Source organism: Falco peregrinus, chromosome 10 (genome assembly GCF_023634155.1).
Source record: "Falco peregrinus isolate bFalPer1 chromosome 10, bFalPer1.pri, whole genome shotgun sequence".
NCBI lineage: Eukaryota > Metazoa > Chordata > Aves > Falconiformes > Falconidae > Falco > Falco peregrinus.
This window is the reverse complement of record NC_073730.1, coordinates 15,727,759-15,870,945: the sequence shown is the minus strand read 5'-3', so window position 1 is coordinate 15,870,945 and position 143,187 is coordinate 15,727,759. Positions and strand designations below refer to the sequence as shown.

Genomic DNA, 143,187 nt, shown 5'->3' with positions numbered 1-143,187 from the left:
TTTCTCATTGCTGTCCTCTCCTGCAGGATACTGTAGCCAGGCAAACTACAAAGCAGGTTGGAAGGCGGCGGCGGGGTTGGATGTAGGCACAGCTCATACAGATACAGAGTGAGTGCTAGTTCAGGTACTGGTGTTCTTGCCCAAGCCACTTCTGGCATTTCGGTGTCTGCCCTGCAAAGCAGCCCAACACTGTGCGGACTCTTCTTTCCTGCAGCTATGGAAGATTGGATTCAGAGGAATGAAAGGTACTTTTCTAATTATATTCCTTAAAAATAGGAGATGGGGACTACTGATGTCTCTACACCAGAAAATGGCTCGGTATCGCAGCTTATTGTTTGAAGCAAGGCACATTGCATTTGGTCTTCCTTGGTGTCTACTTCAAACTCTCACCTAATTCAGTTATGATTCCACTGGATAACTCTGTGGATGAAAGAAAACAGGCATACTGAGAACAGTCCGTGTGTTGTTTCGTCTGTTGAAGTACATATATAATTAAAGTGTGAGAGCAGTTTAAAGAACAGGTTTTGGGTTCAGAAGGAGCAGGAGGGCATGGTTCAGGCTTTCAAAAAGAAACCCTTCTTTCTCACAAACTATGAAAGCACAAAGATTTTGTTGTTGATCGTAGCACTGCTTTTTAGCTTTCAATACAATAGTTCTAGATTGTTAAGTACTGTTATTTTGAAGGGGGAAATAGTATAGGTCAGGAAGAGTGGGTCTTAACAGATGTCTTAGTAGTAATTCTCTTGCCTCAGATGCAAGGCTTGGACCAGTGACCTCCAGGGGTCCTTTCAAATTTAAATTCTGTGAAATAAATAAGCTTAAGACTTACTCAACAAATAGGTCAGCTGAAAGTCGGGCTACCACATAACACCCAAAGGTAACAGACAGTAATTGAGCAAAGCACAATTTCTAGCCTTGAGGGAAGTATCCTTCACAAGTCTAGAACTTGCAAGTATAAAACATTTTATAGTGAATGTAAAATAAGCTTAATCTGTATCAAATACTTCCAAAGTACCTTTAATTTTTGTACAAAAGTTAGGATCGGCAACAGTGGCCTCCCTTGATAGCATGCTCTTTTTTTCTGTTAATAACAGCCCGGGTAAATTAGTACAGCCTGTCTGTGCTCCATAGTGAGGAAGAAAGCATTTTCCATTTGGCAATAAAGTTTTGCTATTGGTAATGGAAGGCTCAGACTGCAGACCAGCAGGCACGAAGCCTGGGGTACCTCTTTACTTACTGTAAAAGCAAGGGTGTCGGAAATTCTCAAAGTGATGGTGTGAAGGGTACAGGCTGAAACAGACGCAGCGTTAAGTATGTGCGGTTCCTCATTTGCCTTGAGAAAAGGGCAGGGATTTAGGGAACAGCTAAGGATCTCTGGTCATAACCTCACAGTCATGTCGAGGGGAAGTGACCTCTGCTGTAAAGGAGCTACGTTCCTTTCCTGTTAAGTCACTGTCACTCATTCCCAGGAGATTTTTACAAGGGTGTTAGATTAAATCCCATGGACAAGAAAGAACCCGAACTGCAACAGACAGCAGTTCTACATTACCCTTAACAAAGGCAAAGGTGATGCTGATTTGGGAATAGTTTTTATGACACCTGATCTTTAAGAATGGTAGCATAACAAATGAGACAAGATCTTCCACATACCTTTAAGAAAAAATATTTATTTATAAAAATACACTGGGATCAGTTTGAGAAGTGTGGCAATAAATACAGTTCAAGGAAGAAAAAGCGTTTCTACATGGATATATTATGGCACAATAAAAGGTGAATGCACCATCAATCATGGGACTTCTGTTGGCTCAAGACTTTGTACAAGCTCCCTTTTTAGTAAGACAACTATTTCTAAGTTTGGTCAGTGTTGATAATGGAATGGATACACAATCACGGATGCGCACTTAGGTCTAATGCAGGACTTACCATTAGCAAACAATACCTTAGAAACGTAGTAATGATACTTAAACCACTAATGTGATGTCTTAGATTTAATTGGCAAAGACCACATTTAACTTTAAGCATGAAATTCTTTTGTCTCATCTGTAAAACAGAAAAGCTGTAAATATGTAAAATGAAGGCTTAATGTGGTATGTAAATACCTACTTAAGTAGAGATTGTGAGAATGCATAGCTCCTTATCAGACGACCTGGCTGTACAAGAGCACTCCCCCTTTCACAGTATTCCTTTTACTTCATATGCAGTTATTGTTTATGCTGTAGACTACAAGTGTTACAGCACTAAAGGCAACTAGACAGGGAAAGGGTAGAGAAAGGAAAAAGGAATGTATGTAAGGCAATATTTCTTCAGGTACATTAAGCATAGTGTGTAGGAGAGACAGGTAACAATTCCACAAGGCTAGTTTCGTTCTTACTGAATAAAATAATGCACTAATACTGAACTTTTGATGCAAAGCTAATAATCAATGCCCTGGTCACTGTACTGACCATGGTAATCTCTTTGATAGTCATCTTGGTACTCTCCGTGATAGTCATCTGGGTATTCTGCCTGATAATCGCTATCGCTGATTTCTGACCCGTTAGTTCCTGTTCCTTGGCTGCCGTTATGAATGACAGGTTCTGTTGGTGCAGCACAGTACTTGGGGTCATACACTTGCCGTCCAAGCCCATACACACTCATTCCCTTCTGTGAAGCTACTTTGTTGGTACCCATTTGTAATGAAATAGTTGAGTTATCCACAGGTTGTAATATGTGCTTCTGATCGTAGATGTCTCTTCTGGTACCTGGTGCCAGCATACCAGCCTAATAAAAGAGGATTGTAGAGGTTCAGTAAGAAGGTCAGGAGCTGTGATTAGTACTAGATTTATGATTATAACTAGCACACCTTGCTGGGAGAGCTAGACAGTAGAAAATGAAGTATAACAAAACAGCACAGCAGCAAGTCTTTCCTAGCAAGATAAATCACAAAAGAAAGTCCTTGCAGAAAGGTCCAGTTTAATTTCCCTTTTGGACATAATATACTAAGTGTTCACACTGAGGTAGGGCCCAGGAAGCAATTTCTTTTTTTGCCTCTCTCTAGTTAGTACTTGAAATGAAGTTACTGTTTTCTTCTGGTATAACGCAGCTAGATGGAAATTCTAGAAGCACCGGGTCATTCTTATGCCTTAAGATACTCAGCACAGAACACACTGGTGAGCGATAAGAAATTAAAGTTCTTCGATTACAGAGTAAAAGCACAGCTGAACTGTACCCTCTTGCTGCTGCCAGTTTGAGATTCCGCTACTGTGCGCCATTCGCAGCTCTCCCATCCCGCCCGGCTCTGCCGGCTGAGAGGTGTATCTGCTCTGCCGGTGTCACACGCGGTCCTGCTTACCTGACTGGCTCCTTTGTTAGTGCCCATCTGTAGGCTAATTGTCGTCTGGTCAAATGGCTTATCAGTTTGCATTTTTGGATCATAGAGGTGTCTTCTCGTTCCATAAGCAGTCATGCCTGCCTGACTGGCACACTTGTTGGTGCCCATCTTTATCACAGGGGAAGGAAGAGGTGGACAGAAAAAGCAATTTTTATTTGTACAGCAAGCACAGTCTAAGGAAACAAATACAGTTGGTAACTGTGATGGCTGATGGAAAAAGTAATTACAGTGCATGTAATTTGCTTGTAGCTTGACCTCATGTAGCTTGACCACCACCTGTAATAAATTACCCTTTCTCCACACTGAGCTTCAAAAGGCAACTGTCATCCTAAGGCATTTCAGTGACTGGCATCTGCCCAACTGCACTGTAATTAGAACGGATGTATGTGTCAAAATGTAGTAATTAACTTTTACCTTGAACAGTAACGATCCAACTGCACTGCCACAGCTTCTCCACCACAGGAATTTTAAGATTTTATACTAGTTATTTTGGCTTTTATGGCTATTAAGGAAAGTGGAGAGAAATAAAGCTCCTATCATATAAGGAGCTCAGCTATCCAAAGACTCCTACTTTAAAACCACTTTAGAGGACAGAGGTGACATGCTAATATTAGCTGTTCCTTTCCTCCTTATCACTCTTACTGCAGATTTAAAACAAACAGAAAAACCTTCCAGGCAGTCACTTGAGCTTATAAAGCAGTCAGCTGCTTACAAGAATTAAAACCTCACACCTCCTTCCATAATAACAATATATGGTAATTCTGCAGCTGGTTTTGCACAAACAAGATATCAGTTAATCAAAACAAGAAAGTTGTTCTCAAATATAACAGATTAACTGCAAACTTGAATTTCATACTTACCTGCAGGCCAATTACACTTTGACCAGCTTTTAGTTTTCCTGCATCAAAACTTCGTGCTTGTTTCTCTGCATATTTGACACCAATATCAATTGTAGTATGAAAACCTTTAGTTTTTGCCTATTTAGGGAGAGGGAAAATAGAGTATTCAGTGTTTAAAATATATTTTCTGCTACTGGAACACTGGCTTTATGGCTCTGACTCTGAGCTCTCAAGTGATGCTACAAGCAGCTTTATGTCTCATGAGGAACTCTGTCAGGGGTGAAAGAAGGTAACGGCTCCCTGTCCCATTTGAAGGTGACACTCCAAAGCTACCCAAGTATCTTTGTCAGCAGGATCAGAGCTCTCCTGTGAGCCTCCCAGATTCTGTGAATGCACATGTAGCTCCGGAGCAAGGCCGTCTGCAGTCAAGATCCCTAACTCTGAACTCCAAACCTTCCCTGGAGGCATGCGGTAGGACACAGCCCTCTGAAGTGCCACCTCTGCAGTATCTCAGACGCACAGCGGTATCTATCCCTTCCTGACAGGCTGCATGCTGCTCTCGGTATTTACATGAGTGGTAAGAGTGCACCTGGACTGGCATGTGGATTTGTGCCAATTCCAGTGGTACAAATACTTACCAGACCTGCTAGCGCCACTAGAGTAGTCTGTACTTGAGTCATATTTCCGTTTTCAAAAAGATCATTTGCTTCAAAAATGTCATGTGGCTTCATGCCATAGAGTTGGATGGCTTTGATAAAATTCCCAATGTTCTCCAGCTAAACAGAAACAAAAAAAGCCAGTTTTCTAGTCAGTGTTTCAATTCAGAAACTAAGTAATTTTAATGCTTTCTGGTGTTGGTTCCTTTGTTTGTTTTGCTTGTTCTACGCAAGTTCTTTGCCTTGTGCAAAATGGACATCACAGCTCGCATGGCTGAGTGACTGGTAGGAAGTCTGAGATTATTTTTTTTTATTAGTTTTAATACTGACTCCGGAAATCAATCTAAAGATTTATCTAGCCTGGCATCTCTCCATCAGTATCACATACTTTGTTAGAGGGGGCTTTGATGACAAAACTGCCTCAACTACCTCCCTTCCAAAAGAACTCCTGATCTAAAATCTGCTTCAAACTGCAAAATCTGACATAGCATCCATGGCATTTGACTTGAGCAACTGATAATTTTGAGTAAAATAAAGACATAACTATGTGGATAGTATGAACATTTAACTTGGTTTGAAGGCATTTTGTTGCTCACCTCCTAGCACAAATTCAAGTAAGCTTTTGGGGTTTATTAGCACCTTTTAGTACTGCGCTGTAGAAATTAGAAAGCAATATGGAGCTGAATCTCATCTTTCCTTCTGGAGCCTTTAGAGGTATTAAACCTTTAAAAAGAAACAACAACGCAATCCTCCACTGTATTTAGAAGTCTTCAATGCCAATAAAGCCAAGAGGCTGATACAGCACTATTAAGCTAGACCTAGCAACAGTAAAGGCAGTCAACTCCAACCAGCAACCCCTCCACAGCTTGTTCTAAATGTATGTTTCCTTTGATAGTCCCTGGGCAGGGGGGAAGTGCTCAACAGAGCACTCGTAAGAAAGCAAATCTAGATATACTGAAATAAAATACATACTGTAGTTTGCACCATATTGTTTTCTGAGTTCTGTTACACAACCACATCTCCCGAGACTGTTCAGGTCCTTTCCCTCCCCATCCTCTCCAGCTGCTTTCTCAGGAAGACACTTCATACAGCGATGTCCAGGTACAGGCAAGCTGTTGACCTAACACCCTGCATTACTGCCTGGATGGAAAACTCCAGTTGTGATTTAATAAAAAAGTTAACGGCTTTTTTTAAACTTGAAAAAAGGCCTCACTATAGAGCTCTGTTGGTTTTCCATCTGAAATTTCACCTAACAGCTAAGGCACTACTGCTAAATATGTAGACTCAACTGCCATTTATAAGCCATCTCAGCTGTAGTTCTTTCTGTTAACCACGGTTCATGTACACAGCATCCTCAGCTCTTGTGTACCTATCACATACAAAACTTGGTGCTATTAAGATTTAAGGTGTACCATATTCACAGCAAATTTGTTAATACAGAACAAAAGAACTGTTTGGGGGGTTGGAGGGGTTAGAGGTGTAGTTTTGGGGTTGTTTTTTTTGTTTTACCTGGTGCCAATTTAGTTTTGATTGATTAATTTTCTTCACTGATCCTGGCTGCAGCTTATTTATAAGCCTGGGGAGGTGAAAAAAAGGGAAATGCTTAAACAATAAATCTCATCCTTATACCATCTGTGCAGGCATTATATAATACTTTCACTCATGCTTTATTAGTTGCATTAGTTTCATCAAAACTGTTAGTTTTTTTGGTTTATACAGAGTACCTAGCTCAGATCTCAGGTCTAACAAGTCTAACAGACTGTAAGAACTTTTGTGTGCCATTTGATTATTACAGAAAAGAGCTTTTCCATTAAATTTAGACACATTTAGAAATCTTTGAAATATAAAGGAGATAGAAGTTTTCATTCTTTTCCAATTTCAAAGAAGCTGTCTCCCACCCTACTGTCAGCTGTCTGACTATTATTGTTGATGTGTTTGAAAGGAAGTCTTCAGAAAGTCCCTCTTTAGTTCCTCAGAAGTTGAAAGGTGCTAAAAATAAGGTTACTTAATAAATGCTTACTCGCATAAGATTATGCCATCTTTTAATCCCAGTTGAAAGTTTGCACCAATGCTCAGCCCTGTCACCTCTTCTATCCAGTTACGCAGGTCTTCTTCTATCTGGGGGTCATATTTCAAGGCAATCTGTAACACAAGCAGTTGTAAAGTTACTTCACAAAAGAAAATTGCAACTCTTCCCCACCCCCACACACAAATCCATTTTGAAGAGTATGCTATAGCATTTATCCAGTAATGTTGTTGATGGATTTTAAATATCAGAGTACAAATATAGGTCTTTTATCCCTTCTACTCTAATGTTTATGGCTTTTCCAAATGTTTATTTGCAAACAGTGCTGTGAAGCGTTCAACAGTTCCTCCTACTATAGGAATTGTTGGGAGTCTGCAAATAGTCTTTTGACAGTGGCAGAGGAACAATGACTTTTTTGAAAAACTATTCTATCCAAGTTATACTTCAGCGAGAATTAAAAAAGTGAAAAAGAATTCTGAATTGCCATGCCATCAGTACTATAGCTCGGATGTAGATTTCTACATGGGAACTTTTATAATAGATTTGAAGTTATTAAGCTGAAGATTACAGTGGGTTTGCTTTTTTAGCTAGATTGTGATTAATGGAGATGACAGAGTAAGTTTTGCCCTTGTTGCTACAACATTAAGAGTTCTCTCGCTGGAGATTCTGGGAGTTGCGTGTGTGGCTTTTTAAAACTTCATCTTTAGTATGCCTGCTATTTCTTTTCTTTGTCCTTGCTGGAAGACTCTTAACAGAATAAACTGTGATCTCATGTCTTAATTGCAAAGAGAGAAAACCTGCAATGATCTTTGAAGTTAAATGCATCAGAGACCCACAGCTGCTAGCAAGGCAAGTTAAAAACTCCTTTTCTGTATGTTCAGACTTCACTACTTGGTGTGTCAGTTTACACTTCAGATGCAAGAAACCAACGCATGTGAACAGAATGCTTAAACCCAGTAAACTTTAACGATGCCGGCACCTAATGGGGTTCATGCTGCACTCTGCCCTTCGCAGCCCTCCCCTGAAGACGCACAGAAGCAGCTCAAACCTCCTTCAGACCAAAGCTGTTACCTTCGCAATACTTATCCATGCTGGCGAGGGGGAGAAAGGGGATTATATCGCCAACAGCATTGCTACTTTTTCTAGAGACAAAACAAGTTATCTGAGCACAAGATTGTATGGCATAAATAACCTCCACTGGCAGGGAGGCTGGCAACGCTTTTCCACCTTCATTAAAAGTTGTCCCGCATGGGTCAGCGAGCAAGATGGGGGACGAGGGAGCTACTGTGAGAAACCTGACAGGCAAGCACAGAATGTACTTTTCTAACCGATAGAAAATGAGCTCAGCTACCACCAGTCGCTTGCAAATAAATTCCTAACAAGAAACGCATGTAAAGGCATTCACATTCAGACCAAAATGTAAATTTCAGAGTTTTTACATATAGTCACAGACTTCAGCCCAGAAAGGCCAAATATTAGCAGCTATTTATACTGCAGGAGATTATAATTTCAACCTATCTGAATTACTTGGGTAGAGGCAACTGCTATGTTTTGGCTAGTGTCAGTAATCCCCAACTCCAGACTGACCAAACTTAAAATTACAGTATTCTGTTCCCTTAATTTTTCTTATAAGGAGAATGGAAAATTCCTGTATCTCTGGCTTTACTTCAAAACCTTGCCTGAATAATACTTACTTTCCTTAGACTGTTTGGAATGGTGGTGCTATGGTGCCTTAGTTACAGATCAGGATAACGGCCTAACCCAGTCCCTTATTCAGCTCTGGGTTAAGGTGTAAAATGTAGTGCGATATTGTGCACAAGATGACAAGCACCTTGGTGCCCAGACCAAAGCTAGTCTAAAAGAATCAAGACAGCCCTCTTCTCATTGAAGAAAAAAGGAAAAAAGCTCACGTAATCCTGCCTAGTGTAAGGAAAATGTCATGGAGTTTTTTGTAATCACACCTTTTGGATATTAGATAGCTAAAATGAGAAGCAAACTGGAAAAGCCAGAGGAAGTTCATTTTGTCTCTTGGGTGACAGACAGCCCTCTTACACCTTCCTTAAGTTTAGCAACCAGAAGCAACCAACACAACGACATTCTTCATTTATAGTGACAGTAATGATAGTAAAGCCCCTTTTTTGAGAGGCTACCAGAAATGGTAAGATCTTGAAAACGGTGTATGGGGAAGTTGGTTATCTCTCTCCTTCCTAACCTGGTGATTAGCTTACAAACTACTTTTCATGAGTATTTTTATTTCCTATGGAAACAAGGCTTATGTGATCGCAGCCTGAAATCTGTCTCCCCAGTAACTTTTGGCAGAACTCACCTAGCTTGTTTAAACTTATAGAAAAGCTGCAATCTCAGACACAACAAAGTCAGTTATTATTATGTGTGAAAGTATCTGTGCAAGAAGAAAAATCCCAAAAGACTGAAACATAGCATCAGACTTCTCTTGCACATTCGAGAACCTACAGAGATCTTATGAAAGTGGTCTCACCCACAAAATTTTAAGTTACGTGGACAGACAAGACATACAGTAGGTAATGTACTTCTGTACACCACTTCAATTGAAACAACAGGATTTGTAGGAAGGCCAGAACTCGGTATGTTGTGATAGTCCAGTTAGATGACAGCAGACAACTTGGGCTGGTTGTTTTTACGTTGACAGTTCACACTACATTAAATTCACCATTCTAAGATGCATGTGAATACACAGAGGGATTTAAGCTTATCTCTTCTGCAATTTGTTAGTTAGAAATGTACGAACATTATGCTTTCTGAAAATTCAGGCAGTTTCTGTTTCAGTGTAGCTTAACAACTATTCTAAGTCATAGTTTAGCTATGCTGCAGTTGGAATTGTCTGAAATACAACTGTACTTGTCTTTCTACAACTTATTTTTCTAAAAATTTATTTGTTTTTAAGCACTGGTAATGATTTTTTTTTAAAGAGGAAATTGAGTCTGTGATCATGTCACCAAGAGAGAAATTTTAAAGATCACACTATCTCTTCCCTCCCCATATTAAAAAAAAAAAGAAAAGTAAGTAAATATGGAAGCCAATAAGAGCCAGAACCCTAAAGACTTCTGCAAGTGTGGCTATTTTAATCTTTCTCGGCAAGCACATAAAGGGGAAAAAAATGGCAAAATTTTTCCTCACTTAATACTAAGTGCCTTCCATATGAATTGCTGCCCCCATAGCTTGGAGAAGTAGTCAGATGGAATTTTATCACTTCTCCTGAAAAATATTTACTTTATGTTGGAGTACTTTGCCATGTGTTCAAATCTTGAGTTTTTCAAAAGGTTTTAAATAAACTTGGAGTATCACTACATGCTTATCTAAAGATAAGAAATAAAAAACGCTTATACATGTGAGGAAACTTGTGTTATTGCCACTAAAAGCATTACTACTAGATCTGCTAGTTTTCAAAATTGTCTTCACTACTGTGTGATTTGCCTTAAGTATGGTAAAGTTTTTGTTTTGATTGCTGACCTGTTGGGAAACTAGGTTACAGAAAGTGAAGAGTGGTGATAGTTTCTTTGAAAATTATGCTTCATCTACCTGAAAAGCTAGAGGTGTGGAAACTTTAGAATCTGGTTTTAAACATGTGACAAGAAGGGGTTAAACAGGGACAGTGACAGATCATGTGCTACCAGGAGCAAGGCATTATACTTGCTCTGAACTCTTACCTCTCTTACTCCCAATGGCACAACCAGAAGTTATGTAACACTAAGTTAGTGAATACTTCATATTTTCCACATAGCAATCAAAGGAAAACTGGAACAACTCTGAAAGACATCTAAAGGGGAAGCTGGAAGCTTTGATATAAATGAAAAAAAAAAAAAAAAAAAGGCTTTTTCCATTACTACTAATCAACGTGCCAACATTTGATCCTTTTTAAGTACTGAACTTTCATGGAAGATACTTAAGTCTTACAAGTCCACAGCAAAAGAAAACATCATCTACTAAAGATGAAAGCGGTAGCTAAGCAGCTTCATTCAAAGTATACATAGTCAGTGCCATGAAAAAAACTAGTTTCAGAACACTAAAAAAGATGAAATTGTAGCAATGGATATAAACATTTTATACAAGTTTAAAAACAGATAGCAGTAAGCTAACTGTTGATTTCTTTGTTCTGACAAATCTTGAAAGATACATAAGGTTGTAAATGCTACTTTGAGATACAGATTTAATAGAAATATCTTTGAAAGGAAACTGAAGTTTATACAACTGGTCAAAATTATAAGTGATCTAAGGTTGTGGGAGGAAAAGGAGAAGAGTAGGCGTTTGTAATACTTGCCTATTACAAGCTGATGTACATACATTTATGCCAAAGTATGCCTCAGGCTAGAATCCCTGGGTTAAACTTGATTCTTCTGGCAACTGCAGCCTGATTCTCCCATCTCGTCCTGTTCACATAGGACTTTCCTGTCTGGGACCTCTTGCAGTGTAAAAACCCTCCCTCCATCCGTCCTACAAGAACAGCAATCATCGCTGTTTTTATCAAGTGTATGGATTCCTGGAAACAAATGAGGTTCTGCCGGCCAACTTTAATGATCTGTCTGTGTCCCTTGAAGTTACTCAGTGCGCTTGTAGCATGTTAAGTTTGAGTGATGATGTTAAACAGTATTTCACACCATAAATGATATCATATGGACTTTCAATTGTCCTTTTATACTAATCTTTTCCAAATTACACAGTACACAATGTACACTAAGGGCTACACATATGCCAAATCTCCACTTTAAGAGTTCAGCTGTCTATATTGCTGCTGCTCTGGAAAAATACTGTAACAGTATTGCAAGAAAGCGCGCTGCATAGCTTTTTCTAAGTCACTGGGACTAACAAACAGAAAACTTAGTTGAAAAGCAGGTATAAAAGATAAAACTTCTGAAGTTACTCATCATGCCGTAACAGCTGGTACTTCTTAGTTCTGATGAAACTTGACTAAAGCTTCAGGCTTTATGCCTCCACAGCAGGGGTCAAACGTTTCAACGTGCAGCACACTAAATTTAAAGTACTAGTAACCATCTGAAGAAACTAGTATCTGGTCAAAAGTTTTAACAATAAAAGCATGTGCTTGTCAAAGCAAGTGAACAACTCTATCGTAGGCACTGTGTTTGTCAACAAAACCTAAGATTTATATACACATAAAAGTACAGCAAAATATGTTGTGTGTCGCTGTTCTCCGTGGTAAGCAAAGTACAGGGCCAAGTACAGCAAGACAAATAGCCAGGACTTTACTCCAAGACAGTATATGAAGAGGGTTACATACATTTTCACCAACCTTTTATCAACTTGGAACTGAGTGAAACTGAATCTTTATGGCTTCAGTGGTGCCTACAAACATCCTTTGCATTGAAATAAGTACTACCCTCAGAAACAATTTGTCTTGCAGAGGCCAAAGACATCACTGCTGATAGGTCTGTATCATTTGCTTAGCACTAGTTTGTGATGAGATCTTTCTCCTCCCCTTTTTAAGGCTTTATGATAGTATGGGGAAAGATGAAAGCATCATTATCTCCTGGTATCAAGGCAGAAGCCCTTGGAAGCCCTTACTCCTCAGAAGTGGGAGTGAGGCAGACTACACAGCCAGTCCCTTATTATTCACCAGAATTCCAGCTACTGGCACCTGAGCTGCCCTGTTCTGTTCATCACCTGCTGTTGCAGAACGCAGTTCTGGATCTCACATGTAAAATGTACACAGCAAAACATCTGGGCCAAAAATGTGCTAAGAGCTTACTGGTTATGTGAATGACCAAGAAAAAGGCACAGAACAGTAAGTGTTCTTGAAGTGAGCAGGAAGAAAGGGTTTCTAGATTATTTTTTTTAAATTATACAACAGAGTTAAAACTTCCTGGTTAAAATTCTATGGTGTTGTAAATAGATTATTGTACATATCTTATCTTCAGCTTTAGAGGTGAGGGAGACTGACAAGGACATTATCAGTATTTTTCTGCAGAACAGTTCTGTCTGCCAGCAGAGTGGTTATTTAATCACAGAATAAATAAATAGCATACCCTTAAAGTTGAGACAGAGAACCTAAGACAGTGGGAAAACACAAGGGTTTGTTTTTTACTGAAAGTGGGTGAGAAGGAGGAGTGACAGGGTACCAAGGTTATTGTCAAGTGGAACTTCTTGCCATTTCAGCTTTCATCATAAGTACAAATTAAAATTCCCTGCTAATCTCATGTATGTTGACCAGGACTGCATGCAAAAGCAAACGTCAGATGAGACGTGTTTGTGTACGAGAAACCCAAAGGTAAAGGGAATTTAAAAATCCAGATGAAAACCTAAGGAAAGGACTTCAAAAACTGAAAGCCACCATTAAGTATGCCCTGGTATTTGAACGGTTTTTTTTTTTTTCTGTCATAAAGGACTGTTGTACAGAAAGGCAGAGAACACACTGTGTTAAGGTCAATATTCAAAGAACTCACTATATCCCACTACACTACTTAGCACAAAAATTTTACAGCTGTATCCATTTGGCTTAATATTCAACAGTATTTTTTTTGTTATGCATGGCATAATTGATAACCTGCCAACATCTCACTGTTTTCTCTGTAAATCAAAACTTAGGCTACAACCTTTAAAGGATGGATGGATAAGCATTAATCCAAAATTCCTGGCACTCTTCCCATTGGCGCCAGTTGAAATTCTGAAGAACAAGCCATGCCTCAAAGTTTCCAAGTCATCTTACAAGTACGATACCTGTAGCCATGCATGGCATTTGTTGCCAGATCAGCAAGCTGGAAGAACTAAGAGTTCTACTCCCTGGCTGTCCAGTACGATTTTGTGACAGCCTGCAAACTATTCAAGAAGCAAATGATACCATCTCTTCCCTCAGAGTGCACCAACAACTCGGATGTACGCCTGCCCTTGGACTGAATACTGGTTCCCTCTCATTTTCTGCAGCTGTACTACTGCAAATCCCTTGCCCCCCCTTTCAAATCCGTTCTCGCAGTTTTTCTCATATTTTTTGTTCATCATTTCTTGTCAGTCACAGTTTTCTGGCTTAGAACTCCCGTTCTCCTTAGTCATCAGCTTCCACTTCAACTGTAGCACCTTCTGGTCTTGCCACTATGCATGATACTTCTTGATATCGAGTCCCTTCGCACTGTGTCTTTACTCTGTAGATTGCTGAACAGTTTAAATTTTTTCGCAGAACATTATTTCAGCAATAGTCACTGCATATTATTTGAAGCCATTGCTGTTTTCATTTGAAAAAATCACTGGGATATGAAGTTTTTTCTCTGCTAAGACACCGTTGATCCAACCTGATGCACAAAAGCCTGTTATTCCCCGAGGAGAACAGATTCTCCTTGCTTTGAAACTCGCCCCTAGTATAGCTCTGTATGACACAGCAGATCTGGGTAGGGTCCGACATCACTCGGCGTGATGTCTTCTGAAACAGCGTGGAGTGCCGTGCTGAAAATGTGGGTAACCTGCTGTGCTGACAGACTTCAGTGACGTCTATTTGCTCTTCTTCTGTGAGGGGTAAAAAAATAAAATCTAACAGAACAATCTGCTGCATAAACAGCAACCCCCCCAAAAATCTATAAATAATCTAGTTTTCCTAGTGCTAACCCAACAAATATCTCCTGTAATGACTTCTACTATAACTTTGGTGGAACAGTAGTTCTCAAAGGCTAGGTGGAGCCTGCAAACAGAAACACTAACATCAATGATCCCTGTATCATTCCAAGAATACTTTTCTGATCTATTGCTGCTACAGCAATCCAGAAAATTATAGATTCTTTCAAGTTCAGTTATTTCTCTTCCCAATAGAACAGCTTTTAAAATATGTCATGTCGCAAGCAAACTCTATTGTGACTCTGTAGCCTTTCCCCAAGGCCAGCTGTGTTGACAAGTCTTCCAACTTCACCTTCCAAACAGGACCACAAAATCTCATTGTTCAGTCAAGAGTGCTTCTCCACACCTTTTTTCTTCTCTTCAACCCCTCTTCACACACCAAAAGCAGGAATTATGTTTTACAGCAGCAAGCAGCTAACTAGTAACACAAACGTACCTCTCAAAAAAAGTTAGCTTAAACTGAAGTCCGTTGATGCAAGCTTTGCTAAATGGTACTCAAAGTGCCCATTCCTTCTGCCTCTCCAGCAAAGGCACAGTCCACGTTGTGCTTTCTCAGCACTTGTTTCAAAGGTCAGCCTCAAGACTCTGCTGCCTTCACCCCTCTTTCGCCCCCACCCAATAAGCTCAGCCACTTGACTGCTCACTGCCGCTTACAATCCCCGGCATAGGCTTGAATGAAAAACAACCCAGATGATGTGGCAGGAGCCCAGGTAATGGGCATGTCCCAGTTAATGGCACTCGCTGCTACCCACCAGCAGCTCTGACCCTGTATCGTTGCCTGTCAGCCTGCTCTGATTTAATTCTATGAACTTCACACTAGCTGAACAGGCTAACTGAGGTGCCTGCGATAAGTATTCATAAGGAAAACACAGATTTCTCTCAAGAATATTCTTGCCGCCTCTGCAGCCTTGCACAAAATGATTCAATTTGTATTTTTTGTAATTTAGGTGGAAGATGTGATTTCTTGAGAAGTTCCTTAGCTTCTACTAGATAGCAAAGTCTGCCTAGATTTATCTTTCATACAGGTAGTAGATCAAGTCTCTGAATTCACACACAGCATGCTTTTCTGGTTGAGGTAATCTTACCCATATCCAGTTTTCTTAGCAGAAGCACAAGAAACACAGATTTCATGCCCTAAGCTTTAGAAGATCTTGCCTATCAGCTGCTTCACACTATTGTTTTGCTTTACCACCACCACCAAAAAAAAAATATTGGAAGAATGCATTCAGCACAAAGAACGCAACGAAACATAATCTGCTTCTGCTGCTCCCTGCCCTCCATCTCGCCCCCTCCCTTCCCAGGTATATTGCTGACTGGTTAAAGTTCAGTAGGTGATGCACAATGTCGATTATATTCCAGGAATCATCCAAAAATATTTTGGATATGCCCCCCCCCAGCAAGTTGTGCTTTAACCACATGAAAAGAGTTATAAAGAAAAATACAATCTACAGTTCATGTGATAGTTAAAAAGAAAGCGATGACCATGAACACGTTAGAAAATATTTACTTGATTTTGTAATAATATCCCTATCTAAAGGCCTACATTGAAATTTACAAGATTACTGAAGAAAGTCTAAGGAAAACTAAGAGGAGTATTTGAAATTTACATAGCTCCTGTAGACAGTTCTACATAAATCATAAAATCTGCATAGCAGACAGCTGGACAGATTTTTTTGTAAAAAACCTCTTATGATTATACAAACTTTTAGCTCAGCTCTTTGTCTAATGAAAATGTAGTTTAAGTTATGTAGAGATCAAGGCATAAGCTTTCTATACTAAGGTTTATAATGAGTACAAAAGAAAGTACTACTGTTAAAGTAGGAAAGAGTAAAACTCTTAAGCGGTTCTGATTAACCACTAGTAACTTCTAAACCAACGCTTTTCAACTATTAAGCATGAGCAGAAAGAACAGTTAGCACTGCTAGGGGTGGGTAGGGGCTGCACATATATACTGTATTCCAAACTCAGGATACCACAAGGTAATCTGTAGTCTCATTACGCTGCACACCTGAATTCATTGTAGGTTTGAAATGCACAGGCAGCAACATGTGGGCAATACTGCATTGCAAATGGTGTGAGAGAGAGGTCCCAACCCTCAATTAAAGGTTCCATGTCGAACAAAATGCTCAGGTGCCTTGACTGAACTCTGTTCGTTATTTTTTTGTTCTAATTATTTTCTATCCATTCAAAGACCAGTTCTTTAACAAAAAAAAGCTGTGACATTAAACATTAAAGATAATTTTATTAAAAACTGCTAGATTCTTCCAAATAGAAGTACCATTCCGTATCACAAAGTTTTTCGTACCATCCCTTATTAACGACAAAGGATGCTATCAAGACAGACCAAGTGAAAAAAGCAACAGTCTTATTTTCTTAAAAAGTTACTTTTACTTTTTGCTTTTATTGGGGCATGGTTAATACAGCGATGTCAGTAAGATAAGGTACAGCTTCTTGCAAAAACAAGCAAAGAACATTTAGTCTTGGAACACTAGATAGGTGTCTGAACTATATACATGGTTCATTGGCTTAACACCATTGACTTTCAGATAGGATATATAATGTAACTTCAAACCGATCCCACGTAGCGTTACAAAGTTAACCAAAGCGGTGGCAGCTCAGGCCGGTCAGGCGGTGGGAATGTCAACAGGAGCTGCAGTGCGGGTCCTGTTCCAGCGCATCCTTCTGCTTGGTGTGTGCTGGCCTGAGCTCTGACTCGTGCTTCGTCCACTCTCTGCACTGAAGGGGAATGTTCTGGTGGGGCCCACGCTAGCAGCAGGTAAGAGCTGGCTTTCCCATGAACATCTGAATATAGCCAAATCCCTTCCCAAATGCATGCGCCTGTTATGCCTTAACTTTTGTGGGGAAGGCTTCTAGCACTTAAGTCAATTGATCAGGGACAACAGAAAAATACTTTTGAATTAAATTACTCTTATTTGAGCAAAACCAGGAATACTAAGATAATGCTCTCTTACGTAAACACGAGGCTGTAGCAGTGGAAATATAAACAGGAAAGCAATATAACAGGAAAACTTTATTAGCAGGAAAGCAAAGTAACGTTTTTATAGTAGTAACATCCAGTTTTACTCTGGGAAGGGTCACGGTCCAAACATGCAAAGCAGGGTAGGTAGGATGATTTGTTTAGAATCAATCTATAATTCAGCCAGCTAGGACTTGCAGTAGATCAGAACCCACCTTCATGAAAGCATTTCAGAACAGCAAAGAACTGCAGAAATATTTAGGTTTTGCCCAAATCTAGGAAAAGACCTGGTGTTTCAAGTCCCAAAGGCTGTATGTACAAGCCACATACAGTTTCACTGCACTATACTCTTAAGGATTACTCTATAATCCAAAGGATGTCTGACTAAATAAAGTCCCAAAGAAAAATCCTGTTTAGACCCTGGAAGACCAGATCAACACTTGGAAGGGAAGCAGTAAAGGCACTGAATGGTTAAAGTCCAGTTTCCAGGAGCGAGCGAGGATCAGTGACCAGAGCAAGTTCAGGCTCCCAAGGCTTACAGCTCGCCTGGCCTAGCTGCTGGGACTGGGTAAGGAGGTTTGGTGAGAGTCCAAACAGGGCACTGGACCACAGCTGTGACAGCAGCACTTCACGCCTCGCTGCAATGGTCTCCTCTTACTGCCAGCTCCTCCAGCGTGACTTATGCCTTCAAGTCTTTATAATTCATACATCCAGATTCATACCTGCTTCAGGTAAGGGACTGTTTTATATGAGCAACAAGGAGTTTAATTGTCTCCCCTCCTAATACTTAATAAATTCTGCACTAGTTTGTGGGGGGTAGTGGGGTGGGGTGCTTGTTGAGGAGTTGTTTGGTTGTGTTTTTTTAAGGAAAAGAAACACAAGACAAACAAAGAACCACCCACCTGAAGAAAGTAAAAATTGCTTTTGAGAAAAACACTGTAATTCAATCCCACCAAACAGAAACAACATAAGTTACTCTGAGGCATTACTGCAAAATCAAAATATTTACCCAAAAGAGAGCATTTGCTGCTGAATATAGCTATACAAGTTAACAGTTGTTTAGAATCAGATACTTACAGAAAGCATTTTTAAGCAAGAGTCCCTCTTAAAGAAAAAAAGAAGGATTTTCACATGATCTCACTTAGAAAAAATCTGTTTCAAATTGCCCTACGTGTCCTGGCCTCAAGCCCATTTTTACTGAAGGCCTTTCCTGTACAGTTCCATAGGGGATGGGAATCTCTACAAAGTTTGCCTTAAAAGGATGTGTCAAATGCACAGCGTATACGGTGTTATGTAGCTACAGAAGTTAACAATTCTGAGTACAAAGAAGTTTCTATCCTTTATTCTTCAAGGCAAATTATAAATTATTTGGAGGCAAGAAAGCACCTCCAAATTCATACAAAAAAAGCTGAGGTTAAGAAAAAAATCACTGATGTGCCATTATCACAAAACAATGCATGCATGCATGCATCCGTCTGTCTGTCTTTTAAGGGCATTGACTCAGCAACAGGAATATAATAGGTATTTTTATCTAAATTTTAAACCAAATCAAACTCTGAAACCACAGCAAAAGCACATTCATTTGTACATTTTAAACAAGCAAGCATGACTGTAATACAAATTGATTTTTTTCTTTTCTGAGACTACTAATCCCATTTAATTGTCAGGACTGTCAAACTGCTTTCTTCAGAGGTATTCTGGCCATAGGAGGTATACTGTGAGCTTGCATGTAAAGGATGCAAGACTTAATAGTTACCCCACATCCTTAAACATTAACCTCAGCAGGTTTATCTATGTTTATCTATCACCAGAAAAAGTTTTACTAAACATTTATCAATCCACGAGAAACAAGGTCACTATAATACATTTTGTAAATTCTCAGAAAGTACTTAAAATTTGGAAGTGCAGACACAGTGTGCTTTCTAAGGTTAAACATAACAGAAGTTAACAGAAGTTCACTGCAAACATCCTCACTCTTAATCTACTTAGGCACCGCGCTTTGCTGGTAGCAGCGCTGGCAGTTTCTGTCCGTGCTGTCCTCACACGTGCACAGGAGCAGACTGTCCAGTGCTCCACCTCTGCTTTGATGTTCATAAGGCAGCAGTAGCTAATCCTGGCTTTGCCATGCCATTCATCACCTTCCTTCTAGAAAAAGTGGTGTAAGCCAGGAGACAGAACTGGAAATTACATCCCTCGCACAGGGCTTAACACGGGGTAGTGATATATGTCTCGCAGTTCAAAAACGGCTGTGTACTGTTCCAAGTGACAGTTTTGAGACACATGAGAACTCCAAAAGACAACTGCCAACTTGGCAATGACATATCAAGGTTTACTGGGGATTTAGACCATTGAGAAAAAGAAATTAACTCCTGTGTCGGTGGTTTACAGCAACAACTGTCAGGTGTCACTAGGGTAGCCACTTTCACAGGTCTGTTTCAATTCACCTACTTGGGGACTACTGACCAGTGAAACTGGATACAGGGTATGTCTACCTGGCGGGGTTGTGCAAGGGCTCCTGAAGGCAATTCTCCTCGTCCGTGGGCTTGGGCAAGCACGCAGAATGGGCAGTGCTTGGCTGAAACACAGGAGGCTTTAAGCAGATGGCTGAAGCGCTAACATCCAAGTTGCTGGCAAAGGAAGTGTTTCTAGGGCAAATTACTTGCTTCTGCTTATCATAAAAAGAGATTTATCATAGGTATGAACAATGCTATATAGGTTTCACCACCATCAGTTTGTACCTGTTAGTAGGTGTACTTATTACTGCTGCAGTATTAATACCTCTACTGAAGTAGCCACAGAATTGGAAACCTATACCCGATACAGACGTGTCCTGAAATAGTAACAGTGAAGGAGGAAAATGGATTAGACACGTGAGGTAGAGCAGACATACTGAGGTAGACAGTAAAGGATGAAGATGAATGGACACACTGCAGTTAAGGTTCTCCACTGCTGGAATATCTTTCTCAAAAACAAAACCTAACCAAAACATGTAGCTATTGATTAAGGCTACTGCATTAATACCACATCTCAATGAATACAAGAACCCTTCACGCAGGAATTTACGCCAGGAGAATACAAATTAATAGTTTACTACAGCTTAATAAAGCTAGTGTTTCACTAGGTTTCTTTAAAAAGAATCCTCCGCAAAATTTCCAGCGAAAGGCTGAACTCCATTTTCTGCAATCAAGGTAGCAAACACATGCCCAGAAGCCCAAGAGGCTTCTGCCCAGAAAACAAACACTGCGTGATTTCGAAGTGGCGGGAAGCATGCAGCAGGTCCATTTTCTAGGAAGCGTTGTTGAACCCAAGTTACTGAAAATGTAAGTTTGCGTTGTTTATATCGCTAATGTGTTTTAAGAGATACATGTAGTTATTGTGCCAAACACTGAATAATTGTAAGTTTAGCTATGGAGTTATTCCACTGTCATATTTATGTTTTGTAGACAACTTTGCTATGACTCAGTTGTCAAAACTGTACCATGAAGTACTATTCTCTTAAACTGAATGCATTCTGTGCATCTGGTTGATAGATTCCATAACTAAACCTATAGCAGAAGTTTTCACTCAGCAATTCATTCACCTATGTATATTACAATCATAAAGGAAGTTTGAAAACTGCTATTAAAAAAAAGCAAAAGACAACAGGATGCTTGAAGATTAACATACTGAGAGACTTCTGGAAGACAATAAATATAAAAGACAAAGTTATTATGTTGTTCATTTGAACTGCAGATCTGTTACTAAAGCCTGGATCCAGCTGGAAAAAAATTCACAGTTATTTGGAAAAAAAATACAGAAATTGGACACAAAAAGAAAAGTTTCAGTGCTATGCACATGGAAACTGGTATTTAGCTAGTAAATGACTTGGCTGTGATCAACTATCAGAAACCATTAATTGGAGCAAACTGAGGTTTAATGCTTGATTTTGTAAAATCCTTCTGCTATTTCCTCTGGAATTCCCTTTGTAAAATCTCAGTGTTTATTTCCCTTTAACAATATCTCTGACAGCACCAAAATACAGGATTTTTAATTTATTCTCCATCAACAAACCGAAGATTTGTATAATGGAAAAGGTTAAGCAAGCTGATTTTATTTTAAACTAAACACTGAATTTAATTCAAAACTTGGAAATTAAAGATACCATTTTTTTAAAAGCTATATATATCTACGTACAAGAGAATGGGAATGCAGAGATCCTATGCTGCCGGTTATTATTACAGAAGATATCCACCTGTGCTCTCAAAGTCTGTTTTCATTGCCTTTATCCAACACAATCTCTATTTTTATTACATCATTTCAGACAACATTAATAGAAATACACTTTATTAGCAGCAAGGATGCTTACCTAAGGTTCATAAAATTCAATGAGCAAACCTACAAGTTTGCTAAAGGAAACCAGCCTACAGGGAGTACAGAAGGGTAAAACAAGTATAGAGTAGGAACAGCTACATTTTTAAGAAGGAAAAAGGTATTATTACTGTTCTGAAAGGAAGGGTGAGAAAGAGGAACGAGAGGCCCTAATAGTCTGATAACAGGCAGCCAAAACTTCATCTAGCTATTAAATCACTAATTAAAAATTCTGAAAGTTAATTATTTGAATCTGGTTCCCTGTTAAGAATACTCATAAAAGAGTAATTTCTGGACAAAGCAATTAACTCCGTTTATTTGGCCTGTAGCAAGTGAAAGACAGTACAATAATTTTCTCCTCGGCAGTTTCAGGAGGAACACAATCATCATACCTAGGACTGGTTAGCGTTATTCACAGAGACTTCAATTCTTCTTCATCAATCCCTATTTGCCCTCGAGAACGAAAGCAGGAAGTACTGCTGCCCTCCTGCACGCTTGCAAAATAGGAGATATTTTGTTTACAGGCTTCATTTGTCTAACAGCCTCCAGTTTGGAAAGTTTGTTTCCCTTGCTTTCCCATGTCCCTACCACTTCACTTTCAGGGTGCCAGCTGCAAGGACAGACTAACCTCAGTTACTCTGCTGTCTTTAAAAAAAAAGTTTGGGAAACAGTACTGACCTGTGCCAGCTTCCCAGCAGAGGACAGCATGGAAGGAAGGTCAGAGACTAGAGTCAAGACACAAGATAGCCAAAGGCTGTGGAACCTTTAACTCCCCACACAGACCGTATTTCCGCCGATCCTTCCTTTCGCACGAAGGTGAAACGGGCAGTTCATCAAACATAAGAGCAGGGAGAAGATAAATGCCTGCCCAATACAAATACCATTTCCATGGGAAGGGTGGAGTCATGAGGAAGCAGCTGAATGAACTGGAACCTCTCCTCCTCCTGCCCGGCATTCCAGTTTGCTCCCACACCTTACACAGTGAGACAATAGAGCAGAAATTTCTGCTGATTTCTTACCTACCTCGGTTGTAAATAAGAGACAAATATAACATCAGTTTGTAGCTTTATCTGATTGTGTCACCATCTCAAGCTATGCTGACCTCATGTACTGCAGAAATTGCTTAAGAAGAAAATTATTTATTGCTTGTATAAGAAACTGTTCATTTCAATCAGCTTAAAGGGCTCCTCACTGAATATTTGTTTTGGATCAAATATCTTCTGTGATCTCAAGTAAACAGGGAATCAGCTTCAAAAGGATTACACTAGTTTGACTACCTACACATTTCTCATGCAGACAAGTTTCCTTACAGCTGGGAACAGTACACCAATTCCATCCTTTCTTTGCAGGAATGAGCAAAGAGAACGATAATAGAACCAGACACCTTATCCGTGTGAACTAAGGTAAGGAGCAAAACAAAAGAAGGGTGGAACCTCAATAAGGAAAAAAAAAAAAGAAAGGAAAAGAAAAGAAAATGAAAGGAAAAAAAAAAAAGCCAAAACACCAAACTAAAAGATTTTAAGCTTTGACAGAATCCTGAATATCAAAGAAGCAATTTTTTTTTTATAAAGCATCAGGACATGGTATATTCATCTATTCAAATACCATAGCAAACAAAAGGTCTCTCTGAACATTAATACAATGCCACATGAGAAAATAGAGAATAGAAACCAAAACCAAGAGAGTTTTCTATCCAGCACAGCTGGGCCCTCAGGCAGTGTAGCTATCAACACATCTGTTTTCTGCAGAAAAACACTGCTTGGGGATTAGCACTGAAAATTTCAAACAAGGATATCTAACATTCACCATCATTCAAGCAGGGAAGTACCACAGCTGCTTACAAAAACTACACCAATGCCACATTAGAAAAAAAAACAACCAACCTGTAACACAATAGTTTGCACAAAGGTCAGTGTTTTAGAAAGCATGATTAAGATCAGTACCAAAAATGATCCACCAAGAGTTGGAAACTAGATGTTGTTCTTCAAATCTTTATGAGACAGAAGGATCTGGAAAAAAGATTTTCTGATCTTTACAAAGAGACAATACTCTCGGATCCTCTAGGATTACAGAGAAACAGAAACATATCTAATGCACAGACCCATGCAAGATACTACATAGGAGGTACACAATCTATCTGTAACATAACTGCTTTGAAATTTGATCTCCTACAGTAAGAGCAATGTTCTCATAGTTCAGAGCTGTATCTTTTGCTGAAGTTTTTATTCTTGGTTGGTGGGGTTTCTTTGTTGTTGTTTGCTTGTTTTTTTTAAAGGAGATGAGTTAATTTGTCTGGCATATTTGAATATTTTGTTATGGCACAGCTGCACTGACATTTCCAAGGACTGCAGCAGAAGCCTGCATACAAGTAAACTGAAGCTGCCACAGAACATCCATCCCTCTGCAGTATTTGCACTGAAGAAAGCAGACCAAGTGAGTGAAATAACAGACACTGAGTAAGATAAAGTAGAAGGGCCCTTTGCATAAGGGTGTGAGACACACCAGTTTCAAACACTCTGTTAACACACGGGCTTGGAACAGTTCCTCTCAGGAGGCCCTAAGGAAGCTGATGACAATAATAAACTGAAAGAAAGAACAAAGAACTTCTTTCCACCTTGTTCCCACAAAGGCATCACTGTTAAGCCTACGTGCTTCTGTCAGTATTTTTTAAAGTAGGAGAGTATTTACTGGCTTCCTAATTCAGATACAATAATACTCAACGTATGTTTGATTGCCTTTTTTTTTTAGATTGTAATAGTATAGGTAAAATCACTAGGTTTAGAAGTTGGAAGCAATCGCTCTGGAAGACATTTGGTTACGTGACGTCATCAAACTTTGCAGCAGAATCCCACAACCATCCTGAGAAAGTCAGTAAGGAAAGTAAGAGTGTATTTTATAAGGTCTACCAACATGCTAATTCAGACCTTCTACATAAATTACAATGTTTAAAGTGAACTGCTTTTCCTCCCTCTTCCCCCTTCTACTCAGCCACAAGTAACACGGGATTTGGGGATTTGCTGAAGCCTGAAACCAGACATGTGCGTGAAGTAACCAGTTATTAAACACCACGTTTAGAATCTGAGGCTGTGAATAATGATGCAGTGCGCCAACTCATCCCTACTTGTTTACCGGTGTAACTTTTATTGCAAAGGTTTTTTTCCTCTTACCGGGTAACTGCTCGCTGCAAGGTAACGAGTCTGTGTAACAGGACGCAAACACGAGCGCTTTTTGCTCCCCGGAACACGAGAAAAAGCAAAGACAAGTCAGAGCGACTCAGCAAAGCAACGCGGGGAAGGCGCCCGTCCCCCGGGCAGCGGCGGCTCGGCTGCTGTTCCGAACCAACGCACCGGTGCTGCCGCGAGCCGGCTATCGGTGGGGGAGCCCCCCCGGGCCGGGGACCCCGAGCGCGCCACCCGCCCCAGCGCGCGGCCGGGCGCCCCCGCGCGCCTTTGTGTGCCCCCGCCGGGCGGGGCGGGGCGGGGCCGTGCCGGGCAGACAATGCGCGGCCTGTGCGGGGCCCGCGCCGATTGGCCGCGCGCCGCCCGTGCCCATGATGTCATGCGGCTGGAATGTGCCGCGCGGGGGGCCGCGACGCGCCGCGCGCCTCATCCGCTCCGCTCGGCGCGGGCCGGCTGCGCCCTCCGCCACCGCCCGCCGCCCCGCCGGCCGCGGCACGGCGTGGGGCTCCGGCGAGAGGAGAGCGAGGCGCCCGCGGAGGCGAGCGGGACGTCCCGCGCGACGGCTGCCGGCGCGGGCAGGTGCAGCCCGGGCGGCAGCGCGGGGCGCGGCGCGAATCGCGGCTCCGCACACGGGCCCGCTCCCCGCCGCGGCGGCAAGTTTCCCGAGCGGTGCGGCGGGGGACAGCACCGTCCCGGGGCCGGCGGCGGCCGCGTCCTTCTCGTGCCGCCACCGCGCGGGGCGGGCGCGCCCCCGCACCCCCGCCGGGGCAGCCCAGCCTCGCGCCGCGCCGCGCCCCCGCCGGCCCGGTGCAGACAAAGCCCGGCCGAGCCCCGCGCCGCCGCCGCCGCCCGTACCTTGTTCTTGACCTCGGCGGAGAGCCCGTAGGAGGGCCCCTTGTTGAAGTGGGTCATGTCGGCGGTGTCCCCGCTGCCTGGGGGCGCTGGTCGCAGGCGCTGGCGGCTCCGGGCTGAGGCGACAGTCCGCCCGCGGCCGCGGAAAGTTCTAGTCCCTCCCTCACGGCCCGGCCCCGCCGCCCTCCCCGCGGCCGTGGGGCCGCCCGCGCGCCAATCGGGGCGCGGGGCTGCGGCGGCCCCTCCCGGGCCGCCTGGGAGGGGGGTGGGGGGTGGGGTGGTGCGCGCTCGGGGGGAGGGGCGCTGGCCCCGCCCGGCCCCGCCCCGCCCCGCCCGCCGCCGGGTGCCGCCCGGGGGGTCCGGCCGGGGCGGGGAGCGGAGCGCGGCGGAGCGGGGGAACGTCAGCGGGAAGGAATCCGCTGCCACCGAGGGCCGCCGCCGGCAGATGCCGCGGAATGCGCCGCCCCCGCGGGGAGCGGGGGTGGGTGTCTGAGTGAGGGACCGGCGGCCCCGGCCCGGCGCTGCCCGGCCGCTCCCGAGGGACCCCCGGCCCCGGCTGGCGAGCTGCCGGTGCGCGGTGGGAAGCCCCCGCCGGGCCGGGATGACAGCGCCGGCAGAGCGGCTGGGGAGCGGGGAGGCCGGCGGTGGCTGTCCGCCGCGGGGCGATGCGTTCCCTCAGCCCGCCCCTCACCGTGCGGGAGCGGGGGGCTCCGGCCGGCCGCCGGGGAGGGGGCCCGGGGCCGCGGCCCGAGGGGCGGCCGGCGGGAGGGGCTGGTGCGGGAGCCGCCGCCGCGCAGGCAAGCAGCGACCCTGCGCTGCGTGGCGGCCGGAGCGACGTTTGAAATTCCTTCCAAAGGTTACAGAATCACGGGGAGCTTCGGCAGGTCGCCAAAAAAAGGGTCGGGCGGGGGGCGAAGTGCAGGAGCCGTGGCAGCGGGTGAAGGCGGAGCGGGGCGGCGGGCTCGTCCCGGGCTCCCCGCACCGCGCTGCGGGCACGGAGCCCCGGGGGGCGGCGCCCCGGGTTGCGGTGCGGTCACCCCTTCCCCGCAGCGGCGGGCCGCGCCGGGAGCCCCCGGGCCTGCGGGCTGTGCCACCGGCGGGGCGGCGGGGCCGGCCCCGGGAGCGCGGCGCTGGAGCCGCTGCTGCAAGCCCGTGCGGATAAGGGCTTGGCTCGCTGAGCGCCGCGCTGTAACACACAGCCCTGTGCTCCCTCGCACAGTCACCTTTCAATATAGCTAACTGGTAACTAATTCGAAAAAAAGTAATCAGGAGGTGATGTGCTGCTGGGATGCGTTGGGTGAGGAGCAGCAGTCTGTAAGCCGGCCCGTGGCCCGCCTAGCCGCCTGCTCGGTGCCCCCCAGAAATAACTAACCGGTCTGTGCTCCCATTTCATAGCAAAAACCCTCAGGAACGGGCGCCTGGCCCAGCTCCGGCTGCAGCCGGCGGGGCTCTGGGAGAAGCCTTGCGGTGGGACCCCGCAGGGCCGTAACCGCCCGCAGGGACTCGCGGGGCAGCCAGGAGGTTGTTCCGTGCTGTGGTGCTGTGGCTCAGCTCAGCTTAAACGGCTCCACCGCTGCACGGCCTCTAACGAGAACAGCCAGGGCTGTTCCCAATTAAAGGAAGCAGAACTGCCTGAACTACCCATTGGGAAAAGGAAACTGTGCAAAGGCAGCAGGAAACTGAAGAATGGGGTGAGGGAAATGGCGGTTCACGTAAACATAATGAAAGTTCATTAGTTTTCAGACATTCATATTGGGATAAACTCATCTTTCATGACCTCAGAGAACATATGATTTAGGGCTAGATTCAATATCCTCCGAAGTCCTTGGAAATGTTTCCATTAACTTAAGTAAAGTTGGATCAGGACCTTATTTGTTAATGCTCTCAATCATTTTTGCTACAATACACAGTGGCTTGGGAAGTTTGAGACATTTACAATTGGTATGCTTTTCTCAGCTCCATAAATTACACGTTTCATCAATTTTGAAATAAAATGGTCCTGATTAGTAGCAGACAAAAATATGGCATAACGTTTTCTTGCTGGACAATCAGGTTTAAATTATCCTCAAATAAATCATTTAGGTTTTGTTTGGTGTTTTGGGTTTTGCATGGGTTTTTTTTACCTCATCTGAGCAGGACACAAATACCATTCGTTGTTTTTATGCTGATACTGAACATTGGATAAAAAAGCTACCAGTCTTTTGGGGTGATCGCTGCCATTTATTCTGTGATCAATAATATGTTCACACCCCACAGGAAAAGGTTCTACAAGAAATGTCTGAGCATAGTTAAAACCACATTCTGTTTTGCATCACTCTGACAACACAAAGCAAATTTAAACCCATCAGCGCAGAACAAAGCAGCTGGAGAATACTGGCCAATCTGGCTCATTATCTGTAAATCTCTTATCTTTGCCCTATTTTTCTACATTCCTTATTACTAAGGCTGTTTGTATGGAAAGAGGATTTGTACGAGAATTATTCCCCACCTGAAATCATAATCCTCCTTGTGACATTGTAATAACTTCTTCAGCAACCACATGTAATATCATAAACATGCGCTGATGACTTCAGTTGGAAACTAGGGAAAAAGAGCTCTGAAGAGACAAAGTCTGTTTTCTTGGAAACACGGACCATAATCTTACAAACATTCTTGCACATGAATTATTGTAAGCATATGTGTAGTCCTATTAAAGTCCCTGAGCCTAAATTATCCCTTGTGTAATTCCACTGTAATCTATAGAATTAATGTGGCTCAATGGAAAACTATCAAATACACATTGTGATTTTGGTGTTCCGCTCTGTGTCGGAGCCATGCTGAGCATCGATGATTGAAGATGTGTAAAGGGGTGACTGGTGAGTCCCTCAGCCGTGTCCGAGATGGATCATCGTCTCATTCCTACCCATCTGATCCTGATGAAGGGCCACGGTTTAATCAGCCGGCTCAGCTGAGGAGGAGCAGGATGATTTCCCTGAAGGATAGAGGGAGTTTGTTTGGGGGAGATGAACTTCGTGCAGGAAGTTAATTTGCCAGGACTAGCTCCGAAGGGTGATATATAAGGGACGGAGGAATGCTTTGCTGAGTGGTGGGGAGTTGGGTTCTGAACTGGGGAAGATGGTGGTATCAGCCATTGGGCTGGGTGGGAGGAGATGAAGAAAATACACCACTGTGTGGGTGTGATTTTGCCTGGAGCAGAGGAGTAGGTTCCTGGGTGGGTGCTATAGTGCTCAAAAGTGCAGGAGGAAACTGAAGCAGGGAGCTGCGCTGGCTTGGTATGGGCAGGGGTGACTGGTGAGGCGTGGGTCCTGTACTGTGCTGCCATCCATGGAGCTCACTGGCCTGCAGGTAACTGATGGGGGAGCTGGCTGAACAAAGTGCTTTCCAATAACCTGGTGCTTTAAGAAAGAGGATACTCTAAGCTTTCTGAGTTACAATGATGTCCTTTTCTAAGCATCAAGGGAGCAAAAAATACTAATGAGTGAGTACTGACCCGGTGAGGCAAGGAGAAGGTTGTACTGCTTGCTTCCCCTTCAATGTGCTTCAGCTAAGAGGTGAGGAGGTAACTAAGCTCTTCTACCATTCCTTTGAACTTGGAGGAATCCTTGCCAGGCTGTCCTGTCCCACATCAATGTGTTAACTAGTCCTGGTGTTATGAAACGGCCTGTCCCAGAGCGCTAGCGACACTAACACTCAGTAGTGTTTTAGCCTAATTCACTTCTGTGACTGAAGTTATTAAAACAGTAGGATAAATATACTTTGTGACTCTAGTAAGGCTTACATCTTCCTGCTGGTTGATGCCTGATTAGACCAAACATTGGTACAACATGCAGAAGCATTGAAGAAAGTACCAAATAACAACTACAGAAGAGCCAATGGTGAGCCTTAGCAGTACCCAAAACTGTCCTTCGTCTTTCATTAGCATTCTTTTTCGAAATGATCAGTTCCTAGGTGAGCTTGTACAGCATCTGTTCATATGTTACCTCACTACTAATGCCTACTTTAAAACATTGCTGTGCTTATACTGCTAATTATTTTGGAAGATTTTGGGGGTATGCAGTAGTGCCCTCAGTACTTTAATTAAACATGCCATGCTGGATGTGTACTGCATTGCTTCGCAACTACTTTAACAGACTATTCTGATCCCATGAGAGATCCTCTTGCCTTGTAGAACGATTATGGGCGCTATGAGGTGTTTGTAGCCCACTCCTCTTTCCCCTGTACCAGACTACAGAAGACAATGTTTTCTTGGCAGTCATTATTTCTACCTAAAAGGCTGGCTTATAAGTGTCTTAAAATCAACATCTGGAAAAACTGAGTACACGGATTTCTTAAAAATACTACAAACTGAATCATGGGGCCAAATTCAACCTTGATGGAATTATTATCTGATATCCGTGTTTTCCCTATATTGCTTGAGTAAATTCCCTTATATGGAATTGTCTTCAGAGATGCACGATGCCAAAATGCTCAGAGAATTGCATAGGACCAAATCTAAAATACTACAGTAGGAAAAAAAAAAAAAAAAAAGAAATTTAAACCCAGACTTTTCTTGAAAGGGGGTAGTGGTGGAAATCCCTGATTTGAGAAGGGTTTTTAAGCATCAGACCTGGCATTTATAAGACTGGGAGCCAGATTCTTATTTTTGGGAAAGACCTCCCATTGTGTCTAATTTTTAAGGACATAGATGTTACTTACATTCATGATAAAGTAACTTGCTGAAGTGAAAGACTTATCTACATGTTTGTATTTGAAGAGATTAAGCTTTATTTAAAACAAAACAGTACATTCAGATTGTTAAAATAACTAAATGCTTGCTTCTTAATCTGTCACTTTTTCATTGATTCTATCGCTGATGTCTTCTTCTGTCCTCCACCCTCTTATGAAGATAGAGGGGGGTTGTTATCCGGTGGTGCTAGCTTATGATAAATAAGATTATGACAGATTTTGTGCTTGTTTATTTTTTTTTAAGATTCATGACCTTCCCTTAAAATATGATAGTTGCATTTTTATCAGTGGGGGTATAGCTAGAGAATAGTCGAATGCCAAAGTATGTTCCTGGATAGAGCTAATATAAAAGAAAAAGACTAAAACTATAACTTACCTGCAACCTGACTAGTGTTGGGGGGGGATCCTGTGTTGTCCTGTGCCCCTCCCTGCCTGCCCCCTGACTGGCTGAAAGGCTTGCTGCTCATAGTGGTTTTTGACTGCTAAAACCAGTACACAAGCAGAAGGCAACAAAGGATTTTGGATTACTTGCTGTGCAGTCAGAATGCCTGACATTAAGTTATTTTCTTCCTCAAGCATCATAACTGCGAATAAGTTCATTGGCTTGCAGCAGGTAGGTCAGAGAGTCGTTTCTCCCTTCTGTTTTGCAGGCTTCACTTCTCCATCAGTAGGATCTAAAACATTTGCAGACAGTCTGTGTCACCAGCATACATGTACTGAAGTGTTTGATACTGTTTGTCAACAAGCTAAATATTAATAGCCATCAGCTTTATTTCAAAGTGATGTTTGGCTACAAAAACAGTACAGCAAAACACACAAAGGAAATGCCTGCAGGGACTGTGTGCGTTACCAGAACTGCTGCTTGTGAGGGAGATCAGACTTGTGCATCTTCGCCGCCTTCTTTGTTTTATTTCAGGCTTGTAAAGAAAAAACAACAACTCAGCTTTCATATCTCTACTTAAGGCAGACTTTGGTAGGCAAATAACTTGGCACTGTGTCTTCATGTTCCTGTTAAAGAGAACACTAGACCCCTTAAAAATGATGTCTTTTTCCCTCTTAATTATTTTGCTTCTGATGGCTCTTCTTAGAATGTCCCATCAGTTGCCCTGTTGCTCCTGAAGTTCACTGGGACACTTCCTTGGATGTCAGAGAGCTGAGCTCTGGACCGGCTGATCCGCATATGCCAGAATTTTTCCTCCCCAGTGGCAGGGAGCAGAGGACATGCATACACACACCTATTGCCAACAGACAAACTGTGTTAGAACTGTAATTATGTAGTGATGGAGAGAAATACCCAATGGTCTTCACAGTAGCCAGTGATGTTAACCTGGGAGCATGCTGCTCCAGGAGCCCAGGGAGTGCTCAAAGCCACAGGCCATCTCTGCCCCGATGAGAGGGGGCTGCTGGCCGAACACCTTAAAATTATCAAGACTTGATACTAAGGGAGTGTCCCACACTTCTCAAACTCTAAGCAGATGCAAAAGTGAATGATATAACCAGTTAATTCTAATGCAGAATGACTTTGAAACCTGAAGCTTTCTTTATTTTACCCTTAAGCTTCATGAATCAGTTTTCTGCTCTATTTTGGAGAGGAATGGAATTAGAGGAAGGGAGAAAACAGTAAGTTTGTGATGCTTTGTGCTTCTGTAATTCTTGACTTTTAGCTACCGCTTTAACATCATCTACACATGTAACTTTCTGTGTATGTTTTTCAAAGAGGCAATTTCTGGCTCTCCTTGGTGTGGACAGAGGTGCTACATTTACCATTTGGCTGATGCCTGCTCAGTGTAATCTGAGATTGATTTGAACATTTTATCTCCCTCCCCAAACTTGATTTTTATGCCACTTGAGCATGTTTTCCTTGCTTTTGTTTGAATGCAGCTCTGCATAGGGTCTGGACATATGCACATCTTTCAAGGAATGCTGTGTTCAGCCAGTCTTTCTCTTCATACTCCATTGTGTTTCCCAGTAATAACTTCAGAACAGAATTGATTTAAAATAATATGTAGTAAGTTTTAATGCAACTTCATGTTGCATTATTCAAACTTATTTATTTGGATACCAATTGCAAAAGAATTAAAACACATGGACCTATGGATAGATCAGTTTTCTGATGGTTAAAATCTTCACACATACTTATTGAAACAAGACTATGCTTCAGCAGTGCTAGTATTTTAAAAGGCTGGTTAATTAATCCAGTAATACTTTTACCATAATGGCCAAAATCTGAAAAAAGGAACAGAAATCTTCTCCTTGCTCCCTAATTCTGTGACTTCTTCCCATTATCTAGGCAGTGTTTTCTAAGTGAGGCTAATTCTTCATCAGAAATATTTCCCACTTCCAACATGGTATTCTTACAAGCTTAAGAAAATGCGGTGGGTTTTGCTTTTTTGTTAACTTTCCTTCATTCTCCTTCCTTGGACTCCCAAAGTAAAGCTTTACTTAGAAGTTAAGGTAATTTCAAGAGCAAAACAATACCCAGCAAGCGATATTCAGAGTGCTTTATAGGGTTATTTGGGACTGAAATGGTGCAGGGGAGAAAAGGCTGCTGAGTGTTGCACATGATGAGTGACTAGCTGAGACACAGTGGCATTTAGCCAGAGGCTGGCTACCATGGTGCGGAAACTGTTACTACAATAGTTAGGATCCTGAATCTGTTTGAATAGAGAGGTTTCGAATAATCTGTGTCACTGTTAATGTACTTCAGTAGATGTCAGAGGATGTGATTCAGACTTTGGGGGGGAGAGAAGGGAATTAGGAATAGCTGATGCTCAGATAACTGAGACTGTACCAGAATACAGAATCCTGAGGTTTTTAGCCACTTTATCCCAGATCATTAATCTTGTCCATTTTATGCTCGTATTGCATCCCACAAAACTTCAGAATTTCCAAAAGATGTTGAATGTGGGGTTGGTTTTTTTTCAGTGGGTTTTTCTGGGGGTTGGGGTTTTTTTTTGTGGTGTGTGCATGTGCTATGGAGTTTTCCCCCTCCCTCCCCTCTTCTTTCAAACTGGAACAAAGATTTAATATCTAAAGTAGTTACTTGCTTACGTTTTAATGCAAGTAGTACCTATTTAACACTCGAGTGATATTAATACAATGTACTTTGTGTGTGCTAGGTGTGCTCACTCAGCAGTAAACGCAGTATCGGGGATGGTTCTGCTCTGTACCCGCCATTCTCGCCTGTGTTCTGTTTGTATCTCCAAATGGGGGGTGTAGGGCAAAGCCAGAGCTGCAGACAAGTAGAAGGTACTGGTAAGGTTTACTTGTAAAGACAAAGGAAGATTCTAGTTATAGAGGTTAAAAACCATAAGTAAACAGAGACAACTTTATTTTGTATCTGCATCCCGTAATGAACTTTCTTCAGAGGAAAAGCTTGGCAAATGAGCACGATATTCTAGAAATATTCATGACATCGCAGCCAGCACAGTTCAGCATTACAGACCAGCAGTACATTCAGCCTACACAGCATAAAACCTTAATTGCTTTGTGATATATATTCTGAATCTTCAATAAACCTGAAATAACTGGGGGTTGGGTGGATGGGTGTGTGTGTGCGTGTGTGTGTGGGGGCAAGGCAGCAGTAATAATTTCCCTCCTCTCAGAATTACCTGTTCAGTCCTTCCAAAGTGCAGCTTTACATGGAAGCAGCTCTTCCTCAGCCTTCCCGTTGTACCCCCATTCTTGTTACTCAAGGAAAAAGTTAGATGAAGATTTTCAGGAACTATCTCTAGGCTGGAGTTAAGATTAGGCTTAGAACTGCGACTGTGCTCTGAGACAACTACCTTTGCTTGTCAATGGCCAACTTCTGTCTGGAAGTGACCTAAGAGCGGAGAACCTCACACCAATAATTTTTGAAGGTATCTATTTTGTATCTAGCTACATTGCAAAATCTGATTTAGTGTACCCTTTTGCAGCCAGGTTACTTTTTAAAGGAATTATTACAAATATTAATGTAGAGCTGTTAAGGCAACACTTAAGTGCTTGTTTACAAATATTTTTCTTTTCAGTGTGGCTATAAAAAGAACATTAACAGTGATTCCCAGCTCTCATGCTTGCTTTTTTGCAAACGGTTGCTTGCAAAAACAATCCCTGTTTACTGCTGCTGAAGAGTAATTTCTGGACTTCATCTTGGCAGTGAATGTTGGGGAGATATCCTTTAAGCCACTGAATTGGAGGTTAGAACATTCATTTTGGTGTCAGCTGACATCCTAAGCTGGATCATAAATAAAAGCAGCAGAGTTCCATTGCACTGTATAACAATAAAGCAGGAAACGCTAATTGCCAAACTACTGGCAGCTCAAAGTAGAATTTACAGTAATGCTAACTGAGCAGATCTGACTGATATAACATTACAAATATCCACTTTTTTCTTAAACCAAGTAGAGTTGGGGTTTTTTATTTTTAAGAACTCACTGTGCACCAATGCATAGAAGGGGCAGGATTATGCACAACTACTTCACTTCATGGTTGAAAATACTTCTTAAATCTCAATATAAAAAAAATAAATATTGTAACATTGTGTTATGGACTCCTTTAAAATTATCTGCTCTATAGTGCAAGGAGAACTTCAGTCTACCTATGAATATTCTCTTTCTCTCTGTCTGTCTGTCTTTCTGAAGTTTATACAAAAAACTTTTTGAGTGCCTGTATAAATCCAGTACTGTCCAGAAGGTCTTCTCATTGCATAATCATGAATACCTGATTTCTGTATTTAAAGAAAAAAAACCCAAAACAACAACAAAAAAGAAAACACACATCTCCTTCAAAAGAAAAAAAAAAAAAAAAGCCCTCCAAACTCCAAATGAAACATTCCGAGTGGAACAGTGACAAACATCTGGTAATACTGGACTAGTGTCTGTGCTACCATTCATGAAGCATCAATTTACAATAGATCTGTTTAATAAATATAATATTTTAATTTATAAAGTACTATAAGTTGTTTGAAATATTCCTTGCAGAGACCCCTCGCTTCTCCCATTTTTGTCTGTTAGATACTACTATTGCCCCCAGTCTCTCTATGGTTAGAGAAACATGTCAAACATCTTGTTTAGCTTTGTTTCTCACGTACCAGCAAAGATAACAGAAGGTATGTGTAAAACTGATCTTATCAATCAACAAATACAGCTTTTCATAGATATATGCATGTTTAAAGCGTATCACTGGCATAGTTAAAAGTGAAATTGCTTATTTCTTTTGCTTGCCTATTTCTGCCTGACCCATTAACTGGACTACAAAACGTGCTAAAAACTTTTTGGGTGAGAAAGTAAAAAAAGATACAAGAAATACTAAATGTGAAATTTTACACTGTGTAGAATAGTCACCTGATTTTAAATAAGCATGTTAACAAATGTTGATCTTCTTGTATCACATGCCACTCTCTCTTCTTTCTCCATTACCACTGTAGTGTGAAACAGCAATGCAGACGAAAAATGCTGTCCAAGGCTATCACAGTGAAAGCTACTGTTGTTTTTTTTTAAATTCTCATGCAAAATCCTGTCCCTTATGAAGCTGCTTTTTGTAAGAGGACATCTGCCTCAATGTACTTCCTATTGATTTCAACAGTACTGGTCATGAGACTATCATTATGGTATTAAGGAGGTATGGTGATTAAAAAAAGTCAAATCCAAGTTTCAGAAGGGTCTAGGTTAAAATTGTCCCAGGAGAACAGGCTGATGCTTGGATGCAATTTGTGATAACACATTGGCTAAGCACACCGATAAGCTCATTTGGAGGTGAAAAAAGGATGGAAAAGATGGTCTCACTAGGTCTGTTTATGCTCTGTGGCCCTTTGCATAGGTAAAAGAGGATCTTTTTGCTTTACAAACATGATTTGCTTTTGTACCTTTTAAATGGTCTATGTGCTATTTGTATACAGCAATCTTTCGTTTCAATGTATTAACTTTCATCTGTTATAACAGGATGTTTTTGCATGTGAAGAATTGTGTCGGTACAACTTCAGAATTTACTTTTGAGACTTCCACTACTGTCCCCATAAATTCTTAAAGGCTTACAAAATGTTACAGAACAGCACAACTTTACTGGAAGGGTCACTGCAGAATTGTAAGAAATTTGAATCTCTAGCTGAGAGTAGATCAGTCTGTTTAGCTTTCCGATAGGCCTGTTTAGCTTTCTTCTGGCATAACTTGGAAATAATCTTTGAAGCTGTATTTATCAAGAGTCAACCTTCTCATTTTGTTACTTTATTACAGTCCAGCTGGCACTCCTCTTTTATCTTCCCTTCCTCCTTTTCTGAAATAAAATTAACCTGTTTTCTAACATACATGCAATATATACCCTCCATTAGAAGACAACCAGGTCAAATGAGAAGCAACTCTGAATACTCAATATTTGTCAACTAATGCATATCTAGATAAAACAATCTGGTAACTAAAACTCATTTAGAATTTGGCTTCCAGGCTAGGGCTCAGGGAAGGAATTTCTGGATGCCTTCTGTTCTCTCTTGAATCTTTGCCACTTTTGATGATGGCATTTCCATAAAGTCATATTTGTTTTATTTAAGAATACATCTTCCCTATTTTGCTTTAAATCTTTAAGATAATTAAGTTTTCCTCTTTTGGAAGTGTAGAAAAAGAGGTAATGTATTTCACTCCAAACGTCACTTGTACGTAACACAAACGTGTTTGCCTTGATGTTAATATTTAAGGGAAAGAATGAGACACAGCAAAACCTAACAATCTAAACATAAGGAATCCAGTCAGCAACATTTGAGTCTTTGGCAAGACTCTGGGAGCTGTTTTCTGTTCCATGCTGGGAGCAGGAAGAATGCAGTTTTCCCCTAGAACAATGACAGTTTGGTTGTACCCACCTACTAAAACCAAAAGATAAGAGCCACTCAAAAACAAAATGCTAGTTTACTTCAGCTCCACCATGCTTTTGGAGAGAACTAGCAGTTATTTGAGATAATCTTTTCAAGGAAAAGTCTACCTAGTTGATAACAAAACTTCCCTTATGAGGATTCAAGCCAGGAACTCTTTTCTGTGTTCCATCCCTGATAGCTGGGATGCAGCGTTTTGTTGAAGGCTTTGGTCAGAGTCAGGCTGTGATCTTTCTGTTCCTGAGCTCTCCTGAGCTGTTCTTGTTGCTTCAATTTTACAGACTTCTGGGTCTTTTCTAATCCAAGTTTTCACCTGCTAAGACTAAAAAACTGCTGAGAAGAGTCCTTAACTCAAGCTGGCATTTGAACCATTAATCGGTAAGGAAAATAGCAACAAATATAAGGAAATGGGTACTGTTCCTCTCTCAGCTGATTATCTGGATTAAAAACCACTTTATATGCCCTATTTTAACCTGTGTTTCCCAGGTTGACCAAACGGAGTAAAGAACACTCTGTTGGGGTGCGCAGGCAGAGATTCTCCCAGCTTTGGTCTGCCAAAAGGCTGGCAGTGAAGCAAAGGGGGAAAAGTCTTCCCAAGTCCTTGAAAATGAGATTCCTCCACATCACACCTGGAGCGGTTTGGTTTTTCAGAACAACTTCTTGTGAAGAAATCCACCATTACCTTCAGAGCATTTACATCGGAGGTTACAAGTCCGAACAGGCAAGCGCCTTCCTTTAGCAGCACTCGTTGCCGTGCAGGTGACAGGTGGAAGAAAACCCCTGGAACTCCCCATGTTCAAAGGCAGGCGCACAGAGTTTATGAACCACAGTCTGAATGCACACCAAACCCCAAAATCCTGCCTTGGGCAGGGCTGTGAGGGAGGAACCGAGCAGCCGGAGATGCTTTCGGTGAGGTATAGATCTAGAGCAGGAGGAGGCTGGGCCACGTTCTGCTTTGCTCTGAATAGAAGCAGCATGTGAACTCAGCGCCGTTTGAGCCTTTGCTGTGTTTATGGACAAGGCAGTCTAGGAGTCTGCCTTGCTGTTCAGGCACGGATGGGGTGCATGAATGGAAGCATTCATCGCCTTTCTCTTCTCATGCTTCCCTAAGCCTCGGGGCGTTGATCCTGTGCTGTTGCCCCTTACCCAGAGCAGAGGAAGAGGCCGCCTCTGTCTTCATTCCCCTCTCCTCCAGTTCCCTTGAAAAACAGAAAGCAAAATTCAGCGCAGAGAGCACTAATCTAAAATAAACTACCATTAGTCATAATAAAGTCCATTGTATCTCCAATTTACCAAACTATCTGCAACTGTGCAGAAAGTCCTGATAAGATAGTCCTCACCCCAGGTCAAGGAAAAAAAGCCCTTGAACACATCAGATTTACTTCAGCCAGGTCATTTTCAAGGACCTGATGAGTACGTACTACACAGAGTCCTCACATAGTCTTAACCTATTAACTATTCTTTCATGTCAGACTAATCAAGGTTAAAAACCGCAAAACCTTTCTGTTCTGAACTCACATGTGACCACATCAAGGGACTCTGCTTATGCTGAGGACTATTAAGCCTGTTGGACAGGTTATAACTATGATGGCTGCCTTTCCCAGAGGGCCTCACGACGTCATGACAGTAGCATAACATTTTCTGATGATTTCTAATGATTTTCTGCATAAAGCAGACTATTCCTCTAGACCCTTGTTTCCCAACAGCAGGAACCACTCTTTCTGTTCCCTGCCAGAATAGCTGCTGCAACGTTTTGACATCTGATGCTGAGGCAAAGGCTGCAGAGCGTGAGTCTCCTCCTGCGGCAGCGCGAGGAGCTGTTGGTTCCACCAGAATAAGGCTGTGCAGTCTGACGAGTGTTTCTACATCTCTTCAAGCTTTTTTCTTTGTATGTGTTTCTGTAGCCAGACACATAGCTCTGCGTGTGTACAGATGACAGATGTGTTTACATTGCTTTATAGGTGGAACAGTGTGCAGGATTACATCTTGCCAGATGAATGTGAAACACTGAAGTAGACTTTCACACGCTTAGCTCCAACAAAATGCCTTTTAACAGTTGTTCCAATGTACAGAATACCACTTTCCATGACAAAATCTTAAGTGCATATTGTACTGCTGAAAGTAAGGTGCTTAAAGTAAGAAAACAGGATATAATGAAAGTCAAATTCACTGGATCAGGAAAAGAGGGAAACTCTGTTCTTTCACCTATTGCTGATAGTAACACTTCGGGGTTTTTTTTCTATATTTCAGAGCCTGAACCAGTTCAATTTTCCCAAGTGGCAGTTTGCTCTTCATGATGTAAATCTGCTAAGGATGTTTGCACGTAAGCTTTGAAGAAAGTACTTCTAAGTACTGTGCCTGTAGCATTGACACTGATCACCTTTTTATTTATCTTAAGCGAGCAACAATTTTCAAAAGGTGCACTACAGATTATAAGGACAGCTTTGACAAGCCTAGAGGAAAAATGATACTGGTTTAATGCTTTGGGGGTTTTGGAAGACTGTAGAGTACAAACTGTCATGAAGCCAACTTAACATAACTGTTTCCTTTATACTCTAAGGATTCACAAGGGACTTCACTGCTAGCATACAGGAAATAAAGTCTGTTGTGCTAGAACAAGACTTTGTTTCTTACAATTTAGAAAACTACACAAAGTTTCCTTACAGGAAATGTTACATTCATACAAATTCCAATATTTATTTGTAGACAAAAATTGCCATTCACATAGCAGGAAAACTAGATGAAAACAGACAGCATAGACTTAAGGCCATTATGAGGTATTGGTGAAACAGACCTGCATGACGGCAATAAATACAACTACACAAAAATGTGCTTAAATGTAGAGATATCTTTATTATTGTTTCCTTTTCCAGTACCAGCCTAATTTCTTAACAGGAATCTTTGAAAATAACTTGCTACATGAATGCATTTCTTCAGTGAGGAGCTTGCAGAGTTTATTTTAGGTAAGGCTCGTCTTCTGTTGTTACACTATTCGACCAAGATATATTGACTTGGGATATTTTTCCTTTAGATCAGGCCACTGAACGATGAAATAATCCGAAAAGTAGTACAGAATCTTTCCAGACAGGGATAAAGTTTCCACACGGCAGATGCTCTCTACATACACAATGATTGCTCTCTTCATTCCTAGAAGCCCAAGAAGAAGAGCAGATATACAGACAGGAACACATGTTCCTGGTCCATTGCACAATATCTAAAAGAGATGAAACATTTTACACAAGTAAAGCATGAGGTTTTTTCATATGGTGAAGAATTAAAAGTGCACACATTCATATAATATTACATTAAAAAAATATTTCCAAAGATATTTTATAAAACAGAAGAGGCAAGTGAATATGAAAAAAAAAGGGTGGTAGGGGGTGGGGGTGGGGGAACAGCACAAACAAAAGGAATTATTTCAAAGTAGCTGCCAAAAAAGATAATCTTTCTTTACATGTCAAGGAAGAGGAAAAGAGCTCTGAAAGGGCACAGTTAATTTCTATGAAGGAAGAACTCCCTGACTTGTGGCTATGTAACTAAACCAGCTTTCACCCTCAGTCACAGCTTTGCGTCTCAATCATGAGATCTCTGCACAGATTAAGGCATAATAAGGCCAAAGAAGTTTAATTAGGCTTACTAAAGCTGGGATCCAGTTATAAACCTCTTGAACTTTGGCTTAAGTCAGCAAAACACTGAAGAGTTCAGCAAAAATGTGCTGATGAATTAGGACCTTCATCAGAATCTACCAGGGTACATTAGGCACTCTACTTAGGCATCAAAATTGATTTCAGGCAAGATGTTTCTTAGTAAATTTAACTACTACCGTGGAATCAGCACTTTTCTGCACAGCTGGGGATTATATGGAAATAAAGAGTTCTTTTATAAAATCATGGCCCTATATTCTATAAACTCACATGTCTTAACTCCAAATACAGCAGTATCTGAAAGATGTATTGGTGGGGGGAAAGAAAAATACTAGTTTCTGTTTCAGGGCCGTAGCAATCATTTCAGAGTGTTTCCTTCCCTGCTTTGTGGCAAGATCCGACTGATGAACTGACTAACAGCACCTTGCCTCGGTCAAAAGCAGCAGCAGTTTTGATGCTACTGAGTTCCAAACTATCACCTATACTTTCCTTTGCCTTTAAGATGATGCCAGAAATCTAGCTTGGGGATGTGATGACCATGATGCAGGGCTTTCTTATCAGAACCAACAGAATGTAATACTGTATGCAAAATTGTTCTGATTTTATTGTTGATCTTAATTTAACTATTTATTCATGCAAGATTTACTGACTTTTTCTTAGAAGTCCCTTATAAGCAACAGGCTGTATACTGGTTTAATTTTGAAATTTTAGGTTATCAACAGCAACAAATACTTGTATAAGAAAACTGCAAAAGTGTAATTCTTTTATATTAGCAATTATTTAGCTAAAAGGCAAAGAAGCTGAACACTTCAACTTTGCATACTATATTTTTGAAATCAGAGTAATATACTATTGTTCCAAACCTGCTGAACCTGATTTCAAATAAATCCATGCTGGGACTTTAAAACATACTATACAACTTGCTGAGAAGGAAGATCTGTTTTTTATACATTTATACATGGCAAGCAAGGATATAACCACACACGCTGCCTTTTCTTATTTCAAAGAAACGTTTCCATACCTGTGAACTAAACCATGCATTTTGCCCTATTTCTTGACAAGTTTGATGAATTTGCACTGATGTTGATTGTGCTACTGGTACATGGCTACCGATATTTCAGTTAAGGCATGTTTAGGTATCTCTATTTGTAGTAACATTTGTTACTGTGGTGTAAACATAGGAAACAACTTGGAGCATTCTCCTGTGTTTGCAGGCAAAACCCACCAGCGTCCCTGATATGGAATCTGGTCTGTTTCAGACCGATACATGAGAAACACGAAAACAGACCAAAAAAGTTATTTACTACCTTTTTTTTCTGTGAGCTGAGTATTCAGTCTGACTACTGATTTCAGATTCAATATGCAGCTTTAAGCAAACAGATAAAAATGTGCACCATTGCTAAACAGAAAATCCACTTTCTTTTTCCTTTAGTAGAGCTACCTAGAGTACAAATATTGTCTGATCTTCATTGCTTCCCAAGCCCTTTTTCTGTTGCATTAATCTCCCCTGTCCTTTCTTCAGTGTCTTTCATTTTGATGTTTCTCTGTGCTCTACCCAGCCCTCAGATGTCTCCTCTCTTCCCTGGTTTTCTTTGTGATCTCCGGTATTCATCTCCCTCTGCATTCCTATTCCCAGGCGCCCTTCCACCTGTCTTCCTTCTGGACTTGTACTGGCTCTGCGCTCTCGTAGACTCCCTCCACTATGTAAGCTCAATCCAGTCGTCTAAAGCAAGTAGAGAGTTTGACTTTGGTCTCTTGCTTTCCGCAGTCTGACATGAAAAAATACCAGTCGCAGACATGATTTAGGTCAGGTAGGCATCCTAACATTCTCCTCAGCCCAGAAGTTGAGAACTGTAGAACAGGTTTTATAAAAAGCTGAATTATTACAATCATGGTCTTTATCAAGCCACTGTGCCATATGCTTCATCGTGCTTCCCTCCTCTATTAAACTTGTCTAGAAGCTCCAGTCTTTTTGGTATTCTTTTGTTTAGATGCACTCACGAAGGTAAATGCTAGAATGAATTCCAAACTAAAAGATCATGAAATGAAACAGTAGTAAAGGGGTCTATTTGTGAATCTATGTGTAGCTTTAAAGGCCACACTGAGTTGCTGTTATTACTTTGCTGAAGCGCAAAACAGAAAAGCGATAATCAAAATTAAAATCATGATAAACTACCTTTACTATATCCAGGTTTTAATATAATGCACTCAGTTTATACCTTCTATTGCTTTCTTATAACTTGTAAGCTGCTTTTCAGATGCCCTTTGATTAATGGAAAAATACTTGCATGCGGAGAAAAAGGATCAGGAAAATTATGGACTAGGCATCTCTAAAAAAAACCATGATCGTAACTCATGTCCTCTGCTCTTTCCCCTTCCACACATATTGGTTCAAACAGGACAAAGGAGATGTGGTTCTGCAGGATCTCTGTATGCAAAATTCCCATAAAATACTCATCTGCCTATAGATGTTCTTGTTCTAAAATGCTTGAGTTTAGGAATTGTCCCCTGAAAGAGACTCTGGTACAAACCTGCTGAAGCCAACAGACAAAGAAATACCTATCTGAATTTGGGGTCGTGATCTGTAAGTCAGAACTATTAATCAATCTTTCTGATCATTAAAAATTAACCTTCAGTTAACCTTCAGTACGTGTCTGGAGACATGTTGTACCTAGGACTGGTGCAGCTGCTCATGTGTTGGAGTGGCAATTCCCCTCCAAAAATCTGGTCTGACCAGTCCTTATTTACTCCCTCTCACACTGTCAGCAGGAATGGAGACCAGTATTCCTTTTGCTTGGATTCTAACATCATACAGTCAACTTCTGAGAAAACAAGTATGCACATTACTAAGAGGAACCACTGTGGAATCTTTAAGCTAGAAATGCTGCTGTCCTGCTGCTGACAATATTCAAAGCTGTTGATGGTGGAAAGGAACTGAATCATCTACAGCCTTCCTTAAACATGTAAGAGAAGATGAGCTGTCCTACTAGTGAATTTCAAAACATTGTTCAGAAGTAAATTTTGGAGAATGATTGATGTCTTCCACCTTGAAAAGACTTTTGTTTTTCCCCTCCAGCAGAATACAAACATCTCTCAGGGAATCCAGTGGCAATCATTAGTATGCTGTGGAGAAGAAGCAGGCATCTATTGGGCAAGAAGGGACCAGGGCCTCTACAAGGTCACAGGCTATTCAGGGTAAGTGTTTCCCAATATCTGTTTACTTTAGCTACAAGACTGCCTGTAGAATATTTGCATTGCACGAGGTCTCGCTGAGGATCTCTAGTTTATTTGGTTCAGCCTTGCTTGGTGAGGTTTGGAGACAATTTTTGTGTCACCTTTGTGACCTCTTGAGCTGCAACTGCCTAAGGACTTTCTTGGTCACTGGACTATCTGACTTTGCTGCCAACAAACTGTAAGGGATCATTCCAGAAGCCAGTGCTACAGGTCTCCCTACACCATTTACGTTCACCTCTAATGCAAGAAATGTCCAGCAACTGTTATATTGGCTCACTGGCTGCCTGGCTTCACAGGCCTATAAGCTAAATCCTACATACTAAAATCCTCCAGCAATTAAATGTAACTAGACTTTTAAACAGTACAATAAACTAATCAATCTGTATATTCATGGAGGTTTAAAAGTAAAGGATCAGAATACGACATTTATACTTAGCAACTCTCTTGATAAATCTAATTTCATATTAATCACTTTAATATAAAAACAGAATAGTTCTTGCCTTTCTGTTTCAGATATTTTATACAGTCGTTGAAAGAAAACAAGCTAAGCCAGCAGTCTGGCACACTGGGAACACTGGCACATGGCATCACTGCTGATAAAAGCTGCTTTAGTGTTGGTGAATGCAGCACTGTAGCAGAGTGACATTTACCAGCTAAGACACTGAAAGCATAGCTCACAGCTTCACTGGGATTAAATGTCAGGCCAGCGGTTAAAACAAATATGAATAAAGCAGAAAGCTTGCAGTTTTTCTCATAAATATATAAACATACATTTGCTGTACATCTTTAATGAACAAGTTACAACAATCAAAGGGAGGACAACATAAGTCCCCTTAAACTTAGAAGAAAATGGAAAACTAATGTGAGATTTGCTTTGCATAAGAAACTGTGAACACCTGCTGTTCTCCTTAATGACTTCCACAGAGATTGCCCTTTGCCACCTGGACAAGAGTAGAAAAACTGCCCAGCTTTCTGGGGCTGGGTGGACTTGTGGTGGGAGAAGGCTACTTGCTGCTGCAGGGTGATACACATATGTGAGCTGAAGACTGTGCTGTTTGCCAGCTATGGAGTAACCTCCTGGAGCACGTTTAGGACATTGCTCAGGCCTCCTTAGTCTTGGTAATGTTCCTTTCCCCACAGTGTTAAGTAACTGGAGATAAGGGAATAGAATGGTGGTGATAGAAAACTACTAAAAGAGGCAAAGGTGAGTGCAGTGATACAGAACTGACCCAAGCTGGGCTAGCAGCATGATCTTTGTACACCCAAGCAAGTAAACAGACCTACTTTTTTAACAATGTAGGAAAAAACTCCAAACAATTAGCTATTTTCTGCTTATTGAGGAAAAACTGTGGGCCTAAAGCAGTAATTTATTAATAATTTTTTGTGTGTGTGTTTTTGCTGGACTGCTAAAACTCAGCTTTTGTTGATAAGTACTTTGTTTCAATGGCTATTTAACAGCTGGAGACAAAAAAAAAGAAAAGCCAAGGAAATTTGAACAGCCATTCCTGATATTTTAAGGAAGGTAAGGGAAAAGGGGATTAAAAAATGACAAAATATCAAAGAGAGGAAGTGGGAAACCAGTTTGAACTATGACCAAAAAGAAGTTCACATCAGGAAGAAAAAGGAGTTTTAAAACATAGCCATATTGCCATGCTCCCTAAGAAGGGACCTGAGAACAGAGCTTGCCTGTTTGCAAATAAGACTTCATTCATAAACAAAAAAAACCCCAAAACAAATCCCTTAATTCCTCTATCAAGAAAAAGGAGGAGCAGAAACCAATCTCACTTGGCTCTGATGAAAAATTTACACCATCTACAGATGTGACAAAACTCCTCAGCCAAAGGTATTTTCAGCAGAATGCTCCTTGATTTGGACAGTTTGACAGGTTTCCACCTTCCTAGGCAAAGGCTTTAGAATGAGTCTTTGAAGGTCAGAAAGGAAACACACCAACTGAAGAAAGCAGCTAAAGGGATTGTCAGTCTATGTGTGTTATATTTTTGTTTTCATTGTGTGTTCTTAGTTGAGGACAGATACCCAAATGTTGGGTTGTTGGTAGCTGGACTTGTATAGCAAAAAAATGCCAAACCAAACACACACAAAACCCCAAAACAAACACAAAAAAACCCAAACCTGAAGTGCCATAGCAAGTTACAATACATGGAAACCTTACAAAAATCAGCTTTTAAGAAATGCTAGAAATAATGGTCGACAAAAATAATAAGCCTTTCACAAAGGTATCAGGAGTAACAATAAATGCAGTTCAATAACATACAAATACAGAAAACTAAAAGGGTGTAAAAGACATGGTCTTGACTCAAAGAAAGCCTCCTTCGTGAAACTACAAATCTGACCATAAAATAACCTGAAGGATCTTTCAGAAACAAGGGAAAGGGAGTACAGAATGACTCCAGTGACAGGGAAACTAAGCAGTCACATTTAGTGAAAGCTGAGTAGAGGTCCTTGGACACTAAAAGGAAAACTAAAAAAACCCCACTGTACTCCTTTTTATGTCAGGGCTAGTTTTGGACTCCTGCATTCACCAGGTAGGTGCTAGGGGTTTTGATGTTTCAGGAGTTTACTGCCTTTTATGCTTTCAGAGTGGAATAACCAATGTTTTCGTTTGTGTGTTTTTTTGTTTTGCTGGGGGGAGGTTGTTTCTGTGGCACAAGAGAATCTGCAATTAATTCATTTGTATTCTGCTATGTAAATTACAGTATCTCATGAGCTCATCAGCCCTTGCTTGTTTTTAGTATCATGTTACTGTTTTGAAAACTTCATACTAATGCCCTGTGAGGTGAAGAATCCAGCCGAACATTTTTTTCCTTCACCTGCAGAAGTACGGAGTGCTACCTAAAAAGGCAGCTGTAGTCTGGCTTCTCAGCCTCTGCTGTTCCCATTCCTGCCCCGTGATTCACAAGGCCCAGGTTTCACCGGCTACTCAGTGTTTCCCGAACAGCCCCTGAGCCTGTGGGAAACACAACTGCAGGCATTACAGCCCTGCAGTTGTGGGACCTGCTTTCTTAATATTGGAGATGCTCTAACCGTGAAATTAAATTAACAAACCCATCAGTGAACAGATACCTCAAATTTTAACTGGAACTAGATTTACCTGATGAGCTCGTGACCAAGATGCAAGCTTGGAGAGTCAAGAAACCTGGGCTGTACTCACAGCTGTGCTGTGGACTTATCATGAGATTTGGGGCAAAGTATTTACTTTCTCTCACATCGGTATTTCTTACTTTAACACCAGGAAAACAATAGCTTACTCCTCACAAGGGATGCATCAAAATTCCTGTATATCCTTCTCAGTGAAGATCTCCAGGTATGGAGAGTATTGCTTTTATTAGCATGCATTTTGAGTCAGTAGCATATTCTGAGAATAAGATAAAATGTATGCGCTATTTTCTTTTGACTAGAATTATTTTTTTAATACGTTCAGATATAGCAGGCCCTATTTATTAAGAATCAATTTCTGCTAGTAACTCTGACGGCAACTTTAGTTCACCTGGATGGTGAACAGAAAAACTGTTACTTTTTCTTAAATGAGATAACTGTAAAAAGTATCAAGAAATACATTGCTCCTCTACACAGAGGTACTGCAGTTATGACAGAAACAAGATCTCTTCTACGGAATATAAATTTATTTAGTAATCAGGAAAACAAGACAATTCTGAGAATTTACGACAGAAAGGGATTTATCCTTAACTCAAATACTTAAGTGTGTGGGAGGGAGCGTTCTTATTAAAGCTCTTCTTGCTAGTCTAGCTCTTTAGCATGTCTGAAAATTCAAGTTTTGAACCTCAAGCAAAACTACGTTAGACTTGTTAATATTTTTTAAGGTGTTTTTTTTTAATAAAAAATTAGGAACCTTTTCCAACAATTCTTTATTATTGTTATTGATGGGGAGAAAGGAGAATTTCAGGTACTGTTTGAACAATATAAAGGTCATTAAGCTACCTACTACTTAAAGATCTTCTTTTTGAAGAATTAAGATCTTATCCAGTTCGCTTCCCTCCACAACCTGTTCATTAAACGAGCTAAAACTTCACAGCCTATTTGCTGTTTGAACTTACCTGTGGAATGCAGGCTAGGACAAAATAATCTAGATGTGTAGTTTGATGTAAATCAGACAATCAAGTAGAACTGAATTATCCCTGGGTACACTTTTATCTTCTACTGTCTAAATCAGTTGAATCATCTGGGGTGCAAAAAGATAGCTACAGCGTTCTGTAGGAACAGCTTGTGTTCAGGCTGGTCAGCAGCTATAGCTTTGTAGCATTGCCATGAAAACCTTTCTAGTCCACGTGTGTGTCTTGTTGGTACGGTTCCCATTGTTGTTATACAATACACACAGTAGGTGAGATGCTCTTCAAAACAAGCAGAGGCATGTGTGGTCTTACAGGCCGATCATGGATCTTATTTATCCTGGTTAGGTAAATGCCAGCATGGGGAACAGGGAAGTAGAAGAGAAAGGACTTAAATTAGCATACTGTGCAGTTGGGTTTCTGACATGCACTGTTTTTTCCCCTGAGTATTATTTTCATCGTAGGATGAATTATATTGGGAAGCATGACCAACTCCCTCGTTTCCATAGCTCTCACTTTATAAAAGCTTGGAGAGAGGGAGACAAAAATCCTACCTAGTGGATTTTTCTATGGGAGAAAAGGAGAGCTTCTACAAAACCACTAGGAACTAGATCTAACAACAGGATTTAATGGTAACAGCACCAGGTGTTGTCATTTCTGCCTTCTAGGCACTTAGTGGCCTGAACCAAAGTTACCAGCCCAGTGTCCTCAGGGGCAAAAGAAAAGAAAAGAAGTCCAGCTGATGTGATCTGGATCTGAACCCACATGCATAGTGAGGGAAGCTACTAGTTTCTGGATCTCAGCAGAGCTCAGGAGTTCAGCTATGCATATGGCTATCTGACGCTGTAAAGACTTAAACAGCTCAGGTCTGTTTCTGGGTACGCCTAGGGGCTTTACTGATGAAAAGGCAGATAACTGGGGCCATTAAGAACCTCAGAAGTTAGGCAATAGTTTAGTAAGGAAAGTCTGAGAATCTAGATTTGGACGCATAAAGAAACACCGCAGGCTTGGCTTTTTTTTTTTTTTAGTATGAAGCTAACCTTAGGCACACTACTTAGCTGTCTCTATTTCAGGTGAAAGGTGGCAGGTCCATCAGTGGGATTAAAAGGTCTTTGAAGTGGTAGTTTCCATCAGCATACTCCCCAGCCTAACTGCCAAATGTAAAATGAGAAACATAGAACCAATGAATGGAAAATACTAATAAATGACAGGTGTGAAAGTAGTACTAATGCCCAAGTCTGTGGGAACATTAGTGGTTATTAAAACATTAAACTAACACCCAGACTGTCAGTGGGACCAACCAAACATCATGACCTTTGCCAGAGGCTTGTGTCAAGAAACAGTGGCAGCAGTGAATCTTGTGAGAAACTATGGGAGACAGATAGAAGGCTGGTTAAAAAAGGACAAGATTGCCAAGGCAGATGCAGGCTGGAGAATAAACTAAGTCCTTAACTACGTGTTCTTGTTCTAAATGTCACCTTGGCTGAGTCTGAACCTGACCAAAGTCTCTTGGTCAGAGCACCATGAGAAATACCATCTAACCGTACAGACCCTACTTAAAAATAAGGGCTTATTTCACCTCCTGATATCAAAAACTACTGCTTATTATAGCAACCTGCTTCTACTCAAAAGGAAAGGAGAAATTACATCCAAAGACTGATGAATATAATCAAACATATTACTAATAATGGCCTAAAATGAGCCTTTAATTGCAAATCTCAATGTGTGTTGCATTAGTCAAGCATTCATTTTACTAGAACTTGAAAGTGGCATTTTAAGTTAGCTAGAACTGATATTTTTATACGTATACAAACATCTTTGAGGCTATTGCCTAATCACTGCAGCTGGTATAGCAAGAATCTGCATCAAATACCTGCCTGAAATGTCTTCACAACGCAAAACTTAGAGGTGTTAGCAGTCTGTATCTGCATACCAGTGGCCTGCTTCAGTGGTCACGTTCAGCAAGACCGTTTACTTGAATCCATGCTTTAAAACATACATGGAAGTGTGACCAGGGTGTTCCATTAGGTTCATAATGAACCTGATAGCTGATGAGTTAAGACTGACCAATCTTTAGTATAGACTCTGCTTCAATCTAAGCTGTCAGTTCATCTTTACTGCTACTTCCATCTTCTGTCTGAAACGTGGTGTCTATAAGCATGTCTAACTGGCGGTCACAGAAAGAGCAGAGCTACAACCTAGCTTAAAACTGACTGCTTTGAATAGCTTTAGATGTTTATCTGTGCTCAGCGGTGGCTGCAGGGTAGCTGTACACAGCGCACAAGGTAGAGGAGGGATAAGACTCATATTTTCATTAACACTGAGAAGTTAAACACAAATTTTGATGGGTTAACTTTGTTTTCTTTTTAGACTATATGATTTGTGTCACTGAAGGTCTTATTCTGATGTTCTTATTCTTCCTTATTTTGACTGTTTTGATCCTAGAAGAACAATAGTACATCAGACATATTGTCAATCTGGTTCAGAAGAATTATGAATAGTGGGGAAAGATTCAGTGTACAAAAGAATGCACTAGCTAGTCTCAATACTGCATTATACAAAGTTCACTTGTTATGAAGTGAATAGAGAAAAAACGCTACCACCCAGATTTTGTAGCTTTCCACAAAGTTCTAATAAGAACAGTGATATACAGGACAGTAACTTACTATTCGTCATAGTAATTTGTTAAAGTGCTATGAACTTAAGACATTTTAGGCAGGGCACAAAGAATGGAAAATCTTAGCTAAATGAAATAATGATCTCCTTTCATATTGCTTACTGTGTGAACACTTCTGTAACAACTCCAGAAGCTTGTAGTGAATTTAACCAGCCAGGGGAACAGGCATGTGTGATGGGATGTGCGGTCATAAAAGAATTGGTAGAGTGCTAGAAGCATAATGAGCTGTGGAGGTTTCAGGCTTCTAGAAGGAAGTTTAAAAAGGAGAGACTCATTCAATTGACCGCTGGCGGGGAGGGAGACAGCAGACCTTGTACTTGCTGTGCAAATGTAAACTTCTTACTACAGACTTCCCACGGGAAGGAGGCCCTAATGTGGAAGGACTGCTGCCTTTGCCTGATTTAACCCAGGTTTTTCCAAATAGAAGTGATCTGAAAGTATCTGTTTATTTCAGGCAGTAACAACTGCTGAGAATGTTGTCCAGAAAAGCAAAAAAAGTCTCATCCTAAGGGTCCAGGATGCACAGTCTACTAATGAATGGAGCTTTACATAGCATTTCTGCACAGTTCTAGGTGAAATTTAATGTAATTACATTAAAGGAGAGCAAATTGCTGACCCAATTACATAGCCTGTCTATGGCTGAGAACAAGGACTGGATGCAATCTCTGTACAGCTTACTGCTGTGTGGTGCACCCATATAAATTCTTTTCAGTTTTAATTTCAGGTATGCCAGAATGACCGGAATAATCACATCTGGCAAAAGGGCTGTATCACCTGAAGACCTGACTTCAGGGTTAATAAACTGGCCCAGAGACAAGGACAATAGTTCTGTAAGCAGCAAGAGAACTTAAGACTGGTTTCCTCTGAACTTGTACCTGTGGACGGACTTCAAGCATATTATAGGAAGGCCATAACATTAGCTTATTCCTTCTTAGACATCAAATGATCTATGTAAGACTCAGTAATTTTCTCTATTTTTGGGAAAAACCTCTGTGCAGCTTGTCTAATTTTCTGTAACTAAGAAGAATTTTCATCTTTCCCTAGAGAGCAGATCTTCTAACATCTCATTCTGGGTTTATGTTTCTTCTCAGCTTTTCTCTCAATGAAGGCAATAAAAGTCTCTCTTCTCTAACCAGCTGCCTGTTTTCACGGTAGGAATTTGCGGTCTTTGAAGATATGACTGTATGTTAAACCTGGCTGCAGCTGATGAATGGTTTTAAAAGCTTTTCTGGGGGAAGAAAGGTGTAGACAGTGTGTGTTGGCACAAGCCTTTCTTTCCTGGAATTCAAGGCTTCTGCATAGGAAGCCTATCTAAGGTTGACACGTAAAAACTGCCCAGCATACATGCAGAACACCGACACTTGTAGTCCTATAATTTTTGGCTATAGGAACATAAATGAATCATCACTTCTGACATCTTAATTCTGTTACTTGGTTTAATATATCTAAAGGGACTTAACTTAGCAGAGTGCAGATGTTCATAACTCAGAAATGGGCCTCTTGAAGATGATCTCAAACCGAACAACTAAGCTAACTTTTACATTTCTTAAACTCTCTGGGGGCCCATTTCAAGTGTGGGTCAAGTCCCGCAAGACAGCAAAGGTCTCCTGGAAGTTGTTCAGTTCTTTCTGAACTCACTGTCTTGAGGAAGGGTTAGATGGAACCGCTTTCTCATGCAAAGTAAACTAAGAAGCTTTGCCAGAACATCAGTGTGAGATACAAAGGGGACACAGTGCTCATGTAAATAAGCACATATAAAGTAATTCCTGTGCAGTTATATTTGCTGTTTCCCCTTTACAGCTATTTTGGCTCCACAGATATGCTAGTTATGCCAACCTAAGCCTATCTGCTCCAAATCTTGCTTTTGTGCACCTAATGGTTTCAGGCTCCCTTTGTAGTACTTCTGCATTCCTTGAAAACTGCAACGTTTCTGCTTTTCTCTAGCTTTTGGGTGTCTGGAGGACTTCAGTCATTCCTTCAAACATGCACATGTTTTTGACATGCCTAAAATAGAGTGTAAGGATTTAGGAATCACTCATACATACAAATGACTTAGAAGCAATTAAAAGCTGTCTTTTCCTCCTGCAGTTAAACAAAAATAGTTGCCTAGACTGAAAATGTACAGTACCCATGAGCTCCACTGTTTAAAAATACGAAGCTCTCAGCATGATGTAATACTGTGCTTGTTTCTAAACTCGGTGTTGATTTCCATGCCAAAAGCTGTAGATGAGTCCCGTAAACGCCAGGATTTGTCCCATCCTTTAGTTCTTTAAACTACTAAGCATTTCATTTTGCCAAGGGTATGAGGAGTTGCAATTCACTGTGAACATTTTCTTCTAAAGGTGATTAAATATTACCAGTTGCTTCACATACCACATATAATCATTTCACTGGCAATCTGAGGCATTTTAATCCCTGAATCACTATACTTTGATAAATGTTTTAAAATCTTTACAGCTCTCAGACTTACCATATTTTATAGAATCCTTAAACTAAGATATGCATACAAGTAGTAGTATGCAAGCAGCTTTCAAGTGGTGTAAGATTTGGCGTAACACCAGAGGTGCTTTTGCCAGTGGCAGTTACCAGCTGCTATTGTGGTTGACGATGGTATCTGGCAAAAAAACACTTGGAAACTCCCTCCCTTCAAGCCCTTCTCATGTCATGGATGACTCTTTGGATAGCATTTTGAGTCAGTGGTTCCCTTAAACACTATAAAGGGCTTAAGGGCCTTGCTAAAATGTATCCTTCATTTTACAAGGACAAGTGTTTTTCAAAAGCATTAGGCTTTTACCAGTTTATCAACTCCAACACCATTTCTAATAATTCTATGTGTAAATCCCACTGTCACTTTAAATTCTTCTTGTAAACAGAGAAACCATGGAATTAGATTAGTAACTTCCTGCTCTTCTATGATGTGCCCTGTTGACACTTTTGGTAATATATTAAGCTACACAGTGAGATCTTCCAGTCAATTACTTTTGCAATAATAAGTAAAATCCACCCCACCCCCCAAAAAAACCCCAAACTAAAACATTAACTAAAACCAGTGGTGTAGCAAAGTGATTCCGAAATTTGTTACCCATGTTTGTTCTAAGATGTCTGCTTCATGTAAACATCCCTCTGCTATTTCCCCTCTCAAATTAAAATCACTGTAAAAAGAATAGTAAGCCATCTCTTCCTCCTGTCCAACTTTATCTCCAGTTTTCAGAACAGGCTTGACAAACAAGAACTGCAAAAAGCTACCTCTGTTGTTCTGCTCACTAAACTGCTCTGAAAATTCCAGCAAGTAACTTTTGATCTGTTAGGAACTGCCGGTACTATTGAAAACAATGAGATCAAATTTATTCCCAACTTCTCTAAACGTTTAAAACATCACAAATCTATATGAGCCTCTTTAGAATTAGCCATACACTTCACAGTGACAGCTAAAAAATAAGTCTGCTTACAAAGATCCTCTATGGGTGTATATATGCTGCTACTAAATTATGAAAAATATCTTGAAACTGCACAAGTTTTTACAGGTTTCATTAAAGTATTTTAAACCCCATACCATATTAATTTGAAATTCTGCTAAAATAATACTTTTTTAAAAAACCTCGTTTGGATAACTGACTACTTAAGATAGCAACAACTCTAGCAGAAAGCCACCTTTAACTAAAATTTCTCTTAAACAACAGTAGAACTTAAACTTGGGAGTCCAATGCGCTGCCTTTTGAGTCTTGGATTAACACAAAACTTTATTGATTGCCTCCCTCTATTTTAGTTCTATAATCTGCCAGCCCTGTATGCTTCTGGCTTGATTAACCCTGTGGAATATTGTAATTAGCATGAGAGTGCAGTTTTGTGAACAGCTTGAAAAAGTTACTGAAGTGGTGAGGCGTTGCCATTTCAGCAGTGATGTTTTTTGTTGAAGCAATTAATGCTAGTCAGCCAAAGACTAAATAAATATGCATGTAGCTGAAAAGTCCAGGTAAGCACAAGAACTGAATTTGTATGTATTTTCTGCTGGTCTGAACCTGCCTGTTCCAGACCGGTCATACCATTTCAGGAGCAAGTCCAGCCAACAGGACAACCAGGTTTTCAGGCACAGTTTGTGCTGTTGCAATCCTGAAGAGATAGTATCAAGAACCTGCAACCTTGTTTTTGCTGGCTCTACCAGCATTAACAAGGGAGTGACATGCTCTCTGATGTTACCTGCAAACTTTGAGAGGGGAAACTAGTATATGCTGCTCTAATTCACCAGCAGTGCAACCTGTTCTTTCTTTCTTGGTGTATTGCTGCTATATCTCTTTCAGCTTTAATTTTACATTCAAAAATACCTTTTCTGAGAACCATAAATCATCTTAGCATACATATGCAATGTCTCGATATTACAAATGCTTTTATGATTGAAGATAAGCAAGTTCTCAATAAGTTAAAATTTACTTTACCTACCAAATCTGGTTTCCATTTGCAGGTCAAATGAAGGGAGTAAAGCATGGAGTGCAGGGTTGTTACCACTGAGGAGGTCCAAGATTGTCTAACCTCACGGCTTCTGGGAATGCTATCAAGGGTGAACTGGAAGAAAGCACGATAAGCTGAATTGTTATTTTTTTAAAGAATATTGCTACTTCTATAGTTATTAGATCTGTCTATGCCATCTTTTTTTTTTTTTAATCTAGCTTGGAAAAGTTTGGGTATGAAAACTTTTCTTAGATGCCTTGTTTAGTGTCGTGCTTAACGCTCCTGGCAATAAAGTAAAATGTAATACTAGAACTGTATATCTATTTTTTAAATCTCGTCTCACGTTACTTTAAAACATTCCTAACGTAATAAACAATTCGGCTAGAGCAGCTTCACGCGCAGTATGTTAACGTAGCGCCCCACCTCGTGGTCACCGAGACACAAGTCTGGGTCTGATTAGATACAACCCCAACCCGGTGATACTCTTCTGTCTCTTGCCTGTTCAAATTCTTCGAGGATTTACATTGCACAAAATGTAACAACTTTCCTCAGTTAATGTCCGGTGCACACTACTAAAAATGTAACAGCAAGTATCACTATCCTTTAAACAAGTACTCAATGAGTATTCGAAAGATACGCAAAATGCATATTCAAAATGCAAAAAAATTGCATAAAGAAACAGGAAATAACATCTTATCATTAAATAAAAAATAAGTGTAAGAAATCATTTTCTTTGTTCTTTCCCTAGGAAAAAGTAGAGCTTATTCACTGTGTGTAAAAGGCATCAAATTAATAAAACAGATGTGTTTTGTCTCGGAACACTGTAAGCAGTTAACTGCAGTTAGGTTTCTTGTACTCTTTGCAGATGACTGATGCAGAGGAACTACACCTAAGAACTACTGCTACATCAGAAGGCAGTCCAGATGCCAATGAGATTTTTGACTGTTTAAATGAAAGACAAATATAATAGCTGCAGTGCACTGTTCATTGATGTTGACATATTGTTTAGATTGCTTCGTGGGACCGAAGATCACTACCAATCTGGAAGAAGTCATATTGGGAGTGAGAGACCCTAATTATCATTATAAATACTGAAAATTCCCCAGTTACTTAAGATATACCATTGCTAATTGTCATAGTTTAGCTCTGGTGATGTGTGCCCAGGAAAGATTACGTTGTCAAAAGCTAGCTGTACAGTAAATACAAATTACAAATCAGTCTTGAATAATGTGGAAAGAATGAAAAAAGCCCCAACACTTGCAAATGCAGAATATTAAGTTAATTTTCTTGACTGAAATTACCCTGTTTCATTGTGATAAGGTTTTTTAATTGCTGTGATAGTGGAAAGCATTAACAGATGTTAAAAACTGTTTGTTTTATGTTTTATTTGCAGGTGTTGAAACTCTGATTGCATTAGTCTGATAACAGAATATGGAAAAAAACATGCCCTCTGCTCCCCATTCAACAGGATTCTGGTTATCACTGCCTCTGTTTCTTAAAGCTTTGGAAGTGTTCAGGTGATAAAAAGAAATGCCGTAAGTGGAGTTTAGACCCTTGCATAGTATTTGGTCCTGCAAGGAATAAGTGTATGATAAGGTGGTTTTAGGCAGATCAGGTTTCAGGGGAACTATGCAGATGCTCCCTTCACTGTAAGAATGGTGTTAAACAGTATTTCCCAAAAAACTGTATGTAATTTTCTTCATCATTAAAAAACCAATTTCAGCAAAAATTGGCAGGGACCCCAAACAGTATTAAAGTAGAAATTTAGTTGCAGAATTCAAGTAAAGATCACACTGATTTTATCTATAATCTTCAAAAAACATGCTTGAAACTCTGCACATCAGTGCTATGTCATATGTTAGGACTTCAGCCCACATGTTAACTCTTAAATCTTAGGCTGAGAAACAAAACTGGATTTTGTTGTTGCTGGTTTTTGTTTGTTTAAAAGCCACTGCCAGATACTTTTGCAATCCCAGCCTTTCATCTGATGGAGTACTGCTAGTATTCCAGACAAAGGCATCTCCTGTATCTTTTGCTGGAAAACTGCAGAGTACATGTCTGATATCAGAAGCAGACAAATTGCTCCCCTATATTCTATGGTGTCACATTGTTGCATTTATTTTTCCTTACATTTTTAGTGGAGTCAGAAATCTTTTTGTTATTTGAAGACAAATGTTCCAAACTGGGAAGTCTATAATGGTTGACTGGGTACTGCAATTTCAAAACCAGTGATGTAGTCCTTTACCTAGTTAATGCTGTTGTTTTGCAAACATGCCAGGAGAAGTTGGTGGAAAACTGACACTGCTGTGAACTACAATAATATGCTCAACTGAATGTACTGCAATGCTTGCAAAGAAACTGGGTTTACATAGTGTTTTTTTTTATGTTGAGCAACAAGGTTTCTTAGTATGATACCTCTCATGAAACATAAAATGGAAAAGAACATGTGTCAGATGAGCACTACATGAAGGTTAGTTTATCCAGTTGCTCATCTTGGACATGACAAATGTGGATATAAGATCCAGTGAAGAATTCATGTTCTTCAGTCAACAAATCTAAGTTGTCTTTCTGCTGCTAGAGTAGGTTGGCAGGAGCTGAAGCAGGTTCTCTGTGCTGAGCACAGAATGTTCCCTGAGTAACAGCTCTGAGGGCATCCATGTAGAATAGCCGTGGTTACAGGCTGGGGGCAACAAAGAACAAAAAGACAAGTAATAGCAGGACCAGACACTTTTCGTAGGAGGCATTTTGGATATCTCTTTTTCCCTCAAAAAGACTTAGTGGGTAGAGGTGCAGCATTTTGCTTCCTGTAAGCAAGATGCTCATTCTGGCTTCCTTACCTTCTCCCTGAATACTGTAGCTTTTAGAACTGGCCTAGACCACAGACCAAAAAGAAATATTTTGAGGGGGTTTACATTATAATTTGTTAAATGAGTACACTGATTTCACCTTGGGTCATTATTGTAATGTCTTCTGTCCAGTCCTTAGTTCTGGAAAAATCTACTTTCCTGATGAGAAGAGAAAGGGAATGACCACAGGATGAAGCATTCAGACTTTTTCTTTCAATTTATTCAAAGCTGTAAGAAGCTACTAACACACGATTTTTAAATGCTTGATGATCTCCAGCATCCACGGTGCCAAAACACATACTACTTGAAACCACAATGAAAGTTAGCAGATACATGTTATAGGCATGTGACATTTACTTTCCAAAAGTTATCTTCCACTTTCACTCTAAATATTTTTGCTCAGTGGAAAAAGAACGGTCAAAGGAAAATGTTATCTGGACAGCAACCTTCGATGCAGCCAAAAATGTTCCTCTGACTTTCAGTGTTGAAGGAAAATACAGCTACCTGATCTTTTAGGAGTTGGAGGGGATATGGAAGGGAAGCTGCTTAGCAAAACTAAGTAAACTAGTGGAAAATAGCATAATCTTTTAATACTCAAAATACGTATTTTTAAGAAATGTAATAATCTAGGGTTGGACATTTTTCAGAGAAGTGAGTATGACTGTGTGAATGACTAATTAAAAAGCAAGATTTCTCTGAACAGCAAATACCTCCAGTCACTTTACTAAACTTTCATTCTTGATGCACAATGGGAGAAGAGATAGCACGCTCAACTTTAAACAAAGTCATCTTCACTTGGTTCAGCAGCTTGTGGTAGACAAGGAACCTTCATCTTCCATGGGGAAGTGGGGTAAGCAAACTTAAAAATGTCATTCCTAAGTGAGCCTGTTGCTCACCTCAGCAGCAGCTGCTTTACATTAAAAGGGTTTTTTTCTGAAAATCATTGGTACAGTCCTAAAATCTTTTGTCCCAGTAGCACTTCTGAAGACAACAGAAATATCAGAAGTGCACCATATGAAATCAATACCACGTAAATAATTATTGTGTTGTACTACTTGCTCAAAAGGACTAAGGTTTTTGTAGTTAGACCATTCATTTCCATTGTACTTATTCCAGTTTCTGAAAAATAATATAATCTTTCTACTGGTTTAACTGGACATCAGGTAACACTTTAAGTCACCAGAGTCATACCGCTGGCTGTTAATCATAGAGCAGACTAGCTCAAAGCAAGCAAACATCTAATAAAAAGATAGACAAGGTAATTTCAGGGGTTTTTTTCCCCATGATTTTTAGGAGTTCAGCATTTGCTCCGGTCATCAACCAGAAAACTATCTGATACCAAGAGGTATTGCATAATTTCTAAACGTGTAACTAAATGCTTAATTTTAAAATCCAATCAAAACACAGTCTAGAACACAAAAATAATACAATTTCAATTAAGGTTTCCTTAAAAAAAATACTTTTACATATAATTTCTTAAAAAAACCCCAACATGGCACCAAGAGAAATGCCAAAATAAAAGGAAAAAGACCACGATACTTCTGCCCCAGTATTTTTATAGCTAAAATTAACATTTTGATGGCTAACTAGTTCAAAAAATTGAGAGATTTATTTTCAGCATGCATGCTTTTCTTGAGCAAGACATAGTCTTCTTTGTACAGTCACTTTCACTACAATTATGTTCCCTCATTGCTTTAAATGGACTGAAAGGAGGTAGAGACCATTTTAAGAGAAAGTAAGGAAGGTGGTAGTGAAAACTGGTAGCAACAATGGCTTTTGCTATTTTTAGGTATATTTACTCTGCATTTTCAGTGTCTTTCTAGCACAACATTAATCAATAGTGTTTATTTAGTTCACTTTTAGAACCGTAAAGCAAGTATGGACAGAACAGCACCTTTAGCTGAACTTTAGTGCAAGTGACTATCAATACCTAGTAAATCAAAAGCACCTGCTGATCTTAAAAATACCCTTTTAAAGAATCACTTCGAAATTGCCTTTAATTAGAATGTCATGTTAAGATAATTTTATCTTACAAGAGCATATTTAACAAGTTACCTGAGAATTGGGGAATGTTTCAGCCCTTTTTTGTTCAAAAGAACGTATTTTAGCTTCACTCATCTTATCTGAGTTTGCAAAAATATAATGTCTAGGAGAGTATGACTCTGACAAACAGCTAAGTAACCTCAGGATTTCTGTTGTGTGCCCACCTGTAAAAACAAAATGAAATGCAGTTAGTATATGAAAGATTTTGTAACTTTCAGTTTCTTCAGCTAAATCAGTCCCTTTTCCTTTTAAGACCTGTTAGTACTACTATTTTCAGCAACACACTTCTGAGAGTGGAGGATTCAGTTAAAGGATGGTTGAGACTGTTTAAGTAACATGGAGATGGTTCAGCTCTCACTGAAGCCGTATTGATGGAAGTTCTTCAGTTAAATAGGATTGAACCAGGATCAAACAGAAGTACATTTATGTTTAACATCCTGTACATGATGCAAAAATGACTGGGCAAAGAGTTATACTGTAGTCCATGCTCAAAAGCCATACCATGGTGCAACGGTCAAAATGAAGCTGAACAGCATCCAGCTTAGACCTGCACCACGGGAGCGTTAACTCCCACTGGCCTGGCCCAGTGTTCAGTCCTACAACCTGTAAGAGCAGGGGCTGCACTATCCCAGCTAGTAATACTGAAATGAAGCAGGCAGCAAGTTCGCTCTGCAGCTAGCCAGTGTAAAAGCTGAGTGCTGACAGAAGAAACAGTCCAGCTCCTGCCAAGTGCTTTAACCGCTGCCCTTGGACAGGTGCTGACAACCTTCTAACTGCAAGGTCACTTTGTTCAGGTAGCTAAATTGGCTCTAAACTGGAGAGAAGGGGAGGGTGTACTTACTGGGGTTTTGGGGAGTGGGTTTTGGTTTTGGTTTGTTTTTTTTTTTTTGTCAGTTGCGTTTCCTGAACAGGAATACCTGTAATGGTGGAAGAGGGGAGAGGGAAGATGGTGTGCGTAGGTAAAGTGGAGCTGGCTCATCTTTTAACTTTTGGGCTGGATTGGCTCAACATCAAACCATACCCCTAAGTATGAGCATAAGCGTTTACTAGATGTGTTACTTTTTCACTCTGCTGGAAGTTGAAGACCGAAACAGTAAACAAAATGTATTCCTTCTACCTCCTGCTGTCCAGGCATCATTAGCCTCCTAAGAGACCTTTGCTATACAAATCAAGCACTCTTAGCTGGCAAACCGACAAGCAGCAAGAGCAACGATGTTGCATTAGACACGAGTTTGCCACCTTTCTACAGAATTCTGTGCACTACTTTTCAAATGTGTTTGGAGGGATTTTCTTGTGAGTGATGGTTTCTTGAAGGTTTCACAGATTTTAATGCAATCATCTGAGTATTCACAGAAGAGCAGGAGATTCCTACTTCAAAGAAGTCTTGAAAAATAGGCTTGAATGTTATATGAATCTTAACTGACTTGTGAATTATTTCATGCAGTAAGCATATGTTCAGTGAATGTATTTTTGTAATATGTACAAACTGGATTCCAAAGGACTGAAGGAAAACAAGCACGTTTCCAGCCCTGGCGGAAGTAAAGTGCCAGTCAAACTCTGATTGCAGAAAGCTCGTGGGATTATCACTCAATTAGCCAGTGCACAAAAACTACGGAGATACTGAGGTCATGAAATCAAAGCCTGCCTGGATTTGTCAACTGCAAATTTTCAAGGTAGTCTAATTCTGGGAGGCAAATTAATTGCTCTGCAGCTCTGGGGAGGTAACAAGGAGTAGCAAACGCGTGTGCGTCCCCTTAGTGTGGGGGTGACTCGGACAACGGTGCTGCCTCTGTCAGACTCACGTGAGGCTCTCGTAAGTAAAGCACAGAAACGTGGTTCGGGTAAAATCACTACAAAACACCTCACACGTAAGGGGGGTCCCGATCTGTGGAGCGCCTTGCCCTGAATCACCGTCAAGCCCCTTCTGTCAGAAGTTCCAGCAGCTGCACAGGGCTGTCCTGCATCAGTTTTAGTCAACGTATTTGTTAATGATTTCGGGGAAACGCATGTGCTGCCCGATGAAAAAGTTCAGAAACCAAATCGTAAGGCACAAATACGGGCGAAAATGCCGCAAATAATATTGAAGCTTAACAGTTGCTCAAATCAAGAGCTAAAAAGCCCAAAGGCAGGCGGCGGCCCCGAGGGCGCTGGGCCCGGCGCGGGTGGGGTCCAGGAGCAGCCGTCGCGGCCAGAGCGGCGCCAGTCACAGGGCCGCCGGCGGGCAGGCCTCCCCTCAACCCGCCGCCGCTCCCGGCACACACCGGCGCGGCCGCCTCGGCCGCCTGGGCCCTCGCTCCGCGCTGCACGCCGGGAGCCGTAGTTCCCGGGGCCCGCCGCGGAACCCGCTCCCGCCGGCAGCAACCCCACTCACCGGAGCCGGCCACCACCAGAAGCCTGAGGGGAGGCGTCCGCCGGCCGTGGCGCCTCCTCGCCAGGAGCCCCAAGGGGACGAGCAGTAAGAGAAGGAAGAGGAGCAGGAGGGCGACCAGCCGCAGGGGCTCCATGGCGCGGCCGGAGCTGTCCCGCCGCCCCGCGCAGAGGCGGGCGGTGGCGCCTCCCCCGTACGGCAGCCGGCGCGGCTCAAACCTCCCTGCGGCTCCCTCAGGGGAGCGGGCCGGGCCGGGCCCGCGGTACGAGCGTGAGCGACGGGCGCTGAGGGGCAGGCGGTGGCTGGGCTGAGCCGGGGCGGCGGCGCCGGGCCCGGGCCAGGTTGGGTTGGGCTCGGCCGGGCCGGGCCGGTTTGGGGTGCCGCTGCGGCCTGTTCTCGGCCGGTTGGGCTGGGGGGCCGCTGCGGCCTGTTCTCGGCCGGTTGGGCTGGGGGGCCGCTGCGGCCTGTTCTCGGCCGGTTGGGCTGGGGGGCCGCTGCGGCCTGTTCTCGGCCGGTTGGGCTGGGGGGCCGCTGCGGCCTGTTCTCGGCGGGAGCGGGCGCGGGTGCAGGCGCAGGCCGCCGCCTGAGCGGGGCCGCGCGGCAGCCCTCGGGTGCGCGGTGCATGTCAGCGGTAATAAAGTGCGAGGCGCTTCCTAAATGTGGAAAGGCTTCGTCTGTGCCCCTGTGTTTGGCGTGTGAGACCAGAGTTGTCCTTTATCCGTGGGAACCGCGGAAACCGGCCGTCACCGCTGGGACTGCTCCTCGGCCGGGGCCCTGGTGCCCCGAACATACCCCCGTGGCGGAGCCTGACCACGAGGGTGCGTGAGCACCGACCGTTCCACAGCCCCGCATGCCGGGCCAGCTGCCGTGCCCCTGGCCAGCCTTTTCCGCATGAACTGCGGTCAGCCGAAAAGAAATCTCACTGCTTTAGTTAAATTTGTAAATCAAGAAATGCAGGCCGAAGGAGTCATGTGGCTCCATGGCGCGTACGGATTCCTGCAGGAATTTGCAATCGTGCGCAGGCATAATCTTTGTCCAGGTATGTATGCTTACAGGTGACTATAGTTTTACATACCCTACAATAAGGCATGAAATGAAGACTGTTGATATTTCACTGCCTCTCATGGTTGTTGTTTACATTCATTCTAATAGTTTAGCTTTTTATTTCAGTAAGAAGTGTGGAGCAACAGGTCAGCCCTCTTTTCATCTCTGTCAGCATCCATTCTTTGTTGGGGAGATGGTGATGATTCAGCCCTTGGACTAATCTCAGATGGGATGGATGTGCGTTTCCTAGAAAGAGCCAGATATTACATTTTAGGATTAGGGGAGGTGGAGTTTGTTCATCCTTGTCCTCAAATTATCTGCCAGGGAGCAAGGCACTCCTCTTGACCTATGAATCAGGATGAGTGAACTCTAGAACTTTTTGGAGTGGTTTGACACCATTGCTTTATGGGGTGACCTGTCAAGCATATGAAACACGACGGCTGTGCACTTGTACCGCAAACACAATAGATCAAACGCATTGCAATTCTGCATCTGTCTGCATGCTTTTTCTGGCTGGATTTTTTTTCCTCTTGTTCATTCTGAACAAGTTGGACTTTTTGTGTCTGTACCAGCCTTGGAACCTGAACATTTCTTTCTCAATTTTAACAGAAACTTGTGCCAGTTGAGGGTTCCAGTGGTTATTGCATATTTACAAGTAAAATATATACTTTTGAGCTTCCCTTTGCCATCTTAGGATCTGAAGTAAAGCGAATCTTTTTGATTTATGTCTCACGGTTCTACAGATTATGTTTTGGTTTTCTTTGCATCGGTGCAGCATGTAATTTTGCATTTGTTTTAAGCAGAGACTATTAAAAACAGTGTTAGCATGGTAAAATTTTCCACCCAAATGAGTAACCTCGGAAAAAATACTTCACTGCTTAATCATTGTTGACATTTGGAAACAACAAGGTTTTAATTAATAGCTATATTGATGATGTATGAATGTCAAAAAATCATTTATCTTTCCACTTAATTAGCTACATAAAAATAGTAATTAGGGACAACAGAGACCCAAGTCCAAATTATAGAAGGAAGAGGAAGAAAGCACCATAGTCCTTGTCAGAAAATAAACCACTACATTAAAACAAGACAGTAAATTCTATAGGGCAATTTAAATACTAATTTTGTCTGTGGTGATCTTTCCCCTTTTGTACCTTCATCAGTAAAAAAAATTGATGCAGAATGTATCCCAGGTTGCCACGGGGTGTATAGCTACCAATTGTTTTATGTAAAGAATTTTTTCCCCAAGGCTTTTTTATATCTTCCCTTTTGCTCTTATTCTTCCTACCATGAGAAGTGTTAAAGAACTGCTTTCTATTAGGCATTTAATACAGAGAAAGAATCCCTGAATCTCATCAGCAGAGAGTGACATTAAGAACTTCAACTTATTTTCTCCTTTTCATGTTATTTCTTCTGTATGTATGTACTTCCCCTTCTTATATAGAATTCTTCTGTAAGGCCGTTCGGTGAAATTGATGAGGAACTGACCTAAAACGACTGAAGTTGGAAGGGTAGGGGTTTTTGCTAGGGAGGTCATTTAAAAATGAGGAGAAATAAGAGTGATGCCTACCTGTTCTTTGGGCTGTAAAATGAGGATCTGACAGTTCCTTTGACACAAAGCAAACATCCTGACTTTCAATAAATCTAAAAAGCTAACCAGTGAGATTGCCTCATAAACTCCTAGAACAAGCGTTGGAAGTCTTCTTGCTCATTGGGAATCCTGCTTGAATAAAGAATATAGCTTTCAAGTAGTATCCACAGCAGATTGCAAGGGTTGAGGGAAGAGTCAGGGCTTGGTGAGACTAGTTAAAACACCTACTTAAAGATTGAAGCAATGGACTGCAAGCTAGATGCCATAAAGTTTTGCAGGCTTTTTTTTTTTTTCTGTTATGAAAATTGAGTAGAGCCCATGAAGATCCCATTTGCCATGTAACACTGCTAATTATGTCTTTTCTCAGTAGGACATTTCTGTATTTGTGTGTTTTCATCATGGCAACTCCCTGTTCACTTAATACAGACAATGTTCTGGACCAGGGAGACTTCAGTCCAAGAACTGTTATGAGTAACAGAGCAATCAGGTTGCTCTGCACTAATTCAGTTGCTCTGCTTGCTTGGTGCTTGATTCCCATCTGTCAAGTGCCTTGAGAATACTTCGTCTCAGCATCAAACATACATGTGAAAGTTAATATGAAAAAGCACTAACTGTCCCAAAGTGTAGCACAGCATGGTAGCGTTAGCTAAATAACACGAAGTATAGGACTTCTGTGAGGAAGGCAATGGCTAGTGCTGCATACTGTTCTCCAGTCTGTAAAATTAATAATACTGCAAGTGATGGTATAACCTGTTTGTCTGGGAGGAAGCAGTGCATTTGCCCTGAAAAGTCATTTGACAGAAAGTGATGCAAATGCACTAATTGTAAGGGCTGTCTCTGGTACCTCTGCTACTAAAGCAGGAAGTTAGCTTTGAACTTACTGAAGGAGAAATAAGCCACGTTCATTCTAAATAATTGATCACTGTTCAAAAGAAAACCCTGAAACTCCTGAATGGGGAGAAAACAGGTTTTTATACAATAGTACAGTTTTTTCCATTTACCATTTGTGAAACAATGTTCCGAAGAAAAACCTGCTGCTATTCTTTCTACATGTGAATATTCTCTGTGGAAGCTTACTAGTACATCTGGTGCATGTCTCCTTTGAAAGTTACACTGGTGAGTAATAAATTGAACTGGGGAAGACTCATTCTCTTCATGTTTCAGTTTCTTTTGTCTCCAGTGGGAAAGGCTGCAATGGGAATGTAAACAGAAGTATTTTTTTCCCTGAAATGAAATGTAAGCAGCTTTGGCTATCTGGTGGCCATTCACTTTCTGAGATTCCACTTCAAGTGATTTAACATTAACTGTTAAACAATAGAGTCTTTCCAGCCAGCTGAAATACACCTTATATTCATGTTTTCTTCACTGGCGTTTTGAATAATTGCTTTCCTTTTCTTCTAATTACAAATTCTAAAAGTAGACCTATGAACAAGAGCGATTGTAGTGTTGTTTTCTTGAATAAGGTCTTTTTGCCTTGTTTTGGCTTAGAATGCAACTCTACAAGCAGTTGCATGACCAGAACGGAGGGGTAAAGAGCAATAGGGTGGAAGGAGTTGGGTGAGGAAAAGAGCAGGAACCTCTTACTCAGGCTTTGCTACTGGAAAAATTGTAACGTGGAACCATTTATCATGTTAAACCTCAGACATGTAGTTTGCCTTAGTTTCTGCATGATTATTTCATAGGAGAAGTGATTTGAAAATCAAGGTGTGTTATATAAGTAAACTTGATTATTTTTTTTTTTCTACAGGAAACAATTCTTTCTTTTTGTATGCTTATGGTGTTTTGGTGGCAGAATTAGGATGTTACCAGAGTTGGGCTGTGGCAAAATTTGTCCCTTTTAGCAGCAGTTACTTTCAATTAGTTTGGGCTAAGTGCAATTTACTTTCTTGTGAGTCATTACAATTATGGGAATGTAATCTTAGAAGTCCTGATTTGTATTTGTAATCAATAACATCTGTAATATTTATGTTAACATTACAGTTAGTTCTGTGTTTTCGTGTTATAACAGCACTTCTCATATATATTTAAAATGACCCCCATTTGTTTAGATGCAAAGTGTTTGCAAGCACTTATACACTGTTTGTCCTAAATAGCCAAAAAGATAGAATGAGATTTATTCTCTATTGAAAATTAATTAGTTCTCCCATGCATGCTTGCTGTTCTTTACACTTTAATTTCCAGTGGTGTACTGTGGGGTCTAACTGCCATCAGTGACAAACAGCAAAGTGGTTGTGAGTTTACACAAACTCAATAAATAAGGTATCCTTCCCTCCCACTATTTAAAGATTTCCTGGAAACGCTAAGGTCTTTGTATGTAGTCTTTGGAAGTGGGGGAGGAGGTTGTTTTTAGAAATTTGTCAGGGTCTAAATATGGTGTTAGAATTTACAATCAAAGAAGCAGTTTGTAGGGAAAAATGTTTTTTTTCTAACAGGGATGAGCCACACTGCTAGCAGATGTTTCTTTAACCTACTACATCTGACAGCATGGCTAGAGAGCTGGTGCATGTAGCTTTGATGACACAAGGTCTGGTGACACTTTGGGTGCATTCTGAATGTGATTTTTATGAAGCAAGAACATTTGTAGTATACAGCACCAAAATTACATATTGCAACTTGCTGTAATTACTGGGTAGCATGTTCAGGGAGCAGTCCTTGTAACATAATGTAAACTAATGTTCTTCTGTCTATTCAAAAAGCCAGGAGAAAGAGACTTCTGTTTCAAATCTTAAAAGTACAGAGCGTCCTGGAGGTCACTGGGTGCCTCTGGCCTCTCAGCCTGTAAAAACAAGGCCTTTTAAAAAAATACTGCTAAAAATAGATTTGGACTCTGATATTACCTTCCTGGAAATATATCTTAAAATCTGTTTACAACGTTAAATGAAATTTGCAGGGGTACTTGGAGGTTAGAATGTAGCATTCTCTGCATACTCACTGCAGGTTTTTGAGGGGTTTTCCTGAGCTTTCCATGGATCTGTCAGTTGGATGAGAAGAAGTGCACTTTTTTATTTAGTCTTTCCTGAATTCCTGTGTTCAGAAGACTGGCCATTGCTTGTGCATTGGTCTCATTTACCAGCTTGCATCAGTGCATACCTCTTCCTCTCTCAGACTGAAAATCAGGTAGCTGGGGCGGTTGCTGCTGCCATCACAGGCCATCTGGATTTCAGTACTTGGCCCTCAGCATTCCTAGGCCTGAAAAAAAGGCCCCTCACCCTTCAACGCTCTCTCCACCCTCTCCTTATGAGCGTACAAAATGCATCAGAACTGATACCCTCCACTGTAGAGACAGGTTTCTGAGATGAAAGTGAGGACAGTTTTGTGAGCTGTTTAGGTTTCCAAAAGCCTAGCATTGAATTAATGACATGCTGGTGTTGAACTGATCATATTAAAATAGAAGAGATGATGTGTTCTGGTTTTGCTCTACACTGTCTTTGATTTTCTTTTCCTCCCATTTTTCTTGTGTCTTTTCTTTATGCAGTTCTATTTAAAAATGTCATTTATTGACTATTGTTTTGGGGATGTCAGGTTTGGGGATTTGCCCAAATCCTGTTAAAGTCAAGTGAAAGTAATGACTCCACTAGCTCTCAGTGGAGATAAATTGAATTATTTGTAGAGTTTGCAAGAGCTGGATAAGTTATCTTGGCATTTTAATTTCTGTACATTTGTATATAATTCTTGCAAGACAATATTAAAATTTTGAAATCTGAAATTCCTTCTATTGCTTCTACCTTTTTAAAGACATGTAAGATGTCAAGCACAGTAAACAGTGTTAACAGAAAGCTGTCATAGTTAAAAGTCCAGCTGTAGCCAATATAACTCTCCTTCTGCACCATATTTTAACATTCTTTAATTATGTGATTACATAAAATTTAAAACCAGATCCCCCTCACATTTTTTTCATCAAACACAGGTGATGTGTAACACTGTTCTATCGATGCTTGTATACAGTAGTATAAGAGAATGCCCTTGCCTATATTACAGGTTAAATAAATGTTAGGAAATTACACATGATTTGCATTAGTTATTGTGAATTTAATGCATTGTTAGGGTGTCAAGAGAGTTGTTTGATTCCTGTTGTTGTGAATTAAACAGCGATAATAAGGCAGTTGCTTAGAGTTATGGTATTAATTATTTTGCTGACTGATGATTAATATATTACTGAAAATTAAAAATATGTTATGCATGTGGAAACACTTAGGAGTTTTCATGGCAGCTTCTGGTTTACTAACGCTCACCTGATTTCCAAATAGGGATCTTACGAGTGGTTTCATACTCTTTTTGGAATACTTTGAAGACAAACTATGTTGTCTGATTGTACCTTTGTTTGAAGACTGGTACAATTGTATTTACAAGCAGTTCTTAAGTAGATAATAGTCAAGCCAAAAGCTTGTATAAGCTTTGATTATTATTATTATTATTTAAAAGAAAATAATTGAGAAACTGTAAGGTAAACTTCAGTCACCTTTAAAGAGTACTGTACACACAAAGACAAAAAAAAAGTCTGTTTAAAGTGAAACTGAAGAGTTACTGCCCTGGACTTGTTACCTTCTCCCTTTGTGGTGTATTTTTGTAGTTAGGAACCAGATCATGAGAAACCTTGATTCCTGTAACTTCCACAGTGGTGATGGGGCGGTGTGCAGTACTGTGTTCTTGTCTAGGTTATTTTTTTTTATTGTTACAACATGCAGGAATTCTTTGGGACAGGCACTATGCAAAAGTCAAATGAAAAGGCTGTCCTTGTTTTAAGGAGATTTACTGAGATACGGACTTTTTAAAAGAAAGATTAATTACACAAGGTGCAGAGTATTACCTGCTCCAGCACCTGGCTTCATGTATTTTTCCCTAGGATAAATTGACATATAAGGGTTTGTTCAGTGCCCAGATGAATGCTATACATGAGTATCAAATTTGCAGAATTCTGAGCATCATGGACTTGCTGCATGGTATGTCTGGCACAGCCAGTGAGTCAGAGATGTCCAGTCTAACACTCAGTGCATATGCACGGAGTACAGTATGTCCAGAACGCATCTGACTTGTGTACTGCAGAACATGACGTTGGACTTGGACTAGAACATCTTGGTCTGCATGTGTGCAGGTACTGTTGCCCAAGATACCTTGAATCTGGAAGTTCCCACTTTCAGTGGTGAGATTCCTGTTTCCACTGAGGCATAATTTCCACACAGAAAAAGAGGACGCCACCAGAGGAACACCAGATGTGTAATAGCCATTACTCAGCAAATCAAATGAACAGGTGCTGAAATGTTGGCTCTTCAAGCAGTCCCAGTAGCATTATTATGGCACAATGTGTGTGTTTACAACAAAATAAATGTGCAACACTGGAAAACCCCCCCCACAACCAAGATGATGTAATTAGTGTATATTACAATACAATTTTTCTGCAATTTATTCAGTTAGACAACATATTTGTTGCAATTCACAAAGGCTTTTCAAAACGACTTACAATGTTGGCACGATATATTTTTAAGGTGGAACTCTTCCACCTTAGCATTTTTTTCATATATATCACATATACAATTAGGATTATTTTTCTATTTTCCTTATTTTTAATTTTCCTTGGTTTTATATTCAGTATTTTTCTAATATTTTTAGATATCTGAGTAAGCCGATCAGAGTGAGTGTTGCTTGTCAGCAAGACGGTGTTGAACAGTGTAATTGGAAGTGGAAACCTAAAATAATTCACCACTTGATCTGGAAGGCAAGGTTTATTTCTGTGTTTTAGCACTGATGTACTTAAATGTACTATTTCTTCTCTTTGTATCTTTCTTACCATGACTGCTATATTAAATCTTAGGTTTGGAAGTTACAGTAAGGAGCACAATCACCTTCACATGGCTGGAAGTGCACAGAGGGACAGAAATCTGTCTGTATGAAATAACATGCAGATCCAGGCTTTAGAGAGGGGGGAAAACAGTAGACCTGCTGGCATCAATGGAGACTAAGAATTAAACTCTAGGTAAGAATCTATAATAGTGCCAATACAAAATTTGCAAATAATGACAATATTAACAAGTAGCACTGCTGAAAGCAGTGCCTTTGGTAGAAGACAGTATCAGAAGTGAAAGAAGAATGAATAGTACGTTCTGCGGCTCCTAAACTGACAAAATTAGGACATAAAGTGTATTTCCTTTTGAAACAGTGTATTATAACACTTTAATATCTATGTCAAAATGCGAAAAAAAAGCTTTACTATTTAAGAGAAATCAATTTTGAAATCAGTTCTCCGAAAAATATAAAATTATTGCAAGTATTACTGAGTACTGTATTTGAGAACTAAGTGAAAAACAACTCCTTGTTTTCTTATTCAGGGCTTTTCTGACGGATTTCAACAGCATTTAGGTGTATATAATGGGAGTGTGCACCAGGTTTCATTGTTTCCTGTGCCACTAAGTAATATTCCTTCCTTGTTTCCTCAAGGCTTTTACAGATCAACAGAGGATGGAAAAATCACTAAAACTTATAGACACATTTTTGCAAAATCTTAAAAATTGGCAGACACTCAGGGGACGCTATATTGTCTGAAGAAACTACTTAACCTTTTCAGGCTAATGTATCTGCTGTTAAAGTATCTTAATAAAACATTCTTTCTGCACTGTGGAGCATGCTGAAAGAGGCATAGTTAAATGCTGTGCAGCTGCTATGGCATGTGCCAAAGTTTAGACTGATCTAAGCGAGGCTTAGAAGCAATCTTTAGCATACAGATGAGTGATACTGTCCCAGACATGCGCTCTGTCCTTTTACCTGATGTGCTGCTCCTCAAAATCTATCATGTAAATCAAAATACCTAGCATCACCAAGAACCGTGTTCTCTGCTTGAATTATGCTGATTTTAATTGACAGTCTGAACATCTTAAAAAAGCATTGCTTTCTGACCCTTTGCATGTTGAATTGTTGGGAAATTGTTTTTAGCACCCCTTGGCACCAATTTAATGCTTTTCAGTTGTATCCCATTACAAAGTACATCTTTCATTTTCTGTTGTTCTGACATCATCAGGTTCTAGTCACTACCTGGTTCTATGGTGCTCTTGTGGCCAAGAGGCCAGACTCCTATAAGGCAAAAGGAAATATGTGCATGTGAAGAGAAGAATCCGGTATTGTTTCAGGCTTCTTCCAGCTGTTTCTGGTGTGCTCTGTCTCTGAGATCAGGGAACCGAAAAGTCATGTTAATCTCAGAGCTCTCTGGTTTAAGCCTTTGGGAATGGAATGTTTTCTAGACCCCTAGTTTGCTGATCCCAAAGATGCACCCAGGTGCAGCTTTGTTTACCAAAGACCCAAGGACAGATTTAACAAAGCTGCAGTACTGCCTCTGTTACAATCCTTTGTGCAGGCATGTCAAAGGAAAGAAAATGCATGGAGGAATGTGAAGTGGACAATGAAGGAAGCCAGGGGAGGATGACTGTGGGGAGGAAGAAAATGAAGTGACAGAAAAGGTGATAAGGATAAAATGGGAGAGGGCCAAAAGAGAAGTCAGAAGGACCTGGGAAAGAAAAAAAAGAGGCGGAGTTCTGTGGATCATAATCAGCGCATCTGTCTTAATGTGGTTTGATGTTTTGTCCTAATGCTGACATGGTGCATTAGTGTAGCGCTTTGTAATGCAGCATAATAAACTCACAACGTGCTGTTTTACAGGTTTCAATAGCTTCTGGATGATTATAATCAGGACAGTAATACCAATAGAGAGGGTAATGCTGCAGGTGAGGTGTAACAGGGTGAAAGAGACAGCATGTGATGAGAGATAAATGGAGAAGACAGAAAAACTGGAAGAAAACTGAAGAAGGGAGACTGAGATAGAGGAAGAGGTTAGTGACCAGACAGCTTTCCAGAAACAAGCCCTTGTTCCATTACTGAGAGTAAGTACTACTGGCAGAAATGCTGTTTTAAAAGGGGAGGTGGCAGGAGCTAGGGAAGCTAAACTAACTGACTTAAGATGAAAAAGGGAGGGTGTGTTTAAAGGAAGTAAACTAAAGCAGGGGAACGTGAAAGTATTGTTTAGTACAGTGCTACCTAAAAATGTACCAGGATCTGTTACAGTGACCTGTGCTGGGAAGGTAAGACACATTCTGCAGCACTCAATCTGAGCAGGTGTAACACAATACGTATCAATACACAAAATGTGTCTGCTGTTTGGAAAATGAAGATAACACTTTTCCTTCAGGGAAGCATACAGCTCAGCAACTGTTAACTGGGTACATGTAGGGTGTTTAAAAAAAGACAACAAACGAAGCATGTAGATTCACTCTTTTTTTCTATGAATTTTTGTTTGAGGGAGGGAGGATTTTTTTAGAAATGGAGTCTTTTTTTTTTTTTTTCTCCTTTTCTGTTTTCCTGACGTTTTTCAGCTTTAGCTAAAACCAAATTTGGATTTTTTTTCCAGTCTCCTCTTTTCAGTCTTGGGCTTTCTGAATTAAATGCTGTGATATTAGCTGCCTACAGTTACTGTGATTGGACTCCATGGGTGGCCCGAGTAATTTTCAGACAATGGAGCTGGTTCTTTTCTCACTCACACCAGTCTAACTCTTTGGCTTCAGTGGAGTTACTCTTGATTCACAGTGTTGTGAAAGGAGAATTGTGCTTGCTCTTTCATACGTTCTTTCATCTCCATGATATTTTTGCTTACATGTATAATTGATTTTCTGGGAGTATCTCCTGCTGCTGACAGGTAGACCTAGGAACTTCCTAAGACAGAAATAAATTTAAGCATTTTTTAGGTCACTGAGTTCAATCCACTGCTGCTGCAACACCATGTTATATAATTTTTTTCATATACTAATCAGGCTTTACCATTCATTAAGAGTCTATTTTTACTACAATTGGTAAATTCAGACAGAAAGGTTAGTTACATTCTGTGTAAGTTCAAAACCACAACCAAAGTAATTTTCAAATGCTCTGAAAATATTCTCCTTTCCCACATATGCCTCACTTTTCAGTACAGCAACCACGATAAAAGCTTCATTCTCGGCAGAAGTAGGCTCAGCTCTGAGAAAGCACGGTTCTGAAATTACAGGTGTGCTTGGGAAGAGGTACTGTGTAGTTTTCTATTTATGGTCACATCCCTCTCACAGATTTTAGTGGGAGTTACAAGCAGTCACCTGACAACATATTTTTACCATACCTGAAGTGCCACCCTGAAAGTAATTACAGAATGAGAAGGGTATGGAACAGGGTGTACAACTTGGCTGAGGATGGATTACTGCAGACTTCAACTTCCTTACATTGGGCTACCTTCCTCTTTACCACCCTGTCTTAGCAGACCCTGTCCGTTTCAGCAAAATTTGTTCCTTGTTTATGGAGTTCCTGGGCCTAATTGGCAGAAAGCTGAAAACGATGAATATATCAAAGAAGTTTAATTGTAATTAAAGCATAGATGAAAAGCAGAGCCCAATTTTTCTCTTATGCAGTGTAAATAAGATGATTCAGCTGAAGCCAACAGAATTATGCTGTTATCTGTGAATGCTACTGCGATATCTCCATGTTCTACCGTCCCTATGGTCTTTCAACCTATGTGCCCAACATGGAATATAATTTCATTTTTTGCCCTGTGTTCCTAAATCTCTGTTCTACACATCACCTTAGCAAACCCATTGCCTGTAGTTCCCTACCCTGCTGAAGCCTGGCTTCAGAAGTGGCATTTGTTACTGGGGGAGTTCTTGACAGTTACCATATAGCGGTGGCATCTTTGGTTTGCAGCTGCTGGAGAATGGTGGCTGTGTATCACAAGGGAGTGTGGAAGAGATGTATTAGTTGTGAAAGCCAGACTGTGGTCACTGTGTAGCAACCAGCTGACTGTGATGCCACTCCGGTGACTGTTTATCCTGCCCTTTGCTACTGTACTTGTGATGCACAAATAGGTGCACGAGTTGCATCATCTAAGTATAGTAAGCCTCATACATTTGAGGAAATGCTCAAAGTAATTATTAAGTTCATGCGACGCTTTGTAGGAGTGGTAGAGTACACTCTTGGTTTTGTTGGAATTGCTTTGCACATGGAATACAGGCCCAGTGTGTTTGCTCTGAGGATCTCTTTGGGATTGCTGGACATGGGATACCCAAGGCGAGGCTGCTGCGCATACGCAGTAACATCCAACTTGATGAGATTATTAGATACCAAGAATCCCAGACACACAGGTGGCTCTCAGAATCTTCCTGGAGAACATTTCTGGTTGGAAAGACGACAGACAATGAATCTAAGGCAACCTGGACTTCTGGCAGCCGCATCTAATCACGTCTGCAGGCCTCCCTTCTACTGCAATACCTTCATACCTGTCACGTTAGAAAGGGGGGTTTCCATTAACCCTTTATATTTGATCAGCCTGTCAGTTTCCCAAGAAAGATGGGACCCTTGTGTCCGACCAGTCTGTCCACTACCTGCATTTTGATAGCCCGCCGTATTGGAGGGTGATTTGACTAACCTATTCAGGGTCCCCTGCTGACAGCGTCACTGAGTCAAATCCCTTATGTCAACTACTCAGACCTCTGGAGACTTACACAAAATGAACTTCAGCTGAAGATTTTTATTATACAAAATGCAAGTTTGTGACAGGATAAGGTTCAAACATTGCTGGTGATAATACACTGACTGCAAAACAAGCTTAAACCAATACTCCTAATAACAGCTAGCACGAGTTCGTCATAGAATAGAGTTCCTACCCAGTAGGCGTCCCTATGGAGAAGACAGGTTCAGCCCATCAGCTGATCCCAGAAGTTATGATGGAGTCTTCCCTAATTTCTCTTCTTTCTAACTTACTTTTATACCTTTTCTTTACATTTAGGTGGAGCTTGGGTGACTCTAGTCATACATATTTTTGTTACTGATAGGTGTAAAATTCTCTTGCTTTACCTTTAAAGGTAAAGTCAAATAAAAACATAAAATGCGTGCTCAGTGAAGGGTGGTCATGCCTTGGAGGCAGTTAACTTTGGGATGAGGTGCATGTGGTATTGCAATGAGATTATAATGAGCAAGGTTTGCCTGAGGAAAGTAATTTTGCCACAGTTGTTGGCTCAGCAGTGGGCATCGCGTGTATTCTTCATTTGACAAGCGCTATGTAGCTTATCAGCTGTGCGGTACCATCGAGTTCCCATTCCTGCAGGAGTACAACAGAGCCTGGCTGCGGTGTCTCCACTCTGCGCCACCCGTTACTGCTGACAGCACGTGGTAAGATGGCAGGGTGTGCTGCTTAGGGAGCCATGGTAAAGTAGACTCCGTGCATGCCGACCACCCTGAAAGTGGTAACTGTATGTTACCCTAAAAAGCTTTCTGTAATACTATGCTTCTATTAGGTCCCAGTTTTCCCTGATTTCCTCCAAAGTAATTTTCCCACAATACCCTATAGCCAGTTCTCTTTTAGCTGCAAATTCTCTTTATCAGAAATCTGAGAGATATCCTGCTGAGTGCTCCCATGGAGAGCAGTCGCCAGCCAGGAATCCATACTGTATCGCCATTCTCAGCTTTACAGTCAATGAGCACATGTTGTTGGGCTGTTGAAAGATGGCATTGCCTCTGGTCATGATCTGCTGTGTGCTCCAAAATGTGCTGAACATGGGCCAAGGAGAGAGCGGTGAGGCAGGTCAAACTAGTTTCTTTCACCCACGCAGCACTGGGCCCAAGGAATTGTTTGGTAGGTTGTGTGCTACACAGGCTCTCTGATATAGAGGGGTTTGGGCAGGGTCTGGTTTGTCTTCTAGATGCTTCCTAACCTGTAAGTGTATGATGGTGACGCGTTGTTTTGAGGCTTAGAGCCCTGACAGGTGGTCTTTGGCAGAGTTACCTGTTCAGTTTAAGATATTGCCACTCTCAGCTGTCTGCTTTACCTTGCTGCTAGGTATTGCCACACTCTTGTGGTGGGGACTCCAGGTCACAGGCTGGCATATTAAAAAACTACAGACTTTCATTGTTGTCCTTTGCTAGAACGGTCATGACCTGAGGCAGCTGGGAGAAATAACATCTTAAAACACAGCAGCTAAATCTGCTGAAGCTTGTTGTTCAGAGCCTTTGGTTGTTAACCATGAGCGAAAACAGTCATTGCCTGCATCCACAGACCTGAGAACAACCATTCCTGCCTTCACTGCCACTGTAGATCCTCTGTCACCCCAGAGGTCCACAGCTTCTCCATGTGGAAGGCTGTTGTCAGAGTTACAAGGGCAAGTGGTATGTACAAAGAAACTTCAAAGTCAGTGATGTTGGATTAAGCAGAAAGTACTGTTCTTTGGAAGGTGAATTATTGAACAAAAAATTTTTTCTGAATGTTTGTAGTTTATGTCATCTTGGAAATGGTTTATGATCCCACCATGCAGTTCTTAGGTTTTAGTGGCTGTTCTGTTTCACTAAAAACTGTAGACACAATAAAAATAGGTTGAAATCTTCCTGTATATGATGAATAAAATGACATCAGAGTAAAAGATGAGGGTTTTATCCCAGTTTTACTAAGATACTCTGTTGGTATGATACTGCTGTTTTTATTGGTCTACCTGTTTGTTTCTGGAATGGAAGAAGATTGAAAGCAGGAATGGGATCTCTTCCTTTACTCAGCTGAGAACATTTTGTGGAGTTTTGTTAACAAAAATCAGTTTAAAAGCTGGTCAACCATAAGACACAAGTGGATAGTCCAGACTTCAGTAGTTCTGATGGTCACACTTACCCACAGTTTATGTTCAGCAATGGATTAAGCCAAGCTGGCTTGAAACAGTTACAGATGCTGGCGGGGCGCCCTGCTCACCTCCCACAGGTTACGGTTTCTACAGCAGGAATGGCTCAACGCCTCATTAATCAGTACCCCAGTTTCTGTGTGTTGCAGACCGGCACATCAAGGCAAGCCAGCATCAGTTTCTGTTCAGGCTCAGGCCACAGCATTCCTGCCCTGGGAGACATCTTGCAAGAGAGACCAGTGTACGTAGTTGGGGGAGATGATTTGCCAGCTGTAGCTTAATCTAGGGAGACATATATGTGAATACCTTCCACATTATGTTGTTTGAGAGAGGAGAATTTTTAAATTATTGATCTGAAGGATCAGGAATCCTGAACGGAAATGGAAAGCTGAGGTGGTTTAGGATGCGTATGGGAGCAGGACATGGCAAGAGCAACAAGAGTCCTGACCATTATGCTTTCCAGTTGGTAAAAAACCCAAGGCCATGCATCATCATCATATTTAATTTTGTCAACGTAATTTGGCTTCTCTTTGATTTCTCAACATTATCCAACAGTTCAAAAATGTAAAATAATAAAAAAAAAGATGTGATTTTAGTCAAATCCAATTTATAAAAAGAGCAGGTGTCAGCAATAGCTGTTGTCAGTGTGGTGAGCACGTTGCCTGTGACCCCAGGTTGCTGCGCAGCGCCATCAGGGAGCGCAGAAACGGGTTCAAGGGGGCGGACGGTCCCATTAGCGTTTTTGCGGGGACGGGTTGAGACAATGGGGCTGCGTCCGCGCACGGCACCGTGACCAGGGCGCTGCGGGAAGGCGGGCGGGATGCGATGCCTAACGGCGGGGCTTCCTCCCCCAGGCGGGAGCTGTTCTCAGCCCCGTCCGTTCAGCAGGACCCGGGGGCCCGGAGCCCCTCCCGGGGCAACTGGCAGAGGCGGCCAGCGGGCGCCGGGGCCGGCGATGGCAGCTGCGGTACCGGGGCGGCCGGCCGCGGGCTGCCTCCCCGCCGCGCCGCGCAGGCGGCCGCTCCTCTGCGCTGTTACCGCGGCCGGCCGCCGCCGCCGAGCCCCGCCGCCCCAGCGCCCCTGCCGGGGGCGCGCCTCAGCCGCCGCCAGGCCCGCGGGGCCGAGCGACAGGGGGAGCCGCTGCGGAGAGGGGAGGGGCCGGGGGAAGCCGCCGGCCCCTCAGAGGCGGCGAGCGGAGCCCGGCGGCAGGTGGCGGCGGCTGCTCGGCCCCTTTAAGGCTACGCCTGCCGTAACCCGATCGCCGCAGCCGGAGCCACCGGCGGAGCATCCTGCGCCTGGGAAGGGCTGTCCCGTCCCCGCCGCCGCGGGGAGGCATGGCGGAGGCGGCGGCGCGGCCCCGGTAGTCCCGCTCCCAGGTGCGGCGGGAGGGGGGGGCCCGGCGGATCTGTCGGGGCGCTGAGGGGCCGGTGGGGCGGGGGCGGTGCAGCCCTGTCCCCCCCACCCCGCGGGGCTGCGCGGCGCGGCCGCTGCCCTCCCTCGGTGAGGGGCCGCCCCCCGCACGGCGCCGCCCCCGGGGCCGCGGGCCGCAGCCGGCGGCGCTGGGCGCTGTGACCGCGCAAAGTGCGGCGGCTGCCCGCCTCCGCCCGCCGCCCGACCGCGCAGCCGGTGCCGCGGCGGCTGTGTGCGGCGCCCGCCTGCCGGCCGGGGCTGTCGCCGGGGCTGTCGCCGCGGGCGGGCGCGGTGCGAGCGGCGGGCGCCTGGGCCGACGGGGAGAGCCAGGTAATGCCCGGCGCGGGGGAGCGCCCGGCGGCTGCTGCTGAGCCGTGCGCCGCCCGGGAGCTCGTCCGTCGGGGTCCCGGTGCCGCTCCGGGCCGGGGGGCTGCCCCTCCCTGTTGCTTTCCGACTGCGAACTTCTCCCCGGGTTGGAGGGGATCGGTGCCGGGAGCCGGCCGCGCAGCCCGTTTACCCAGCCGTTACAAAAAGCGTGCTCATCGAGGGGCTTGGGGGTCCTAAGAGCAGAAAGCAAAGCGGAGCGTGGGGTGTTAGTTAGCCCTCGCAGAAAAAGGAATGGCTTAAGCTGTGAGTAGCTCGAATTTTATTGTGTTTTCTCCTCCGTGCTGCTTATTGAGCTAAGTAAGATACTGAATGCAGGGTGCCTCATTGAGTAGGAGCAATGGAAACCACCATTCAGAACCAACAGCGCAGCAAAACTCAAGCACTGCAGATGTTTTATTACTGGGTTTATTATAAAATGTGCAAAGAGTCAGTAGTCCCGCGTTGCTCTCTGCAAATTAGTGTGGCAAGTTTTATGGTGATTGGATTTGGCTTTCGGTTTTAAACGGATCAGGAGAGCATGTGGCTGAATGGGATGTCCTGGTATCACTGGCAGCTTTAGGTGTAATCTTGTTTGGAAATTGATCCCACTCATCTTGAAATCCAGCCTTAAAGAAAGCAAGGGCTGCAGGCCTTATGCCTTCCCCTGGGCCTCTTCGCTGAGTCTTGTGGTGATACAGTTGCGTTTCCTATTTTTATGATGTAAAAATTGCTGTGGAAACAGTGAAATGAGGAGAAGAGAAATGCTAAATGCCATTGATGGTACAGCGCTTGGTAACTCTTCCATTCCTTTATCCTCTTTCACTAAGTGCTGACTTGTTTCTGTGAGAAGTTCTTAAGGGTATCGCGTTGGGGGTGAATGAATGTTGAGTCTTAATGTTGTTGGGTTTTTTCTTCTAAATTTCTAGTAGGACAGAATTGCAGGAAAACCACAGCATGGCAATAGCACATGAAAAGAGCGTACTTTCCGCTCTTGCTGAGTGTGATTGATAAGCTGTGTTGTTAGCTTTTTCAAAAATACTGGGGTCAACAGAGTAACCTGATACAGCATTAGACATGTGTAAGCAATACCTAGCTGAAGATTGTTAGTTTCAAGTGTTTGTTGATACTTATTTACCTAAAGACTGCACTGAAAAGCTGCAAGAGTGAAGTTCTGATCATTAGTAACTACTGTCTTAACTGAATGGCTAAGACAGTAGTTTTTGGGTAAGCTAGGAAGAGACCACTGCTAAAAAAGTAACTGTGAAGAGCCAAGCTGGAGGTAGGGTTTTGATAAAAGAACTACTTTGTAATTCAGGAAAAAAAGTACTATCTCCCCACCCAGCCTTCCACTAACTCAGAAGTGGTATCAGCTGACTGAATGGTAATCAATGACTATGCAGTTTGGGTGATAAAGTGTCTGCTCATATATAATCCATGAACTTCTGTATCTTGATCAGGCTTTGCTGGCCGGCTATAAGAAGATACCGGGGCAGAAAAAACAGTGTAGTTGAAGCCACCTTTGACTTACTAACTTTGGCCATAGTCCTGAGGGCAAAGAAATTGTATGTAATCAGAAGCTTATTATTTTTCTTTTAAGTGAAAAGCTTTGGTTCAACAACATAAATTATTTTTCTTTTAAATAAAAAAACCAACCTGTAAACAACAGTTAATTTTCATGTGAAACAGGATATGGTTGAAAACTTAAGAGATGCAAGAAAATGTTCATAGGTGAACTGTTCTTCCATCTCATGTGAAATGCTGTTTACACCTGGTCCTTGAATTGAATTAAAATGCAGCACTTGATTTGTCTAAGTAAAACATAAAATTATTCCTGGACTTGGTAGTTAATGTATTAAACAGCGTCTTGATAAACATATATGAAATCACCTTCTGAAATCAGTCTTGCAAAACTCCTAGGAGTATCTGTGAGACCAACCAGAGAGGCTGGGTGACTAGTTTCAGCTCTGCTGCCATCATACCTCTCACCTTCGTAGGCATCACTGTTCTACACTTGATGCTAAAACTCCTGAGAGAGGTACATAATGCTTCTGAAAGTCAGATCGCACACTTTTCATGCAAGTACTTTTTCTTAAAACGAATTCCCTGTACAGGCTCCTTAGAAGAAAGATGAGCTCTTCCAATGCATTTTTTGCATGGGAGGTTTTTTGTTTGATTCCATAATCTCCTGTGCTAAAATGAACACCTGTCACACGCTGAAATGTTACTTATCTAATAAAATCTTCTGATACTAAGGAAACAAAACAAAATATGGTTTTCTTTTGTCCAAGAGATTATGTCAGTGTCTTTGAAACTCAGAGGTATTAGTATAGTCATTGCAGATGAATAAAATTGGTAGCATCATGAGAATTGCTATATTTTAGTCAAAAGGATGAAGTAGGTGTGATTGATGTTCAGTGATTTTGCTGTTTTTCTGAAGAGAATTGTCTTCAACATGCATTTTGGCTTGCTTTGCTTTAGGAATTAAAGCATCTAAGATTTTATTATTTTTTTTCCTTACGTGGTCCAAGAGAGGACTTGCTTACTACAAATGAGATGATGTAATAATGAAGTTTTGGCCCTGGGAGTAGAATCTGGAATGGACCCTGTACAGTGCTTATCAGTGGGTTTAAACTGGAAGATATAAAACTGAATTGGTTGTTTCATTACTTCAAATGGGAAAGTTTTAGAAAACCAAGCTTAATACCCATTGTCTCTAGTACTTTAAGCTGTAAAAAGTACATAAAATTTGATTTGTATCTTCTTACACTTTTCTCCACATACTTCTCCATTTGCCTACTAACCAAGAAGTACTTGAGAGAATACTGGATATTCAGGATAGTGTTTGAAGTTGGAAGTTTTAATAAACGGACATTAAAAAGTGTGCAAGACCAGTATGCTGCTGAACTAGAACAGGCCATCAGATAAACAACTGGAGTGAACCAGAGTTTGTTGCAATTTGGTTTGGAGTAAAAATGCACTTGGGAACTGAATCTTCTGATCATGCCCACCTACTGCCCTTTGGTTTGTGTGGCACAGCTGTCTTGGAGCATGCAAGCTGGATTCCTTTCGTGTTAAGCTGAGCAGGAAGATAGGCCTGAAGAGCAGATCAAATGCAATCTGACAAGTGCGGTGTCCCTAGTACAGAATTAAAGCTGGTCTGAAGTAAACACTTGAAATCCATGTGATAATAGATGCAGGTTTCACTCGGCAAGTCTGCTCTTACTGGTCTTGCATTCTGCTTATATAGTTGTAGCTTTTACTATGGGTACTAGTCAAATAAAGTTTTCAGATAATTCACTTTCTTTTTTTACTCTTCAGTTCCTGGCGGGGGGGGGTGGGGTGGGAATTGTAAGAGGAGGGAGAAATTTTTGAGATCATTGAACTGTAAGCTTCTAAGTCTTTGCAGAGAAAGGTATTTTTTATTCCTGGTCTGTTATACACCTTTTGTTAAAGTTCTGAGTTTAAATGTAAATCATGTTTCAGTATATTCACCATTCACACTACCAAGTGAGAATATTGTACTTAATTTTTTAAAAACTTATTATTTTAACTGGTGGACTTTTCCTTCTCCCCCTGCCCCCAAGTGCATTTTTTTTCCATCTGCAATGCAGATGAAATTTTAAAAAAAAAAAAAATCTAAGGCATGTTTCCTCATTCCATAATGCATGTGAACTAAAGGTGGACACAAATATATAATTTTATCAGTTTTTGCTGACTACTAGGTTGTTGTAGTAACATCCAATTATGCCAGACTCTAAGTCTTAATTTTATTTTTGGATATTTTCTTCAGTAAAAACAATTTAAATACTGTAAATGAAGCCGTTTGGCTTCTTCCCCCCCCCCCCCCCCCCCCCCTTTTTTTTTTTATAACTTTGTAACTTGTGCTAGTCCTGGAACAGTTCATAACACGATCAAACTGGAGATGTATGTCAGAAGTTTGTGGCTTCTGGGAAAATATTCAGTCTTGCAAAATACTGGCGACTCAGGAGAAATGATTGAAGCATTTAGAGACTGACATTTCTGTTTGGAATGGTTTAGCTGTTTATTTAGGCCTCATGAGATAGCTAAACATCCAGCATCTGAAAAGTGCATTTGCGGTGATGATAGGAAGCTTTTCAGTGTGTTCTGAAACTATGCAAAGTTTAGACTTCCATGTAAAGAAGGAAAAAAAATCTCAAATACAATAGCCTACTTGCTATCACGAAGAGGATCCCTCAACTGTGAATGAAGTGCAAACTGAGAACTGCTGTCTGTAAAGTATACAAACATAATGCTGCAGAGAGGCTATTGCTTCCTGAGGCTGACCTGAAAATCTCTCTACTACGCTTATCTGATTTCACTGCTGCTTTTCAAAATCCTGTCGGCAGCAGTCGGTCTGGTAAGAATGAGATGAGTTTTAACTTTGCAGCTTCTTGGGACAGGAGTAGAGGCTTCTGAGGTGGCAGGTGCACTGGTCAGGAGTCCTCCCTGCCCCTTCTGTGTGATAAAATACATGCCACTTTAGACAACAAAAATTTATAGTATGCAAATGTTAAAAAAAACCCGAAACCCAAACCAAAATACAACTTTCATGTATAAAAGTTTGGGGATACTTTTATACTATTAAGGCTTAAGTAGGAACGTTGAACAGGATGAAACTTCTAGTGAATAGTATTTCTGTTGATGTTAGCTCTCAAAAACACTTTCTGTGGCTGCTTAAAATAATTAGATGGAGAATGGACTGAAATTACCTTCTGCTTCTCTTCACAGGCTGATGAACAATGGCATCCTTCAGCAACCTGACTATTGGCATCGCTGTTGCCAGTTTTACTGTATTTCAGCTCCTGTTCCATGTTTTAAGTTCTTGGGTGTCAACACGAATAACACCTGGTTTTAACAATCTCAGCGAAAAAAGGAAGATCGAGTGGAATTCCAGGTAGACTGTTCAAAACAAACAGCAGTTAATGACCTATCTGAAATTGTCAACAAATGAACCACCTGTGTGTGTATGTGTAAAGCTGCAGGAAACGTTGTTAGTTAAACATCTGTAAAGGTTAGAGGGACGGCTCTAGGCACTTGACAAACTCTGAATGTCAAATGCTGAAATGTGAAAGTCAGTAAAGAAAGAAAAATGATGACTGGTGAGTGTTAATAAGCCGAGGTGGATTAATTTTAAATGGCTCTCCTGTGACACTTCTGTTAGAGGTACAAAATTCCCTTCCCCCAAACATACATGAAAACCAAAAGTATCGCAACTTATTCTATGATGTAAATGCTACTTTACATCTGGTTATGCTTGTTTATATCTGGTTATGCTTTTGGGTGCAAAGTAAATTGTTCGCTCTTCTCCTGGTTGTATTACACTACAACCTGTTGTATATAAGTTACGGTTTTCTAAGAAATTTGATGAATCTTTAGTGTAGCATTGGAGTGAGACAAGGTCAGACCAGTACATCTGTGTGTTGCTGGGGAAGGAGACCACAAGAAGCGGAGGGGGAAGCTGTGACAGACACAGGTTACACATTCGGGATGGGAGTTGTGGAAACTCCATCTGAAAACCTTCCTCATTCCCTTGTGTTTCTGCAGTTCGTCACTCAGGCAGTTCGACCTGTATTACACTTGTCTCCCCAGACAGCACTGTTAAAAACTTGTTCAGCCCTGTGAATTTCCTGGGTGCCTTCCTCTCTTTTAAGCTATAAAAGAAGTACAGGGTAGTAATTGCAAACAGGGTGATCACTGAGGTTTTATTTGCAATATACTCTGAAAAGGGTACATATAGTACACAAGCTTTTCCAGTTGAAATGAATTGATACAGTATAACTTTATGCTTGAGTAGCCTATTACAACTTTAAAATATTTTCCAGGTGTTTCTCAAATTTGAAGCTCAAAAATGTGTACTGTGTGGCTGGACTAAAAATGCATTACTCATATCATTGTTCCTCAGTGCTGTTCAAAGGCAGTATCAGGTGGATACTTTTAAAGTTGTTTCCATTGTTCTAGGCAGCATTAGCAACTCAAATAGTCTTGCTCTGCCATTTGGCAAATGTCCACCTGCAGTGTTCTTAAAGACACCATCTTAATTTCATTCCATCTTTGAATAATTACCAATCTACTGGAACAACTGTAGGATGCCAGTTCTAGATATCAGTGCAGCTTAGGTTTATCTCTGTGTTACAATTGACAATACAGGCTGACAGGGAAACTATATTAAACTGTTAATCATGTTGAAGCTGAACTTTTGTCTCTAAGCCACATCAAGTGACCCTTGAATTGCATAATAGGCTTTCTGAGAACTTATCCCATGCCTGGTAGCACTATGCTAAGTTGTAGTGCTTTTCATAATAACATGTCAATTGTTTTACACATCATAAGTGTGCTGGAAATAAGCTGCTCTGTAATTTCTGGGCTACTTTGTGCTAAGGTGTTTAACTACTGAAGTTAATGCAGCATCCCAGGCTGTGTCATTTTTTTTACTTCTTTCCCCATGTTTTCCCTTGGGGCTGATGATAGGATGTAGATGTCAGTACACGGATGAGTCATGGTGCAGTGCTGTATCCAGTTTGGAGTCAGAAGGCATGAAACACAAAGCATCGTTCATTAACAGGTTGTTGATGTTACACCTGAGGAGGGCATGAAGTGAAAGAAAGGCGAACTGTGCTTGCATTTCTAGAAAAGCTTGCCTGTTAGCTCTGCTAACCCCACACGGTGTTTTGTCAAACTGCCTCATCACTCCAGTGTTTCACCAAAACGAAGAGACACCCCAGGGAATATCCTGTATGTTCAGAGAATGTAGATGGACATATGTACTCTGCAGACAGCTGTGCAGGTAGAGAAAGTTACTGTCCTCTGGTAAAATGAGTTGGGTTAACCTAAATGATTGAGAAGTAGATGGTTGTTATTTTGTCCTATATTGAACTGGTGTGGGGAGTGCTCGCACAAATGGTTCTGTTGGCAGTCCTGAAGGAAACTGGCACAGAGGATGGTTATGCATTTTTATCAGCTCAGCTGGGTCTGGAAGAGGGCATCTGCCTGAAATGAGCTGTAGCATTGAAAATATATTGTTGCAGTTCGGAGGGTTTTGTAATCAAGCATATGAGCTGCAAGTCTGGACTGTGTTTTTCATACTGTCAATTTTTTCATTCTGACCTTCCAAGAATTAAGAAGCAATAAAGTAATTGCTCCTGGAATCTTTAGCATGTAGATGCTGAAGCTGAGTTAAAAACTACTTCGACACAGATGTAGCGTAACTCCTTAAGTTGTTGTGCATAAATTCCTTTCACCTCTTCTGTAACACGTTTGTACTGCTATTAAGCAGTTATGAAAAAAATATATATACAATGATAAAGGAACAAGTATGCAACTTATCAGTGCAACTTCTTCCTTTGCAGTTTAATGAGGAGTTAAAGGATGCAAGCTTTGACAGTAATTTCAAGGAAATGTGCAGAGCTTGATAGCTTGACCTAGATTCCATATTAAAGTGGAGTGTTGCACTATTTCCCTTCTTGTGTCCTCTCGTCTATGGAGGAACCTCAAAGTCCAGACTTCAGGAGGAAATCTGCTTCCCCCCCCGCCCCAGCCCCTTCTCCTTGAAGTGCTGCGCTTGTGTATAGCTTGTATTCTAAACACTAAGGTTTGGATAAAGTCACTCCTGAGACAAATTATAATTGTAAATTAATGAGCTATATTCTAGGACAAATTGTACTTCTTTCAGCATTATGCTCTCGTAAAGTTCAAAAATCCTAAGTATTTCTCAAACAGTAATATATGCCATGCTTTGTTTTTAAAAAGGTAAAAAGGAAGAAACGTTCCTAGCTCTCTGTTAATTCTGTTGCAAGAGTAGACTTTTTAACGGTAATTAATAGTTTAATTAAAATTCTGATAACTAAATTTTTCTTTCTTTGTTTAAAAAAAAAAAAAGCAGCTGTGCTGTGATAGTAAATGTTCTCATCCAGCTTGTTACATTTGATTATTCATATTATATTAATCTCCATTTGGTTTTTGGAACACTGTTGAAAAAGTTGGTGAAAACACCACGATGATGCTCTTTAAACAAATTGTAACTGGAGACTTCTTTTATTAAAAGTTACAGAATCTAATGCTAATAGACAATAATATAACTTCTGGAAACAGACTGGGGATTATAACCAACTTTGCAGTCTTCCACAAGACTGAAGATGTTTTCTTGAAATCGTGTGGTAGAGTTTAGACTCCTGAGAGTGACTTAAGCACATTTAAAATATTAATAACTTCCCAATACGTGTATTCAGTATGGTCAAAGACTAATAACTAACAGCATCTATATGTTTTTGTCATATTTTTAATGCTGTGAATACTGTGCAAAGGTGTTTCCTGTCACACAGTATTGAACTTTAAAGTACTCATCTTTCAAATAGTATCGGTGATTCGGTAAGAGCTGTTTTGACACGTAGATTTTTTTTTTTTTTTTCTTCCTAGTCACGCTTGAAGAGTGGGAAAGCAGACTGTAGCTAAACAGCATGGGATGCAGTTTACAGTAGTGCTAAACCCATGGCTAGAGGAACAAGGCCACACGTTTTGGACCCATGCCCGCTGCGTTGTGCTGCCTTCCAAGCCACATGTGAACAGGAACGGGCAGGCCTGGCCCGGGAGCTGGCACAAACCTGCCAGGCCTCTGCAAATTGGCAGTTCCCTTCATGGGCTCGTTAACATCCAGCATTTATCTGCAGTCTGCATGCAGCCTGTATGCTTGAGAGGGGCGTCTTTGGGGGGGGGGAAAGTGTTTAGTACCAAAGTATGGATAAGGCCGCTCTGATGACTGTGATTTTATGTAGGGCAAGAGGAGTATAAAATAAAGCTGTGAACTGCTAGTTCACATGAACCCGTAGCTGTTACACCTCAGGCACTCCTCTACAACCTTTTGTTATACAAGTTTTCTCTTTGGAAACCAGAATCTACTTCAAGTGCTCTAGAAATTCTTTCTGAAGCTTTACTCGATAGGATTTCTCATTCAATGCCCTTCTTTCTGAAACCTGGACTTGGCAGATTTATTATGAGTCATCTATTAATTTGGTGCCTAAAAGGAGAAACTTTTAGGACTCATGGGCCAGTCTGAATATGAAATGCATACAGATTTCCCAGCAAATGGGACAATACAGTGTTTGTTGGAGAACTGGATCCTGTATTGTCTTTAAGAATATATTAATACATGGGATAATTGGAGGAAAATGTAGATCTCCGTTACTTTAAGACCCTACTTTCTATTTAACGTACCCCACCCTCTGCTCCAGTCTAACAGATTCCTTCTTTCTGCCTTTTTTTTTCCCACCTGTCGTTGTATAAGTGCTTGGACGTAGTATGAGGAAGAGCTGGTTGTCTTTCACAGGGGTGTCTGGATGCAGCTGAGAATGTCTTCGGAAACATGCTCCCTTAAGCGCAGTATAGGAGGTTGTGAATGGCACTACCGCCTCGTGATTGTGATCTCTTTTTCAGGACAGTGTCCACATTCCACGCCTTGGTGGTTGGTGGGTTTTGCCTATATATTTTGATGTACGATGATGCTGTTAATGCTGACCGACTCTGGTAAGGCTTGTTATGTATATGTTGTGTTTACACAATAACATAATTGAGAAGGAAAAAAATAACCCCGCAGGGTCTTAATTACCAAAATAATTGTTTCATTTCCCATTAAAACATGCAGTTGTGATGTGTTGACTTTTATGTCTGTACTATTTGATAATACCAATTTTTTTTGTCAGTATTAGTGTCTTAGTGCATTGTGTCTCTGCGAAGGGGAATAGGTAAAATAAAGCAATTGATTTGAAATAGCATACTAAATTACTAAAGCATACAACCAAGAGTGTAACTGTAAGTCATCATGACTGCTATTTACTATAATAATTTTAAAGTGAAATTGAAATGCTGTTCCATGTCTGGACTGCGTAGGTGGGGGGAAAGCTGGAGGGGCCTATTATATGTATAAAATATGTGTCTAAATTGATAAATTACAAAGTTTATATTTCTGCCTCCCGTAAAACTTCTATCAATCTTTGTTTTAAAAAAAGGATGAAAGTTTCAAGTGCTGTCTTCACAAAAATAGGAATATTTAATCAATGGACTTCTAATATTTTTCTCTAGCTAACAAAATATTCTATATTAAGCTTATCTTTTCTTGATTTCTAGTTATATTGTTTCACACTTTTTTGATGGAGAAGGAACAAGATGGCTCTGTTTTAATGGAGTTAATTATAGATTGCTATTGGTGTTTTGACATTTCACTCATTACCTTCTAGAACTCTTTCCCTAGAGAAGGAAGAGGCTAGATTTTTCCTGAAGACTAACTACTTTAAGTTTCATTTCATATTTCTGCCATAGACTGTTGTTTTTAACTTTGTCAAAGGACTACACTGTGAGTTAGTTTAAACTTAAATAAATTTACTGTATGATGCTTGTTTGGTTCTTTTCATATTGTAAATTAATGATAATGCAGCATGTGGTAGATAGGATTAGGTGCTTCAGATGCTCTGCCACTGACTTGTTATGTGGCTTTAATAAATGTAGCACTAATTCATAACACAAATTTAGGCAAGATTGGCCTCTTATGTATGTAGTGATATATGATTAATTTCTTGTCTGTGTTGGATTTTTTCATTGTGTTCTGGTATTTTTAGTGAGACTACATATGGTCTGAATGTCTTATGAGATCTGGTAACTGTGTGAAAAGCTGCACGTTATTATAACTCTCTCAGTGTATGTTGTGGTAAACTTTATCAGATTGAAGCTTTTACCCTGGTTTGTTTGATTAGACCTTGTTCTAAAACAGTACAAAAGAAGTCATGCAGAAATAAAAGCCTCTTGGTGACAATAAATACGAGTCTTCACACTTACTAAAGTTTCCTGGTATAATTCCATGAAAATATCAAATTGAGCAGAAATTGAGCCACTTTTTTGTTCTTACTAAGTTCGCGAAATGTTATATTAGATATTTTTGAATTCTGCATTGAAAACTTAATCTTGCTCATGGAGCCTTAGCATCCTAGATGATGTAAAAACATTAAATCTTAAAAAAAAAAATCTGTCTGCTGTTGGGGGATTTTTTTCTGTGTTTCTAGTATTGCTTCTAAATAGTTTCTTCTGTTTGGATATGTTTACAACAATTGCTGTCAGTGGTTTTATTTACATTTGGTAGAGTAAGGAAAACTAGATATATTTAAAAATCTAGTGGAAGTATATCCAATCCGTGTTTTAAATGAAAACTTCAGGTTCATTTCAGGGCAGTATTTCTGTAAATTGTTTCTTGGTCAAAATTATCTTAGTGGTTTCAGGAGTCTGTCAATTAAAAGTGCACAGCACACCTTCTAGATGTGGAAATCAGTATTTTTAGTTATTCAACTAATAGTTTTAAAATGTGTGAAGTATCACTTAATGTATTTAAAACAGTTGCAATGATTTGAATTCATGTTCATGCAAGTGATTAAGTGCAAAGGAGGACCAAACGTAATATTGCCCATGGCTTTATAACTACTTGTGTGCAGCATGTGAGTAAAATAAAACTTTGTGTTAGACTTTCTTCTGCCAGTGAAGTAGAATCATAGGGTGGTTTTCTCAGAATTTACAGATGTAAAAGTCAGCCTTAGAAGAAAATGTACATTACTCTCAAAAATGAGAATGCTAGCATTAGTCTCTGCATTCCCCCATATATTGTATTGGTTTGTGGTACACAGTAATTAAAGCCTTAGCTGACCATGTGGAGCTTTAACCATTTATTTTTTCCCAGTCTATTTTATGGCTTAGCTGTACACTGAGTCTTAAGTTGCTTATCATTTTTACATTGATTTGTAGCTGAATCCACATAGTCTCGATTTTAATTGAATAAGACTGAAAAGAAAAAAAACCCAAGTTATACAGGAAGTGCCAGATGGACCTTTGCAAGGCTGTTCAGTCTGGAAATCTAATACCCTCTTGAAATGCAGGCATAAAGCTGTGGGGCTTGAGCCTTATGTGTATATACATATATATGTGTACACACACACACAGATGTATATGAACTATATACACAGACAAGCCTTTTTGTAGGAATCTCTTATTAGCAATACAAGAAACATCTGTGAATCTAGTTTCAGTAGTTTAAGTAAATGTTCAGGAGTCCTTTGTGCGGCTTCCTTGCACTGTTCTTGCTCAGGTAGCCTGAAAACATTACACAGATGTGCCAATTTTAGACTACTGAGATGGTTTTGATCCATTCTTTCCCTCTAGCTATTGCTATCCTCTTTGTGTAGGCATTGACTTTATGACATACCCAACCAGTTCTTTTCTGCGGGATTTAAAAAGATACCTATACCTATAATGGAAAGTCACAAGTTCTGAGCCTCTGTGTATGTCAGCCTAACTTCTGGGCTCAAATGCATGTTGTTGACATGTCTTGAAAGGGATCAGGACTTCTCCTAAGGGTTTGGGTTCAATGGAGAGAGGATATGGTATTATTGCCAGGTAGTGACTGAAACTAGATATGACAGATGCCAACAGACGATAATAAAGTCTGGAGCATTGATAAGTTACAGGGAGCCATCAGCACTGTGTATGTATACTTTTTTTAATGGTCTAGGACTTCATAACGCTTAGCCTTTTTTTTTTTTTTATATGTAAAACAGACTAGCTAACAGATGATGTAGAAATTGTTTTTGAGATGGTGAGAATAACATGTGGAGGTGGTAGAGATCAGATTAGGAGAGGGAGAACATGTAAATAAGTAAACTAAGCTGTAGCTTCATAGAAGAGCAGGCTTTTTCATATGACTGTCCACTTTACAGTTGCCAATATATGACTTTGTATCTGCAAAGAAGTTTGAAGAAAGTTGGTCATGTGGACTTTTATAGCTGCCTATGTATGTTCACGTGCAATTCATTTGCCAACACACCTCCTTAGCAATCACAAAAGAGATCGCTCTTCCCTCTTGCTTATTAAGTCACTCCCTGTTTGTTACTCCTGGCTATTGCTTGCATCAAAACTAGGCTGCAAACGTCAGGGTTCATAAGCTCCATTGCACTTCCTATTCAAGGAGATAGGTCAGGAGATGTAGAAGATTTTAGACTAAATTCTAGGTTTTCCATTAGTTGAGATTAACTGGGGGTTGTAACATGGACTCTTCTTGAAGGGATGTGACAGATGGGCAGTGCAGCCATACATGTTGTTACAGTGTTGGTTTAGAAAGTCTAGAAAAGGTTTGTTGCAAGGTGGCTGTTCTCATGCAAAGAACAAAGGGAATTGAGTCATTCCTTGTCTCATCCAGTTAACTCATGTTTACCTATATCAAGGAACCGATTTCACATGCTTAGTCCTTTGCATCTTCTCTAGAGAAGAATAGGAAGGTTCTTGGGCACAGGCTCAGTCTTGGTGCTGACGTGTGTTGGGAGCCCTCCCAACAACAAGTTCAGTTGTGACATTGCTGCTGCTGCAGCTGGGAGATCTGACGGAGGGCTGTAACTCTCTTGTTTCTGGTAGTTGTGAGAACACATCTGTCTGTGCTTGGGGTCTAGCTGTGAGTTTTAGAAGAGCTACCCCTAAAGAAGCGCTTAGCCCACAACCTATGTAACTCATGAAACCAGGTTTTGAAGCCATGGAAGGATGTTCCTGTCTCAAGTTGTAGTTAAGAGAGCTTCTGTGGCCAGCGTTAAGAGATGGAGTGAGCTTCAGGCTCTCCTGGTAATCCTTTTCCTCACCTAATGGCAGAATTCTGGTTTTGTGAGTCCTATTTTCCTGTAAGCTACCCTCTCGCTCAGAGAAGCAGTTAGTTTTAGACACTAAGAAAGCCTTCAAATCTAGTGAGCAGATTTTAATAATACAGGAAATCTCTCCCACTGTTTCCTTCCGATAGGATTAAGAAGTAATAGCTAAGTAATAGCATTTTACTGCTTTCTAGCTGAGGTAGACTTTGTATTGGAGGTGGCTGTAAGCACAGTTATGTTCCTCTTTTCTCAAAAGGTTTACAACAAAGATTGCTGTCACAGCTTGTCTGGAGCAGTGCACGTTTTATAAATCTGTGGATCTGTCACTTGAAGCTCAATTCATACTTACAGAAAACATCTAGATTAGATGCACAACTTAGTTAAAATAAAAGTTACGATCTCTGTGCTGAGAAAAAGAGATCTGCTTACAAAACTCCTCAAAGTAGGAATGCAGAGGGGACAGTGGAGGAAAGAACAAATGTTACTTGCTTTAACGTGGATGCTGCCCTCTCTTGAGCTGTATTCACAAGTTTGGATTTGTTGAAAATCCTAGAGGAACTGAAGTTGTGTGTGTGCTAAGAGCTTTGCCTGCTGAATGTTTGGCACCAAAAGGGAAGGGACAGAAGGTGTGAAACTACTCTGAAAAGCATTTCTTCTTGAAGGCTCCTTGGCTCCAAAGAACTGGCAAATAATTCCTTTCATGTCTTCTTCTACTCTGCTTATCCCTATAAGCATCCATCCTCTTATGAATATGAAAAGCACCAGTTGAGCAAGATATTTTTGTCACCCTTAACAAAGTTTTAACACTGGCAGAAGAACAAAAATGGAGATGCAAGAGTGTCAGTTAAAGTGCTAAAGAGCCACTGCCTGCGCTGTTCTCTCTTGCTCTCTGTTTCCAGAGAAGCCAGCTCAGGGTACTTGCTGGGTTTCAGCGCTGGACCCTAGCAATAGCAAGGCTCTTGGGGGCAGTCTCTATCCAAAGGCAGAGGGTAGTCCTGGTTAGGGTAGTTAGTCTTATATCTGGGTAAAAAGTAATCCATTTGCGTGACTAGGACCTTTTTTAACCAAATCTCAATAAGGTCTTACTGATGGGATAAGAATAAGGTGACCCGATGGACATTGTGTTTGGTATGTGTATGTCCTTTGCAAATTACCTTGTTATAAAGGCTGTAACTGTGTATTTTTGGTATGTTTACAGGGGTGACCCTTCAATTGTGAAACTGAATATTGCTATTACCACAGGCTACCTCATTTCTGGTAATTATGCAACATGTATATAACACACACGCAACCTGTATATTTATATTGAGTCACTATGCCTATATGTTTATATTGAGCCACTATGCTGGAGATAAGATGTGTATACAATAGTTTCTGCTGTGGCTTTTAAAATTGCTAATGGAGTTGTGGGTTGTGGTGAAATCACAGGATCTTGCCAGTGAATGTGGAAGATGGAATGATATCTCCCCAAGCACTGAGGAAATGCCACCGTGTGGCTTTATGATGGTTTGATACACAACCACCAACTCCAGCTCAGTCTTGTTTTTCAGCCAGCTGAGAAGGTGTTAAAGCAGTGCCCTTCACTCCCTTCAGAGTGTCTACAACTTGTAGCTCTTTTATCATGTTTCTTCTGTGACCTCAGAATGCTGGCACAAGCATTTTAGTAACCCTCAATACAAGCTGAGCGAATGATGCCATAGGATCCTGCCTGTCCACCTTTCAGTCTCACTTTAAGCCAAAATTTAGTCATGTGTAAACATGGAAAATTTAGTTATTTTGTTGGTATGGCGTTTACCCCTATATATGTTTTGTGTTCCTCATTTACTGTCAACTAAAACTGGCATGCGAATTTTGCTACAAAATGCTTTGGAGTTTTCTTTTGTGGTGTGTATGGATAATACTGACTTACCAAAGCAAAAACCTGTTGTGACTTGGACTATTTTCAGGGAAAACTTCTCATGTTAGGATGGAGTCTCTGGTCAGAGATTGGGCTGTGGACTTGATTGTATCTCAGACTACATTTCTCACCCTAGTGGAACTGATAATGGGGTGATCAGCACACTCAGTTAAACTGTGGGATAGTTTAAGTCTGTTTTTTTGTAAGAACTTCAGCTCCCATCTTTAAATTCATTGGTATCTATTTTTGAATAATTATGCATTAGACTTTCATTATGAATTAATGAATGCCTTTGAACGGAGACCTGAACCTGGGCACTCATTCTCTCTCGCTTCTTTATATAGTTAATGTTTTAATTATTGATAGGAAGTGGCATGGCTAAGTCAGATGATGGAGTCTTGCCTGAGGTTAGCTAATATAAAAGACATCAAGGTAATCACTGGAGATACAAAAGGCACAGGGAAGAATCTTTGATTTGGAACCTTGGTCACTAATATTCCAGTCCAAAGTACTCATTTGGAGAAAGTAGGGGCAGAAATTGCTTGTTCCACTAAAGAAAAGAAAATCTTCTGAAATCTCAGACCATCATGGGAGAAGAAGGAACTTTTGTGTCAAAGCTTTCCTGGTAACAGTAACTCAGGTCCACTATATCACTTTTGTGGTAATTGGAAAACTCTGATTAACTTAAGTAAACATGCTACTCATTCCAAGTGCCCATTACAAAATATTTTTGGTAAATGGTTCCATTTGCTAATATAACTAGTTCTTGATTCAGAAGTTCCCCATAATAGATCCCTGCATTTATTGCATGTATTTTTATATTGGCTATGGCGCTCGTAGCCCACTCCTCCTCCTTTCCTCCCCCCCCCCCCCCCCCCCCCCCCCCCCGCCCCCTTATTTTTTTTGGTCACTTGTTCCAAATATTTGGGGTCATAAGTGTGAAGTTATGCTATAAGATCTGGGATCCACTTTTTCCTTCCAAAATATGTCAGCTAAAGCTGTCACCTCTGTACTTCCATTTATGTGGAAAGTAATAATTTATGGCAACTTTTGGAAGAATACTGTTTCTTAATGCTTGGACTAGTAAAGTCTTTAGGATAAAGTTTTTCTGTTCACAGATAATTCAGAGAGTTTCTACTGATGCCGTATGTTGGCATTTATACCTCTAAAACTTAGAGAAACGCTATTCTGAGGTCAGTGGTAGTGTAATAAATTGTTCTTTATCATTATTTCTTTTCTCTTGTAGATTTGTTGCTTATTATTTACTACTGGAAGGCAATTGGTGACAAGTTTTTTGTAATACATCACTTGGCAGCTCTGTATGCTTACTATTTTGTACTGGTGAGTGCTCTATTTTCCAGTAACATAACAAGCAGATGACGTTGAAGACAATGCTTTTAGAGATCTCATTTGCTTAGTGTTTAAAATTTTTTTTCACTGGTTGGTGTATTAGTTTTGTGAAAGGCATATTCATATTTTGAATCATCATTATTTTCTAAATGGTTTTATCAGTCATTTGCGGTAAGTGCATGCCTTTTCAATGTTACAGTCCTTCAACAAAAAATGTGTAACTTACCAAAGTGCTGAAATTAGAACTCTTCTCAGTTTTTGCTGTAGAGACACTTTGATAGAGGAGCTTTTCGCATGGTTATAGAAAAGGGTTTCAAATAAAATCACAAGTGTGACTAGTTAGTTAGAAAGTTAGAAAGAAATGGTTTCAAGTGGTTATGTTCTGCTCTTATTTGCAGAGGCCATAGGTCAGTGATCCCTAGCTCTGGTGAATGTACTACAGCTGGGTGTGTTTTTTCCTGGGATTTACACACACACACACCCTACCGCCCCCCCAAATCTGTGGTCATACAAACTGATCCTCTGAGGCTTCTTGTTTAAGGTTACTTTGTGGGGAAGCAACGGATGATTAACTGTATATATCCACAAATATCTGTGTCATATGTACATTAAAGGGAAAAGAGGAAGAGAAGGATACTGTTGAGGATAAAGACTTGGTTACGATTGCTGCTGCTGGAATTTCTCGGAGATGCCCATGTGACTTGGTACAAATCCCATTGACCTCCAGAGTAATGCTTCTGAATTTCTTCTGAAAAGCTCATTCAATAAATAAATACATTTTATAAAATAGAATTTAGTTCATTTACCACATTTCTTTCCCTGCCTACTGTGTGAATCCCAGGATTACAATATTAAAAGTGTCGAGATGCCAGATTACTGTCAGATTTCCCATGTAATGTTTTAAAGAGGATGAAGTACACGGATAAGTAAATGCTCTGTTTCGGGTTGAAGATAATTAGATCTACTAATATTATCACGAATGAAAGTGAATTAGAGCTGAATACTAGAGAAATGAAAATACCACTGCCAAGGCTAATCCCTGATGCAGAAAATCCATTAGTTTTTTTCTGGAGTAGATAGAAAGCGTAGTGTTAGTGTGAACTTTTTAAAAGCAGTTATTATTTGGATATGTCTCTGTGTTACTGTCATTCTCTTATCTTCAGAGAACGTTATTCCTAAGTATCTTATTTCAAAAATTGCTTTTGAAGATAGGAGAGAATTTGATTAAGAACACAAATTTTCTGTTTGGTATTTGGTATACCAAATTCTATTTGGTATTTCAGTGTGAAATGACATGAAATGCCTGAAGTAGTGGGCATTAGCATGCTCAGGGGGGGAACTAGGAATCGTGACACACACTCTATGGGTTTTTCAGGAGACCTACCAAAATTTTTCAAAAAATCTTTCTATATCTGCAAACTGCTGCTTATCCAACCATTGTGTAATGGGATACTATTGCCAGCACAACCAAACGATAAAGCAGAGAATATGCTGTACTTTGTCACTTGGAGGAAAGGGCTCAGTTTTCGCGTATCAGTGTAAATGTACCACACCATTACCTGGATGCTAGCAAGGAGATGTGGTCTTCTTCTGACGGCCAGGGCACGGCAGGGACTGCTGCAGAGCTGGTGGAAAGGCCTTTGCCTGTCATGTGGAGGAGAGAAGGGCTCTGTGTGATCTTTCTGCTGCCAATTAAGAGCTGGGGTTCATCTTCACTTTGGCAAATTATGTTCCTAAAATAATGCAGAGACACTTTTCTTTAGCTTACAGTGTTTCTGTTCAGTTTGTTTAGACAATGAGAAATCCAAAAGGTAAAGTAAGGAACTACTGATTCAAGATACCTGAAGGACAACCGCAGCTTTTGTAGTAAACTTCATTTTGAAATTGTAAGGAAGTTGGCCACAGCTGACAAACTCACTATGAGTTTTAATAAGGAGGTTGAGATGTATCATTCTGTGTATACTTGAAGATTTTAATCAAGATTTCACATCTACATTGTTGATTTTTGTATCTCTATTTTGTTTTGCTAACCAGAGCAAAGGTCTGTTGGCTTATTTTGGAAACTTCCGTCTGCTTGCAGAGTTTTCCACTCCTTTTGTCAATCAGCGGTAAGTGGTTAGGGAGTTTTTGTGTAGTTACTTTAAATTTGAATCTGTATTATTATTTCTGTCACTTAAGAAGGATTTCTTTTTTGTTGAATGTCTGCTGAAAGGGAATTTATATATATATATTGAACTAAGGATTGCTATGCAGATACGGTTTTTGCTATGAAGTTTTTTCTGCTATAGTTGCAACAGTATAACTAATGTATTCATACCCAAGTTCCTTTTTAGAGTAGACCTGCTTTCATATGAAATGCCAGATTTTTATGAAACTACTGAACACACACTTCACAAATAATAATATTGGTGTTTAACCTCTGTATGTTTGTTTAATTATTATAATAAAGCCATAATTTTCAACAGGGGTTTTTCTTTTAGTATTATGGGCTAGGAAAAGAAGCAAGATAGCATTGTCATCCGAGTACAAGAATGGAATTGCATTGCCCTAGATCGTTTGAAGTTTATTTTGCAATACTGCACGTTTATAGATCAATATTAATATAGGCATATGAATACATAGAACATTATAAATGTTTATTCTTTATTTACTTTAAAAATAGTTCTGTAGATTATTTTAATCCCTTAAATTGGAAAAACAGTAAAGCATCTAAATGGAATGGTTAATCTTCACACTTGTGATCAGAGAAGAAAGTGGCAGAAGGCTCTTTTGCAGACCTCAGTGGGAGTCAAAGCCTGATACGGCTTCTGGTTCTAGTGTTGCTACTAGAACTGGTGCTGTGAGTATCAGAAACGGACCGTGGTAACGCCATGTACAGCAGGTAGGGGAAAGCAGTCAGTGGAGTTTCCCGGTGCTCTGGGGAGGGTGGCTTCTCTCCTTACTCTGTAGCCACCATAACCCAGCTGGGGACAGGGATTTGCCCCAGGAAGACTTCACCTCAGAAGAGGGGCTTTGGTATAAGCAGTGCTACGGTTCTCTCCTCTTCCTCTGTTTTTTTGCAATGTAGGGTCAGATCTTTCAGCATATCAGCTGCCTGTTCCTTAAGTGTACTTTTTGGGGTGTATTTTTACTTTACTGATCGTACGTGTGTGGCATCTGTTTTCTTTTCCAGGTGCCTGGTAAAGAAATGATAAGGTTTGTAAGGCAAATAGGAACTGTAATCCTCCTGCAAATAGGGTACTGAGTATTACCTGTTACTACATTATGACTGTAAACTCTGAAATATTTTATGAGACTTGACCATTCCTCAGATCTCTAAGAATAAAAAAGATTGTGCTGAAATCCCTTTAGATCATTAGCTTGGTAAGTGCAACTTACAGGAGGGTAGGGTGGGATAATGGAGCTCCTCAGAGGTTGCTTTCATTTGCCCACGCACAGTTGAGTAGGAGGTTATAGTCTAATGCAGTCCATGCTTCATGTGCACAGAGAAACTGAGGAGAAAATTAACACTTTAAACTTATTTTAGTAATACAAGGAAGAGGAGAGTAAGAAAATGGAAAAGGTGGCATTATATTTTAGGTTTCTATATTGAAATTCATGTCCTGGTGGATGGCTGTTCTCCCAGCTGACATCTACCAAGATAGGATTTCATCCTGGGTTTAAGTGGTACCTATACTGATGCTTACCTTTTGGGCTGGTGTTTGGAAGTATCATGGTACATCTGGCTATTAGAAGTAATATATGTTATACTTTTAAAATGCCTGTGGTGAGATCATGTGTCGTTGAATACCAACATTTACTGCTTTCTCAGAGAAATGGAAGTCACTGTAGGAGATAAGGTCCCTCGCACTAAGGGATGTCATCTCATTAGTGCATGAATGTTTGCGTTTTTTTGGGGTTTTGGGGTGGTTTTTTTTTTTCCCATTAAATTTGAAGAGAACCAGACCCTGAAGACAGTAAGTAGTGGATAATGATAATGACTTACATTATGTCTCTTGTTTGCATTCTTAGTATTGCCAAAAGAGCTATTATTAAAATATAAGAAGATATTCTAATCTCAGAACTGTCTGTATTTCCTGTCTGTGTTGTTAGGGGTGTCTAATTGGAGGTTGTCTCCATGCCAAGCTTTAGATCTTTTAATGTTGGTATCAGCATTTCTGTAATCAATTATGAACTGTGGTGGGTAAAATTGTAATGATAACTGTGATGTGCTGACTGTTATTTTTTTAATTTGCTGGGAGAGGGAAGTTGCTAAGCAGGTGTCCAGTTGCCTATACTGGCACATCACAATATATCTTACAACCTTTTTTGATACTACTTTTGGAATCTGCATCATATGTCAATGAATTTGTAGACTCTGTTAGTCTGACCAAATATACCAGGTCTCTCTTTTTATCATCCCAGTAAGTGTTTCTGTGGTGAGGTATCCTGCTTCCAGGCTGAACTGCTACCTTGAGAGCCAGGATTTTAATTGCCTTAGTTGCATGTTTAATGAATTCCTGGACTTTTTCTGTTAGAGCTGGATGTCTCGCAAATCTTTTTAGTATATCTATAATTACCTAAGTTGTAATCTGTAGGTAATTAAAAATACTTTTAAAACCAGTTTTAAAACTGTTATTTTGTTAAATAGTTTTACCCCCATATCTTCTTGGAATGAAACTGATTATTCCACTTCCCCTCCCCATCCCCCATCATGAATACAGTAATTTTAGTAGTTTTCCTCTGGTCCTGTCTTTAACCTGCCACTGTTGCACAAATTTTCCTTGCTTTTATTCTGGTTTAAGTGTAAATGTTAAAGAATTGGAGGAGTTTGTCCCTTTTCCTAGGAATTCAAGCTGTAGGATCTGTATTCTAGGCAATAGATGTTATTCCTGTCTATTAGGGAATTAATATGCAAGATTATTATTTATTTTTTTTTTAAAGATCACTTATGACCCAGTAGTAGGAAAGGCTGGGGAGTTAGATTTATCTTTTTCATTAAGTAACATACCTAGCTGTGACATGATCCAGTGCCGTTTACAATGTCTGGTTCTGAAGTTCTGGTTTTGGGCTGAACAGAAGCAGTGAGAAAATCCTGAATCTGAGAAACTGGAAATTAAAGCTGCATCTAGATTACCATATCCAAATGCCATGCTAGAATTGTTTTGAGGGAAACAAATAGAATTTTAGTTGCCTATTGGTGCAAAATGTAGTAACAAGTAATAAGTCTGTATTTGTAATTTTAAAAGAGATTTTGAGTTATAGTGTGTTATACAATAGTCACTGAAATACACACTGGCTGTCAATTGGTTTACAATTCAAAGCAAGATTTTCTACGCATTGTTCTGCAATGTACTGGATATCACACACTGCTTAAGCGGGGAAAATAAAATGCAGCCAAGCAGAGGAATTTGTAACTAAGCCAAGACACAGTGCAGTTATTTAGAAATGATAAGGGTAGAAGCAATTAATAAAGTAAATCATTAATTAGAAAAACCATGACATAAAATCCTTTTTTAATGACATGGCTTCAAGTCTGCCTGGTATCTGTGAACAATTCTTTTGCAGGTGGTTTTTTGAAGTACTGGGATATCCCAAATCTTCAAAGGCCAACATCGTCAATGGTGTGCTGATGACAGTTGTGTTCTTCGTGGTGAGGATTGCCGTCATGCCTATATATTACAGCCATGTACTTTCTTCATTTGGAACAGAGGCTTTCCAGAGATTAGGATTTGCAGCCCAGAGCGCCTGGATTATCTCAAGTGTTGTCTTGGATGTTATGAACGTGATGTGGATGGTCAAAATTGCAAAAGGATGCTACAAAGTCATTTGTCTTATTGGACAGGAGGAAGCCAAAACGCATAGAAATGGAAAATATGACTAGAAATCATATGCATAAAATGAAGTTTCTGCTATGAAAATAATTTGGGTTCACTGAAACGGTGCACATTTCTGCCATGGAATGCTCCTTTTAAGGAAACAAGGTATTACCTCTGTACTGACCTTACTCTTTCCCTAGCCACACTGCCTGCACACACAGGGCCATGCTTTACGGATCCTGTCCAGTGAGGAGTAAAAGCAAAAGCTCACACAAATGAGTTCCACGTGTCTGTTCTAAACAGTTACAAGCTACTGAAGTTAGAAAAGAGCAGACTGGTTACTTGCTTGTCCACCAGTGTGTTCAAAGTGTTTCACTCAGGTTTCTCAGATTAATGTCTTTTGTAAATCCCGTGAATACTGACATCTCTCTTTTTTTTAGAAAACAAAAAAAAATCCCCAAACTCCTGATACAGTGCAATTTTCCTGGCACGTTTCTATGTTTTCTTCTAGGAATAACAATCAAGATTTCATTCTTGACAACTTTTTAATTTTTTGCAAGAAAAGCTAAAATTGTAGCTTTGATTCTGTGAAGTCTTTTACTGCTTTTTGTTCTGCCTTACGTGAATGCAAACCAATTGGGGAGATTTATGAAATAATTTTATCTAAAATGCTGTATTATAAGACTACAGAATATTTTAAAAATTGTGAAGATTCTCTGATTTTGATGGGAAGGATTCACTTTTGCTGTGTTAGGTTACATGCAATAGTACATCTATGTTGCCCATGGAAATTTTTGCATAAGTTAATATGGTAAATGATGTGTGGAAACCGCATAATTCTTACTGGAGTGCTTTTTCTTTTGCTGCTACTACCTTTGAGAAGTGCTGCAACTCTCCTCGGAGTATTTTTAACCATTGGCTATTTGGATATGAAGTTGAATTGTAAGGAGATAATTCTTCTGTATATGTGATATGTAATGTTTGGTAATATTTTTTTCTTTTGTGACAGAAGTGACCCATTTGATGTGAAGTGTTCATTTTTTTTTTTTTTGTCACACTTTCCTTGTTAATCGCATCAGAAATCTGAGTTTTTGACTGAAAACATTCTCTAATTAACTGTGCCAAACTTCTGTAAAGCTGTACGGTAATTCCATAGAATAATGACAGTTCACTTTGTAGACGACATGTTTTATTTTTTTTAAACCATGTTATTTGTCAGTAGGTACTCTGTTCCTTCTTCTGCAAACTTCAAGCTTTGGAGGTTATCAGGAAGTGATCTTACCACCTAGGAGTAGTCTTGAGTCTAATTTATAATACAATTTGAGGAAATCCTGTTTTTTATTTCTGAATGATTTTGAAGGCGGCATTTGCGTGTAGTTTGGTTTTGTTTTGCTTACTTTAAACCACATCTGAATTGGGACTGATTAATTTCTGTTCTTTTTCTTGGTGTGGGTTTTGTTGTTTTGGTGGTTTGGGGGGTTTGTGTGGTTTGTTTGGTGTTTTTTTAATGTTACTTCTTATCTGTTATACCTTCTGGTAAGGTGTGCTGAAAGTGTCCATTTTGGCTCAGTACTTTAGTGCGCATCCCAATGATTGTAGCAGGCTGTTTAAGCGATTTATTTTTTTAACGGAAAGGTAAAATATTTACCCTGCGTAGGCTGATTAGTTTTGCTCTTGCCCTGTTTCCTCTAACAAAGCTGGGTGTCGTGGTTTAACCCTGGCCGGTGACTAAGCCCCATGTAGCTGCTGAAACCGGGACACGGGGTGACATGAGCTCTCCCTGCTGTGGTTGGAGGTGCGAGCATCCCAGTACCGTGCTCTCAGGTGAGGGATAGAGCGTTCCTGTTTTCCTGGACTCTGGTGTCTGTAAGACCCCAAGAGGACTGCTCAGGCAGAAATGCCTTATAACCAGGGCAGCTGTGATGAGTGTAGTTCCCCAATTAAAATGATGCCAGGGAGCATTGTTTGGGCTAGTGTGATATGCACTTTTATAAGCCTAGTTCTACTGTTTAGCTGGGCAGGCTTTTTTTCCAAAACCGTTTCCCAATCCTGCCTTGTTAAGGGAGATCAAGGATTGTTAATACTTGTGTTTTTGGGGTTCTGTGCTTACTAATACCTCGCAAGCCTACAGACAAAAGATCTGTTTATGCCTTGGGAAAGCTGGCAATCTGCTCAGCGGTGTGATGTGAGCGAGCGCGGTACCTTATTGGGTACCAGTAAATCCATAGCCCGAGAGCTGATCCTGTGACCTGCTTTGCTGAAAGAAAGAGTCTCCCTTTTACACTAATTTGCAGAATGTGGTATCTTTTAAAATAGTGATTTCAGTGTATCTAATGCAAAAGCTATGCTACGTATGAAGCTTCTGTGTTCTGTCATCTGTATGACTTAAAGGTGTACATTAAATGCTTTTTCCTCTGCTTTTTAAGTCACTAGATCAGGGAACCATTTTGTAATAGCTCGTTCATTTCCAAAATTAATTTTAAATCGAGTAAATTCAAACACTTTGGAGAATATGTTTGAAAGTAGAAGTCTGCTTTTGTTGTTCAGGAAGTAGGAGGAAAGAAGTTGATTGGGAGCAACTCTTAAAGGGATAACTCACAACATTTTTTGAATTTCATCCCTTCTTAGCATTAATCTTTAACTTCAGGATTTAAAATCTTTTATTTTCAATGGAGAACATTAATTAAAATGGTCCATTTCTTTCACTTCCACATAGACTTGTATGTGATGGGGGGGGGGAAGTAGGTCAAGATATAATAAAATTATGTTAAAACTACATTAAAAACAACAACAACAAAAAAAAAAAACTAGCCAAAACCCTGCACTATACACTTCAGGGAACAAGGCAACAATCCAGAATGAAAGGGCAGTGTGACGATTATTTTAAAATGTGTAAGATTTTGGAGTGCTATACAAAATTGGTGTAATTAAAACAATGTTTTGCAATGCATTAGGTTTAAATTTTCTAATTTGTTTTTTTAATATATTGCAGTTATGTTACGTATTTACTATGTGTCAGAAGACAATTTCCTGATGAAAAAAAAAAATAAAATCATTAACACTTGTGTATTCAGCAAGAAGTGTAGTAAACAGGCTGCAAAGTTGTAATGTACTGAATACATTAGTGTAGGGCACTTCTTACCTGGCATTAAAGGCTTATAATACAGCAAATTAGATAACTGCAGCACCTGTTCTTCAATTGCACTTTATTATTTTAAAACTGTGGTGAAACATTGATGAAATTTAATGTTGCAAGCTTGTGTCTTTGCTTTTTTATGCAAAAAAGTAAATGCATGATAAGTAGCATCGTAATAAATGCTACCTGTAGAATGTAATATTCTCTTATTAGTGGCTTAAAGCTTCTATTTTTAACAGATGCATTGTCTAGTGTAAAAGCAGACTCTTGGTGTGTCACCAGGTGTCTTTGGCATGGACATATCAATTGGAAGGAGTTAATCCTGTTAAAATTGCTCAGATATCTTAGTTTTCTTTTCTTTTACATGCTTCAGTACCAGGTGACATAAAATTAGCACGATGATCATGGGAGAGTCTGTATTGATAAGGCTGTATGTAGGAATGCAAGTTTCCTTTTTTTTATGGCTTAACTTCTTCATCAAAAGATGAGTAAATACCACTTTCAGAACTACTACAGGGGAATGGCATGTCAGGTTTTGCTTTTACAATTGATTTGTGGATACGGTACTTGCAGAGAAGAAATGTATTTCAAATACTCATTTTCTCAGTGAGTGTATCGGTGGATTTCAGTGAAGTCGAGAGCGCCTTACACTACAGAGATGCTTTATGGGTTATCTGTGTGCATTCTTCAGTGGTAAGAATGACATCTCTGAAGCCTACTCTACCTCTATAAATACATGCTATCTTCAGTGAGCTCAATTTAATAACTTAATTGCTTAAAAAACAAAATCTATTGAATAATGAAAAATATCCTATGCACAGGAAAATGAGCAGAGCTGATTTTATATACCAGTTCTTAACAATGCCAAATTTTGTATTAAAACTTCTTAAATTAATCAGTGTCTGGAAGAGAATTACTTCCATCTTTACTTAGAAAATTACAGGAGAAGATTACTCATACTGCAGAACTAATGTTAACCTATGAGTAAAGCTTACACAAACGAGCAAATGCATTCAATCAGGTGGAGGAGAGGTGGAGGAGACTTTGAGAACATAAGAACAAAGATCCAGATGTCTTCCTACTGCTCTGGTTGAGACAACAGCAGACCGATACATAGCAGAAAGGTTTAGGTATTTCTATATCTGTTCACAGTGGAAAACTAATCTATTTACAATTTTCAAACTGTATAAAATGGGTTATCAGTTGTTGTTTGCTGTATGAAGAGGACTTTTTCTCTTGGACTTGTGTGTTTTAAGTACATGGACATACAAGCTTTCCATAAATAGAGAAATTTGTAAAATTGTTTTGTGATGCTTCTGCTGAACCATTCAGAGGAAAATAAAGGGCTGCTTGATAATTACTCCAGCTTAGGATCTGGTGCAGTGTTGGCTGTCAATAAAGCAAATAGAAAGGGACTAGAATTTTCAGACTAAAAACTGCCTGGAAGTGTTCCAGGCCAGGCTGGATGGGCTTTGAGCAACCTGGTCTAGTGGAAGGTGTCCCTGCCTGTGGCAGGGGGGCTGGAACTAGACAATCTTTAAGGTCCCTTCCAACCCAAAACATTCTATGACTTTGAAATGTATGGACAACCTTCTTGCATATTTTTAATAGCCTACTGTACAACCTCATTATCTGGCTACAGGGAAGGATTTCTTCCTGGTGGGGTTTCTCTATCTGTGGAATATATCTGACAGCTGGAAAAAGAACAGTACTTCATTGCTGAGATCCTGACAGCAGTCAAATGGAAATGATGATCAGTATTCATGAACTTTAACATTCATCCAAACCCAGGTAAAATCTCTTTGTTGGGCAGGCCAAGGTCTGAGGATTTCCTGAACACAACTTTCAAGTTCTTTTTTTAGGGTAGAGAAGGTGAAAGATATGTGGGATCTTGGGATGTTTAGAGATCTGGAATTAAGCATCAGATCATACTTTTAGGTGACTAACACTTGATAAGGTTTCTTACGTGTTATAAATCTCTACTAGCTACCTCCTTTGACATTCTTGCTCTATTTATAATAACCAAGCACTTTATAGCTCAGTAAAGAATAGAAGGTAGCTATGAAGAATAAATTGTATTGTTTGGTATAAGAAATATTTTGGCAAAATTTCTTCCGAGATCAGTTTCATTGTGTGATGTCCTGCACTTGAGAGGGCATCTGATTATAACCATGTACATAAATTTTTTTAAATCTAGTTGTAAGGTAAAGGAAACGTCTTTAAAAGAGTGAATTATGAAGAGTTCAGCATGACTTGGTATCAACCATATAATGATTCAGTGTGCTATTTATAACTTCCCACTTACTGAAATTGAAAATACAAAAGCAAATAAAATATACTGTAGTGTATCTTTATTTTTAATCTATGCGTGGGATGTCAAACATTGTACTTGTCTTGTGGACAGGACATGCTTTTATGAGCCTATAAATATTTAAGTATATAAGAATCTGCACCCAAGTGGAAGATGTTGCATGTAAGTTTTTAGATTTTGGTATTTAAAAATCTGCTACGTTTGAAAGCAACATTTAAATATTAATACTAAGCTGTAATACATAACATTTTGAATGCAGGATATTTTGGATATTTTGTTTATTGTAACCCTGTTCAAGTTTCACAAAATAACCCACGATGGGGGAAAAGGAGGAAAAGGGCTAATCATGAGCTCGGCTATGTAATTTGCACACTTCATATGCACACATCCAAATATCCTGGATTTGGTTCTAGCATGCATATACCAAACAGTGTTTTCTTTAATATTGACAGGTACCTATATATATGTAGAATAATTTAACACGTAAGCACAGCTAACTTGATATAAAACCAAACCACAAAATCTCTTGGGAACAAATGAGTTACAAGTTAGGCATAAGTAACGGAGCCTGTAATTCAAAAATGTTTATATAATCTTCTGTCTAAGAAGAAACTTTATAAATGTATCTAACTTATGTGCAGAGCAAGGCTGAAAACTGTAAATTCTGCTAGACTGATTTCTGGTACATGTTGACAATCTGGTTTGCAGTAAATACTAATGCTGTCACAAAATGTCAGGATCACATTATTAAGTTCAAATTATAATGTGGCCTGATTGTAGTAGCAATCCTTATCACGGCACAAAAACTTAAAAATGCAATATAACAATTCTGCAGATCAGTGATAAAAGTAATCGGTTATGGTAAAGCAAATGATTAAGTATTATAAGTTTAAACTTACTTTTTATTATAAATTCTGAGTTATTTGTTTGCATTTCAGTGGTATTGTGAAGCATTTCTGTATTTTGTTTGAACAGTTTAGGAGCTTGCATAAAATGATACTGGCTGATTTTTTTTTTCCCCTTTGATATATGCAATAATGTCAATAAGCAATAAATTGCATGTTGTATGCAAGGTATCGGTACTTCATAATAAAGAAAAGGAACACAGTTTCTTACTTTGTGAATTTTTTCTTTCTTAATATGGTATTAGCTTATGCACCCATAATGAATGCATCATGAAGGAACAGTTTTCTTTGGGTTCAGTTCAGAAACAGCTGGCTTATATGGTATCTTGAAGTTCTGTGCCACATCTTTTTTTTAAAAAAGAAAAAGAAGAGGAGGGAGTATGGGTTCTGAGCCACACTGTTGTTCAGGTGGCTGGACTTCTAAAGCCTGAAATTCTATGTAGGACATCACTGGGGCCAGGAATGCAACTTACACTGAGTTTTGTTGTGTATAGAGAAAAAGCTTGCATTGGATGGTATGATTATGTTGCACTGTGTTGTAATGTCACATGTTTCAGGACATAAGCTGGACAGTTGTCTGAAGGCTCTAGGGATAAAGAGCTACTCTTACGTGGTTGGTTGACCTTGGCTGGATGGCAGGTGCCCACCAAGCCGCTCTGTCACTCCCCTCCTCAGCAGAATGGTGCGGTGAGAAAAGACGAAAAAACCTTGTAAGTTAAGATAAAGGCAGTTTAGTGAAGCAACAACAAATGTTGCACACATGGAAGCAAAGGAAAACAAAAGATGTTACTCTCTGCTTCCCATCATCAGGTGATGTTTGGCCACTTCCCGGGAAGCAGGGCTTCAGTACGCGTAGCGGTTGCTCTGGAAGACAAATGCCGTAAATAACGAATGCCCTGCCTTCCTCCTCCTTGCTCTTCGCTTTTATATCTGAGCAGATGTCATACGGTACAGAGTATCCCTTTGGTCACTTTGGGTCAGCTGTCCTGGCTGCGTCCCCTGCCAAGACCTGCCCCCCCCAGCCTGGGGTGGGTGGTTGGAGAAGCCGTGGTGCTGCGGGAGCCCCGCTCAGCAGCACCCAAACCCCAGTGGGCTGTCACCGCCAGCGGGCACCGGTGCGAGCGCAGCACTGCAGGGCTGCTGGGGGCTCGGCCAGGCCCAGCACATGCTGCCAGCGTATTCCAGATGTGATGCACTACACGGTCCCTTTCTGAATGCTAAGGTGGGCAATTAAGTTCCTTAATATGGCAATTCCTAGATTCTGTATGTGCAGTGAATATATGCGTAGGGAGCAAGCATCCTTAGAGGAAGTTGCTGCAGTTTCTTAACCACTGGTTTCCAAGCACAGGAACTGCTTGTGGTTCTTTGAGTTTTCTTTTATATCATGCAATGGTTAAATTACTAGAAGAAAACACAAAGCATTCCAGTGGGTTTTACTTTTATCATCTCGTCTTTTAAGGGGTATTTAGTTCCACTTGTAAATTATATTCTTAGGATACTAATTTTACACTGTTAGTGTAGAAAACTACTTATTAACTAGTCGGTCTCTTTGGAAGTGACAGAATGTCTGGCAACGTTATTTGGGGTCAGATGCTATATAGGTCAGATTTCCAGCCGCTTGAGGAAGGACAATGGGGGCTTGGTGGGAGACTTTCGATTGGCACGGGGCAGCTTGCAGCACTGAATGGTGGAAAGGAAGGGCTAAGCATGGCTGGGAACAAGGGCTGCCTTTCAGTGAGCCATTCTTAACCTGACAAATCCAACAAATCTTGCTTAAAGTGTGGGAAACATGCCTCGCCCCAAGATGTAGGATATAGAAAGTATTTTGTATAGCCACTTCTTTGTCACGTTCTGGTGCAAAGTTGCTCTTCGTTTTCTCCCAAATTTAATTTTATTACTCTCTTCTTGCTGAAAAATGTTTTCTGTACTTTTATTGGTGTGATAATTCTGCATTAGGGTTTTAAAACTTATTTTTTATTTAGTCTTCACAGTGCGTATCTGTCACTTTCTAGATGGTGGACTACTGTTGTATCTTCTTATTTTGCTTTGCTTTTCTGGACTTCACAGTGCAGCACACTTAAAGGTAGATTGTGTGCTTCATTGTGATCTTCGTGTTCTTTGTAATGCTTTACCTTGAGGAGAAAGTATTTGCTACTTGACTTGTCTTATAAAGGGTGAAAACTATTGTCTATACAATGACAATAAGTAGTGCAGTTGTTGCTTCTGGTGGAGTGTGATGGTGGGAAGCAGGGGGGCAGCATATTGACATTAACAACATCATGTCCTTTGAGAGGAGGGTGTAGAACCAATTCCGTGTTTGAGAACATCAGAGAGAGAAAAATGCGTTTTTACCTTAAGAGTCGTTCTGCCACTGTCTTGAAATATTTGGAAGCAGAGGTGTCAGTTGGCCTGCAGGAGGCTCTTTTTATTAAACTGTGTTGTCAAGTGCAGCAAGTGAAAACTGAAATGGTTTATCTTGTTTAGTGCTGCTTTTACACAGCTGTTACTGCGAAGAGTCTTAAGAGTTTTCAGCAAAGCCAAATACACCTAACACTTGGGCAACGATGGAGGCAATAGTGTTGTTCTCTAAGGTGTATGATACTCAGTTACTCACGTGGTGCCACTTTCCTAACTCAAGTTCTCTGTATGCTGTGCTAATAATTCCTGCATGCAAACAATTTCCTTCTGCATAATGAAGATTATAAAAAGGGCAGAAATGAGTGAAAGGATGGGTATTTTATATTGCATTGTATTTTTTTTAATTCCATGTTTGCACCAAATGGCCACGTCCTTGTTAATAAGAAATACCCAATTTTGAAAGATGGTATGTGAACATGTTTTTTGAAGTATTCTTGAGAGGAATGTATAAAAGAAGTTTATTAATTCAGGTAGCTATGTAATTTGAAGTAGCACTTGTTAGAACTGCCTTAGTGTGATTTAGAATTTGTCTTTATTCATCTTCCTGATCTTTTTCAAGAGAAATGGGCGATAATCACTCATTTCTTTCTTTACACCAAAATACAAACAGAGAGCACAGGAGGCTCCTCTTCCAGACTTTTAACTGGGGATGAAAAAAAACCAAATTCATGTAATAACCGGGCCACTTGAAGCTTAAATGCCTCCCTACTTTATTTCTAATTGCCCCAGTGAAATAGGATGTTTCAAAAAAAATATGTTTTTTGATCAGTTCTGATTGTTACACATTTATAAAGAATGTTTGTGTCTCCCCACCCTGCTTTTTGTGCTTGACAGCCTATTGAGGCTCCAGGTTGTGGGATGAGCATTGAAGTAGTCGTGCAGGATTAGTGCTCCCTCTTACATCTGTTGCTCAGAAAGGGACGGGGCAGGAGCAGGAGTTGCTCTGGTGCGAAACGAGCTCCACGTTGTGCACCACTACGCTGCAGCGTTAGCGCAGTACTGCACACGTACAGCTAGCTGCGTCTCCTGGCTCTGCGGCGAGGCAACGTTCTCAGTGCGTCCTGCAGCGCTGTGGTACTTGGCTTGACGAGTTGATGTTTAAAAATCACCTTAAGGACCCACGGTATCTCTGTAGGCTTAAAGACGCGAAGGGGTGCACCTTCTCCGTGCGCTGCTGGCGCGTGCACTGTTTCTGATATGCTTCACAAAACCATTTTGCAGGTGTGAGGGATGATGGGTCGCCAACGACACAACGTGAGGCCAAGCGGTGACCCAGCCGCACGGGGGCCGCCACCGCGCCCCGCCGGCTCGGAGCCACCTGCGTGCGCGCGGCCCCGCGGCCTCTTCCCGCCGCGCGGGCTCCTGAGGTGCCTGCGGCCGTGCCCCGGGAGCGCGCTGCGGGCCGCCTCCGCCGCCGGGCCCGCTCAACGCCGCCCCGCCCCCAGCCCGCGCGCGCCCGGCGGGCTCGTGCGCCGCAGCCCTGTCCCCGCCCCTGCCGGCGGCGGGCGCATGCGCGGAGCGGGCGGGCGGCGCGGCGGTCTCGCGAGGGGGCGCGTGGCGGCGTGCTGCGCGCGGGGGCCGCGCTGGGGGCCGGCGGCGGAGGCGCGGGCCGGGCCGGGCCGAGCTGAGGTGAGGGGCGGCGGCCGCGGGGCGGGGGGCGGCGGCGGGAGGCGGGCGCGGCGGGAGGGCGCAGGCCACCGGGCCGGCCGGCTGGGCTCGGGGGGCGGGCCTGACCTTGCCCGCGGCCGCCGGGTCGGTCACGGCGTGTGTGGCGGTGCCGGTGCGGCGGGCCTGGCGGGGGGCAGGGGGCGGGCGGCGGGCAGGTGCCGGTGTCCCGGGCCCGGCGCCCCCTGGCCCACGCCGGCCCGTTCGCTGTTTGCCCTGGCGGCCGCCGCGGCCTCTCATTTAGGCTGGATGTTTATTACAAAGACTCTTTTTTTTTTTTTTTTAAAAATTTAATTTTTTAAGTTGTGATGTAGCAACCTAACCTGTACTCGCGTTCACCTTAATAAATAACCAGCGTAGTTTTGTATTATTGGATGTTTGTTTGTTTGTTTTTTAAATTTATTTTTGGTTTTATAATTAGAACCGGCGTAGAACGGGCAGCCGTGCAGAAGCCATGGGTTTGTCGGCCTCCGCTCCGGCTGCTGCGGGCCAACCGCTGAGTGCGCCCCAGCACCGTCAGGTGGCATCTCCACCGTCGGAGTGTCCAATGCACCAGGAAAAAATGAGCGGTAATTATTCTTGAAACTTAAGTGAAATAAACTCTTTATGTGGAAAACAAAAAAATATTTGGGGGAAAAAAAGAAAGTGACCCTACAAATAAAAACTTGAGGTTTTCTTTTAGCAAAAATATCTCTCAAGTAATTGTTCATGGAAAGGAGTCAGTTGTTCTCCAGAACAGCGTGCAAGCTGCTTTGTCAGCAGAGGCACTTGGTGCTTGCAGTAGGACCTGTGGGTCACTCCCGATTGTCATGTTTCACAGGGGCCCTGCAGGTCTGTTCCCATCCAGTCGTACATCCACAAAGGGTCAGGGAGCTGCAGGAGCCCCTGTGAAGGTGGTAGCTGGGAGCAGGTGGTTGTCGCTAGAGAACATGCATCTAGAAAAGGACAACAGAAGGGTGGGCTAAAATGAATGTCTGGAGAGAGAGGACATCAGCATTTCCACTGACACAATCAACATGTGTTGGATTAACATTGCTGTGGAAATGTTAAGTGCAAACAGTTTGGTATAGGGGCCAGCATGGGGTGGGGAATGAGCATTCAATGACTATGCAGGAAACTTAGTTCTTACCAGGGTGCTGGGTCCTGAAATGCAGGCAACGTAACAGTTAAAACTTGTAAAGCTTGGAAGAAGCAGCAAAATTCAGTTTGTATTTACATGAGTATTGAATGAACTGTTTTCCATTTCCTGTCATATCTTAAGAGTTTTCATTTTGTGGCAAAATAGATGCTATTTTTTTCCTGTATTTCAGGTTGTCCAATGCACATGAAGACTCCTGATCATAGAACTGAGAACACAGACGATGTTCCTGCACATCAAGAAAGAGCGTATGAATTTGTGGCGTGTCCGGTGAAGTCTGGTGCATCTGAAATGAAAGATGACATAGATCCTAGCAATATGGTAACTTTTGCTTATTTCAGATGTTTTCTAAAGTCTTGTTTCTTCTGAAACGCTATCCTCAAAATGTACGTAGCGGTAAATGTCTCAGGTGGGAACTCTGGCAAATAACTGTTTTGAATACTGCTTTTTCTCGTTGTATGTGCAAATATTTTTATAAAAACAAGTTACGCTTTATTTAACCATTTCCTTCAGATCTGCACCTTTTTGATAAAAGGTGGTTTTCCAGTTTGTAAATATCTTTTGCTGCCTATTTCTGTTTGTTAATTACACGCATGGTTTTTATGCTACAATAGTGGGTTTTAGGTTCTGTGTAATAGCAGTATGGGTAAGTTCTGACTGAGGCCTCTCCAAGATTGACTTTGATTTACAAGAAGCACTGCTCTTTAGGCAGAAGGGTTCCTTTAGTCTTTAGGTGACTTGTGCAAAGAGTTCTGCTGCAAAAGAGAAAGATAATTTTAGTGGACTTAAATAAAGGCTGAACTTCTTGATCTTTGTAGCAGCTGACTGAATTTTTTTTACACTTACATTTTCTCAAACACTGTAATGTAAAAAAAAAAAAAAGTCACGCTCTGGTTTGTTGTTGATTCTCCTTGTTTTCTAGATGCCACCTCCTAATCAGCAGCCATCTCCAGGTCAACCATTTCCATTGTCAACTGTTAGAGAAGAATCTTCCATTCCTAGAGCACATTCTGACAAGAAATGGGTCTACCCTTCAGAGCAAATGTTCTGGAATGCTATGTTGAGAAAAGGGTAAATACACTGTGAATTATCAGATGGAGTCTATGAATCTGAAATCCATGAAGTAATACAATTAGTTATTATTTAAGAGTTTATAACTAGCTGGTTTTAAAATTACAATTTTTATATCAACAGCTTTGTTTTAAAGGGTGAGCTGGTCTCAAAGGCCCATGTCTCCTCTAGTGATCAGCAAGATGGTAGGGAAGGTCAGACAGCTGCCACTAGCTCAGAAAATTTTATTAAAAGTCAGTGCATAGCTATAAACAAACTTTGCATGATTGCCAGCTTTCAAACTCAGTTGGCTTCGTGCTGTTCCTATAAACTGACAGTGAAAGCTCTGTGATTGTGAGAACAACTAACTTGACTTCACAGAATTGCTAAAAATGTGAAAATTGTTTGACAAGTAGATGTTTTTAATTTTCACAAAAAATCAGTGTAGGCAAGATCTAAGTGAATGTTAAATGTTTCCTGTGGCCTAAAAAACCTTCTGTGCTGCTGGTTCCTCATCCTTTTGTAATGGTTTGTTTGTCATTCTCAAACAGATCAACTGTAAAGGCGGTTACTATTAAAATATTAATTTCTTCGTTTACACATCAGTATTTTTCTTAAGACATTATGTATAAGCAGTCTATATTGAACACACAAGTTTTGATCCTGTAAACACCTAAATGTGTTCAATGGCATGTCTGTTGAAAAGGAAGCATGTCATAGCGCAGGGTCAGAGAGATGAAAGGCACTTTAAGTGTATGCAGAATGTATTGAATACAGGAGTTCTGTGCATTTAGGAATGCAAGTGGGATTTTTCCTAAGCATTTTTACGAATACCATGGATGTGCTGATGTTTGCGCGCCGATAACTTTCTGATCAAGTTAAGCTCTTAATTTAGCTGTCTAGAATTTGTGGATCTCTATGATGATAACTTTGATAACTACACTTTTACACAGAAAATGAAGTGGTTCTCAAGATGCTTAAGCAGATGAGCCAGAAGTTTCTATACTTGCTTTGTGTCTCTGCATAAAACCTTAAATCTCTTGATTCAAAAGCCCATCAGATAAACTGAGGAAGGTGGAGTAGTTATGCTGTAATGCTTGTAAACCGTTTTCAAATTCTTATTTTTTTAGGTGGAGGTGGAAAGATGATGACATAACAAGTGAAGACATGACCAACATTATTAAGATTCACAATCAAAATAACGAGCAAGCTTGGAAGGAGATTTTGAAGTGGGAAGCTCTTCACGCTGGGTATGTACACATGAAATGAAAAGCAAATCCTTTGGTTTAGCTCTTGCTTTTGTAATTCTTTGAATGTAGAATGTCTCTTCACTTTTCAGAAATACTCTGGTGCTGATACACCTCAAAAATTTTTGTCTTGTAAGAGCCTGCATTTTCATTAATATGGAAGAAGATTATCCAGAAGAGCTTAACTAGAACTGAATAATTGTTAAATTGGTAAAACTCATGAACGTTTTGGTGGGGGGGGGGTGTATAATGTGAATTTGGAGAAATTAGCTTCTTACCGTATCTATTTGGGAGTTATTTAATTGAAATCTTCATGTTATGAAAAATATGAGATGTAAACTTAGATTAAAAGTGACAGGTGTAAAACAAACTCACTTTTTAGGTCAGTATAGTCTGTGCTCCTAGAAGAGACAGACTAGTTTAAGTATTTTGCACGTAGAAATTTTTCTCTGAAATTCCATGACCTTTGTTACAGAGTAGTTCAGATTGCGGTTTTCTGTTCTCTAAACTGTTAAGTCTATGGATTAGATTTGCTGAGAACTGCTCTGTTGAGAAGTTACAAAGTGATGTGGAGCGTAACAAAGCTACTTTTACCTTACCAGCAGTAAGTGCTGTCAGAAACTGGGGGACTTTTCAAACCTTAAAAAAAAAAAAATAAAATCTGGAAGCTGGTTTAGATCACTTGTAATTATTTTTTTACTGTTGCTCTTTCTAATATTTGTGTTTTCTGTTACTAAACTGAATTACCATAGTGGATAAAACACTTGAAATAAGACTTTTAAAAGCTAAAACCTGTTTCCTTTTTTAACTGCGTGCACAGGGAATGTCCCTGTGGACCATCACTGATGCGGTTTGGAGGCAAAGCAAAGGAGTATTCACCAAGAGCCAGAATACGTTCATGGATGGGGTATGTTGGCAGGAGAGAAGGCCTTCCAGTGAGGTGGGAGGGTAGGGGCATGTGTCTGAAAACATGGCGTAGAGTTAATTTTAAGATGTCTCAGAACTGTTAAAATTACCAGAAGACAGAAGTAGTGGGGATCTTATGTCAGTACCTGGATAAATAAATCTTAAATAGGACTTCCACTCCCTCTCCCAGGTTCCTAATAACTGTTAAAATATGTGTGTGGTCTGTTACCTGCCTTTCCAGATATGAACTTCCCTTCGACAGACATGACTGGATTGTTGACCGATGTGGGAAAGAAGTGCGGTATGTTATTGATTACTATGACGGTGGAGCAGTAGATAAGAACTACCAGTTCACTGTCCTGGATGTTCGCCCTGCATTTGACTCTCTCTCAGCTGTATGGGACAGAATGAAGGTAGCTTGGTGGCGGTGGACTTCCTAACTACTCCTGTGGTGTGTAGTCGAGAAGTAAACCACTTTCCTCCTAGACAAAGGATAAGTGAATACCGGGACTTGAAACAGAAGTTCACTGCAACTGTCATTATTTTCATCATCACCACTATTCTTTGGGGATGGGAAGGGAGAATGGGGAAATCCATTGTTAAGTACACTGATGCATTATGGTGTTTTGAAATAATAAAATTAAAGCAGCAAAAACATGTATCTTAATTTTCTTAAGAGCTGGGAAATATTTTCTTACTTAGTTGCAGATTCTGCATAAACTTTCCTTTACATTTCATGACTCCAGTGCTGCATCAAATACATTAGGTTTCTGATTCTGACTGCAGCTTTGAGTATTACTTAAAGAGTGAAAACTGGAAATTTCGTAAACAATTTCATATACAAATAAAAGAGTATTTGGATACTTAGATGATGAATAAAGAGTAGAAGATCTGGACTGTTCCAAATTGCATGTTTTAATAACTACATAAAGCCATGTAATTGTTTTCAAATGGGCACTTTACCTGTTCAAATACATACTTCCTCAGAAAACTTCAGTCAAGTTTATTCTGTTAAAGGAAGTATAGTATAGTATGAATATTTTTAAAGGTGTGTTAGGTTGGAAAGGAAAATATACTCGGGCCTTAATCTGCAATTTATCTTTGAACAGAAGAACATCTGTTAGAAACAAAATGAGTGTGAGTGACTTTTAAAACAACGTTTCTAAAAGGAGATTAAATTGATATTTAATGGCTATTTATTCAAGTAATTTAAGAGGTTTGTTTTCTGATGTAAGAGAACTATTCTTTTAGTATTTTCATGTCTTTATTGTGTGTCCCGTAATGCATTCAGGACAGAACTAAGCCTTATTTAAAGAAACTGTCATGCAGTGCATCTGTATTTTGCATCTTCACTTCATCAACTGTACCATAGTGAGTTTTTTTTATATAATATGGAATTGCACAACGGTGTATGACTACACGGTCATACATGTTTCTGCATAGTAATTATAGTGAGACTTATTACAGATGTTTATATAACTTGGCTAAAAGGGTATCAAAATTGCCAAGAAATAAGGTTGATTTGAGTGCTTTCTAAGAGTGATGCACATTAATGGTGTGCGGATTAAAGATTTGAGTAATGTTTGTGCTTAATAAGGGAAAATTTACTTTTTTTTTAAGTCTTCCACTGTAATAGCTTTAAATTTGCATGGCTTGGTAAATCTCAGGTGCCACATACCCCTAAATTTAAATTATTCCTCCCTTTCAGCATATGTATTACTTTTGAGAAGGAGTTTTTCCTGCAAAACACTTGAGAATGGAAGGAGTAAGAGCATCACGTTGTAGTTTCTCAGATGGGGGGAGAAACTTCCTTCAGGAAACTTCACAACCTCAATGGGGAACCAGCTGTACATTCACTTCTTGAAAGTTGTGATTTTTAACTGACATTGGAAGCTTTTTCTTTTTTCCTGAGGGGAAAGCCCCTCAATGTTTCAGTACCCAGAAGTCCAGAATCCTAAGAGAAAACTACACTCTTACCCCTATCCACTTTCCTCATTCCTTTTTCACCTTTTTAGTGATTCATATATGTATTTACATATATATATATATATATAAAAATGAAAAATAGTTTGGGGCAAAAACCCCCTCCATCTGAGTGGGCCATGTATATATGAGATAGGTGAGAAGAATGTGAGCTTGTATGAAGCATATCTGATAAAGAGCTGCTCTTCTCTGTTCTAGCGTGAAGACTGAGGCTTACTGTTTTTTGGGGTGGGATTTTTTGTTTGTTTGTTACATACATTGGGTAACTTGATACATGTAGATTCTGCATTTTTCACAACTAGATATGGAAAAGGTACGCCAGTGTAAGGAGCGCTTCAGAAGCTTCAAAAGAACAAGTTTGCTTTATTGATTTTGGAAGCATGATGTTGAGTGCATTATGGAAATTGTAATTGCTGCTAAATCTGGTGAAAGGTGTCACATGCTACTTGATGCGTTTACCGTCTTCCGTTATGTTCCATCTCACATAGATTCAAACCTGTTCTTTTCTGTGCTACTGTTAATGAAATATACTACTTTGTCATCAAACTACAAGAAGAATCAAATAAATGTACTTTTCTTAATTGTGGTATTTGGTGATCATATTTTTAGCTGTACAGATTATTAAGATGAGCTTTTGCATGTGTCATGAGATTATAGTCTGTTACAACTAATCATATCTTTGAATAGATGTTACTCATTTATTAGGTGAATACAGAACCAAAACCCAAGGACTAAATTCAAATGTTTGCCAAGCAAACCAACAGCTCTCAAGAGTAAGAGCATATAGCAACAAATTCATTCTTAGTCCAGCTAACTTCTTAGGAGGGGAATGCAAGGAATTTTTTTTTCTTTAATCCTTAAAGTATGAATGAAATTAATTCATTTCTACAAGCAGTAAAACTTAAGTAAACATGCAGTTTTCTCTTTTAGGTTTGGGTTACTTTATGCATGATGCTAGCAGTTCACAATTTCTCAGAATATGTGTGTCAGAGAAATTAGAAGTCTTAAACTTGAAAAACAGTGATTTAAATTGATACCTTTCACGCTTCAGGAAGATGTTTTAACTGTAAAACTATTGTTTAGGCTCAATTAAAGATAGTGTGTGTGTATGTGTGAGTGTATATGCATAAATAAATACATTTATATCCTTTCTTTGTAAGTACAGAAAGGTATGGAGAGTTCGTGAAGCTCGAAAAAGTGAAGAAGTATCCTGACAGGCCCTTTCATGGAATTCTGCAGCAGCGCCAGGTTCCCAATCCCAGTCAGGCTGAAGCAGAAGTTCAGAACCCAGCATCTCAAACCAGGCTAACCTTGGGTACATGCAAAAGGGAAAAATCTGGACACTGTAACTACAGCAGGGCCACTTTTTAAATCAGTTGTGCATTTAGATCGCTAAAATTCACCTGTGTTCTGCTTTACAGTGTCAAAGCCCTGCTTGACCTATTGCGTTTGACTCTTGCAGTTAAAACAAGTTAGGAGAGAGCTCCTGTTCCGCAGCTGAAGATGCCTCCTTCAAGGATATTGCAGTGCTCAGAAACTGCAGTCTCTGTGACAGATTGATAGAAAAGAACTCCAGCTTAACACTCCAACTGTAACCAGGTGTTGGGTCGTATATAGTTAAGAGTGGGACTGATCTTTTTCTTTGCTGGAGCGGGAGCCCCTTCTGCATTTGGATACCTGGATTTGGGCTCTTGCTGTCTGTCGCTTCAGGCAGCCAGTGACTGCCCTGCAGTTAGGGTGCCTGGCAGTCTAGAGGGGCACCAAACCTGTGGTTGCTGTGCCTACAACACCCTCCCTACTCAGGAACGTTGGTGCAGCTCTCTGCTCTTCCACGGTAAGTCCTGTTAGCATCTGGCCAACGTGAGGACCCTGTAATGAGAGTGTCCTGGTTTTGGCTAAGTAGTGCTTACTCTAAATCGAGGACTCTGCACGTTTCCCATGCTCTGCCAGTGAGCAGATGCACAAGAAATCGGGAAGGGACGCAGCCAGGACAGCTGACCCGAACTAGCCAAAGGGATATTCCATACCATAGAACGTCATGCTGAGTATATGAACTGGGCGAAGCTGGCTGGGGGCTGCCGATCGCTGCTGGGGGACTGGCTGGGCATCGGGCAGAAAGTGGTGAGCACTTGTGTTGTGCATCACTTGCCTTTTTTCCCTTTCGGATTTTATTCCTCCCTCCCTCTCATTCTTATGACAAATGTTGTTACTATATTTTATTTTACTTACGGAATTATTATCTCAACCAGTGAGTTTTACCTTTTTCCCAAATCTCCTCCCCATCCTGCCCTGAGGCAGGGAGTGAGCGAGCAGCTGCATGGTACTTGTTACTGGGACAAGGAGTAATTCACAGGCTTGTCCTTTCAGGATGCCTGGATTTCCTGGCTATGTTGGGTCATCCTATAAAATTTTGCCTTTGCATTGTACTAGTAGGCAGTTTGGAAAGGGGAATGGTAACTTTTCTGTTACCCTTTATTTATTTATTTCCTTCTCGCCTAGAAACAACTTTGCTCCTCCTTTTCATATGCCAATGGTCCTAGCTTCAATCTTTTGAAGAATTTTTCAACTAAGCCTTAGAATTTCTGCCCTAATTTGCTATAGAAGGAAGAGACTGTTGCTGGTAAAAGGTATTTGTGTCCATTGGTGATTAGTGCTGGCTTTTTACTGAAAAAGCAAAGTGTTCTGGGTTAGCATTTTTGGATTTATGAGTGAAAGAGGTATGCTAGTTTAGTGTGAAATGGGACAACAATGCTGCCTAATGTTTACATAATGTATTTACTATCAGGACTTCGATGTGCTCTGTAAATAATTATTTAAAGTCTAAAATATGATGGTGAATATTGTTCTGTGTCCAAAAGGTGTGAGAGTGGCAAAGGATCTCTTGGTGCTCTGAAGATGATCATAGTCTGTCATCTTATGCACTCCCATTTTGCTCATTCAACTCTTGTGCCAAAGTTGGGGGATAATAGTTCATGTGCCAAAGTTCCAAAGATGAAGGCACAGATACTAAGGTTGCTGTATCTCAGCAGCTAAAAATGAAGGGAACTGGTAAATGAAGGAGAACCGCCTAATTTTTGGACTCTTACTAATGTTGTGGGTTTTATAGAAATGTCCCTTCCAAAAATACCACTACTATCTGTCCCCAACATTTACTAAATTAAATGACACTTTAATCTTTGGTCTCCCTTTGCTTACACCTGGAGGAAAATCCATGTGGTAAGGTTCCACAAGCAGATGTATTTGATGTGGAAGCTGAACTTATTTTGAGGATAGAATATACTACTCATAATGCTAGCTGAGCTTATGTCTTCAGTGTCACACCCTTCACTACCCACAAGAATCATTACATATGTTCTTTTTCAAAATACACCATATTTGCTAGTTTTCTACAAATTTTTAGTGGGCAACTTCATGCATTTTTACTGTCACTGAAAAGGTGTTCTATTTATTGTTCTATCTTTGCACAAGGTAAATTGCAGGCAAAGATCTATATGCAGTGAATCAAGTAAATATTGATTCTCTTGGCAATGTTAGTAATAATAAAAACCTATGGTCATAGTAGAGATGTCATTTTGTAGAAAGCATCCTTTTTAGTTTGCCTTAAGTGGTTAATCACTTTTCTGTGCATCTCCTTCAGGAAAGAAATGGTTTGCCAAACTCCTGGAGAAAGAATCTTAAAATTATTTTACGAATGTGACAGTTGCATTTATTTGGTCTTACTAATTGTACATCAAATTGTATGGAACCTTGTGGGCAGGGTACTAGTCTTGACTCCAAACGTCAATGTGTGGCCTTGAGCATGTGTGATATGATGCATTATTTACCAGTGAACCACTGATTCTGATGGCAGCTACTCACAAGACATGTCTGCATATTTGCAGCATGGGTACATATTTTTATGACTGGAGTCTGAATGAATCGAATTTTCAAAGGATAATGTAAATGTATTGGAAGTATTGGGATTGTTATTAGCCTTCATTAAAAAAAGTTAAAAAACCAGTTTCCTTTGCTGACATTGTTTGGACCATGGCCTCTCTTATAAAATAGAAACCATCACATTTGTTTTCAACATACTATGGCAAAACAACTCCATTACAGACTAAGTCATGATTTTGTTTTTTCTTAATGTTTTGCCAATTTTGTGGTAACTACAGAAGGTTTTAGCTATTTTTCTAACATGCTGCTGCTCTTGCCTCCAGCTCCTGAAGACTGTGACCCCATAAACCTCCTGTCTATAGAGATAGCTAATGCTTTAATTGATCATTAGTAGACTTTCAAAATGAGTTTCCATCTGCCAAAAGATTAAGTGTCTTAGGGAATTGACTTAGAGCAGTTTGATGCATGGAGGATAAATGCAAGTGCCTTTAAAAAGCACTGCTAGACCACAAATCCTTGAAAAACTTGCTTCTGAAATACTTACAAGGAAAAGTAATAGAAAAGATTTTTCCCATGATTTTTTTCTCAAATTAGAGAAGGCTTTTTTTATATATCTATGAGAATTCATTAGCTCATTTTCAAAAACCAAAGAGCAAAAACCTCATGAAAATGCTGAATTTAACCTTAGAACAAACCACAAAAATTTTGGCAGCTTTAATTTGCAACATGAATTTTTTGTTAAATGAATTTATGCCAGCTTTAAAAAAACACATGCTTTGGGAAAAAAAAAAAAAAAAAGAAAAAAGAAAAGAAAAGAAAGACAACTTTTCTGCTGGCTGTACTTGAGAATTCTCAGGAAAAAATCTCCATGTTTTATCGCAAATTTTCACAATTACAGGGTTACAGGGGTTGGTTCTCTTTCTGTTTTCTTTCAGCTTTTGCCTTCTAGCTTATTTGGAGTGATTTTTACAGGTTTTCATGTTGCTTTCTCTCTGCTGTTTTTGTACAAGCCACTTTTGAGAAAACTTCTACCATTGCAATAACACTTACAGTATTTACTACAGAAAGAATAGCTTCTTTCTGAAGTATCTGAAAAACCAGTGCTATTTAACTCTGTTAAGAACAGTTCTGACTGGTAAGAATACCATTCTGGCTGCATTAGAGCTGTCAACAGTGTTGTAGCAGAAAATATAGGGACTGCAGCTGTCCTACAGCAGTGCCGAAAGATGGATGTGATTTGTGCTGCATAGGTTAGCCATCACACTTCCCTGTGGTTATGGGTTCCTTGGTAGCATTTGTCTTATGACCCCAAAATGGGCAACTGCGGTGATTTTTAGACTCTTCCTAGTGGTCCTTTAATGCCTTCTTGAGTACATGCTTTTAGGACTGCTTACAGTTGTGGTACCTGGGTCGGCAGGGTGGCTGGCATGGAAATGACAGTAAAGATATGTGGACGGATGTTCCCAACGGACATTTCTTTCTAAATGTCTACTCTCCCGTCTCTTATTTGCCGCTCAGGTTAGGGGAAAATGGGTCTAAATGCTGAGTTTTCTATGTAATCACTAGTGGTTGTTGACGCAACACCTAATTGATTGGGGCTGTAATTATAGTGAGTGGAAAGCAAAGGATACTACTTTGCAGATAACACTGGGAAGATTAATCTTACCTATGGAGGAAAGGTTGCATTTTGTTTGCCTTGTCAGGCAAAGTGGAAAATACTGGTATTGTCAGTGGCATATCTGTTTATGACAGGATGCTGGAGCTGGTTTAATAGGCTGACTCTAAAAAGCAAGATTTTTTTGAACTTTATTTGCCACATGTTGATAGGAAAACATCCATTTAGAGAAATGAATATGGCTAATGTTATTCTATCAAACACTGCAATGTTTGAAGAAATCATAAAAAAAAAAAAGGGAGAGAAAATAAGATCTTGACTTGCACTTTAATAATAATGGAATATGAAGGCCAGATTGTAACTGTGGAAGTTCATTTCAAATTTAAATATTTAGCATTTTCACTAGTCTGCGAATACAAGAAAATTTATTACGTTAAGATGGAATTTAGATCTTTGACATGAAGCTGATATTTTCATAGCGTGAAAAATATCAAGCTGACATTATACTGTCTCATTTGATGACTTCCAAATGTCAGAGTGCAGTAACTTATTCATAGGGACCTCAGTGTCTTGTGATAGTGTCAATTTAAAAGACATTTACATCGACTTTTTTTTTTTATTTAAACATGTAAAATGGAATATGCAAAGTGGATGAGGAGAAGGGGAAAGACCAGAGGCAAGAAAGTTCTTAATAATAGGATGAGGCACTTTTAAGGCTAATTTCTGCTGAAGCCGCCTGACAGTGGCATGCACGGGGCTCCTGGCAGTGCTGACAGCTCCTGTCTTCCCGCCCTTCACAGCATTTCCCTCATTCCTGGCTCCGCACGCTCATGTTTCTTGTTATTTCAACAGAACTCGGGGGATTAAAAATAGCATGACATGCTTTCCTGAAAAAGTAACCCGCCCATCCCTTGCTTTTAAAAAGTGGTTTTGCAATAACGGGAGACACTGAGTGTTTCTTTTGAGGTGACTGCACCTGGGCGTTTGTGCTGCCATGGCTGCAGAATGCCTCGGGTGGCTGCTGACGGGATTATAAACCCACAACATCCGAATGCAAGAAGTATGAACTTATATTCTAGCAAAACTTTCTCTGGGAGTGTGCGGCCGTGCTGTTGGCTGCCCACAGCCTAAGGGCCACCAGGTCGCTCCCTCCCGCGGGCCAGGGGGCCGCCACGCCAAGCGGTGCAGCTGGCAGCAGGGAGCGGGCCGCGCCGGGACCCGCCGCCTCAGCGCGCCGCCATTTTGTTGGGCGTCGAGGGAAGCAGGCCCCCGCCCCTGCTGCCGCCCGCCGCCGCTCGCTGCCTCGCAGCCTGCCGGGGCGCTCGCCGCCGCGCCTGCCCGGGCCGAGGGGCAGCGCTGGGCGAGGCCGCCGCCGGGCTGGCAGCGCCCCGCCGCCCGCGGCAGCCTCCCTCAGGCGCCGGCCGGGTGGCCGCCCCGTGGCCGGCAGGGGGCGCCGCCGCCGCCCCGTCCCGCAGGCCGCGGCCATGTCGGAGCTGGCGCTGGAAGAGCTCTCCGCTCTCGCCGCCATCTACTGCGAGCCGGACGCCTGCGAGGTGTTGGCGGTCTCAGGTGAAGGCGGCCGCGCTGCCCTGCCGACAGCCGCGGGTGGCCCCGCTCGACACGGTCTCGCCGCGCTGCCCCAGCGAGACCCGGCGCGGCGGCAGCTCCTCAGCCGGCCGCCCTCCCGCCGTGCCCCGCCGCTGCGGCCCGAGCGGCGCCGCGCTGCCCGGCCCGGCCCCGGGAGGAGGCGCTGCGGGGCCGCTCAGCGGGAGCTCCGGCCCGGGGCCGCGCCGCCTCCGTCGCTTGCTGTGGGCGGCAGCGCGCCCTGCCCCGCCGTGTGGCGGTGCCGCTGGCCTCTGCGGGGACGGGGCCCGGCGGGCGCTGCCCGTTCACAGCTAGCGACCTTCCCGATGGCGGGTGCTCGCAGCGTGCGCAGAAAACCCGCGGTGGGCGAAGGGCAGCGCCGGGGGCGGGCTGGTGCCCTGTAGGGAAGTAAGCAGTTGCGTCTCATGTGTAACGAGCAGGTATTTGTGCTGTAGTAGTTCGTAGGGGTGCAGCTGTTGCCGTGCGTGAGAGGCCTTGGCTCATCTCTGACTTTTTCCGGGGTAAGGTAACAGGCTGGGCCTTGCGACGTGCCGAAGGGTCTCCAGCTTCAGCCGTACGTGTGTGGCTGTCGGTTTTAGGGGGTACTGAGGCCAATCTTGCGTGTTTGCTGCGGGCGGGAAGGTGGGGAGGTTTGTAGTGTTGGCTGCCATCCCCTGCTGGATGCTGTAGGCTGGGAACACAGTGAGTGTAGACACCTGTACACCGCGTTCTCGGCATGAGGCATGGCGGCCACTGATCAGAACATAATGTTAAGAGGTGACTTTGACTCGTCCGTGCTGTCACGGTGCTGTGAAGATGTCCCTTCAGCGAGGGAGAATAAATCTCAGTAGTTCCACCATACAACAGCAGTTCCTATCGGGCTTAAGGAGTGTCAGGTGGGATGCGTGTGTGTTGTGTGTCTGTTCAGATCCAGAGCATAAGCAAATTTCACTTGGCGCCTACCCCAGATGTGACAGCTTTGTGTATTTGTTGGAGATACATACACGCAGACAGACGGAATACGTGTGTGTTCCATTTCAATTCCTGCTCCCTGTTGTCCTGGGAGCTCTCGCAGCGTGCTGCCCAGCTCCCTGGTGGAGTAAGGGACAGGACAAGCAGCTTCCCGCTGGTTGGACTGCAGTAAAGTCCTGGGGAACACTGGTAAAAATGGATCCAGTGGCCTGCTGTCAGATTTTGGCTGTGCATGTATTCAGCCCAAAAGAACTGGGATTCATAAGGAAACGCTTTTGAACTGTCAGGGTGACCGAGCACTGGAACAGGTTGCCCAGAGAGGCTGTGGAGTATCCATCCTCTGAGATACTCAGAAGCTGTCTGGCTGATGCCCTGGGCAGCCTGCTGTAGGTGGCCCTGCTTGAGGCTGGACAAGATGACCTCCAGAGGTGCCTGCCAACCTCGACCTTTCTGTGATTCTGTACAAATAACTTCATGCTGCTTTGGTGTGAAATTACAAGTGGCTGCTCTTGAATGACTCACTTTAAAAAGTTACTAAGAAATTAGTTGAATAAACCTCAGACTTTTATTTGAAAATAGTTGTTGAAATAGATTTGTACAGAACAGCAAGTGGTTATTTGGAAAGACGACTTTGTGTGTAGACAGCCTCAAGAGGGAGGAAGGCAGTGTCTGCATGGAGCACAGTTAACTGGGGTAATCTAAAAAGCAGAATTGTTTTGTGTCTAGATCTGCACGACACGCCCTTTGCTCCAGTGTAGGCTTGTAATTCTGCCATTTTATTTTTGTATTGGTATTTAGAGATGTATTTTAAAAATACAGTTGATGAAATGTTTTGACTGAGTTTTATTGAAGTGAAAAAATCTTGGAATGTTATTTAGATATAATTTGAATACTTTATTCAGGCTTAACAGACCTTTATTATAAAAAATATGAACATATCTGAACGTTGCATGTGCACATCCATTCCTCTAAATCTGTTAGAGAAATATACGTGCATCCTTCTCTGTGCTTCATACATAGAAAAATAATTTCGTGTTCATAAGTTAACAGGATGTAAAAGGCTTAGAAGCCTTCCTGGAACATAAAGTGAAGTGCCACAAGTGCACAATGGGAACAGGCTATTATATATTTATGTTGATGTTATGTGACCTTGCATAGCCTTTAGCCAAGCTGTGTTCATGGTATGTTAGGATCATGTATATCTGGTTGATTTCCATTGTTTTTTTGCTGGAATTAAAAAGATTATTTACAACAATGATTACTGGTAATTTTGATACTTTGGGAGTTTACTTCTCTTTTATGTTGCAGCTACAGAATCCTTTAGTTTGCAAACAATTAATTTTTGCTGTATTCATTAGCTTATGTTTGCTTTATCTCTTCAAAACATATACATTGTCATTGACAAAGAGTGCACAGAAGTAACTTCCAGCAAGACTGTTATGTTATACTATCTCTAATAACATTAAGAGTAATTTGCGTGTAGATCCCCAGGATCAAAAAGGAGGCCATCGGGGATTTATGGTTTTGAGGAATGTAAGAAAATGCTTTTGCAGATCTCTTGGTATGCTAAAAACTTTGGCTTTCTGGAATTTAACAATGAAGTATTCAGAATGTAAAATATGTTTTTATCAAAACCAATGTGTTGATTAATTTAAATAAACTAATTACAGCATATTTTTTCTACCTTATGTATCTATTTACAGAGATTAGCATTACAGATAGAAATCTATAATTTATTTGTTAATCTGTTCTTCTCTGGTTTGCTCACCAAGCTTGCTATAAAAATATATTTATATATTCTAAGCTTGTACTTTAGTAGGTGCCATTTTCTGAATTTAAAAATAGACTGCATGTGTCGCATAAAATGCCTTTGGGCAGGAGAGGAGGGGGATATCTGTCTGGTTGACATGGAACATAAGAAAAAATCTGAAGTATGCTAGAGCTAAATATACTGATAAGCATGCAGCTATGGGGGGGGGGGAAATGAGTTAAAATGTATTGAGTTTAGTCTTATTAGCACATTAAATGCCAGCAGAATGGTCATACCCAACCCTTTATTTCAGAAATAATCACCATTTTGCTGTGAAGACAACTCAGATCTTGTAGCGTGTGCAAACAAAGGAAATATTTCTTTAGAGCCTCGTTATGCAGGGCGACGGTGGTTTGCTCTTTGTTCTGCCAGCCGTCTGCAGCGCTGGTGCAGAAAATGGACGCTGGAATGTTTAAATAAACTTTAGATGCTGTAGCCTCACAAGCGTTTTGAACTGGGTCTCCTCTTTAAAAGTAAGTCTGAAGCAGATGTAAATGAGCACGGCTGGGCTTTTTGTGATGGCTCAGGGTGATACACCTTGGGATGTGAGGCTGCGCTGCTTCCTTCAGATTAGTTCATCATCACAGGGAAAGGTGTGAGATTGTTGCAGGCTTAAGAATATGATCACTGCAGCAGGAGGCCCTTGCCGAAGGGGCAAGGTTGGCCTGTCTGTTTATCCCTCACTTACTTCTGAGTTGGTGAGATCTGTTATGACAAGCTAGTGAAAAAATCCTAGGAGGATTATCAGAAAGGTAACATGTTCTTCTGTCACCGTAATTAAGCTGGCAATAGAGTAGTATTCTTCAGCTCATTTAGAGGCTGTGCAATTTCTTGGCCACATAGTTTAAAATGAAGTGATTCACAGGTAGGAAGAGAGTAACGTTAATACCATTCAGCCAAATGCAGTTGGCTTTCAGCTGGCCGCGTACCTGGTGGGGCTGCCCTGGGTAAGGGGCGGCTGGATGGAGATGGCTCGTCAGGCACTGGCTGTGTGTGGTGCGATGCTCAGGTGTGTGGAGACCCTCCGTGACGGCCAAGAGGGTGCTGGGGGTCCCAGGAGGTATAGTGCAGGCTTTTCTTCTTCTACGTCTGGTTATGTGTACCGAGCCTAGCGTGATGCAGAGGAGCTGTTGTGGCTGGTGCCCCATAAGAAACGTTTGTCAGGACAGCAGAAGGCAAGGATACTGTGAAGACTGGGGTCTCTTCCAAGCTGGTGCGTTTCTGAGGAATAAACTTGCCTTAAAGGTAGTCTGGAACCTTTCATAGGGTCTTAGAAGACTGGAGACCAACTCCTGTTGGCAGGGAAGGCTTGGACACGCAGTGCCTTTAGGTGTGGGCTTGATTGGGTGTAATTTCGTTTAATTCACTGGATTTGCATCCACTGCTTTCGGCACTTGATTTGACTAGCGATGTTTTGAAGATGTTTGGAGACTTCTTTACAATAATGCTATGGTTTGATTATTGGGTTTGGAGCGTTTGCTAATTTTATTTTGTAACTGCTGTGTCCTAGAGAGTTCTTCATATGACCCAAGAAGGAGGTTTGGAAGCAAGCCTTTGGCTAAGCTCTCTAAAGTGCTTCTGTCTGTCCGAGTCACTTTTAGGTTCTTTCACTTATTTAGCAGGGTTCAAATATAAAATCATAGAGAGCACTGAGGTTGGTTAGTGGCATCAGTGATACTAATCAAACATAATTCAACTGACTGTCATGTAAAGGAAGGTAAGATAAGGTAGGGGGAGAAGGCGGCAAGTCACTTCAAAAGAGCTCCTCTGAAACTCAGCTCTGCTCTAATCTGCCTTTCAAATCTGGCTTCTCCTGCCCTCATAGAATGAATCAACCTGACATTTTAGCAGTTTTTTAAAGAAAAGGGGTGAAATGTTTGGAGTGCATCAAAGGGGTGAAGCAGAGAACATCTGAAGAAGATAATCTTTTATCTAATGCCCTCTTTTCTTCATGGCAGAGGAGCAAAAGTACGTTAGGTCTTTGTCCCGGCATTTTACTTTATGAAGTTTTGTATTGTTTTTCTGTGAAACATGTTTTAGACAAGAAGGCTTTCTTGCAGGAATAACTTTCATATTCAGCATCTTTAATTATGTGATTTCTCAGGAGGATGTGGTCTTTTCCCCTTCCTGCTGCATAATGTATGCATCCTTTTCAATCCAGAAATAATTCTGTTCTAAAGTGGACCAACAACAGGTTTTGAGTAGATATGCAGATTATATACACATGCACTTATATAAGTATATACATGTATAAATATATGTATGTAGTGTCGGGTCAGATGTGCAACAGAAATGTTTTCGTTACACCAGTCCAACTTCTGAAATGTACAGAAGTTTGCAGAAAATAATTAAGCATGTTTTCTCCGAAAGCTGCAGGGGACAAAGAATCTGACTTTCTTTTTTCCAAGTCTTTCTTCAGCGTGGAACTGCTTTTGAATGGTTGTCTTGAAAAATACTCAGTACAAGTCTATTTGCCTTGTGCTGGTACTGATGTTAGAAGTCTTACACATTTCTCTGGGAGCAAAGTTAGGGCAGTGCTGAGTCCATCCAGAAGAGTCTCTATTTTTGGTTGTCCCTGCTCCTGCTGTTGAGCTGTAGAAGCCTGCTTAGGTGTTTCTGAGAGAGACAGGTCTTTATTACTGGCCTGTCTAGACTTTGAAAGAGCCAAAAGGTGTGAATACTTCTTAGAACGTGTTAATAACTTTCCTTCTAAGTATGATATGGAAGTGTTTCATTTCAGGATTCCCTGTAAGTATAGCTGCGCCATTGGTTGCAACCCCCTACCCTGCAAAAAAACCCACACCCCTTATTTTATACAGAATGGTAGTCATTTGAGTTGAATTGCTGAAGAAAATAACATGACTTAATAATATATATGTATTCAACTTTGAGCAAACTATTAATGGTTATTTTTTGATACTTTCCAGAGACGCATGGAATCACATTTAGAATTCAAATCGGCGTGAAAGAACTGCTGGATACAGATGTACTTTTAAAGCTGTTATTTCATTTACCAGTCAATTATCCATCAGTTCTACCAGATATTTCTGTTAACTCAGACCAGCTTACAAGAGCCCAATGTACGGATGTGAAAGATAAATTACTTGAACAAGCAAAGAAGCATCTTTCTGAACCCATGGTACATGATCTGATCCTTTGGATACAGCAGCACCTTAAAGATGTCATTAAGCAATCAGCAACAGTTTGCAATGAAAAAACTACTTTGTCAAAAGGAGCAAGTACAGAGGATCATATCTGGATGCTCCTTTTGCATTTAGATCACATGAGAGCAAAGGCAAAATACGTCAAAACTGTGGAAAAATGGGCTTCAGATCTAAGGCTGACTGGAAGACTGATGTTCATGGGCAAGATAATATTGATTCTTCTTCAGGGCGACAGGAGCAACATTAAGGTGCAGGAACAATGAATGTTGACTAGTTCTATTGATTTACTACTGAAACCTATGTGTCTGAATATTCTGTGTGTGTTTTTCTAAGATTAACAATTTTGGAAGCACATTGATCATTACAAGAGTAGGAAGGCCCAACAACTTTATTTTGTATTTAAGGAAAACAAGGTATTATGTGAGAAAGAAACCAGTTATACCTGTAGATCTGTGGCCTGTATTGCTTTGCTTCCCACTGTGATTATACTCTTGTATTCCATGCGTTCCCTGACTGTAATATGCCTAAGTTGTCTCCTGTATTTCCCAAATGCCCTAGAAAACAGAACGTTTATGATTAGAAATTAATAACAGACGTATTGTGAGCTCATTACTCTCTCTTTCCTTGACTTAGACCACGTGGTGCTCCTAGCACACACCTGGGCTTTGAACTTGTCTGTACTTGGGAATTCCTGCTGCACTAGGCAGGTATTTGTGGTGGTATAGGAGGAGGATGTTTTGGTTTTTCAAACTCACGTTCAATAGGTCAGTTAAGACTGCACTTAACTTCAAGCTGATGAATAGAAATAGTCATGTGCTTTTTGGGATGGGCACTTTCAAAGTTTGATTCCTGTGTTCTGAAAAAAATCTGTAAGTTTCGTATAGATTTTTACATTTTACTAAACTTCGAAGATACTAGGTGACATTTAATATTTTATTCTTATTTGTTGTTTAGGAGTACTTGATTCTTCAGAAAACTTCCAAGGTAGATGTGGACTCAAGCGGAAAGAAATGCAAAGAGAAAATGATTAGTATACTGTGTGAGGCAAAAGTACAGTCACAGCATAAAAGGTATAATTTAGTACTGTTGTGGATAGAAAAGTTAACAGAATCGATAATTACATTCTGACAAATCTAGGCATATTCATGAGTTTCCCTTTTATAATGTAGGTTTCAGGCGTTTGAAGTCAAAGAATATTCAACACTGGATGAGCTACAAAAGGAATTTGAAACAGCAGGACTTACAACTCTTTTCTCTGAGTTTGTGCCTCCTCTCTTAAAGTAAAATTAAAAGAAAATGCTGGACCTTTGACCAAAGCAGCAGTTGATTGCAGATGCCGATGGAAGATGAAAGGACTATTTTGGCAAACAACATTAAAGCTTTTCTCCAAAAAATGCCAGAAGTAGCCATCCTCTTGCAAGAAGGAGAAGGGAATTCATCGATTAAGAATTGATAACTTGTTGACATTTATGTATTGCTCACTTTTTCCAAGGAATGTGGAGTTAATTGTGATTATTGCATGGCAAGCGTGAGAGATTGGGAAGAAATCATGTTAAAATAATAGTCTTCTAGTTAGACTCTGTTTTGCGATCCTTGTGTTTCAGTGTTTTGGTTTTTCTCTCTCATGGTAGTGTTTTTTCGTAATGGCTTGCTAGAAAGCATGATTAATTTTGCTTTGAAAGCTTATGTGCAGATATTTCTATAAAAAGCCTAGCAAACAGATTTGAATATGTGAGGACAGCATATACTTAATATCCCTTAGGAGTTCATCTGCTAACTTTTCCTTCTCCATTTATTTTACTATAAATGCTAGACTGTTGATTTAAAGAAAACGCTCATGTCACTTGAGGCCTGAAAAAACAGAAGTGTCTTTTTGAATGTTAGTTTTTATTCTAAAATGTATAAAAACACCCAAGTGGAGAGTTTAATTTATTAAAAAACTAGGGTAAAGCCAATAGTAATATTTTCTTTGATAGTTTACAGATTCCTTTTTGCACTTTATCTGGTTTTACTGCCTGTGCATCTTCAGATGTCTTGATTCTATTAAACTGTCAGACCAGTATGCATACAGACTTCAGTCTTCTTTCTCAAGACTTATATCAAGGCTTCTGTCATTTGAGAAGCTGGTAAGCTGTAACTTCCTATTAAAATTTCTCTACCTTTAACATTTTTTTTTTTTTGGATGGGTCAGTGGCCTTGGCCAGCTTATACATTTTTTTACCACTAGCCTGTGTTTTACTTCAGCATAATGTTACAAATATATATGTAGTTTTTACAGATTAAGTTGTGCAAGTTCTGTTTGCCTAGGGAGAATTGGATACCTATTTCTTAGAATTACTAGTGTCCTTTTGGTTTCTCTTTTACCTGATACCATTCTCTAGCAAGACTAAATTGTGCAGTAGTAAAAATTCCGAAGTCATGGGTTTTTCAGTAACTAGCAATGCCATTTCAATTGGTTTTAGCACATAGCTAAACATGGGCTTTACTGCTTTCTGAAACTCACTCCCAGAAGCTGAATGACTCATGTATTCTTTGTTAACTGAAAAGATTTGATCAATTCAGTGTAAATTAATTTATCTCCATTGTACTGGGTGAAGACTGGTACGATTTGGTTAGCTCCTGTAGTGTGGTTTGGCAAATCATTACCTAAGACATTTTGATTTCCAGTTTCATACCCAGACCATAAGATCATACCTCTTTCTTTATGTACACTAGAGAAGCAACTAAAGCAAACTATTAAGCTTTTTGGCATTTACTATCGAGGTTTCAAATGCATAAAGGGTTGTAGACCATTTGAGAGTTTCTTAAATTTTTAAGGAGTTTGGTCATTTTCCTGATATGGAACGTCTCAAATACGTATGTTGCATGTTATTTTGTGCACTGAGCTTATTTAGTGAGTCAGTTGCAAAAGCTCTTCTTGATGAGTCTTTCATGTGTAGCATATATAGTACTTCAGGGACAGTAGAAAACCAGACTGGATTAAACAAGATTTACAAATCTATTCTATATTATTTTGAAATGGTTTCCTGAGAGAAAGGGAATCTCATTTTCTGTCATTGTAAGTGTATGTGGAGGTAAGTTTTTACTTTTATAAAAAAGAATAAAACTGAAGTATCTTTAAAATATTAAAATATCATGTATTTTAAATTATAGTTTTCAGAATTGAGCTATTCTCAGTTAAAATACCCATTCTATGTCAGTTCAGCAGGAAGTCTTGAAAGATGCAGAGGCTCTCTCCTTGTACTATGTGGTAGATCTGACAAGTATCAACAAGAAAAGGCTTATGCATGTGCAGCGTAAGAAAACATAATTAGTATCTCTCTGCAGATCTAAATGTTGTACAGTTTTGCTGGATGGATTTTATGTCCTCAGCCAGATACTTACTTTAAAATGCTTCACTTTTCTGGAAGGAGAATAGTAAGGTACTTCAGTACAACCTATATTACAGTCTTGGCCATCAGAGTCTAGCAAGGGCATTATCCAACATGCATATACATCAGTTGTGTATCCTTTCTGTGAGAACTGGGTTGAATAGCGTACATAATCATGTGATCTCAAATTGCACGTGACTGCAAAATAACTGAGGCACGCAGTTGTTGCGGTCATCTTTTCTTGCAAGATCAGATGCAGACTCTCCCAACTGTTTCCTCCCTGCTATAAAAGCTACTGTCACTAGCAGCATAAGAAAAGCCGTTTGTAGGGTCAGTGGTTGCCAGTTGCACTCGGGTATGAACTCATGTATTTTCTTGAATATTAATGCCTGATGCCTTCTTGGTTAACTGTTTGGTTGGAGCAGCAGGCAGTTTAAAAACGTAAAAGAATTTAAAAAGCAAATAACAACTGGGTAAGTTGCAGCTCTCTTCTGATCTGTGCTTATCTTCTTGCCAAATGAAGCTGTAGGAAGCTAGATGATTTCTGTATTTCAGGAGCTGTAAAAAGCAGTTTATGCAGTGCATTTTTATCATACTTGAATTTGTTACTAACTTATATTGGACAAATCAACAAGTCCAATGTAGGGAAGGACTGCAGTTTTTTTGCTTGGTTTGATGTGCTTCAGGAGAATTACAAATCTGATCAGCTTGATACTGTTCAGACATCAGAGAACATGAAAACTGATGTCAGTCTGATTCTGTGAAAGCAAATGCTTTTGCCTACCCATCAATCAGTCACTTATTTTGAAGGGTAGGAGGATATCTTGTGTTCAGACAAGGAGACAATATTTTTAAAGGTTGTTCTTTTGGAAGGATGTTGCAGCTGTCTGTTAACTGGTGGTTTGTTTGCATTTATTGTAAAAAGAGATGGGCAAGCCTGCGAGCCCCTGGGGCACAAAAGTCATTGAAACGCATACTGTGGTGCATGTTCTACCCTCCAAGGGAACTGAAGCAGACACAGAAGAACAAAATGCAGGGAAACAAAGTCAAGACTCCTGAGAATTGTTGAAGAATGCATATCAGTGTCTAAAAAGTTAGTGAAGTGTATATAGCTATCAGAATCAGACAATGTGACTGCAAGGAAAAAGAAATCTCTAAAGAAAAATTGGTTTAACAAATTCCAAGCTAGATTTCTTGTGGATATTGTATTATAAATAATTCTTTGAACAGCATGTTAGTAAAGCCTTGATTCTTGTGGACTTTCTTGTTTCTGAACAATAGCACACATGAAGCCTTTCTTGCAGAAGAGACATTCATGATGGTGTTCTCCCAGGTGGGTTCCCCAGTGCCTGATATTGATTGTGCTGCCTGCATAAGTTGTTAATATATCAGTAGCATTTTTCTTTGCTGCCTGTTTTTGTCGAAGTTGTAGGAACTTTGTTTCTTTCAGGCTATTAACCTCTCATTTTAATGGAATTGATTGGAATTCAGAAGTTCTAGAAGAATTTTGTAGTATAAATATGTGTGCTTCTGTATAGACAACACATCTGCATAATCATAGTTTCCTTTGAAAATCAGGCTAAAATGAAAGCTGTTGCAACAGGACTGACAACTTGAAGAGTCAAGTTTTTATGATTTAAAGCTGAGGTTTGATAGGTCTTTTTGAATCCCTTGGTGTAATGTGTGAAGAAAACAAAAAATGGGTTAAGAAGGGATACATAGGAATAGGAGCAAAAATGCCAACCCTAATGTCAGCCCTGTTTGCACAGTTGTTTTTGCATGGATGCATCGCCACCAAAGCACTTGTTCCAGTCCTGGAGGCTTGCTCGATCTGCAGAAGGATGTGCTAAACCACGACTGAATGAATGTCTTGGGTGGTCATTTGCCAGTCTCTGGAAGAGATGGCACTGGCTCTTGTTGGGTGGGTTTGTAGGCAAACAGCATGCGTTTGCTTTTTCTGCTCTTTTCATATGATTCATGAATATGAATATATGTTTTGTATGCATTGTATGCCTGCATTTTCTGTGGTACGAGAAGGATGGTTTGGTATCTGAGGAGCACTTCTCTCTCTTTACCCTTTGTGTGGCAAGTGTAAACTGTAACCAAAGGGTAACATGAGACCAAGATAATTTTTACTACTATACGTAACATCACGTCTTGCTATATATGTATGCTACTACTATGGCAGAGTAGTGATGCCTGTGGAAACAAGGACATCAGAGTGCTAACAGACTAAATTACTAAATTCTGCAAGAAATCAATCTTTGTATAGTTTTGGTTTTTAGAATTATTACTGACTGCCATTATGACCAAGGTCTGTAGATAAAATCATCTCTGTCTGGTACAGGGAGGAGCAGGAATAAAACTCCCTTCTATTCTGTATTAATTTTTCAAGGCATTATTTACAGTATTAATATATACAATTTATATTTAAGGGTTGCTATTATCATCTCTTGAAAAGAAACCTTTATGAGCAGCACATACTGTGAAGAAGCCTGCCATTCAGGAGAATAGCATGACTTCAGTGGAAGCCATGCAGAGTTCCAGAGCAGGGAAATACTTTAGTGGGGAACATCATCAGTACTGGGAATCCACCAGCTTTTTTTACTTATTCAGTCTCATTAAAATTATCATTCTTGTACCCACCCACCCCCTTTGTTATTTGCTGGTTTTGCTGTTACAGGGAGGATAAGATACTATAAGAACTCATAGATAAAAATCTGTGACATAATCAATTAAAAAAAATTGAAAGTAGATTTGATTGCTTTGTGAACAAGGCTAATTTTTCTGTTTTGCAGTTCTCTCTCATTTTCCTATAATAAGTCTGTTTGCCTCTTATTTCTGTGTGAATGACCCCAAAACCCACCAAGATCAGTACAAATTATAAGTACTGTAATGAGCCTAAAGAAACTTCATGGTGGAAAATATTTTGTTTACATTTTTTCTTTTAAAAATAGTTCAATAAACCCTACATGTGGATGATTTAAAACCTAGTGTCCCTTGATTTGTTCAGCTTTATCTGTGAAAATACAGACATAATCATGTTATAGTTCATTTGAAATAAGATGATGAAATGTTGCACACGCTGTATTTCTGCCAGAGTCTGAGACTGAAATTGCTTGTATTATGAAATAGTGCAATTGCTGGAATCAACTTTCATATATCTTATAGTAGTATTAAGCATTATCATCCTGTCTCTTTGTGCATAACACATGCAACACTGGCAGCACTCTGTTCTGGTTTTATATTTTAAATGTATACTTAATTTTGTGTCATCTTATGCAAGAGTTATGATTGTTTATGTGCTTAATTATAGACATAAATGGAACTTTAAATGTAAATATGCTAATAGCATTTTGCAGTTATTCTGTGCCATTTTCATATATTGGCTTTTATATCAATATTAGTGTTTTCTAACCTCAAAGTATTAACTTGCAGTGAAGAGAACTCTTCAGAGTGACGGAAGAATTTCTAAAAGACAATTTAAGAAATTCTTTGGATGCTAAAGATGAATCCATTAATGTTTTCAGTTAATTATGCATTCAGGTGCTTGAATTTTGTATTAATAAGGTAACAACCTTCTGATTTTCTTTGTGTTTCTCAATGTAATACAAGTAATCCATTTGTATCCTGCATTAGAACACAGCTGATCATGGAGTTGGGGTCAATTCTTTATTAGTATTTCCCATTATAAATATCTATGATTCATTGTATGTATGCATTGTTATTTATTATAACTGGAATGCAAAGAGTCATTTTAGGATGAAACTTAGATTCATAGAATCATGGCATGGTTCGGGCCAGAAGAGACCTTAAAGTTCTTCTAGGTCCATCCCCCCTGCCATGGGCAGGGACACCTTCCCCTAGACCAGGTTGCTCAAACCCATCCAGCCTGGCCTTGAGCACTGCCAGGGATGGGACATCACAGCTTCTCTGGGCAGCCTGTGCCAGTGCCTCGCCACCCTCGCTGTGAAGAATGTTTTCCTAATATCTAATCTAAATTATAAACCTAATAACCTAATCTAAATAGGGGACCTACTAAAAAGTCTGTCCCCACCTTTCTCACAGGCCCCCGTTAGGTACCGGGGGGCAGCTGCAAGGTCTCCCCTGAGCCCTCTCTTCTCCAGGCTGACCCACCCCAGCTCTCTCAGCCTTGTCCTCACAGCAGCGGAGCTCCAGCCCCTCGACCACCTTTGTGGCCTCCTCTGGACTCGCCCCCACAGGCCCGTGTCCTTCTCGTGCTGGGTCCCAGGGCTGGACGCAGCGCTGCGGGGGGCTCACAAGGGCCGGGCAGGGGGACAGTCGCCTCCTCCGACCTGCCGGCCGCGCTGCTTTCCGTGCAGCCCAGGACACGGTTGGCTTTCTGGGCTGCAAGCGCACGCTGTTGGGCCACGTTGAGCTTTTTGTCCACCGGCACCTCCAAGCCCTTCTCCTCAGGGCTGCTCTCAGCCCATTCCCTGCCCAGCCTGTACGGACACCGGGGGTTGCCCCGACCCAGGTGCAGGACCCTGCGCTTGGCCTTGTTGAACATCAGGAGGTTCGCACAGACCCACCTCTCGAGGCTGCCAGGGTCCCTCTGGGTGGCAGCCCTGCCCTCCAGCGTGTCGACCGCACCACTCAGCTTGGTGAGAGCTGTGTATGAGAATGACGACTGTAGTTTGTGGTTTTTTCTTATTGTCACCTTTTACATTCCTGCAAGTAAGAAATGAAGACTGATTTCTATGGGAAATAGTCAAACGATCACAGTTTCCTTGAGCTGAACTTAACAGGCCAACTCACTGCGTTACACAAGATCCTAATACTTGCTGGCTGGAGGTGGGGTACCACTTTTGGCAACATCTTAACCGCTCCACTGAAGCAATTAACTGGGTATTTCTTGAACTTTATGCAGAGAATTGAAGGAGCTAATTTCACCTATGCAGAAAACAAATGGTTGACTGCTGCTTGATCTGAGCTTTCCATCAGGAGAGCAGCCTGGTGCTCCTTTTATGTTAGTGCCACAGGGACTAATAACCTAAAATTTACACCTGTGCTTGTCACCGAGAATGCTGCAGAGCAAGATCAGCACCACGATTTTAAGACTGAAGGTGCTAAAATCAATGTACCCTTACCATTCCTGGGATGCACTTAGAAGAAAATCAACACAAAATGATTTTGTTGGTCTCTGATTGATCAGTAAGCTGTAGTAGTATACAGAGGCAGGGTACGTTTTTATGGGAGTTGATGCTATGAGTACCTTTCAGTCAAGATAATGCAGACAGCAGTTCTTTTTTAAAGTAAAATAACCAAGTTACTTGTGGAAACACTGTTCACGTGAGATGCTGAACAGAAGCTGAGCTGTATGGATAGAGCTATGCCAGAGGCTGATTTTTATTTGGTAGAAGTGGAGGTGTTAGAAAGGAACAGACGGCAATAAAAACACTGGTGATGTGGCTCTCAGAGAAGCCAAAAGAAAGTTTTTTTTGGGTGGATTACTCCCTGGAAAGAGGTTTGGGAATACGAGCAAAGAAGTTGCTACTGTATCCAAGCTTCAAGTAGAAATGCCTGAAATAAATATGCAGCTTCGTTGTCGTTTTCTCTTGTTAGCAGAAACGACGTGTAGAACTGAGAACAAGTAATGGAAGTTTTCATGGGTGTAGAGATGACTAACCTCACTCAAGAGCTGTAGGCTGTCTGCAGAGGAATTAGAGCAATTCTTAGAATTTTTCCTCAAATGACCCAGGGATGACAGAGGCTTTGTTGAGGCAACAACCTCCAAAAGTTTCATAAACTGGGAAACCAGGCTGCTGTACCTCCAGGTAGTTGGGGAAGATTGATCGAAGAGGTGACCAGCAGCTCCCAGGAGCAGATTATCTGCAAAACATGGGCATTCTGCAAAGCAAGGACTAGGAGTGTTGACAAACTGCTTTTGGAAAAAAAAAAATCTGCTTATGTGTGGAATCGGAGAACACAGGTAGGTGTTTAATTTTTATGAGCCTTTTTTTCTGCACTGATACTATACAGACCTGGCGTGGAGATGTTACACGGTCCTTGCTCAAGTAGTGCATAATGTCTAGGGATGCCGACATATTTCGGTTCCATGTCAATTACAAAGATCGTTTTGGATGATGACGGTGGTCAGTGGCATTGCAAGGTTTAAGATTTCAGTGCTGCAAACCTATTCTGGGTCAAGGATTTGCTACAGGATTAAGAGCCACTCTTTATGGGTTAGATAAGGCACATCTAACAAGAGCAAAAAGGGGAGGGAAAGAAAATACTCCCCTGGAATGGCTAAGAGTTCCAGAAAATTGTGTTGCTGAGGTACCGGTATGGCAAAGGAGGACTTCAAGGTTGCCTTTGCATTGACAAGGAGACAAATGCTAGAAACTCAGCTGGGTATGAGAGTGTCAGTCAGGAGGTTTTGGGCTGTACAGTACCTGGGGAGTGCCTGGAGCCTGGTTCAGAGCGCATGCCTTTCCTGCCAGCCATGCAACACATTTCTTTCTTTGCTTTTTTATTATTTAAAGGCAGCTGCAGCCAGGGAGCTGGAAGCTGCTTGCTGTATTTACTTCCTACAATACTAATTATTAAAAGATGCTACAGGTTTCCTTCAGACCAATTTTGAAGAATCGATGGAATGCTTTTTAAAACAAACAAAGGAACAGTGATAAAACCTCCGGAGAAGCTGTTCATTTACATATTGGTGCTGTGAAAAAAAAATATTAGAAAACGAAGGACAATGATAAAGCAGAGCAGGAATAAAGACATGTCCCTGAAGTGGTCCAGAGTTGCTATCTCTCCCAGCTCCTGGAGGAAGCTGACGTTAGTGCTCAGCAGAGGAGAACAGGTATCTGCATGGCAGTGCCTGTGGCTGGCACTGAAGAGCTCTGTGGGGGGAGATTGGGGACAGCTAAAGGCAAAGGCAAAGCCTGCAAGTACAGGCAGCACACTGATGATTTTTAAGGTCTCAGCTTTTAAACAGCTATGGAAATTGGGGTACTTGATGTGTAACAGTGTAACACCCACAGGAGCTCTGGTAATGGCTTAGAAGTGTTTGTTTAGCTGATCAAATCTATTGGAAAGGCAACTAAATTGAAACCGTGGAATAGTTCCAAGGGGAGAGAGTGTTGTAGAAGGTAAAACCGTTCAGTATTGGGGAGAGCTGGTTCTGAAAGGTGGGCAGTTGGAATGTTCTCCGTAGCTAGGACGATGAAAAGCTAATCACTGGGATTTTTTGGCATAGTTAGGAGTAATAGCTGTGTAAAAAAGGAAAATAATTGATTCTTAGTCATTTTCTTTATGTTTTTTTTTCCTATAAATTCATTTCTGTGTTGAAACAAATGAGTTGTGGATAATCATTTAGCAGCCAAATAGTTTTCCTGCCTTTAGGTAGAATGTGAGATTGAAAGTCCTAAGACAAATTTTAGCTCTTAGGTTTCCAATGGATCTGAAGTAGGAATGTGTTACAGCTCACTGAAAATTTCTTATTACCAGCAAATCATTAAAAACAGCAACGAATGTTAC

At 40.9% G+C, this 143,187-nt stretch overlaps 5 protein-coding genes across 9 annotated transcripts; 3 read left to right on the top strand and 2 right to left on the bottom strand.

Annotated features, from left to right (window-relative positions):
- Positions 1-1,647: 1,647 nt before the first annotated feature.
- Positions 1,648-26,032, bottom strand: CNN3 (calponin 3). Its single transcript, XM_055815370.1, has 7 exons — positions 25,840-26,032; positions 6,886-7,007; positions 6,375-6,441; positions 4,848-4,985; positions 4,231-4,347; positions 3,332-3,478; positions 1,648-2,760 (listed from the first exon to the last, which is right to left on the bottom strand). Exons 1-7 carry the CDS (start codon positions 25,894-25,896, stop codon positions 2,413-2,415), a joined length of 996 nt encoding a protein of 331 aa, XP_055671345.1. The 5' UTR covers positions 25,897-26,032; the 3' UTR covers positions 1,648-2,412.
- Positions 26,033-40,227: 14,195 nt separating this feature from the next.
- On the bottom strand, positions 40,228-63,013 carry ALG14 (ALG14 UDP-N-acetylglucosaminyltransferase subunit). Its single transcript, XM_055814840.1, has 4 exons — positions 62,746-63,013; positions 60,387-60,538; positions 55,477-55,599; positions 40,228-40,613 (listed from the first exon to the last, which is right to left on the bottom strand). Exons 1-4 carry the CDS (start codon positions 62,876-62,878, stop codon positions 40,383-40,385), a joined length of 639 nt encoding a protein of 212 aa, XP_055670815.1. The 5' UTR covers positions 62,879-63,013; the 3' UTR covers positions 40,228-40,382.
- Positions 63,014-63,274: 261 nt separating this feature from the next.
- TLCD4 (TLC domain containing 4) lies at positions 63,275-109,087 on the top strand. Of its 4 annotated transcripts, none has more exons than XM_027786498.2 (7): positions 63,275-63,781; positions 84,559-84,724; positions 89,257-89,346; positions 94,687-94,745; positions 96,632-96,726; positions 98,770-98,843; positions 102,283-109,087. In XM_027786498.2, exons 2-7 carry the CDS (start codon positions 84,570-84,572, stop codon positions 102,596-102,598), a joined length of 789 nt encoding a protein of 262 aa, XP_027642299.1. In that variant the 5' UTR covers positions 63,275-63,781; positions 84,559-84,569; the 3' UTR covers positions 102,599-109,087. The 4 variants fall into 4 exon arrangements, with proteins under 4 accessions (XP_027642299.1, XP_055670812.1, XP_055670814.1 ...); XM_055814837.1 differs by lacking the exon at positions 63,275-63,781 and adding an exon at positions 79,225-79,409; XM_055814839.1 differs by lacking the exon at positions 63,275-63,781 and adding an exon at positions 79,610-79,773.
- A 3,736-nt stretch (positions 109,088-112,823) lies between these two features.
- On the top strand, positions 112,824-119,873 carry LOC101919200 (holocytochrome c-type synthase). The gene is made up of 7 exons (XM_055814842.1): positions 112,824-112,932; positions 113,390-113,537; positions 114,279-114,427; positions 115,029-115,177; positions 116,287-116,406; positions 117,224-117,310; positions 117,551-119,873. The coding sequence occupies exons 2-7, from the start codon at positions 113,423-113,425 to the stop codon at positions 117,747-117,749; spliced, it is 819 nt and encodes a 272-aa protein (XP_055670817.1). The 5' UTR covers positions 112,824-112,932; positions 113,390-113,422; the 3' UTR covers positions 117,750-119,873.
- A 6,274-nt stretch (positions 119,874-126,147) lies between these two features.
- Positions 126,148-139,397, top strand: RWDD3 (RWD domain containing 3). 2 transcript variants are annotated; one of them, XM_055815481.1, is made up of 4 exons: positions 126,161-126,352; positions 132,077-132,561; positions 133,268-133,383; positions 133,483-139,397. In XM_055815481.1, the coding sequence occupies exons 1-4, from the start codon at positions 126,268-126,270 to the stop codon at positions 133,595-133,597; spliced, it is 801 nt and encodes a 266-aa protein (XP_055671456.1). In that variant the 5' UTR covers positions 126,161-126,267; the 3' UTR covers positions 133,598-139,397. The 2 variants fall into 2 exon arrangements, with proteins under 2 accessions (XP_055671457.1, XP_055671456.1); XM_055815482.1 differs by lacking the exon at positions 133,483-139,397 and having other exon boundaries at positions 126,148-126,352; positions 132,077-132,514; positions 133,268-133,344.
- Positions 139,398-143,187: the final 3,790 nt, after the last annotated feature.

What these genes read in the sequence shown, in the direction of transcription:
- CNN3 (XM_055815370.1), bottom strand. Translation starts at nt 25,896, where the DNA reads ATGACCCACTTCAACAAGGGGCCCTCCTACGGGCTCTCCGCCGAGGTC. An exon ending in CCGCCGAGGTCAAGAACAAG is followed by an intron (nt 7,008 to 25,839) that starts GTACGGGCGGCG and finishes CTTGTGTTACAG; the next exon opens with ATTGCCTTGAAATATGACCC. An exon ending in CTAACAAAGGAGCCAGTCAG is followed by an intron (nt 2,761 to 3,331) that starts GTAAGCAGGACC and finishes CTCTTTTATTAG; the next exon opens with GCTGGTATGCTGGCACCAGG.
- ALG14 (XM_055814840.1), bottom strand. Translation starts at nt 62,878, where the DNA reads ATGGAGCCCCTGCGGCTGGTCGCCCTCCTGCTCCTCTTCCTTCTCTTA. An exon ending in AAACATTCCCCAATTCTCAG is followed by an intron (nt 55,600 to 60,386) that starts GTAACTTGTTAA and finishes GCTTTCTTCCAG; the next exon opens with TTCACCCTTGATAGCATTCC. An exon ending in GCAAATGGAAACCAGATTTG is followed by an intron (nt 40,614 to 55,476) that starts GTAGGTAAAGTA and finishes CATCTCTTTTAG; the next exon opens with ATATTGTGCAATGGACCAGG.
- TLCD4 (XM_027786498.2), top strand. Translation starts at nt 84,570, where the DNA reads ATGGCATCCTTCAGCAACCTGACTATTGGCATCGCTGTTGCCAGTTTT. An exon ending in ATGCTTACTATTTTGTACTG is followed by an intron (nt 96,727 to 98,769) that starts GTGAGTGCTCTA and finishes TTTGCTAACCAG; the next exon opens with AGCAAAGGTCTGTTGGCTTA. An exon ending in ACTCCTTTTGTCAATCAGCG is followed by an intron (nt 98,844 to 102,282) that starts GTAAGTGGTTAG and finishes ATTCTTTTGCAG; the next exon opens with GTGGTTTTTTGAAGTACTGG.
- LOC101919200 (XM_055814842.1), top strand. Translation starts at nt 113,423, where the DNA reads ATGGGTTTGTCGGCCTCCGCTCCGGCTGCTGCGGGCCAACCGCTGAGT. An exon ending in AATGCTATGTTGAGAAAAGG is followed by an intron (nt 115,178 to 116,286) that starts GTAAATACACTG and finishes TTATTTTTTTAG; the next exon opens with GTGGAGGTGGAAAGATGATG. An exon ending in TGGGAAGCTCTTCACGCTGG is followed by an intron (nt 116,407 to 117,223) that starts GTATGTACACAT and finishes CTGCGTGCACAG; the next exon opens with GGAATGTCCCTGTGGACCAT.
- RWDD3 (XM_055815481.1), top strand. Translation starts at nt 126,268, where the DNA reads ATGTCGGAGCTGGCGCTGGAAGAGCTCTCCGCTCTCGCCGCCATCTAC. An exon ending in GCGACAGGAGCAACATTAAG is followed by an intron (nt 132,562 to 133,267) that starts GTGCAGGAACAA and finishes TTTGTTGTTTAG; the next exon opens with GAGTACTTGATTCTTCAGAA. An exon ending in GTACAGTCACAGCATAAAAG is followed by an intron (nt 133,384 to 133,482) that starts GTATAATTTAGT and finishes TTTATAATGTAG; the next exon opens with GTTTCAGGCGTTTGAAGTCA.